The 144,179-nt window shown below is 44.0% G+C and overlaps 4 protein-coding genes and 1 long non-coding RNA gene across 7 annotated transcripts; all 5 read right to left on the bottom strand.

The window, feature by feature from the left end:
* Positions 1-9,972: 9,972 nt before the first annotated feature.
* Positions 9,973-15,373, bottom strand: LOC141104990 (uncharacterized). The gene is made up of 5 exons (XM_073594797.1): positions 15,285-15,373; positions 14,692-14,827; positions 14,478-14,575; positions 14,221-14,362; positions 9,973-12,254 (listed from the first exon to the last, which is right to left on the bottom strand). The coding sequence occupies exons 2-5, from the start codon at positions 14,723-14,725 to the stop codon at positions 10,930-10,932; spliced, it is 1,599 nt and encodes a 532-aa protein (XP_073450898.1). The 5' UTR covers positions 14,726-14,827; positions 15,285-15,373; the 3' UTR covers positions 9,973-10,929.
* A 13,661-nt stretch (positions 15,374-29,034) lies between these two features.
* On the bottom strand, positions 29,035-47,689 carry LOC141104984 (uncharacterized). The gene is made up of 8 exons (XM_073594793.1): positions 47,594-47,689; positions 47,002-47,137; positions 46,788-46,885; positions 46,531-46,672; positions 45,255-45,352; positions 45,001-45,139; positions 42,671-43,902; positions 29,035-30,915 (listed from the first exon to the last, which is right to left on the bottom strand). The coding sequence occupies exons 2-8, from the start codon at positions 47,033-47,035 to the stop codon at positions 29,899-29,901; spliced, it is 2,760 nt and encodes a 919-aa protein (XP_073450894.1). The 5' UTR covers positions 47,036-47,137; positions 47,594-47,689; the 3' UTR covers positions 29,035-29,898.
* Positions 47,690-65,235: 17,546 nt separating this feature from the next.
* Positions 65,236-120,224, bottom strand: LOC141104966 (uncharacterized). Its single transcript, XM_073594776.1, has 9 exons — positions 120,101-120,224; positions 104,900-105,073; positions 104,686-104,783; positions 104,428-104,569; positions 103,219-103,316; positions 102,962-103,103; positions 99,872-101,922; positions 88,786-88,790; positions 65,236-66,898 (listed from the first exon to the last, which is right to left on the bottom strand). The coding sequence occupies exons 2-9, from the start codon at positions 104,931-104,933 to the stop codon at positions 65,698-65,700; spliced, it is 3,771 nt and encodes a 1,256-aa protein (XP_073450877.1). The 5' UTR covers positions 104,934-105,073; positions 120,101-120,224; the 3' UTR covers positions 65,236-65,697.
* LOC141105006 (uncharacterized) lies at positions 68,868-69,986 on the bottom strand. Its single transcript, XR_012235509.1, has 4 exons — positions 69,634-69,986; positions 69,250-69,423; positions 69,036-69,133; positions 68,868-68,919 (listed from the first exon to the last, which is right to left on the bottom strand). It is a non-coding gene; the product is annotated as an uncharacterized lncRNA (long non-coding RNA).
* A 6,386-nt stretch (positions 120,225-126,610) lies between the features above and the next one.
* On the bottom strand, positions 126,611-133,769 carry LOC141104848 (uncharacterized). 3 transcript variants are annotated; one of them, XM_073594629.1, is made up of 6 exons: positions 133,612-133,769; positions 132,429-132,564; positions 132,215-132,312; positions 131,893-132,105; positions 131,421-131,562; positions 126,611-128,096 (listed from the first exon to the last, which is right to left on the bottom strand). In XM_073594629.1, exons 2-6 carry the CDS (start codon positions 132,460-132,462, stop codon positions 127,102-127,104), a joined length of 1,482 nt encoding a protein of 493 aa, XP_073450730.1. In that variant the 5' UTR covers positions 132,463-132,564; positions 133,612-133,769; the 3' UTR covers positions 126,611-127,101. The 3 variants fall into 3 exon arrangements, with proteins under 3 accessions (XP_073450730.1, XP_073450729.1, XP_073450731.1); XM_073594628.1 differs by having other exon boundaries at positions 126,611-128,099; positions 133,612-133,762; XM_073594630.1 differs by lacking the exons at positions 132,429-132,564; positions 133,612-133,769 and having other exon boundaries at positions 126,611-128,099; positions 131,893-132,110.
* Positions 133,770-144,179: the final 10,410 nt, after the last annotated feature.

The following is a 144,179-nucleotide window of genomic DNA, read 5'->3' as shown; positions in this document are numbered from 1 at the left end:
CCTTCAGAAGGCAAGGGGAAATAATCAAACCTGCAGCCGGCGAAACCCAGAACAGCCCAAAGCAATCACAAACTGCTCCTCAACCAAAAAGAACTACATTTTCCCAATCATTATAGCAACCTATTTAGACGGGTGATGCACTCCTTAAAAGTCTGAAGGTACTCCTTGGATTTTGGGCTTCTCTATGTGGTTAAGGCCTTAAAAAGTCAATATATAATCGGTTCAAACATTAAAAATGTCTCACATATGTGTTATTCCCATACTTGGGAGGAGTAGTAGAATGTATTTTTTTGTAGTCATTTTTTGTTGGAGCCACGAGGGAGCTATAATGCCAAACACATCACAAAACTTTATCTGCATATAAACCTACCCCTTTTGGATATAAAGAAAAAGGTAAAACGTGAGCCTCACCTGCAGTAATTACTAGGAACCATGCAGCTTATAGATAAGGGAACTTTATTACACAAAAATATTAAATGGTAATACAAAAACACCGGATAAAAATCCCATTAGCAGCACCTCAGTAAAAAAAATAAAAGTAGACAACGTTGTCTGATCAAGATGCAGCTTGATCAGACAACGTTGTCTATTTTTTAATTTTTTACTGCGGTGCTGGTGGTGGGATTTTTATCCAGTGTTTTTTGTATTACCATTTGATATTTTTGTGTAATAAAATATCTATAAGCTGCATGGTCCCTAGTAATTACTGCAGGTGAGGCTCTCTTTTCACCTTTTTCTTTTGTATGCTTGGTTGATTACCAGTATCACATCTTATTGAGGTGAGTCAGCTATTTGAGGGATGCTGTGTTTGCTCTCATACAGAGCCTTGCCAGCCCATACACCCCAGTGAGCTACTGGCTATCTCCCTGGTTTTCTTTCCCTTATGGATACACCAGCTACATAAGCAGGACCTGAAGTTACTTCTGAGTGACACAATAGATTAGTGGCCCCTTTCCTGGACTTTTTGTCCTCCCTATGGCCATCTATTCAGCTCCCTTGATTATCAGTACATGGGCTCCAGTTGTTGATGTAAATACTGATAATATCTCTTCCATCACTCTCATTTTTATGATTTAACAGATTGAAATTGATGCATAAACTCCTGAAGAAGTCGAAAACTTTTGGCGAAACTGAGATTGGGATTGACACCTCTATTGTAACATGGAATATGTAAAATATGTTTGGTGATCAAAACACAGTGAGATTCATGGTTTTAACCAGTTCCCGAACGGCGCACATCAATGTACATCGGCAGAATGGCACGGCTGGGCAAATGGGCGTACCTGTATGTCTTTTTGAATTTGCCGCCGTGCCATCGCGTGCGAGCCGCTGGCGCCACGCCGGCCGAGACCTCCGTGAGTAGGATCATGGGTCCTGTGGACTCGATCGTCTCACGGAGAGGAAGAACGGGGAGATGCTAATGTAAACAAGCATCTGCCCATTCTGCCTAATGGCACTGTCACTGATCATAGCTCCCTGTGATCGGGAGCTATGATCAGAGATGTGTCACAGCTAGCCCATCCCCCCTACAGTTAGAACACATCCCTAGGACACACTTAACCCCTACAGCGCCACCTAGTGTTAATCCCTTCACTGCCAGTAACATTTACACAGCAATCAATGCAATTTTAATCGCACTGATTGCTGTATAAATGTAAATGGTCCCAAAATCACGCCAAAATTGTCCGACGTGTCCGCTATAATGTGGCAGTCATGATAAAATCGCTGATCGCCGCCATTACTAGTAAAAAAAAAAATATTAATAAAAATGCCATAAAACTATCCCCTATTTTGTAGACGCTATAACTTTCGCGCAAACCAATCAATAAATACTTATTGTGATATGTATGTATATGTAGAAGAATGCATATCGACCTAAACTGAGGAAAAAAAAATGTTTTTTTATATATTTTTGAGGGATATTTATTATAGCAAAAAGCAAAAAATAATGCGTTTTTTTCAAAATTGTCGCTCTTTTTTTGTTTATAGCGCAAAAAAAAAAAACCGCAGAGGTGATCAAATACCACCAAAAGAAAGCTCTATTTGTTGGGAAAAAAAGACATCAATTTTGTTTGGGAGCCACGTTGCACAACCGCACAATTGTCAGTTAAAGCGACGCAGTGCCGAATCGCAAAAAGTGCTCTGGTCTTTGGCCAGCAAAATGGTCCGGGGCTTAAGTGGTTAATTAATATTTTAACTGCAATGAAACAAAAAATAGTTCAATTTTAACATTTGTGTATTAATCAGCACCTTAAAAACCCCTATTTTTTTGTACTATATACTTACATGAGTAGTAGAATGTATTTTGGGGGAAATTGTAAATATTCCCATACTGTGTGTTACAATATTTTATTAATTGACAGGTTTGTGTAAAAAAATTAAATGATTTTAATTTACTTCCTGTAATTTCTAAAAATTTGTCAGAAAAATAGGATTTTTTAAAACAGCTTACCTGTAAAATCCTTTTCTTTCGAAGGACATCACGGGACACAGAGCCACAGTAATTACTGATGGGTTATATGGGTATCACTAGGTGATTGGACACTGGCACACCCTATCAGGAAGTTCAACCCCCTATATAATCCCTCCCCTTGCAGGGATACCTCAGTTTTGTAGCCAAGCAATATAGTGTATTAGAAGAGGGGCGGGACCTCTGTGTCCCGTGATGTCCTTCGAAAGAAAAGGATTTTACAGGTAAGCTGTTTTTAAAAATCCTATTTTCTTTCTCGAACATCACGGGACACAGAGCCACAGTAATTACTGATGGGATGTCCCAGAGCAATGCTACCTGAGGGGGGGGAACCACGACCAAGTAGGGTGCAATCAAACCTGAGGACCCAGTACCGCTGCTTGCAGCACACTACGCCCAAAGGCGATATCCTCATGCCTTCTCACATCCACCTGATAGAATCTGGTGAATGTATGAACTGAAGACCAGGTTGCGGCCTTGCAGATCTGAGCCATAGAGGCCCGGTGATGCACTGCCCAAGAAGCACCAATAGCCCTTGTGGAATGTGCCCTGATCTGAAACGGAGGAATCTTCTGTTTCAAACCGTAAGCTTGAATGATCAACTGTCGAATCCATTTAGAAATGGTAGCTTTTGACGCTGCCTGTCCTCTATTGGGACCCTCCGGCAGCACAAACAAAACATCCGTTTTGCGTATCTGAGCAGTTGCCTCGAGATAGGCCTTAACTGCTCTTACTACATCCAACGAATGTAGAGATCTCTCTTCCGGAGAACAGGGATCTGGAAAAAAGGAAGGTAGAACAATGTCTTGGTTTAAATGAAAATCAGAAACCATCTTCGGTAAAAAACTAGGATGAGGAGTCCGTAGTACCACTCTATCCTTGTGTATAATCAAATAAGGCTCCTTACAAGAAAGGGCTGCTAATTCTGAAACTCTTCTAGCAGAAGAGATGGCCACCAGAAAAATTAACTTCCTTGTCAACAAGACCAAATGAATCTGACTTATTGGTTCAAAAGGCTGTTTCTGTAACACAGCCAGGACCAAGTTCAAGTCCCAGGGGTTTAGGGGCGCCGCCTGCCAGTTCTCTATTCCCGGGATGAAAACTGCCGATATGCATGGCACATGCATCTCTGCCCAGACTAAGATCTGGTTCACCTCCTTTTGAGCAGCTCGGCTCCGGGTGCTTCCCCGATGATTGACATAAGCCACTGCTGTGGCATTGTCGGACTGGATCCTGACCAGACAACCCTGTAGCTTGATAGTCCAGGCTTTTAGGGCTAGATATATCGCCCGGATCTCCAGAATGTTGATGGGTAAGGTCCTCTCGGTCTTGGACCATATCCCCTGAACCGCAGACTGTTCCAGAACTGCTCCCCAACCTGACAGCCTGGCATCTGTTGTTACCACCGTCCAGGTAACCGGTAGAAAGGATTTCCCCTTCTGCAGGTTTTCGGGTATGAGCCACCAATTGAGGCTCTGACGCACCGCATGCGACAGGTGCATCGGAAAGTCTAATGCCTGAACCTTTTTGTTCCAGGTCGACAGAATACTGTGTTGCAGCATTCTTGAATGAAACTGAGCATAGGGAACTGCTTCGAATGAAGACACCATCTTCCCTAGTAGCCTCACACAAAGGCGGACAGAGGGACCCTTCTTGGTCCTGACTGCCAGAATCAGCTCTCTTAAAGCAGCGATCTTTGCCTGGGGTAGAAATATTTTCTCCTGGCTTGTATCTATAATCAGACCTAAATACTCCAGTCTTTTTACTGGTTTTAGGAAAGACTTTTCTAAGTTGAGGATCCAACCCAGGTGTTCTAGATACCTGACTGTGGTCCTCAAGTTTCCATTCAAAGAGGCTACCGACCGGTCTATCAAGAGCAGGTCGTCTAGGTATGCTATGACAGCTATACCCTGAGCCCTTAATCTGGCCAGAGGAGGAGCCAAGATCTTTGTGAACACCCGAGGTGCAGTGGCTATACCGAAAGGCAGAGCCACAAACTGGAAATGGTGCCCTCCTACCTCAAAGCGCAGAAACTTCTGATGAGCAGGAAAAATGGGCACATGCAGATATGCATCTCTGATGTCTATCGATGCCAGAAATTCTCCTCCCTGCAGGGTGGGAACTACTGTCCGAATTGATTCCATGCGGAAGGATTGAATCCTTAGGAATCGGTTCAGATCCCTTAAATCCAGAATGGGTCTGACATCCCCATTTGGCTTTTGGACTGTAAAAAGGTTGGAATAGAAGCCCAATCCCTGGTCCTTTGTGGGAACTATCATAATGACCTCCTGCGACAAAAGTCGCTCTAACGCTAGAAGGAGCGACTGATCTTCTCTGGGTCTCTGGGGACACCTGATCTGAGGAACCGAGGAGAGGGGAATTCCTGAAACTCCAGCTTGTACCCTAAGGTTACCATGGAGATTACCCATCTGTCCTGGAAATCCTCCTGCCAGAGCCCTGAGAACTGTCGCAGTCTTCCCCCCACTCGAGAGGCGCCCCCTCATGCAGAGGTCTTAGTGTTTTGCCTAGTAGGCTTCTTCCCCCAGGACTTCTTTTGTCCCTGGGGCTGAGTCTTGTCTCTGGACCCCGATGGAGGCGGCCGTCGAGACTGCCTGGAGGCTGAAGCCCCCGGCGCTGGGGAAAGAGTCCGTTTGAAAGAGGGACGCTTACTCTTCTTCTTGACAGGTAAGAGAGTGCTTTTCCCACAAGAGATTCTCTTGATATAGTTATCCAAGTCTTCTCCAAACAACCTTGCACCACGAAATGGAAACCCAGCCAGTAGCTTCTTACATGGTGCTTCGGCTGACCAATTTTTCAACCATAGGATTCTACGTATATGCACAAACCCCAGTGAAAGACAGGAGGTTTGCACGATAGAATCTCTAATGGCGTCAATCACAAAGCATAAGGCCGCTGGAAGGTTAGCAAACCCCTGGGCCTGCTGTTCAGGTAATACCTTGATGACCTGCTTAACCTGGTCCCTTAAGTATTGACAGACTCCAATCACTGCTACTGCAGGTTGGGCCACTGATCCTGCTAAGGAGAAAACATCCTTCAACAGGGATTCCATCCTTTTATCTACAGGATCCCTGAGCATCTGAGCATTGTCTACAGGACAAAAACGTCTGTCTGGGTGATCCCACTCAGAATAAATGAGCTTTTCAAGTAAATTATGAACAGGAAAAGCCTGTGCTGCTTGGAAAGGTTTCAGTGACCCCAAAGCAGAAGAGGATTCTTTAGCAGTTTCGGGTAGGGGCAACTTAAATGTGGAGCGGACCAATCCAGTGAGGATCTGCACTGACTTTCTCCTCTTGGGAAGTCGCAGAGGGTCCCTCTCCACCTGATTCCTCCGAAGAGGAATCATCTGTCCCATCCCGATCCTCTGAAAGTGATTTGTCTCCTTTATCCCAGAACTCCTCTTCCTGCGGGTCTTGGGGAACAGAGGAAGGCCTAGTGCGTTTTCTTCTACTGAGTGAAGACGTAATCACGGCCATTAATCTTTCCTCTAGACCATTAATGGTTGAGGAAAAAACCTCTTGTGTAATATATACAGGGGCTGAAGTGCCAGAAGCAGGTGTAGCCCCTGACCCCAATGGCTCTCCCTGGCTAGCCGTCCCTGGCCCATCAGGGGGGGAGGATGTTGCTGACAGGGGGCCCTCAGAACCTGAACGAGATCCCCTAGTGTCTCTGGTTCTTGGGGTGCTTGAACCTCTTCTACCCATAGTGCAAAGCAACAAGGTGTAAGGTATACAAATGAACACTGACTGCTGAGCGATGTAGTCTGGCTAAAAGCCTTGCTACCCAATGCTCAGTCTGGTGTTACTTCAGTAAATGCTGCCTAGGAGAATGCCTGTGTCCCACCTTACATGAGACTGTCAGCTCTGTGTCTCTCAAAAGGCTGTGTGCACCTGTAAAGAGTGCCTTAATAGCCTGCAGCTGGCCTGAGTGGGAGTCTAAGCACTCTGTGCTGACGTCCCGACCCCCCCTCTACCACCCCCCCTCGAGTTTTAAAAAAAAACAGTGCTTCCCGCGCTGCCCGACTCACCTGTAATACTATGGAGGAAGGCTGGGAGAGGGGGAGGGGGAGGAGGGAGAGAAGCTGGTAGTGAAGACCTGCCTAAACAGCAATGGTCAGAAAATGGTGGCCTAAGGCAGCAGAGCCCGAGTGGTATAACCACTTTCTAGACCCGTGTGGCCTCTCTCTAGCCTGGGGGGAACATTCAAACAATCCCCCCATCCATCCTACCTTTGCAGCCGGCCTGAGACGCTGTGAAAAATGTGCAGCGATGGACACACTGAGACAGACAATACAGCATGTGAAGGTTTGTGCTCTTGGCAGCCCCCGGTGGTCACAATAGGCATAGCATGCATTTACCTTAAAGGATAAACCTACTAGAATTAGAAAATTCTGTGGAATCTCCTCTTACCTTATCCAGCCGCAGGGTTCAGTTTACACAGACCCAATCTTCGCCTCTCACGGTGGGCTCCGTTTGAAAAAACCGTCAGAGACTGGGGCCCCCTACGAATAGGGGGATCCTGCAGTTCTGGTCCTGTAAAGCACCCAGCCAGAAATTAGGAGGTTTAAAGCCATTTTCTGATCTGCGGGGTCCAGCTCTCTAAAAAGAGAAGCATTACAGGTAAAACCTTGTTTCTTCGGACACGAGGCCCGGGTACCATCCAATTCGGCCTAGAAAGGACACTTTGAATGGATCCGGTCTGCCTGGCTTGCCCCAGTATAGGATATAGGATATTCCCTTTGGAGCTCAGCACAGGACATCTTTACACGTCCATCACCTAAGTCACTGGCGGAAAAACGGAGGTATCCCTGCAAGGGGGAGGGATTATATAGGGGGTTGAACTTCCTGATAGGGTGTGCCAGTGTCCAATCACCAGTGATACCCTTTATAACCCATCAGTAATTACTGTGGCTCTGTGTCCCGTGATGTTCGAGAAAGAAAATGAAATCTTCAAAAGACTCATCATGCCTCTTACAAAGATACCTTGGGGTGTTTACTCTCCAAAATGTGGTCATTATGTGGGTGTTTCTCTTATCCTGGCACTGCAGGGCCTTAAGAAATGTGATAGAAAGTCAGCTGCAATATTTATGCACTTTGAAAGCCTGAAGGTGCTCCTTGGATTTTGGACCCCTTTATGTATCTAGGCATAAAAAGTCTCACACATGTGGTATCCCCATGCTTGAAAGGAGTAGAAGAAAGTGTTTTGAAGTGTAATGCCCTGTGCACACGATCGGATTTTCCCATGGAAAATGTGTAATAGGACCTTGTTGTCGGAAATTCTGACCGTGTGTGGGCTCCATCACACATTTTCCATCGGAATTTCTGACACACAAAGTTTGAGAGCTTGCTATAAAATTTTCCGACAACAAAATCCGTTGTCGGAAATTCCGATCGTGTGTACACAAATCCGACGCACAAAGTGCCACGCATGCTCATAATGAATTAAGAGACGAAAGCTATTGGCTACTGCCCCGTTTAGAGTCCAGACATTCGTGTTTTACGTCACCGCGTTCAGATTTTCCGACAACTTTGTGTGACCGTGTGTATGCAAGACAAGTTTGAGCTAACATCCGTCGGAAAAAATCCATGGATTTTGTTGTCGGAATGTCCGATCAATGTCCGACCGTGTGTACGGGGCATAATTGTAATGCCGCGTACACATGATAGGAATTTCCGATGGGAAATGTTCGATGTGAGCTTGTTGTCCGACTGTGTGTATGTTCCATCAAACATTTGCTGTCGGAATTTCCGCACACAAATGTTTCAGAGCAAGCTCTCAAACTTTCTGACAACAAAACTTGTCAGAAAGTCTGATTGTGTGTACACAAGTCCGTCGCGCAAAAGTTCACGCATGCTCTGAATCAAGCAGAAGGAGCCGCACTGGCTATTGAACTTTCTTTTTCTTGGCTCATTGTACGTGTTGTACGTCACCGCGTTCTTGACATTCGGAATTTCCAACAACATTTGTGTGACCGTGTGTATGCAAGACAAGTTTGAGCAAACATCACTCGGAAATAAATCCACGGTTTTGTTGTCAGAAAATCCGATCGTGTGTACGGGGCATAAGTATACCCATGTTGTGTGTGAGAAATAAATTGTTAAAATGACAACTTTGTGAAATAATAAATAATAACAAAGGGGGTCCCCAGATCCCAGCCCCCCATGTGAATAAGTACGGAGTACATAGTACCCCTATTTGTTCACCAGAAAAGTATCAAAAATAAATAAAAACACAAACCGTTTCTGACAAATCTTTATAAAAAAAATGCCCCTGAAGTAAATCCAGTGTCAAGCGCTATGAAAGCCGACCACCGATCCAAAAAAACAAACAAAAAAAAGAGGTGCCCACGCAATGCTTACCTTATGGCAACTGACACAGCTCTGGTTCCCACCAACGGTAAATAAACAAAAAGGTAGGGTCACCTGTTATCGGCATTCCAGGGCCTCCAAAATGTAATAGGTAGTCAGGAAATTAAATGTGTCATTTACAGTATGATTCTTTAAAGCCTAAAGGTGCACCTTGGACTTTGGGCCTCTCTATGTGATTAGACTCTGAAAAAGTCTCACATATGTTGTATCACCATACTAGGGGAAAGTAGTAAAATGCATTTTGGAGTGTAATTCTAAGTGTGACCATACTGTGTGTTATGATATTTTATTAATTGACAGCTTTGTGTAAAAAAATAAGTTTTCTTTTTATATTTTTTTTTAAAACTTGTGGCAGAAAAATTAAATCCTCAAAAGACTCATCATGCCTATAAAAAATACCTTGAGGTGTTTACTCTTCAAAATGTGGTGATTTTGTGGATTTTTCTCCTATCCTGGCACTTTAGTGCCTCAAGAAATGTGAGTGATGGTCAGGAAATCAGATGCACTATTTGCCTGAAGGTGTTCCTGGGATTTTGGGCCCTTCCATGCATCCACACAGAACAAAAAGTCTCACACATGTGGTATCCCCATGCTTGGAAAGTGTGGAAGAATGTGTTTTGTGGTGTAATTCTTGTGCCCCGTACACACGGTCGGATTTTCAGATGGAAAATGTGTGATAGGACCTTGTTGTCGGAAATTCTGACAGTGTGTGGGCTCCATCACACATTTTTCATCGGAATTTCTGACACACAAAGTTTGAGAGCTTGCTATAAAATTTTCCGACAACAAAATCCGTTGTCGGAAATTCCAATCGTGTGTACACAAATCCGACGCACAAAGTGCCACGCATGCTCAGAATAAATTAAGAGACGAAAGCTATTGGCTACTGCCCCGTTTATAGTCCCGACATACGCGTTTTACGTCACCGCGTTTAGAACGATCGGATTTTCCGACAACTTTGTGTGACCATGTGTATGCAAGACAAGTTTGAGCCAACATCCGTCTGAAAAAATCCTAGGATTTTGTTGTCGGAATGTCCGATCAATGTCTGACCGTGTGTACGGGGCATAAGTATACCCATGTTGTGTGCGAGAAATAACTTGTTAAAATGACAACTTTGTGAAATAAAATCAGATTTTATTTAATTTCTATATTTTCCAAAAAAGATTGTGGAAAAAATGTACATCAAAAAGATCATTCTGTCTCTTACTAAAAACCTTGGACTGTTTACTTTCCATAAAGGTGTCATTTGGGGGTATTTGTACTGTCCTGGCATTTTAGAGACTCATAAATTTAGATATTCAGTCAGAACATCAGGATTGATTAATTTTCATTATATACACTATACATTGTAGACTTTATAACTTTCACGCAGAGTAGATAATATACACAGATTTTCCTTGTATTTTAACCAAAGAAATGTAGAAAAATACATTTTGCCCTAAATTTACGAAGAAAGATTATCTACTTGCAATTTTTTATTAAAAAAAAAAATATATTTATGTTCAGTTTTTTTTTCTATTATATATTAACTAAAAGAAAGCTTTACAGGTCTCAAAAAATGATATAAAATTATTTTGGGTACAGTGTTGCATGACCGAGTAATTGTCAGTCAAATTATCACTGTGCTGGAAATGAAAGAATGGCGTATACAGGAAGGGGGAATAACATGGCGGTCTTTAAGTGGTTAACAAACAATAAAAACTAAGCTAGAATATAAATCAAAACCTTTATAATTGAAGATAATAAACCATAAAGTGTATTTATTATTGGTTGGACCAATGAGAAGCCGCCTTCTTCAGTAATACATAAAAAGAGTAATAATGTACAGAAACCGATATCAACCAATAAGAAGTGTTGTCCATGTATTGTCATATCTGGCCATGTATTAGCACAGTTTAGTTGTATGGTGCGGTCTGTGTGAGTGCGGGACCGAGTCATCTCTGTATGTTTAGAGGATCGTATTACTAGAATTCAATCCCTGCAGACTCAGATCTATCAAACCGAACCTGAAAAACATTCAATATATTCCGCCCCACCCCCAACACACCACTGTTATCATGAGAACGATTGTTATCTTATGTGAATTCTCTGATGTAGCACAAGGTTTCCCTTCGTCATGAAAGATTTCCCGCACACTGAGCATGAATAAGGACGCTCACCTGTGTGAACTCTCTGGTGTACAATTAGTTTATCTTTTGTAATGTAACCTTTCCCGCACTCTGAACATGAATGGGGGCGCTCCCCTGTGTGAAGCTTCTGGTGTGTATTAAGATTGCCTTTCAGAGTGAAACCTTTCCCGCACTCTGAACATGAAAAGGGCCACTCACCTGTGTGACGTTTCTGATGTTTAAGAAGGCTTTGTTCTTTATTGAAACATTTCCCGCACTCTGAACATGAATAGAGACACTCTCCCGTGTGAATCATCTGGTGTTCGTCAAGACTTTTTTTCTCAGTGAAACCTTTCCCGCACTCTGAACATGAAAAGGGACTTACACCTGTGTGAATTGTCTGATGTCTAAGAAGGCTTATTTTTTGAATGAAACATTTCCCGCACTCTGAACATGAATAGGGACGCTCACCCGTGTGAATCATCTGGTGTCTATCAAGACTATTTTTCTCGGTGAAATTTTTCCCGCACTCTGAACATGAAAAGGGACTTACACCTGTGTGAATTGTCTGATGTGTAAGAAGTCTGTGTTTTGTAGTGAAACATTTCCCGCACTCTGAACATGAAAAGGGACTTACACCTGTGTGAATTGTCTGATGTGTAAGAAGTGTGTGTTTTGTAGTGAAACATTTCCCGCACTCTAAACAAGAAAAGGGGCGCACACCAGTGTGAATTTTCTGATGTAGAAGAAGTTGTCCTTTACTAATAAAACATTTCCCGCACTCTGAACAAGAAAAGGGACGCTCACCAGTGTGAATTTTCTGATGTTCAAGAAGCTGTCCTTTCCTAATAAAACATTTCCCGCACTGAGAACATGAATAGGGACGCTCAGCAGTGTGAATTTTCTGATGTTCAAGAAGTTGTCCTTTACTAGTAAAACATTTCTCGCACTCTGAACATGAATAAGGACGCTCCCCGGTGTGACTGTACCAGTGTGTGAGAAGGTTTTGTTTGCTAGTGTAACATTTCCCGCACTCTGAACATGAATAGGGACGCTCAGCATTGTGATATTTCTTGTGTTTAAGAAGGTCTCTCTTTTTTGTGAAAAGTTTCCCACACACTGAACATGACAATGAAGTCTCTTCTGTGTGATCTCCTTCCTGCCCTGAAGAAGATTCCTCGGGAATAGACGGATCTATTAAAGTATTTCTACTGTGAGATCTTAGAGTCCTGGAATGTGATTTATCAGAAGATTCCTCAGACGTATTCCGCACATTATGGTCATCTGCTGAGAAATAATTTTACAATAAATGTTAGAAGAATTTTTGGAATCTTGTATTCAATGTCCCTTTACAGTGCGGTCCCCTTTATATCACTGTGCCCCTTTACATTACAGTGCCCCCCGCAATCACAGCCCTCCATCACTGTGCCCCTTTACATTACAGTGCCCCCCGCAATCACAGCCCCCTCCCCCTTACAGTGCCCCCCGCAATCACAGCCCCCTCCCCCTTACAGTGCCCCTTTACATTACAGTGCCCCCCGCATTCACAGCCCCCCATCATTGTGCCCCTTAACATTACATTGCTCCCCCGCAATCACAGCCCCCTCATCACTGTGCCCCTTTACATTACAGTGCCCCCCGCAATTACTGTGCCCCTTTACATTACAGTGCCCCCCACATTCACAGCCCCCCATCATTGTGCCCCTTTACATTACATTGCCCCCAGCAATCACAGCCCCCTCGTCACTGTGCCCTTTTACATTACAGTGCCCCCCGCAATCACAGCCCCCAGCACAGTGCCCTTTTACATTACAGTGCCCCCCGCAATCACAGCCCCCAGCACAGTGCCCCTTTACATTACAGTGCCCCCCGCAATCACAGCCCCCATCACTGTGCCTCTTTACATTACAGTGCCCCCCACAATCACAGTCCCCCATCACAGTGCCTCTTTACATTACAGTGCCCCCCCGCAATCACAGCCCCCATCACTGTGCCCCTTTACATTACAGTGCCCCCCTCCCCTGCAATCACAGCCCCCCATTACAGTGCCCCTTACAGTCATGGTCCCCCCCATCACTGCCTCTTTAAATCTCTTCCTCCCCTGCACAGTCCTACCTTCAGTAGAGCAGAGGCAGTTATCAGCCCTCTGTGTCCTCTCCCGGGTCTCCCGCCCCACAGACGATGTCATCCAATCAGCAGGGCAGGGGGTGGGAGGAGCTGCAGATCTGAATGCTTGGTAATATGAAAAGACTCCCACTCTCTCTCCAGATCTCCTGCCCCCTTCCCTGCCGATTAACTTATATAGTCAGTGAGGTGAGAGGCCCGGGGGAGGGCACACAGGCTGTTATGACCGTACAGCAGGAGGTGAGTGGTGACCGTGCTCTGTAATAGTCCTGTCCGGACTGCAGTCGCCACTCACCTCCTGCCACGTGGACCGGTCATCAACAGGCCATGGACTGGTACTGGTCTGCAGCTTGGGGACCCCTAGTCTACACCTCATTTGTTGGGAACATGACGTTATATTGAGGAATGGAGATGGGCCTTTCATATGGTATACAGTATCTCCTCCTCATTTGTTGGGAACATGACGTTATATTGAGGAATGGGGATAGAATTTTCATATAGTGTACAGTATCTCCTCCTCATTAATTGTGAACATTGGTTAATGTGGTAAATATAATTGCCTTCATCTGGTGAGGAATAGAGTTGATTCTTTCAAATGGTTTTCAATACACACAGTACATTGGGCGGTGGGGTAGGTACACCGATGATCTTTTTACTATTAGAAGTTAGGGTTTCTCAGTTTTTCCTGTACAGAATGATGTGGAATTCTCCATTTTGTATGTGAGCAGAATAGATTGTGTGTAATTAAATAGAAAAAAAACAAACCTCTGTATACGGAGGGGGTGCTTTGTTTTTAGAGCTTTGTGGATGAGGAATAATCTGGTTCCAGATGACTAAAAAAAATGACTGGAGGTTCTTCTTATTAAAAATACTGTATACTAATAATTGAAGGACAAACATTTTAGAATGTTGATCTGGGAAGCTGATTGCCTCTTGGGATCAGGAAAGAACATTTTAACCTAAAGAAAATGAGGCCGAGCTTTATATGGTTATTCTGTCTTTCTGCTGGGTGAATTCAGTAGACATAGACCTTTTCTCCTCTGATGTAACAATGTAAATACAAACTTTGTACTCATAGAAGTAAAATAATAATGGAAACTGGTTCTATATTTAGTGTTTTTTTACTTACTTGTGTCCATATGTAGAGAAGATTCCTCCTGTTTACTTTCCATAGTCATCTCCCCCTCCTCCATAGACTGCTGATCTCCACTCACCAACCTCTCTTCTTCTTCCTCTTTATACTCAACTTTGATGTCTTTCAGTTCTTCACCCTAAACCCCAAAGATGGTAGAATACATTGGTAAAAATAATCAAGAGATTACACAGAAGAATGTCCTCTCATGAATTAGAATACATTTTGAGTTCTAGTTATTGAGTCCCACCTACCTGATGATGGTGAGGGATGGTGTGATGTTCCCGTGTGGAATCCCGGGAATACAGAGGAAGGGGACATCTCTCTGGTGGGTTCCCATTACTGGATCCATCTGTAGGAAACACACACACTGATTGAATACATTGTTTCTATGTGTTTATTAGCTGATGGGGGATCTAGGTGGACCCTCCGTACTGCTCTCTCCTTTAGAATAAAGTCTCCTCTTACCCGGTGATGTGAGGGGCGGCTGATTCTCCATCATGAAGTCCTTGTAGAGATCCTTGTGTCCTTCTAAATACTCCCACTCCTCCCAGCTGCTGGGTTTTAATGGATCACCAGATATTTTCTTCACCACTTAAAAATCCTGTGTAAAGACAGAAAATAATAACAGTGATCACCAAAAATATCCCAGAATCCTCCTCACCTCTTTGATCAGGCTTGTATTTTATTAATAGAAAAAAAAATGATGTCATATGAGCTCCCAAAATCTTACTCACCTCTTCCTGATATATATATACAGGACTCTTCTCTCTGGACAGATAACAAACTGAGAATTATCTGGACTGTACCGGCATGAATGATGTCTAGGTCTCTGGTCTATAAACTAGAAGCTCTGGATGAACAGTTGGATAAATGGTTCTATATTTAGGATGTATCTGGTCTATAAACCAGAAGCTCCGGATGGACAGTTGGATAAATGGTTCTATATTTAGGATGTATCTGATCTATAAACCATAACAGACGTCACAGTGACTATGGAGGAAGAGGACGGACATGACGGGGGGGTTACTGGGTGTAGATATATAATAATATTTTATTACCTCCTCAGCTGTAGGAATATCTCCCTCCTCTTCCAGCATGTGTTCCACTCTGAAGATGACATCACTTCCTGTTTGTATCTTCTATCACTTCCTGTCTCTGCATTCCATGAACAATAAGTGAGATTACCACCTTGTGGAGAAGATACACACTGCAGCCGGTGTTTTTTTAAAAACTTTGACAGATACTTCTTGATTTTTTCTTTAGCTTTGGTGCTTAAAGTGGAACTTTAGTCAGAAAATGAGGTCCTGCTAGATTACCTCAGGCTGGCCCCTTTTGCACGTACAGCTTTTTAAAATATTAAAAATAAGTGCCTATCAGTGTTTAAAATCCAGTAATATACAATCTATTGTAAAGCGCTGTGTAAACTGTTGGCGCTATATAAATTTTGTATATGAATAACAATGTATAGTAATCTCACCCTTCTCTGCACATGCTCATTTGCTCTCTATTTTCAGGCATGGTGCAGAATTTGTAGAGGCCAATAGGCTGCTCAGGGGCTCTGGGCTTCAGCAAAATGGCCGCCTCTGACCATAAAAAATAGGAGCAATACTGGAGGCAATTTACATTGCACATTTAATTTGGAAGCATAATTATTATAGTGGAATGTATGCTTTTTGCTAAAGAAAATTAATTTATTTTTTATTTTTTATTACCTCCAGTAATCATTTTTCAATTTCCCTTTGGGATTAATAAAGTATTCTGTATTGTATGACGTTGTTTTTGGTAAAGTTCCACTTTAACGGCATGTCATACCACTGTTATATAAAAAAAGCAAGGACAAGACAGCTGACTCCTAAAGGTAATGGGCTGCTTTGGAATGGCCTCCCTTTTGCGCTGCTCATGTGCGCCCTCTAGAGCATTCAACAGCATTCTCCATGATCACTGAGTCCATCAGACATGGCAGATCACAGAGCGGGGCACAGGACCAATGAAATTGGCCCTGTCGCATGTGATCACTGTGACCAATCACAGCCATCACAAATGTGATCAAAGGCTGCATGTTGGAGCCACAACTCTGTTTCTTCTTACATCGATTGGCTGTGAGAGGAAACAATGCTACCCCAGTGATCTGCACAGTACAGTGTCACCAGAAAAGCCAACCAATGTCCCTGATCACTACTACCTCCAGTGCACTATCGCCATACCAGTGCAACCAACAATAGAGTCCCTGATTGCTAGCCACCCCTGCACAAAGTCACAAGACCAGTGCAACAAGTCACAGTGTTCCTGATTGCAGCCACCCAGTACAGTGTCAATAGATCACCACAACCAGCAACAGAGTTCCTGACTGTCGCAACCCCGGTACACAATCAGCAGATGAGTGCACCCAGCAGTAGTGTTCCTCATCACTTCCACACCAGTTCTAGTGTCACCAGACTAGTGTCAGTCAGTAGCAATGTTCTTGATCACCAACACACCAGTTCCAATGTTTCCAGTCTAGTGTAAGCCAGCCACAGTGTTCCTGATCACTAGCCAAACCAGTTCCAATTTCTCCAGACCAATGTAAGTCAGCCACGGTGTTCCTTACACCAATCCCAGTGTCACCAGACCCGCACAGCCAGCAACAGTTTTCCTTATCACCACAAGTCCCATTGTCACCAGACCAGAGTAACTCACAACAATATTGTTCCTGATTGTTGACAGACCAGAGCAGTCCAGCAACATTGTTCCTGATTGCTACGACACCACTGCCAGTGATTCAGAGTAGTGCAGGCAGCAACAGTTGGACTGGTCATCGCTGCCTCAGTCACCAGTGTCACCAAATCAGTGTAAAAAGCAACAATGTTCCCAATCACCACCACACCAGTCCCAATGTTACCAGTAGACATGTGCAGAACAAAAAAAATAATTTTGTTTCATTTTAATTCTTTAACCACTTGACAACTGGGCACTTAAACCCCCCTCGTGACCAGACCAATTTTCAGCTTTCAGCGCTCTCACACTTTGAATGACAATTACTCAGTCATGTAATACTGTACCCAAATGAATTTTTTGTCCTTTTTTTCATACAAATAGAGCTTTATTTTGGTGGTATTTGATCACCTCTGGGTTTTTTATTTTTTGCGCTATAAATGAAAAAAGACCGAAAATTTTGAAAAAAAACGCATTTTTCTTTGTTTCTGTGATAAAATTTTGCAAATTAGTAATTTTTCTTCATAAATTTTGGCCACAATTTATACTGCTACATATCTTTGGTAAAAATAACCCAAATTAGTGGATATTATTTGGTCTTTGTGAAAGTTAGAGAGTCTACATGTTATGGTGCAAATCATAAAAAATTGATCACATCTGAAGTACTGGTGGCCTATCTCATTTCTTGCCACCCGAACAAGTCAGGAAAGTACAATTACCCCCCAAATGACCCCTTTTTTGAAAGTAGACATTCTAAGGTATTTAGTAAGATGCATGGTGAGGTTTTTGATGTTGTCATTTTTTCCCACAATTCTTTGCAAAATGAAGATTTTTTTTTTCCCCACAAAATTGTCATTGTAATAGGTTATTTCTCTCACATGGCATGTATATACCACAAATGACACCCCAAAATACATTCTGCTACTCCTCCTGAGTATTACGATACCACATGTGTGGGACTTTTTCACAGCCTGGCCACATAGAGAGGCCCAACATGCAGGGAGCGCCATCACGTGTTCTAGGAGCATAAATTACACATCTGACTTGTTGACTACCTATTACACTTTTGAAGGCCCTGGAGAACCAGGACAATGACATGTGACACTGACGTGGCACTGATGACAAATGGCACTGATACGTGGCACTGATGTGGCACTGATGACAGATGGCACTGATACGTGGCACTGACACTGATGTGGCACTGATGACAGATGGCACTAATACATGGCACTGATGACAGATGGCACTAATACGTGACACTGATGACAGATGGCACTAATACGTGGCACTGACAGATGGCACTAATACGTGGCACTGATGACACGTGACACTGATGACAGATGGCACTAATATGTGGCACTGATGACATGTGGCGCTGATGACAAATGGCACTGATGACAGATGGCACTAATATGTGGCACTGATGACACGTGGCACCGATGAAAGATGGCACTAATACATGGCACTGATGACAGATGGCACCAATATGTGGCACTGATGACAGATGGCACTAATACGTGGCACTGATGACACTGATGACAGATGGCACTGATACGTGGCACTGATGACACTGATGACACTGATACGTGGCACTGATGACACGTGACACTGATGACAAATGGCACTATGTGGCACTGATGACAGATGGCACTTATACATGGCACTGGGGACAGATGGCACTGGGGACAGATGGCAGGGGCAGATGGCAGGGACAGATGGCAGGGGCAGATGGCAGGACAGATGGCAGGGGCAGATGGCAGGACAGATGGCAGGACAGTTGGCAGGGGCAGATGGCAGGACAGTTGGCAGGGGCAGATGGCAGGACAGATAACAGTGGGGACACTTTTCTTTTTCTTTTTTTTTTTACACTTACCGCCGCAGCGGTTCGCTCTCCCTCCTCACATGCTGTCTCTGTGTGAGGAGGGAGAGCCGGCGATGAGAGATGATCTCATATGTTTATATATGAGATCCTCTCTCATTGGTAGAGCGATCGCACTGTAAAAGGCCGCTGTCATTGGCCGTTTACGGCGATCTGTGACTGGCCGTGTCCGAGGGACACGGCCAGCATAAAACTTCCGCGATGCGCGCCCGCGGGAGCTCGGTTAAACTCGGTTAAATTGATGATAGGCAACTCCTATCCTCATATTGATTAGTGGTTCCAAATAATAGCTACTGCAGTAGGGAACAGACACAAAAGATACGCTCAGCATCTTTCCAAATTACTGTTCTGCTTTATTATGACGCAATTGAAGGTTTTTATGCACATGATTACGTAGGTATCACATTAATATTACAATTGTACATTTATGGTAACAAGGGGCGTTACATAGGCAGGCTAATTCTAATCAGGACTCGAAAGAATGTAAACATGTACTGAAAACATTATTAGTGCTGTGTGCACAGTGAGGGCAATGTGCAACACATACAAAATACAATACAATTATATACAGAACTTACAAATTTCCATTACAGTCTCCCCTCTTTTGATCAATATTTTGATCACTAACCATACCTGCTATCACCTTTAACCTGGAACCTCCACACGCTTAGGTGGAGGTAGTCCTGGCCAAAGAGGCAAAAACTCCATTGTGATGAAAATAATAGCTGAGCAACTTTTTCATTACCAAATGACTTTTCATTGTGAAAAACAAATGATTGATAAGACATATTTACAAAGTACTGGCTGTACACTCTTGTGACCAGAATGGCCTTCTAGCTGAATTGTTGGCATGCTGACTTATCAGCACATGTAAACACAGACAATTCTACATAAAATGGAAGACATACAAAAGACAAAATATGACTTCAAAATGGCTGAACTACTTTTCAAATATATATATATATCCCTTACAATTAAAGTAATTTAATCAAAAAGTACCCTAGACTGTGATCACAAGAGGGAAACAAATCAAACTCAGAGATTTCTTTAATTAAGTCATTTTTGCAGTGTCTGGTGTGGATCCAGGTGACTTTTTCTTCACGGTTTGCAAAAACTGTACATGAAATAGATGCTGTATTGAGTCTCCAAACATTTCCTTATATATAAATGTCTCTTAACAATCCACAAGTCACCTGGCTTTAGTTTTAGATCCTTCCAAACTTTTAGGATCTGGAATTGGGGAGAAAACACATAAATGAGTTTGTCAAAAAACCTTAAAAGATCAGCAACATTATCTGTGAGATCCGAATGAAGGACTTCAGCTGCTGAGACAAAATATAAGCAAGTGAGTAACACACTCCCAAACCAAATCCCATAGGGAGAGAGTCCAACATCCCCCTTAGGGGCTTCATAAAATATAAGAAAACATTCAGGCAAAAGTTTTCTAGTTTCTTACTCTACTTTGTCCGCTATATTGTAGACAGTAAAGGGGTGTAAAAATAAAACCTCAAAACTTCTATTAAGGACTCTCCTATAAAAAATTATTTCCTCTGTTACTCTCTGTACTTTCTGGCACTCTGTACTTACAAACTACTTCTGATAACACTTTTTACTGTGGCCTTTGCAGTAGCATTTGCCACTGGACATCCAAAAAACATGTCCATACAGACAAAATGCATACTCGTAAGATCCTAACTTGGGCATCTGGATATATCTTTTTGTAATCTCTGGAAGGGATGTTCAGCTTTTGGTAACACCTTTGGTAACAGGTAAAACAAGAAGTGGTATGTTATAAAAACAACTGTGGAGAACCCTGGCTCTATCCCATGCTCATTTACTAAGGCAGCCATAACTGCTTGTGACTGATGACACGGTCCATGTGTCAAGCTGGAGGGAAAAGAGTGGCTGGCAGACATAAATGATCACCTTTTCCAAAGTCCTGTTTCATAAGAAGTTGCCCCCTGTGGACCACTTGTTCTTCTCGTTCTGGGGTCCTTAAAGTTGAATTATTAATCCCAGCTATACTGGGCCAGAACTAGGGTGGAATCTGTGAGTTGCACAGACCCATCAAGTGTCCGGGGCTGTAAATGCAGCATCCTTAGTCACCTGGTCTGCTTCCATGTGTGAAAGTTAATATGGCTACCTCAGTAAGAACCTGGAAGGCTGAAAACAGCCGATCAAATTAACTTGGCATGCTTGGTTGGTTTACCTGCTGAAGTAAAAACAAACTTCTGGCCCTTTAAATGGAACCAAAAGCTCTCTATATCTCGACTATCTATATAAATATACACTCTTTTTATAGCTCACAGGCTTTACTAAAACATGGAGCTCTGCTTCTTGAGATGGGCAAAAAGGATCCAATGACTTTGAATACAGAGTATCCTTCTGGGTGATAAACTGCATACTCAAATCTACAAAAAATTTAACATCTGGGTCTTCAGGGAGTGTGTCCCGCACTGGGCTCACAGCAGCTGATTCCTACACCATCAATTTAACACACGTGTCTTCCTTTGTCAGCCTCCTCCAATAGAGGCAATAAGGTGTCTGGATTCAAATGTACACATTTTTCATTGTTAGATTTGTACATAAACAAACTCATATTTTAAACCTTTCATTAGACAGACATTTAGTTATCTGTATATTTGCTGCACAGAATGTCGGACCATTAAAAATTAAATGTTTGACCAAAACAATATCTAACTTTGTCTAATAGCACCTTTGCATAAAAGCTGCAGCTCTGATATATCGGGGTGAACCATTCATTACTGGGTCCAGCTTGCATAAATATATTACAATGGCTTGTTTTCTATCACGCTGTTTGTGTAAGAACTCCAGTTTCATGTTTCAAAAGACAACTTCTTCCTGGCAATATTATAATAAATGATAACAATACCCTGCGGTCATGCAGAGATGCCCATAAATCCAAAATATTCTTCTGCTTATACCACTGTACTTACAAGGAAAAGGGGCTCATCATTTCACAATCCACACATTCTGCTTTGGATTTCAAAAATAAAAATAAATAAAACAAAAGGATCAACAATCTGTATGATGGACCAGAAAGCATCAAAAACTATAAAACAACTGGCTGCAGGTGGCATCTATCCTAACAGGGTGTGTGGATTTGATGTGATGGGTCTGTTATATTTACATTCTATTTATTATAACTCTCACATCATGGACCCCACATCAAGTTGTTATCAAAAACCTTAAAATTTCATTTTTGTAGAAAAACTTCTTATGTATTCCATCCATCTTGGTTTTGTTAAATATTATGGCAGCTTTATTCAAAATAACAACCTCATCTTAATCTTTTTTTTCTCTCAATAAGGGCTTATTGTATAAATGTAAAATGACAAAATTGTTATCTTAATCTAAACTAATCTCATTCATTACAAATTTCCCCAATAACCTCGACTTCATTTCCAACCAAAGGTTGTCTAAAACAGTTTTAATATATCTATATTATTAATAAAATTGTTAAACTCATATTAGAAATTAATACTCATTATTATTTAATTTTACTTAATTTCCCTTTTTTAAATGCACTGTTTCCACTATCAAAGAATATTCAATTTGTGTAATACACGGTTAAATGTAACCTTCATTTTACCATGTTTGGAAAACAGATTCAAAATAATTGTGATCACATTGTTTACCATTAGATTCGTTAACCCGGCACATTTTGTTATAAATGTTTTGTCTAAAAAACAGAAATTGGCATGGTGTCCTTCCAGCTTATCATTAACCTCTCATCCCAGCCACATTTCTTTCATGAGAGCACAAAGGAGGGGGTCACATCTGCGTACATGACACACACAAGCCATAGAACTAAAGGTCCCAGCATTCGCACACACATACACCAATATCTCTCTCACTTTCTTTTAACTCTCATTAATATTTTCCTGTCTAAATTCTACTTTCTTTATTTTGTTCAGATATCTTTTATATCTAGCTTCTATGATCAGACGGGCAGCCAGAGTGCTCATCCCATCTTCCCTCTCTGACAACATATAAAGTATTCTGTTTTACCTCTCATTTCTCTGTTTCTGATTCTAATAGTTGTAGTGCCTGATCCCAAATTCATCCTACAACTTAACATGAAAATGTCCCTTTCTGTCTAGTGTTAATGTCACCCTTGATCCATCCTGCTCACATAGATAGCTGTTTCTCTAGCTGTTTACTCTGCATGATTCTTAGTCCCTGTGGACCTTGGTAACCCAGTTACCCATTGTGGATCCCTGTCCACTCTAACCATTAATCTAGGGGCTCAGTATAGGCGGAACCGCACCTTTGGTTCATATGTAGCGCTCCTCTTGCGCTGGGCATTTTTGAGGGTCTCTTACCCTTCATTCCCTTACTTAATTCAATGCCCATAATGACTGGCCAGTCTTCTCTCTTCTCTACTTGTGCCTATACCCTCTTGCCTCTAAACTACTTTATCTAGCAGATGTACTACATATACCTGTGAACAGCACTATTCTTCCCTTTCTTAACTATAACACTCCAATGGACAATAGACAGGGACAACATAACATATAACCACCAATCAATACAGTTCGATTAAGGGGAGTAAAATAGGTACCCTTTGTCCCGAAAATGCCTTACCGATCAAGGAAATCTGATAACTCAAATGTAAGCAAAAGGCTTACCTCAGCCGGCTGATTATCAGAAATTCCCGGATCGTCTCAAGCTCCTCGTTTCGGATACTCAGGGTCACCTGGAATCCCCTCCTAAGGCAAAGCTCGCCATGCTGACTCGGTTAAATTGATGATAGGCAACTCCTATCCTCATATTGATTAGTGGTTCCAAATAATAGCTACTGCAGTAGGGAACAGACACAAAAGATACGCTCAGCATCTTTCCAAATTACTGTTCTGCTTTATTATGACGCAATTGAAGGTTTTTATGCACATGATTACGTAGGTATCACATTAATATTACAATTGTACATTTATGGTAACAAGGGGCGTTACATAGGCAGGCTAATTCTAATCAGGACTCGGTGCACGGTGCATCCTCATCAGCACGTGGCCATGGGGCACGCTTGTCTTTTTTCTCGGCAGCTGGCCGTGTTGAGCCACAACATGCCGAAGAGTTGGTAGAGTGGATGACCAAGCCGTCCTCATCCTCCTCATCCTCTGTCACCCAGGCTACCTTGGCTGCCAATACAGTGCCAGAGTGGCCTATTCCTTGGACTTGAGGTCTTCATCAGTCATTCCTTCCCTAGCCCAACCGGAGGAGTCCCCTGAACTGTTCGACCACAGTGTCGGGTAAATGCTGCAGGAGGATGTGCAGCGTTTTGAAGGCTCCGATGATGGTACCCAGCTTGAGGAAGGCAGTAACGTGAGCCCAGAGAGAGGGATTGCCCAAGAAGGACAACAAACTGGCAGTCATGTTCCCCCAGCTGCAGCATACTGCCAAGTTTGCTCCAGTGATGAGGCGGGAGGGGATGATGAGCTCACTGACTCTACGTGGGTGCCTGATAGGAGAGAGGAGGAGAGGGCAGAGGAGGAGGAGGCACATCTCCAATGAGGCAGGATGCCCTCCAGGGGCCAGCTTAAGGGCAGCCAACCGACCGCATCACACCTCAGAGCTCCGCAAGTGTAGGGCGCTGGTGACTCCACGCGTTATTCCAAAAGTTTTTCGGTGTGGGCCTTTTTTGAGACGTGTGCAGCAGATCGCACCATTGCTATTTGCAATATATGTTTGAAGTGTATCAAGGCTGGACTAGACATCAAGCGCTTGGGCACCACATGCTTAATCAGACATATGTCAAGCTCCCATGCAGCCCGTTGGCAACACTACCTAAAAGACCCACACCACACCAGCGGTTGAATGCTAGCTTGGCTAAATTGCTAGCAGTTCAACTGCTGCCTTTTCAGTTGGTAGATTCTGCCCCTCCCGTGAGTTTGTGGAATGTGCACTACCTCAGTGGCAGATTCCCAAACGCCACTTTTTTTCATGCAAAGCGATTCCGGCTCTCTACTGGATGTGGAAGTCAATGTCCATGCCTCGCTGGACAGGGTGGTCAGCGGTAAGGTGCATATTACTGCTGACTCATGGTCCAGCAGGCAAGGACAGGGACGTTACCTATCTTTCACCGCGCACTGGGTGACTCTGCTGTCAGCTGGGAAGGATGCAGGACAGGGTGCAGTAGTGTTGGAGGTTGTTCCGCCACCACGCCTCCAAAATTCTACTAGTGGTGATTCTGCCACACCTCTCTCCTCCACCCCCTCCTCTCTTCTTTCTCCATGGCCTCTTCCCGTGCTGATTTGTCCTCGGAACCAGCGGTGTTCCGTAGGCGTTCAAGGGGCTACTCAAGCATGCAGGCAAAAAGATGCCATGCGGTGTTTGAGCTGGTGTGCTTGGGGGACAGGAGCCACACTGGGGCAGAGATTCTGTCAGCTCTGCAGGGGCAAGCTCAGAGGCGGTTGACGCCACGCCAGCTTAAGCCAGGTATAGTGGTTTGAGACAATGGCACCAACCTCCTCTCCGCCCACCGACAGGGACAACTGACCCATGTGCCCTGTTTTGCTCACGTCCTTAACTTGGTGGTGCAGCGGTTCTTGGGTAGGTACTCGGGCTTACAGGATGTCCTGAGGCAGGCCAGGAAAGTCTGCGTGCATTTCCACCAGTGCTCGGCTGGCTGACCTCCAAAAGGAATTTAACCTGCCCAAGAACCGCCTAATCTGTGACATGCCCACCAGGTGGAACTCAACGTTTGCCATGCTGCAGCGGCTGCACATGCAGCAGAGGGCCATCAATGAGTACCTGTGCGACTATGGCACCAAGACAGGGTCAGGGAAGCTTGGTTTTTTCCCCATGCCAGTGGGCCATGATCATGGATGCATGCACTGTCCTGTCACCATTTGAGGAGGCCACGAGGATAGTGAGCAGTGACAGTGCATGCATCAGTGACACTGTCCCTCTTGTCCACCTGTTGGAGCACACGCTGCGTGGAATAATGGACAGGGCACTTGAGGCAGAACAGAGGAAGAAAGAGGAGGACTTCCTTACCTCTGAAGGCCCCCATTATCCAGACAGTGTTCCTGCGTGCCCGCCAATCACACAGGAAGAGGAGGAGGAGGATTGTGTCAGCATGGAGGTAGAGCCTAGCACTCAGCATCAGCAGCAATCTTCAAGGGATCATTTACAGTCCGAAGAAACCCATGGACTTGTACGTGGCTGGGAGGAGGTGGCTGCGGATCATGTCGTCCTTAGTGACCCAGAGGACTCCGGACTGAATGCCTCAGCAAACCTACGCTGCATGGCCTCCCTGATCCTGCAAAGCCTGCGGAAGGATCCTCGTATCCGTGGTATCAAGGAGAAGGATCATTATTGGCTGGCAACCCTCCTTGATCCAGGTTATAAGGGTAAGGTTGCGGACTTTATCTTGCCGTCGCAGAGGGAGCAGAGGATGAAACATCTTTGGTAGGCCTTGCAGAAAGGTTTGTGCAATGCGTTTCCAGAGCCTGGGAGGTTACAATTTCCTGGTCCTCTTGGACAAGGTGTTGCTGAGGCTTCAGTCAGTCACAGAAGAAGCGGTGAAGCAATGAATTTTTTAGTCTGCAGCCCCAAGGTATGATCGGTTCCTGCAACCATCGCCAGCGTCTGATTCACATGTTGCAGGAATGCCAAGGGGCAAAATCAGACTTGGACACCTTTCCCACCGAAAATCTTCTGGGTTACTGGGTCTTGAGGATGGATCAAGGCCAGAGTTTACACAGTATGAAATTGAGCTACTGGCCTGTCCTGCATCCAGCGTTCTTTCGGAACGCACGTTCAGTGCTGCTGGAGACTTTGTAACGGATCACAGGGTGCGCCTATCCACCTAATCAGTCGATCGGCTGACCTTCATAAAAATGAATCAGTCTTGGATCACCAGCTACCAAGCACCTAATGCTGATGTAACCGAATATTTTTTTTTAAATGTGAGATCCCTTCAAGACTGCCTATGCTGATGCTGAGTGACTATCCTGTTATGCTAAGTGACTATCCTCTTCCTCCTCAATGTTCATGCTGATAGCTTATAAGAACATTTTTGGTTCTGGGCACCGCCACCAGTGGCTAAGGCCCAATTTTTCAGCCCCTGTTTAACAGGGGCGTGTAATTACAATTTTTGGTGCAATACTTTGCAGCAGGGCTCATTCCTGCCCGCCAACTAGAGTATCTGTGAGGGCTTGTAGTGTTGTGGTACCAGCACCAGTGCCTAAGGCCCAATTTTTCAGCCCCTGTTTAAGAGGGGCGTGTAATTACAATTTTTGATGCAATATTTTGCAGCAGGGCTCATTCCTGCGCTCCAGCTAGAGTATCTGTGAGGGGTTGCAGTGTTGTGGCACCAGCACCAGTGCCTAAGGCCCAATTTTTCAGCCCATTTAACAGGGGTATGTAATTACAATTTTTGATGCAATAATTTTCAGCAGGGTTTATTCCTGCGCTCCAACTAGAGTATCTGTGAGGGGTTGCAGTGTTGTGGCACCAGCACCAGTGCCTAAGGCCCAATTTTCAAGTGGTCCGTTCGAATGTTCTGATGGGAACCAAACCAGTTTTTAAAAAAAAAGTGTGGGGTCAAACCCAAAATCTGTACCAGACCCTTATCCAAGCATGTAGCTTGGCAGGCCACAAAAGGAGGGGGGTAAGCGAGGTCCCCCCTCTCTGAACCATAACAGGCCACAACATTGGGGGGTGCTTTGGGGCAGGGGGGACAAGGGCTTCTCATCCCCACAACCCTTGCCCAGTGGTTGTAGGGGTATACAGGCAGGGGGCTTATTAGAATCTGGTGGAAGCCCCCTTTAACAAGAGGGTCTGCAGATCCCAGCCCCCCCTATGGGAATGAGTACGGAGTACGCAGTACCCCTATTTATTCACCAGAAAAGTGTAAAAAATACATAAAAACACAAACGCAGTTTCTGACAAATCCTTTATTAAAAAGAATGCCCCCTGAAGTAAATCCAGTGTCAATCGCTATGAAAGCCGACCACCGATCCAAAAAACAAACAAAAAAAAAAGGTGCGCACACAATGCTTACCTTATGGCAACTGACACAGCTCTGGTTCCCACCAACGGTAAATAAACAAAAAGGGTCACCTGTTATCGGCACTCCAGGGCCTCCAAAATGTGATAGGTAGTCAGAAAAATAAATGTGTAATTTACAGTATGCTATTTTAAAGCCTAAAGGTGCTCCTTGGATTTTGGGCCTCTATGTGATTAGACTCTGAAAAAGTCTCACATATGTTGTATCACCATACAAGGGGAAAGTAGTAAAATGCATTTTGGAGTGTAATTCTAAGTGTGACCATACTGTGTGTTATGATATTTTATTAATTGACAGCTTTGTGTAAAAAAATACGTTTTCTTTTTATATTTTTTTAAAAACTTGTGGCAGAAAAATTAAATCCTCAAAAGACTCATCATGCCTATAAAAAATACCTTGAGGTGTTTACTCTTCAAAATGTGGTGATTTTGTGGATTTTTCTCCTATCCTGGCACTTTAGTGCCTCAAGAAATGTGAGTGATGGTCAGGAAATCAGATGCACTATTTGCCTGAAGGTGTTCCTGGGATTTTGGGCCCCTCCATGCATCCAGACAGAACAAAAAGTCTCACACATGTGGTATCCCCATGCTTGGAAAGTGTGGAAGAATGTGTTTTGTGGTGTAATTCTTGTGCCCCGTACACACGGTCGGATTTTCAGACGGAAAATGTGTGATAGGACCTTGTTGTCGGAAACTATCGACCGTGTGTGGGCTCCATCACACATTTTCCATCGGAATTTCTGACACACAAAGTTTGAGAGCTTGCTATAAAATTTTCCGACAACAAAATCCGTTGTCGGAAATTCCAATCGTGTGTACACAAATCTGACGCACAAGGTGCCACGCATGCTCAGAATAAATTAAGAGATGAAAGCTATTGGCTACTGCCCCATTTATAGTCCCGACATACGTGTTTTACGTCACCGCGTTTAGAACGATTGGATTTTCCGACAATTTTGTGTGACCGTGTGTATGCAAGACAAGTTTGAGCCAACATCCGTCTGAAAAAATTTATGGATTTTGTTGTCGGAATGTCCGATCAATGTCCGACCGCGTGTACGGGGCATAAGTATACCCATGTTGTGTGCGAGAAATAACTTGTTAAAATGACAACTTTGTGAAATAAAATCAGATTTTATTTAATTTCTATATTTTCCAAAAAAGATTGTGGAAAAAATGTACATCAAAAAGATCATTCTGTCTCTTACTAAAAACCTTGGACTGTTTACTTTCCATAAAGGTGTCATTCGGGGGTATTTGTACTGTCCTGGCATTTTAGAGACTCATAAATTTAGATATTCAGTCAGAACATCAGGAATGATTAATTTTCATTATATACACTATACATTGTAGACTTTATAACTTTCACGCAGAGTAGATAATATACACAGATTTTCCTTGTATTTTATCCAAAGAAATGTAGAAAAATACATTTTGCCCTAAATTTACGAAGAAAGATTATTTACTTGCAATTTTTTATTAAAAAAAAAAAATATTTATGTTCAGTTTTTTTTTCTATTATATATTAACTAAAAGAAAGCTTTACATGTCTCAAAAAATGATATAAAATTATTTTGGGTACAGTGTTACATGAGTAATTGTCAGTCAAATTATCACTGTGCTGGAAATGAAAGAATGGCGTATACAGGAAGGGGGAATAACATGGCGGTCTTTAAGTGGTTAACAAACAATACAAACTAAGAGAGAATCTAAATCAAAACCTTTATAATTGAAGATAATAAACAATAAAGTGTATTTATTATTGGTTGGACCAATGAGAAGCCGGCTTCTTCAGTAATACATAAAAAGAGTAATAATGTACAGAAACCGATATCAACCAATAAGAAGTGTTGTCCATGTATTGTCATATCTGGCCATGTATTAGCACAGTTTAGTTGTATGGTGCGGTCTGTGTGAGTGCGGGACCGAGTCATCTCTATATGTTTAGAGGATCGTATTACTAGAATTCAATCCCTGCAGTCTCAGATCTATCAAACCGAACCTGAAAAACATTCAATATATCCCCCCCCCCCCCCAACACACCACTGTTATCATGAGAAAGATTGTTATCTTATGTGAATTCTCTGATGTAGCACAAGGTTTCCCTTCGTCGTGAAAGATTTCCCGCACACTGAGCATGAATAAGGACGCTCACCTGTGTGAACTCTCCGGTGTACAATTAATTTTTCGTTTGTAATGAAACATTTCCCGCACTCTGAACATGAATGGGGGCGCTCCCCTGTGTGAAGCTTCTGGTGTCTATTAAGATTGCTTTTCAGAGTGAAACGTTTCCCGCACTCTGAACATGAATAGGGACGCTCACCTGTGTGAATCATCTGGCGTTTAACAAGAATTTTTTCCCCAGTGAAACCTTTCCCGCACTCTGAACATGAAAAGGGATACTCACCTGTGTGAATTGTCTGATGTTTAAGAAGGCCTATTTTTTGAATGAAACATTTCCCGCACTCTGAACATGAATAGGGACGCTCACCCGTGTGAATCATCTGGTGTTTATCAAGACTATTTTTCTCAGTGACATTTTTCCCGCACTCTGAATATGAAAAGGGACTTACACCTGTGTGAATTGTCTGATGTGTAAGAAGTCTGTGTTTTGTAGTGAAACATTTCCCGCACTCTGAACATGAAAAGGGACTTACACCTGTGTGAATTGTCTGATGTGTAAGAAGTGTGTGTTTTGCAGTGAAACATTTCCCGCACTCTAAACAAGAAAAGGGGCGCACACCAGTGTGAATTTTCTGATGTAGAAGAAGTTGTCCTTTACTAATAAAACATTTCCCGCACTCTGAACAAGAAAAGGGGCGCACACCAGTGTGAATTTTCTGATGTTCAAGAAGCTGTCCTTTCCTAATAAAACATTTCCCGCACTGAGAACATGAATAGAGACGCTCAGCAGTGTGAATTTTCTGATGTTCAAGAAGTTGTCCTTTACTAGTAAAACATTTCTCGCACTCTGAACATGAATAAGGACGCTCCCCGGTGTGACTGTACCAGTGTGTAAGAAGGTTTTGTTTGCTAGTGTAACATTTCCCGCACTCTGAACATGAATAGGGACGCTCAGCATTGTGATATTTCTTGTGTTTAAGAAGTTCTCTCTTTTTTGTGAAAAGTTTCCCACACACTGAACATGACAATGAAGTCTCTTCTGTGTGATCTCCTTCCTGCCCTGAAGAAGATTCCTCGGGAATAGACGGATCTATTAAAGTATTTCTACTGTGAGATCTTAGAGTCCTGGAATGTGATTTATCAGAAGATTCCTCAGACGTATTCCGCACATTATGGTCATCTGCTGAGAAATAATTTTACAATAAATGTTAGAAGAATTTTTGGAATCTTGTATTCAATGTCCCTTTACAGTGCGATCCCCTTTATATCACTGTGCCCCTTTACATTACAGTGCCCCCCGCAATCACAGCCCCCCATCACTGTGCCCCTTTACATTACAGTGCCCCCCGCAATCACAGCCCCTCCCCCTTACAGTGCCCCCCGCAATCACAGCCCCCTCCCCCTTACAGTGCCCCTTTACATTACAGTGCCCCCCGCATTCACAGCCCCCCATCATTGTGCCCCTTAACATTACATTGCTCCCCCGCAATCACAGCCCCCTCATCACTGTGCCCCTTTACATTACAGTGCCCCCCGCAATTACTGTGTACCTTTACATTACAGTGCCCCCCACATTCACAGCCCCCCATCATTGTGCCCCTTTACATTACATTGCCCCCAGCAATCACAGCCCCCTCGTCACTGTGCCCTTTTAAATTACAGTGCCCCCCGCAATCACAGCCCCCAGCACAGTGCCCCTTTACATTACAGTGCCCCCCCGCAATCACAGCCCCCATCACTGGGCCCCTTTACATTACAGTGCCCCCCACAATCACAGTCCCCCATCACAGTGCCCCTTTACATTACAGTGCCCCCCACAATCACAGCCCCCCATCACAGTGCCCCTTTACATTACAGTGCCCCCCGCAATCACAGCCCCCTCATCACTATGCCCGTTTACATTGCAGTGCCCCCATAATCACAGCCCCCCATCACTGTACCCCTTTACATTACAGTGCCCCCCCACAATCACAGCCCCCCATCACTGTGCCCCTTTACATTACAGTGCCCCCCACATTCACAGCCCCCCATCACAGTGCCCCTTTACATTACAGTGCCCCCCACATTCACAGCCCCCCATCATTGTGCCCCTTTACATTACATTGCCCCCAGCAATCACAGCCCCCTCGTCACTGTGCCCTTTTACATTACAGTGCCCCCCGCAATCACAGCCCCCAGCACAGTGCCCCTTTACATTACAGTGCCCCCCCGCAATCACAGCCCCCATCACTGGGCCCCTTTACATTACAGTGCCCCCCACAATCACAGTCCCCCATCACAGTGCCTCTTTACATTACAGTGCCCCCCACAATCACAGCCCCCCATCACAGTGCCCCTTTACATTACAGTGCCCCCCGCAATCACAGCCCCCTCATCACTATGCCCGTTTACATTGCAGTGCCCCCATAATCACAGCCCCCCATCACTGTACCCCTTTACATTACTGTGCCCCCCCACAATCACAGCCCCCCATCACTGTGCCCCTTTACATTACAGTGCCCCCACAATCACAGCCCCCATCACAGTGCCCCTGCACAATCACAGCCCCCCATCACAATGCCCCTTACAGTCATGGTCCCCCATCACTGCCTCTTTAAATCTCTTCCTCCCCTGCACAGTCCTACCTTCAGCAGGGCAGAGGCAGTTATCAGCCCTCTGTGTCCTCTGCCGGGTCTCCCGCCCCACAGACAATGTCATCCAATCAGCAGGGCAGGGGGTGGGAGGAGCTGCAGATCTGAATGCTTGGTAATAAGAAAAGACTCCCACTCTCTCTCCAGATCTCCTGCTCCCTTCCCTGCCAATTAACTTATATAGTCAGTGAGGTGAGAGGCCCGGGGGAGGGCACACAGGCTGTTATGACCGCACAGCAGGAGGTGAGTGGTGACCGTGCTCTGTAATAGTCCTGTCTGGACTGCAGTCGCCACTTACCTCCTGCCACGTGGACCGGTCATCAACAGGCCATGGACTGGTACTGGTCTGCAGCTTGGGGACCCCTAATCTACAGTGTCTACACCTCATTTGTTGGGAACATGACGTTATATTGAGGAATGGAGATGGGCCTTTCATATGGTATACAGTATCTCCTCCTCATTTGTTGGGAACATGACGTTATATTGAGGAATGGGGATAGAATTTTCATATAGTGTACAGTATCTCCTCCTCATTAATTGTGAACATTGGTTAATGTGGTAAATATAATTGCCTTCTTCTGGTGAGGACTAGAGTTGATTCTTTCAAATGGTTTTCAATACACACAGTACATTGGGCGGTGGGGTAGGTACACTGATGATCTTTTTACTATCAGAAGTTAGGGTTTCTCAGTTTTTCCTGTGCAGAATGATGTGACATTCTCCATTTTGTATGTGAGCAGAATAGATTGTGTGTAATTAAATAGAAAAAAAACAAACCTCTGTATACGGAAGGGGTGCTTTGTTTTTAGAGCTCTGTGGATGAGGAATAATCTGGTTCCAGATGACTAAAAAAAAATGACTGGAGGTTCTTCTTATTAAAAATACTGTATATTAATAATTGAAGGACAAACATTTTAGAATGTTGATCTGGGAAGCTGATTGCCTCTTGGGATCAGGAAAGAACATTTTAACCTAAAGAAAATGAGGCCGAGCTTTATATGGTTATTCTGTCTTTCTGCTGGGTGAATTCAGTAGACATAGACCTTTTCTCCTCTGATGTAACAATGTAAATACAAACTTTGTACTCATAGAAGTAAAATAATAATGGAAACTGGTTCTATATTTAGTGTTTTTTTACTTACTTGTGTCCATATGTAGAGAAGATTCCTCCTGTTTACTTTCCATAGTCATCTCCCCCTCCTCCATAGACTGCTGATCTCCACTCACCAACCTCTCTTCTTTTTCCTCTTTATACTCAACTTTGATGTCTTTCAGTTCTTCACCCTAAACCCCAAAGATGGTAGAATACATTGGTAAAAATAATCAAGAGATTACACAGAAGAATGTCCTCTCATGAATTAGAATACATTTTGAGTTCTAGTTATTGAGTCCCACCTACCTGATGATGGTGAGGGATGGTGTGATGTTCCCGTGTGGAATTCCGGGAATACAGAGGAAGGGGACATCTCTCTGGTGGGTTCCCATTACTGGATCCATCTGTAGGAAACACACACACTGATTGAATACATTGTTTCTATGTGTTTATTAGCTGATGGGGGATCTAGGTGGACCCTCCGTACTGCTCTCTTCTTTACAATAAAGTCTCCTCTTACCCGGTGATGTGAGGGGCGGCTGATTCTCCATCATGAAGTCCTTGTAGAGATCCTTGTGTCCTTCTAAATACTCCCACTCCTCCCAGCTGCTGGGTGTTAATGGATCACCAGATATTTTCTTCACCACTTAAAAATCCTGTGTAAAGACAGAAAATAATAACAGTGATCACCAAAAATATCCCAGAATCCTCCTCACCTCTCTGATCAGGCTTGTATTTTATTAATAGAAAAAAAAAATGATGTCATATGAGCTCCCAAAATCTTACTCACCTCTTCCTGATATATATATACAGGACTCTTCTCTCTGGACAGATAACAAACTGAGAATTATCTGGACTGTACCGGCATGAATGATATCTATGTCTCTGGTCTATAAACTAGAAGCTCTGGATGAACAGTTGGATAAATGGTTCTATATTTAGGATGTATCTGGTCTATAAACCAGAAGCTCTGGATGGACAGTTGGATAAATGGTTCTATATTTAGGATGTATCTGATCTATAAACCATAACAGACGTCACAGTGACTATGGAGGAAGAGGACGGACATGACGGGGGGGGGGGGGGGGGTTACTGGGTGTAGATATATAATAATATTTTATTACCTCCTCAGCTGTAGGAATATCTCCCTCCTCTTCCAGCATGTGTTCCACGCTGAAGATGACATCACTTCCTGTCTGTAGATTACATTTCCTGTCTTTGTTGACATCACTTCCTGTTTGTATCTTCTATCACTTCCTGTCTCTGCATTCCATGAACAATAAGTGAGATTACCACCTTGTGGAGAAGATACACACTGCAGCCGGTGTTTTTTTAAAAACTTTGACAGATACTTCTTGATTTTTTCTTTAGCTTTGGTGCTTAAAGTGGAACTTTAGTCAGAAAATTAGGTCCTGCTAGATTACCTCAGGCTGGCCCCTTTTGCACGTACAGCTTTTTAAAATATTAAAAATAAGTGCCTATCAGTGTTTAAAATCCAGTAATATACAATCTATTGTAAAGCGCTGCATAAACTGTTGGCGCTATATAAATTTTGTATACGAATAACAATGTATAGTAATCTCACCCTTCTCTGCACATGCTCATTTGCTCTCTATTTTTAGGCATGGTGCAGAATTTGTAGAGGCCAATAGGCTGCTCAGGGGCTGTTTTCGGATGGATTAGAACTTTTTCAGAAGTATTCGAATTGAATCAAAAATAGTGAACCCTTCCGAATTCAGTGTGAAAAGTAGCTGGTTGTTAAGGACCAAGTGGCTGTAGTGTCCTTAATAGGGATGAGCTTCGAGTTCGAGTCGAACGTAAGTTCAACTCGAACATCGGCTGTTCGACCGTTCGTCGAATTATGAACATTATGGGCCGTTCACACCAAATTTGTGTGGCGCGTCACGGCCCACAATTCACTGCGGCATCGCAGTGCATTGCTGGCTGATGATTGGCCAAGCATGCACTATGACCCATATGCTTTGGCCAATCACAGTGCGGTAAGAACGAAGAGCCATAATTGGCCAAAGGCAGGGTGGCTTTGGCTAATTATGCTTCAGGGGATTTAGTACACGCCCCACAATATATCAGGCCGCCTGGAAGAGAGAGAGAGAAAGACAGTGTCATTTCATTTGAGTTAGAGCAGGCAGGTGAGTCAGTTAGCTGCAGTCAGTGTATTGTGTATATATATGCATCCCAGGTGTTGTGTGTATATATATATATATATATATATATATATATATATATATATAAATGAACATCAGGTGGGTTACCCTCTTGTCTTGATATCTTTGTTAGACCAAAGCACCGTCAGGGTGGACTCCCAAACTTCCACCATAAATAATAGAAAAACTCATGGAACGATGCTTGATGCCAAAATGAGTGTCCTTTACTGAAAAGTTAATCCATAGAATATTGCAAAATACAAGCAAGCCACTGTACAGTTCCGAGCGCCACTCGCTCTTCGTCAGGCTTTTCAGCCTGAAAAGCCTGACGAAGAGCGAGTGGCGCTCGGAACTGTACAGTGGCTTGCTTGTATTTTGCAATATTCTATGGATTAACTTTTCAGTAAAGGACACTCATTTTGGCATCAAGCATCGTTCCATGAGTTTTTCTATATATATATATATATACACTGTATTCAGTTTAGCTAGATCCGTTCCTGTTATTCTCTTCCTAATATACTCTTATGCCGCGTACACACGAGCGGACTTTGTGGCATACTTTGCCCGGCGGACTTTTCGACGTACTTTACGACGGACTTTCTGAATGAACGGACTTACCTACACACAATCAACCAAAGTCCGACAAATTCGTACGTGATGACGTACGACCGGACTAAAACAAGGAAGTTCATAGCCAGTAGCCAATAGCTGCCCTAGCTTGGCTTTTTGTCTGTCGAACTAGCATACAGACGAGCGGACTTTTCGACTGGACTCGAGTCCGTCGGATAGATTTGAAACATGTTTCAAATCTAAGTCTGGCAAACTTTTGAGAAAAAAAAGTCCGCTGGAGCCCACACACGATCGAATTGTCCGAAGGACTCCGGTACGCCGGAAAAGTTTGCCGGAAAGTCAGCTCGTGTGTACGCGGCATTACAGGCAGGCAGCTGCAGTATTTTCAGTCAGTGTACTGTATCCTGTGCAAAGTGTGCAACTAAAGCTAACTGCAGACAATTGCTGGTGTTCTCTTCCGAATAATACCTCAGGCAGGCAGCTGCAGTATTTTTAGTTAGTGTACTGCATCCTGTGCACAGTGTGCAACTAAAGATTAATGCAGACAATTGCTGGTGTTCTCTTCCTAATAATACCACAAGCAGACAGCTGCAGTATTTTCAGTCAGTGTACTGTATCCTGTGCACAGTGTGCAACTAAAGCTAACTGCAGACAATTGCTGGTGTTATCTTCCTAATAATACCACAGGCAGGCAGCTTCAGTATTTTCAGTTAGTGTACTGTATCCTGTGCACAGTGTGCAACTAAAGCTAACTGCAGACAATTGCTGATGTTCTCTTCCTAATAATACCACAGGCAGGCAGTTGATTCAGCTAGCTGCAGTATATTAGTGTACTGTATACTGGGCACAGTGTGCAACTAAAGCTAACTGCAGACAATTCCTGTTGTTTTCTTCCTAATAATACTACAGGCAGGCAGGCAATTCAGCTAGCTGCAGTATAGTCTGTATATATATATACATCCCAGCTTTGTCCAGCTACATCTCACTGCAGGCCATTCCTTGTGTACCTATTCCAATACATCAAAGACAGTATGTCTGGAAGGCCAACAAGGAGAGGCAGACAGTCACAGGCCAATAAAAGAGGGCAAGCAGGCTCTGTGTCTAGAGGCAACAGTGCTGGTCGTGGACATGGTGCATCCTCATCAGCACGTGGCCATGGGGCGCGCTTGTCTTTTTTCTCGGCAGCTGGCCGTGTTGAGCCACAACATGCCGAAGAGTTGGTAGAGTGGTTGACCAAGCCGTCCTCATCCTCCTCATCCTCTGTCACCCAGGCTACCTTGGCTGCCAATACAGGTGCCAGAGTGGCCTATTCCTTGGACTCGAGGTCTTCATCAGTCATTCCTTCCCTAGCCCAACCGGAGGAGTCCCCCGAACTGTTCGACCACAGTGTCGGGTAAATGCTGCAGGAGGATGTGCAGCGTTTTGAAGGCTCCGATGATGGTACCCAGCTTGAGGAAGGCAGTAACGTGAGCCCAGAGAGAGGGATTGCCCAAGAAGGACAACAAACTGGCAGTCATGTTCCCCCAGCTGCAGCATACTGCCAAGTTTGCTCCAGTGATGAGGAGGGAGGGGATGATGAGCTCACTGACTCTACGTGGGTGCCTGATAGGAGAGAGGAGGAGAGGGCAGAGGAGGAGGAGGCATATCTCCAATGAGGCAGGATGCCCTCCAGGGGCCAGCTTAAGGGCAGCCAACCGACTGCATCACACCTCAGAGCTCCGCAAGTGTAGGGCGCTGGTGACTCCACGCGTTATTCCAAAAGTTTTTCGGTGTGGGCCTTTTTTGAAACGTGTGCAGCAGATCGCACCATTGCTATTTGCAATATATGTTTGAAGTGTATCAAGGCTGGACTAGACATCAAGCGCTTGGGCACCACATGCTTAATCAGACATATGTCAAGCTCCCATGCAGCCCGTTGGCAACACTACCTAAAAGACCCACACCACACCAGCGGTTGAATGCTAGCTTGGCTAAATTGCTAGCAGTTCAACTGCTGCCTTTTCAGTTGGTAGACTCTGCCCCCTTCCGTGAGTTTGTGGAATGTGCACTACCTCAGTGGCAGATTCCCAAACGCCACTTTTTTGCATGCAAAGCGATTCCGGCTCTCTACCGGCATGTGGAAGTCAATGTCCATGCCTCGCTGGACAGGGCAGTCAGCGGTAAGGTGCATATTACTGCTGACTCATGGTCCAGCAGGCAAGGACAGGGACGTTACCTATCTTTCACTGCGCACTGGGTGACTCTGCTGTCAGCTGGGAAGGGTGCAGGACAGGGTGCAGTAGTGTTGGAGGTTGTTCCGCCACCACGCCCCCAAAATTCTACTAGTGGTGATTCTGCCACACCTCTCTCCTCCACCCCCTCCTCTTCTTCTTTCTCCATGGCCTCTTCCCATGCTGATTTGTCCTCGGAACCAGCGGTGCTCCGTAGGCATTCAAGGGGCTACACAAGCACGCAGGCAAAAAGATGCCATGCGGTGCTTGAGCTGGTGTGCTTGGGGGACAGGAGCCACACTGGGGCAGAGATTCTGTCAGCTCTGCAGGGGCAGGCTCAGAGGTGGTTGACGCCACGCCAGCTTAAGCCAGGTATAGTGGTTTGAGACAATGGCACCAACCTCCTCTCCGCCCACTGACAGGGACAACTGACCCATGTGCCCTGTTTGGCTCACGTCCTTAACTTGGTGGTGCAGCGGTTCTTGGGTAGGTACTCGGGCTTACAGGATGTCCTGAGGCAGGCCAGGAAAGTCTGCGTGCATTTCCACCAGTGCTCGGCTGGCTGACCTCCAAAAGGAATTTAACCTGCCCAAGAACCGCCTAATCTGTGACATGCCCACCAGGTGGAACTCAACGTTGGCCATGCTGCAGCGGTTGCACATGCAGCAGAAGGCCATCAATGAGTACCTGTGCGACTATGGCACCAAGACAAGGTCAGGGAAGCTTGTTTTTTTTTTCCCATGCCAGTGGGCCATGATCATGGATGCATGCACTGTCCTGTCACCATTTGAGGAGGCCACGAGGATAGTGAGCAGTGACAGTGCATGCATCAGTGACACTGTCCCTCTTGTCCACCTTTTGGAGCACACGCTGCGTGGAATAATGGACAGGGCACTTGAGGCAGAACAGAGGCAGGAAGAGGAGGACTTCCTTACCTCTGAAGGCCCCCTTTATCCAGACAGTGTTCCTGCGTGCCCGCCAATCACACAGGAAGAGGAGGAGGAGGATTGTGTCAGCATGGAGGTAGAGCCTAGCACTCAGCATCAGCAGCAATCTTCAAGGGATCATTTACAGTCCGAAGAAACCCATGGACTTGTACGTGGCTGGGAGGAGGTGGCTGCGGATCATGTCGTCCTTAGTGACCCAGAGGACTCCGGACCGAATGCCTCAGCAAACCTACGCTGCATGGCCTCCCTGATCCTGCAAAGCCTGCGGAAGGATCCTCATATTCGTAATATCAAGGAGAAGGATCATTATTGGCTGGCAACCCTCCTTGATCCACGTTACAAGGGTAAGGTTGCGGACTTTATCTTGCCGTCGCAGAGGGAGCAGAGGATGAAACATCTTCGGGAGGCCTTGCAGAAAGGCTTGTGCAATGCGTTTCCAGAGCCTGGGAGGTTACAATTTCCTGGTCCTCTTGGACAAGGTGTTGTTGAGGCTTCAGTCAGTCACAGAAGAAGCGGTGAAGCAATGAATTTTTTAGTCTGCAGCCCCAAGGTATGATCGGTTCCTGCAACCATCGCCAGCGTCTGATTCACATGTTTCAGGAATACCAAGGGGCAAGATCAGACTTGGACACCTTTCCCCCCTCTCTGAACCATAACAGGCCACAACATTGGGGGGGTGCTTTGGGGCAGGGGGGACAAGGTCTTCTCATCCCCACAACCCTTGCCCAGTGGTTGTAGGGGTATACAGGCAGGGGGCTTATTGGAATCTGGTGGAAGCCCCCTTTAACAAGGGGGTCTGCAGATCCCAGCCCCCCCTATGGGAATGAGTACGGAGTACGTAGTACCCCTATTTATTCACCAGAAAAGTGTAAAAAATACATAAAAAAACAAACGCAGTTTCTGACAAATCCTTTATTAAAAAGAATGCCCCCTGAAGTAAATCCAGTGTCAATCGCTATGAAAGCCGACCACCAATCCAAAAAAACAAACAAAAAAAAGAGGTGCGCACACAATGTTTACCTTATGGCAACTGACACAGCTCTGGTTCCCACCAACGGTAAATAAACAAAAAGGGTCACCTGTTATCGGCACTCCAGGGCCTCCAAAATGTGATAGGTAGTCAGAAAAATAAATGTGTAATTTACAGTATGCTATTTTAAAGCCTAAAGGTGCTCCTTGGATTTTGGGCCTCTATGTGATTAGACTCTGAAAAAGTCTCACATATGTTGTATCACCATACTAGGGGAAAGTAGTAAAATGCATTTTGGAGTGTAATTCTAAGTGTGACCATACTGTGTGTTATGACATTTTATTGACAGCTTTGTGTAAAAAAATACGTTTTCTTTTTATATTTTTTTTTAAAACTTGTGGCAGAAAATTAAATTCTCAAAAGACTCATCATGCCTATAAAAAATACCTTGAGGTGTTTACTCTTCAAAATGTGGTGATTTTGTGGATTTTTCTCCTATCCTGGCACTTTAGTGCCTCAAGAAATGTGAGTGATGGTCAGGAAATCAGATGCACTATTTGCCTGAAGGTGTTCCTGGGATTTTGGGCCCCTCCATGCATCCACACAGAACAAAAAGTCTCACACATGTGGTATCCCCATGCTTGGAAAGTGTGGAAGAATGTGTTTTGTGGTGTAATTCTTGTGCCCCGTACACACGTTCGGATTTTCAGACGGAAAATGTGTGATAGGACCCTGTTGTCGGAAATTACGACCGTGTGTGGGCTCCATCACACATTTTCCATCGGAATTTCTGACACACAAAGTTTGAGAGCTTGCTATAAAATTTTCCGACAACAAAATCCATTGTCGGAAATTCCAATCGTGTGTACACAAATCTGACGCACAAAGTGCCACGCATGCTCAGAATAAATTAAGAGATGAAAGCTATTGGCTACTTCCCCATTTATAGTCCCGACATACGTGTTTTACGTCACCGCGTTTAGAACAATTGGATTTTCCGACAATTTTGTGTGACCGTGTGTATGCAAGACAAGTTTGAGCCAACATCCGTCTGAAAAAATTTATGGATTTTGTTGTCGGAATGTCCGATCAATGTCCGACCGTGTGTACGGGGCATAAGTATACCCATGTTGTGTGCGAGAAATAACTTGTTAAAATGACAACTTTGTGAAATAAAATCAGATTTTATTTAATTTCTATATTTCCCAAAAAAGATTTTGGAAAAAATGTACATCAAAAAACTCATTCTGTCTCTTACTAAAAACCTTGGACTGTTTACTTTCCATAAAGATGTCATTTGGGGGTATTTGTACTGTCCTGGCATTTTAGAGACTCATAAATTTAGATATTCAGTCAGAACATCAGGATTGATTAATTTTCATTATATACACTATACATTGTAGACTTTATAACTTTCACGCAGAGTAGATAATATACACAGATTTTCCTTGTATTTTATCCAAAGAAATGTAGAAAAATACATTTTGCCCTAAATTTACGAAGAAAGATTAGATTATTTACTTGCAATTTTTTATTAAAAAAAAAAATATTTATGTTCAGTTTTTTTTTCTATTATATATTAACTAAAAGAAAGCTTTACATGTCTCAAAAAATGATATAAAATTATTTTGGGTACAGTGTTACATGAGTAATTGTCAGTCAAATTATCACTGTGCTGGAAATGATAGAATGGCGTATACAGGAAGGGGGAATAACATGGCGATCTTTAAGTGGTTAACAAACAATAAAAACTAAGAGAGAATCTAAATCAAAACCTTTATAATTGAAGATAATAAACCATAAAGTGTATTTATTATTGGTTGGACCAATGAGAAGCCGGCTTCTTCAGTAATACATAAAAAGAGTAATAATGTACAGAAACCGATATCAACCAATAAGAAGTGTTGTCCATGTATTGTCATATCTGGCCATGTATTAGCACAGTTTAGTTGTATGGTGCGGTCTGTGTGAGTGCGGGACCGAGTCATCTCTATATGTTTAGAGGATCGTATTACTAGAATTCAATCCCTGCAGACTCAGATCTATCAAACCGAACCTGAAAAACATTCAATATATCCCCCCCCACCCCCAACACACCACTGTTATCATGAGAAAGATTGTTATCTTATGTGAATTCTCTGATGTAGCACAAGGTTTCCCTTCGTCGTGAAAGATTTCCCGCACACTGAGCATGAATAAGGACGCTCACCTGTGTGAACTCTCCGGTGTACAATTAATTTTTCGTTTGTAATGAAACATTTCCCGCACTCTGAACATGAATGGGGGCGCTCCCCTGTGTGAAGCTTCTGGTGTCTATTAAGATTGCTTTTCAGAGTGAAACGTTTCCCGCACTCTGAACATGAATAGGGACGCTCACCTGTGTGAATCATCTGGCGTTTAACAAGAATTTTTTCCCCAGTGAAACCTTTCCCGCACTCTGAACATGAAAAGGGATACTCACCTGTGTGAATTGTCTGATGTTTAAGAAGGCCTATTTTTTGAATGAAACATTTCCCGCACTCTGAACATGAATAGGGACGCTCACCCGTGTGAATCATCTGGTGTTTATCAAGACTATTTTTCTCAGTGACATTTTTCCCGCACTCTGAATATGAAAAGGGACTTACACCTGTGTGAATTGTCTGATGTGTAAGAAGTCTGTGTTTTGTAGTGAAACATTTCCCGCACTCTGAACATGAAAAGGGACTTACACCTGTGTGAATTGTCTGATGTGCAAGAAGTGTGTGTTTTGTAGTGAAACATTTCCCGCACTCTAAACAAGAAAAGGGGCGCACACCAGTGTGAATTCTCTGATGTTGAAGAAGTTGTCCTTTCCTAATAAAACATTTCCCGCACTCTGAACAAGAAAAGGGACGCTCACCAGTGTGAATTCTCTGATGTTGAAGAAGTTGTCCTTTACTAATAAAACATTTCCCGCACTCTGAACATGAATAAGGACGCTCCCCAGTGTGACTGTACCAGTGTGTAAGAAGGTTTTGTTTGCTAGTGTAACATTTCCCGCACTCTGAACATGAATAGGGACGCTCAGCAGTGTGACTGTACCAGTGTGTAAGAAGGTTTTGTTTACTAGAGTAACATTTCCCGCACTCTGAACATGAATAGGGATGCTCAGCAGTGTGACATTTCTCGTGTCTAAGAAGTTCTCTCTTTTTTGTGAAAAGTTTCCCGCACACTGAACATGACAATGAAGTCTCTTCTGTGTGATCTCCTTCCTGCCCTGAAGAAGATTCCTCGGGAATAGACGGATCTATTAAAGTATTTCTACTGTGAGATCTTAGAGTCCTGGAATGTGATTTATCAGAAGATTCCTCAGACATATTCCGCACATTATGGTCATCTGCTGAGAAATAATTTTACAATAAACGTTAGAAGAATTTTTGAAATCTTGTATTCAATGTCCCTTTACAGTGCGGTCCCCTTTATATCACTGTGCCCCTTTACATTACAGTGCCCCCCCGCAATCACAGCCCCCCATCACTGTGCCCCTTTACATTACAGTGCCCCCCGCAATCACAGCCCCCTCCCCCTTACAGTGCCCCTTTACATTACAGTGCCCCCCCCCGCAATCACAGCCCCCACATCACTGTGCCCCTTTACATTACAGTGCCCCCCGCATTCACAGCCCCCCATCATTGTGCCCCTTAACATTACAGTGCCCCCCGCAATCACAGCCCCCTCATCACTATGCCCGTTTACATTGCAGTACCCCCATAATCACAGCCCCCCATCACTGTGCCCCTTTACATTACAGTGCCCCCCCACAATCACAGCCCCCATCACAGTGCCCCCCCACAATCACAGCCCCCCATCACAATGCCCCTTGCAGTCATGGTCCCCCCATCACTGCCTCTTTAAATCTCTTCCTCCCCTGCACAGTCCTACCTTCAGCAGGGCAGAGGCAGTTATCAGCCCTCTGTGTCCTCTGCCAGGTCTCCCGCCCCACAGACGATGTCATCCAATCAGCAGGGCAGGGGGTGGGAGGAGCTGCAGATCTGAATGCTTGGTAATATGAAAAAACTCCCACTCTCTCTCCAGATCTCCTGCCCCCTTCCCTGCCAATTAACTTATATAGTCAGTGAGGTGAGAGGCCCGGGGGAGGGCACACAGGCTGTTATGACCGCACAGCAGGAGGTGAGTGGAGACCGTGCTCTGTGATAGTCCTGTCCGGACTGCAGTCACCACTCACCTCCTGCCACGTGGACCGGTCATCAACAGGCCACGAACTGGTACTGGTCTGCAGCTTGGGGACCCCTAATCTACAGTGTCTACACCTCATTTGTTGGGAACATGACGTTATATTGAGGAAAGGAGATGGGCCTTTCATATGGTATACAGTATCTCCTCCTCATTTGGTGGGAACATGACGTTATATACTTTATACTCATAGAAGTAAAATAATAATGGAAACTGGTTCTATATTTAGTGTTTTTTTACTTACTTGTGTCCATATGTAGAGAAGATTCCTCCTGTTTACTTTCCATAATCATCTCCCCCTCCTCCATAGACTGCTGATCTCCACTCACCAACCTCTCTTCTTCCTCTTTATCCTCAACTTTGATGTCTTTCATTTCTTCACCCTAAACCCCAAAGATGGTAGAATACATTGGTAAAGAGAAACAAGAGATTACACAGAAGAATGTCCTCTCATATATTAGAATACATTTTGAGTTCTAGTTATTGAGTCCCACCTACCTGATGATGGTGAGGGATGGTGTGATCTTCCTGTGTGGAATCCCAGGAATACAGAGGACGGGGACATCTCTCTGGTGGGTTCCCATTACTGGATCCATCTGTAGGAAACACACACACTGACTGAATACATTGTTTCTATGTGTTTATCGGATGATGGGGGATCTAGGTGGACCCTCTGTACTGCTCTCTCCTTTACAATAAAGTCTCCTCTTACCCGCTGATGTGAGGGGCGGCTGATTCTCCATCATGATGTCCTTGTAGAGATCCTTGTGTCCTTCTAAATATATCTGTTGTCAAGCAGTGAGCTGGAGGCACTGTGATGTGTGGGAGACCCGGGAGAGGGCACACAGGCAAAGTGATACAGGAGCACAACAGTAGGTGAGTGGTGACCTTGGTCTGTGATAGTCTGGGCCAGACCGTGGTCATCGCTCACTTCCTGCTGTGTGGACCAGCCATCAACAGGCCACAGACTGGTACTAGTCTGCAGCTTGGCGGTTGGGGACCTCTAGTCTATAGTGTCTACACCTCATTTGTTGGGAACATGACTTTAAATTGAGGAATGGAGATGGACCTTTCATATGGTGTACAGTATCTCCTCATTTGTTGGGAACATGATGTTATATTGAGGAATGGGGATAGAATTTTCATATAGTGTACAGTATCTCCTCCTCATTAATTGTGAACATTGGTTAATGTGGTAAATATAATTGCCTTCTTCTGGTGAGGACTAGAGTTGATTCTTTCAAATGGTTTTCAATACACACAGTACATTGGGCGTGGGGTAGGTACACTGATGATCTTTTTACTATCAGAAGTTAGGGTTTCTCAGTTTTTCCTGTACAGAATGATGTGGAATTCTCCATTTTGTATGTGAGCAGAATAGATTGTGTGTAATTAAATAGAAAAAAAGAACCTCTGTATACGGAAGGGGTGCTTTGTTTTTAGAGCTCTGTGGTTGAGGAATAATCTAGTTCCAGATGACTACTAAAAATGACTGGATGTTCTTCTTATTAAAAATACTGTATACTAATAATTGAAGGACAAACATTTTAGAATGTTGATCTGGGAAGCTGATTGCCTCTTGGGATCAGGAAAGAACATTTTAACCTAAAGAAAATGAGTCCGAGCTTTATATGGTTATTCTCTTTCTGCTGGGTGAATTCAGTAGACATAGACCTTTTCTCCTCTGATGTAACAATGTAAATACAAACTTTGTACTCATAGAAGTAAAATAATAATTGAAACGGGTTCTATATTTCGTTTTTTTTTTACTTACTTGTGTCCATATGTAGAGAAGATTTCTCCTGTTTACTTTCCATAGTCATCTCCCCCTCCTCCATAGACTGCTGATCTCCACTCACAAACCTCTCTTCTTCTTCCTCTTTATCCTCAACTTTGATGTCTTTCAGTTCTTCACCCTAAACCCCAAAGATGGTAGAATACATTGGTAAAAATAAACAAGAGATTACACAGAAGAATATCCTTTCATGGATTAGAATACATTTTGAGTTCTAGTTATTGAGTCCCACCTACCTGATGATGGTAAGGGATGGTGTGATCTTCCTGTGTGGAATCCCGGGAATACAGAGGAAGGGGACATCTCTCTGGTGGGTTCCCATTACTGGATCCATCTGTAGGAAACACACACACTGACTGAATACATTGTTTCTATGTGTTTATTAGCTGATGGGGGATCTAGGTGGACCCTCCGTACTGCTCTGTCCTTTACAATAAAGTCTCCTCATACCCGGTGATGTGAGGGGCGGCTGATTCTCCATCATGAAGTCCTTGTAGAGATCCTTGTGTCCTTCTAAATACTCCCACTCCTCCCAGCTGCTGGGTGTTAATGGATCACCAGATATTTTCTTCACCACTTAAAAATCCTGTGTAAAGACAGAAAGTAATAACAGTGATCACCAAAAATATCCCAGAATCCTCCTCACCTCTTTGATCAGGCTTGTATTTTATTAATAGAAAAAAAAATGATGTCATATGACCTCCCAAAATCTTACTCACCTCTTCCTGATATATATATACAGGACTCTTCTCTCTGGACAGATAACAAACTGAGAATTATCTGGACTGTACTGGCATAAATGATGTCTAGGTCTCTGGTCTATAAACTAGAAGCTCTGCATGGACAGTTGGATAAATGGCTCTATATTTAGGATGCGTCTGGTCTATAAACCAGAGGCTCTGGATGGACAGTTGGATAAATGGTTCTATATTTAGTATGTATCTGATCTATAAACCATAAAAGACGTCACAGTGACTATGGAGGAAGAGGACGGACATGACGGGGGGTTACTGAGTGAAAATATATAATAATATCTTATTACCTCCTCAGCTGTAGGAATATCTCCCTCCTCTTCCAGCATGTGTTCCACTCTGAAGATGACATCACTTCCTGTCTGTAGATTACATTTCCTGTCTTTGTTGACGTCACTTCCTGTTTGTATCTTCTATCACTTCCTGTCTCTGCATTCCATGAACAATAAGTGAGATTACCACCTTGTGGAGAAGATACACACTGCAGCCGGTGTTTTTTAAAAACTTAGACAGATGCGTCTTGATTTTTTCTTTAGCTTTGGTGCTTAAAGTGGTTGTATACCTTTATTTTTAACTTTTACCTACAGGTAAGCCTATAATAAGGCTTACCTGTAGGTAAAAAAAATATCTCCTAAACCTACAGGTTTAGGAGATATTCCCCTCGCAATGAGCCGCTGACTGCAGCGGCACATGCGCACATGGGGATTCTCGGCTGACAGCCCGGCAAACTCTGGAGCTTGCCGGGCAGAAGTTTCCCGCGTGCATGCGCGGGAGTGACGACATCGCGGCTCCGGCCACTCACAGCGCCGGAGCCGCGATACCCGGAAGACACGCCGAGGGGAGATGTCAGCTCCCTTGGCGTGGACCAGGTGAGATGCCGGCGCCTCGTTCTAAGGTAAGTATCTGATAATGAGCTAGTTTGCGGCGCAAACTAGCTCATTATGCCTTTTTCCTTGCAGGTGTAGAAAAAAAAAAAAGACAGCGGGTATACAACCGCTTTAAAGTGGAACTTTAGTCAGAAAATGAGGTCCTGCTAGATTACCTCAGGCTGGCCCCTTCTGCACATACTGCTATTTAAAATATTAAAAATAAGTGCCTATAAGTGTTTAAAATCCAGTAATATACAATCTATTGTAAAGCGCTGCGTAAACTGTTGGTGCTATATAAATTCTGTATACGAATAACAATGTATAGTAATCTCACCCTTCTCTGCACATGCTCATTTGCTCTCTATTTTCAGGCATGGTGCAGAATTTGTAGAGGCCAGTAGGCTGTTCAGGGGCTCTTGGCTTCAGCAAAATGGCCGCCTCTGATCATAAAAAATAGGAGCAATGCTGGAGGCAATTTACATTGCACATTTAATTTGGAAGCATAATTATTATAGTGGAATGTATGCTTTTTGCTAAAGAAAATTAGTTTATTTTTAATTTTTTATTACCTCCAGTAATCATTTTTCAATTTCCCTTTGGGATTAATAAAGTATTCTGTATTGTATGACGTTGTTTTTGGTAAAGTTCCACTTTAACGGCATGTCATACCGCTGTTATATAAAAAAAAGCAAGGACAAGACAGCTGACTCCTAAAGGTAATGGGCTGCTTTGGAATGGCCTCCCTTTTGCGCTGCTCATGTGCGCCCTCTAGAGCATTCAACAGCATTCTCCATGATCACTGAGTCCATCAGACACGGCAGATCACAGAGCGGGGTACAGGACCAATGAAATTGGCCCTGTCGCATGTGATCACTGTGACCAATCACAGCCATCACAAATGTGCTCTAAGGCTGCATGTTGGAGCCACAACTCTGTTTCTTCTTACATCGATTGGCTGTGAGAGGAAACAATGCTACCCCAGTGATCTGCACAGTACAGTGTCACCAGAAAAGCCAACCAATGTCCCTGATCACTACTACCTCCAGTACACTATCGCCATACCAGTGCAACCAACAATAGAGTCCCTGATTGCTAGCCACCCCTGCACAAAGTCACAAGACCAGTGCAACAAGTCACAATGTTCCTGATTGCTGCCACCCAGTACAGTGTCAATAGATCACCACAACCAGCAACAGAGTTCCTGACTGGTGCAACCCCGGTACACAATCAGCAGATGAGTGCACCCAGCAGTAGTGTTCCTCATCACTTCCACACCAGTTCTAGTGTCACCAGACTAGTGTCAGTCAGTAGCAATGTTCTTGATCACCAACACACCAGTTCCAATGTTGCCAGTCTAGTGTAAGCCAGCCACAGTGTTCCTGATCACTAGCCAAACCAGTTCCAATTTCTCCAGACCAATGTGAGTCAGCCACAGTGTTCCTTACACCAATCCCAGTGTCACCAGACCCGCACAGCCAGCAACAGTTTTCCTTTTCACCACAAGTCCCATTGTCACCAGACCAGAGTAACTCACAACAATATTGTTCCTGATTGTTGACAGACCAGAGCAGTCCAGCAACATCGTTCCTGATTGCTACGACACCACTGCCAGTGATTCAGAGTAGTGCAGGCAGCAACAGTTGGACTGGTCATTGCTGCCTCACCAGTCACCAGTGTCACCAAATCAGTGTAAAAAGCAACATGTTCCCAATCACCACCACACCAGTCCCAGTGTTACCAGTAGACATGTGCAGAACAAAAAAAGTAATTTTGTTTCATTTTAATTCTTTAAGTTACTTGCTTTGTTTAGTTCATTCATAATAAAATTTGTTTTGTTTCGTTTACTTGTTTTCGGATGGATTAGAACTTTTTCAGAAGTATTCGAATTGAATCAAAAATAGTGAACCCGTCCGAATTCATTGTGAAAAGTAGCTGGTTGTTAATGACCAGGCGGCTGTAGTGTCCTTAATAGGGATGACCTTCGAGTTCGAGTCGAACGTAAGTTCAACTGGAACATCGGCCATTCGACCGTTCATCGAATTATGAACATTATGGGCCGTTCGCACCAAATTTGTGTGGCGCGTCAAAATATACACACTGTATTCAGTTTAGCTAGATCAGTTCCTGTTATTCTCTTCTAATATACTCTTATGCCGCGTACACACGAGCGGACTTTGTGCCATACTTTGCCCGGTGGACTTTTCGACGGACTTTACAACGGACTTTCTGAATGAACGGACTTACCTACACACAATCAATCAAGTCCGACAAATTCGTACGTGATGACGTACGACCGGACTAAAACAAGGAAGTTCATAGCCAGTAGCCAATAGCTGCCCTAGCGTGGCTTTTTGTCCGTCGAACTAGCATACAGACGAGCAGACTTTTCGACCGGACTCGAGTCCGTCGGATGGATTTGAAACATGTTTCAAATCTAAGTCTGGCAAACTTTTGAGAAAAAAAGTCCACTGGAGCCCACACACGATCGAATTGTCCGACGGACTCTGGTACGCTGGAAAAGTTTGCTGGAAAGTCCGCTCGTGTGTACGCGGCATTACAGGCAGGCAGCTGCAGTATTTTCAGTCAGTGTACTGTATCCTGTGCAAAGTGTGCAACTAAAGCTAACTGCAGACAATTGCTGGTGTTCTCTTCCAAATAATACCTCAGGCAGGCAGCTGCAGTATTTTTAGTTAGTGTACTGCATCCTGTGCACAGTGTGCAACTAAAGCTAAGTGCAGACAATTGCTGGTGTTCTCTTCCTAATAATACCACAAGCAGACAGCTGCAGTATTTTCAGTCAGTGTACTGTATCCTGTGCACAGTGTGCAACTAAAGCTAACTGCAGACAATTGCTGGTGTTCTCTTCCTAATAATACCACAGGCAGGCAGCTGCAGTATTTTCAGTTAGTGTACTGTATCCTGTGCACAGTGTGCAACTAAAGCTAACTGCAGACAATTGCTAGTGTTCTCTTCCTAAAAATACCACAGGCAGGCAGTTGATTCAGCTAGCTGCAGTATATTAGTGTACTGTATACTGGGCACAGTGTGCAGATAAAGCTAACTGCAGACAATTCCTGTTGTTTTCTTCCTAATAATACCTCAGGCAGGCAGCTGCAGTACTTTTAGTTAGAGTACTGTATCCTGTGCACAGTGTCTAGAAAAGTAAAAAACAAATATTGTGCTTACACTAATTGGCATAAGCTGCGACTAAAAAGTAGTAAACCATAAATCATATAAAAATCGAAAAGTCGCGCTAAAGGCTGAGGGTGACAACAGGCAAGTGCCTAGAAAGCCTCATAGAAATATGAGGGTGGGTAGTGATCACTGAGTGAATAAATTTTAAAGAAGTGCTAGTCAATGTAGATATGCACTATAAAAATAAACAAAACTAAAAATAACATTTAATTAATGGGACACAGATATTGTTTACTATGTCCGTAAGGAATAATCAATATTGCGTGACTCAATCAATGACAGGTGAGTATCTCAAATATCAAAAAGGATAATAGTGTGACAAATCTATGACTATGGAAACTGAACCATAATTTATATAGAAAAACAGTATAGAAATAAAGAAAAATAAACCCAAAAAATGTCCATGGCTCAACAAAAACAGTATTGATTAAAGTCCATCCATGCTAAATAACATGCATGAAATGAAGCTTGTCTCCAAGTGCTCTGTGAATATTGGAACAAAAACTTGCTGTAGTGAAAATAGGGTGCGTAGACAGACCTCCACCTCTTGAAAAAATGCTGCCTCTTACCAGATAGAATTGGTCTCTTAATTACAGGAGACCTAAAGGGCGGATGGCTGCAACCCCAGCCAGGGATCTTTAAAGCAGGTGCTCAGCGTCCGAATCCAGGGACTCTCTCCAACTCACATCAGCATAAATGGAAATGTCCCCATGCAAAAAACAAAGTGCTCCACATAGCATAAAATCCAGCGTTTTATTGAATAAAAAAATAAAGATTGCACTTACAGAATCATTGTTGTTTAAAAGCGTGTAAGAAAAAGCCGGCCGGCTCCAAGGTAACCCGTGTCTTCCAGGTATGTGAATCGCGGTGTCGTCGGGACGTAGCTCCTCCTCCCTACGTCATTTCGTCACAACAGGACGTGGTCACGGGATGTGAGTAGCGTCCCGACGCACCGCTTAAATAAGCACATCAACAGTATCTCATCGCCACAGACAAAATGGAAGCGCCATCTTGTTTAAGGGAAACAGTATGGGCAAACACAAAACATTAACTTAGTAATAGATGTTTAATGCAAAAAGAAGGTATATGAGACGTCTCTATCGAGACTATCAGAACCAAACATATGTGGCCAAAAAATTACAGGACTGCTACTGCAACAGATTGGTTAGTTGAAAAAAGAAAAGAAAAATAGGAAAAATACATGCAGTCCCCTTATATTTAAAGGGTTGCATGTATAAATAGGTAAATATCTATTAGATACACATGTTTCTGTAACAGAAACAAGTGCACAAAAATTCATGATTTTGACCTCAGGTATGAAGAAAAAATATTAATAAAAAATAGTAAATGAATGGGTCAAAAATAAGCAATAAAAATAAATAATTAGTAATAAATGCATATATAAGGTGTTTATTTTATATATAATTAGAAAACCGTTTCCCTGAAATGAGAGGGCACTCCAAAAACAGCTAGTCATAAAACTCGACATATACCATTAAAAACAGACTCGTTACATTTTTAAAAAAAGAGAAAAATAAATTAGTAGAAAAAAGACTGGTGACAACAGAATAAACCCCTACTCCCTAAGAGTTGTCTATAAAGGCGTTAACATCGACATCGATGTTAAGACCAAAGGGGGTATATGACTTCAATTTATGAACCCAGGCCATCTCTAATTTAGAGATGCTACGTACCAGGACACTACCCCTCCAATGGGGCTTAAATTTATCTATCCCCAAAAAAATGGTACCTGTGGGGTCTCGACGGTGAGCTGTCAGGTAATGTTTTGACACGGAGTTTTTTGTGAACCCTCTCCTGATATTATTAATATGCTCGTTTAATCTCACCTGCAGGGGTCTTTTAGTACGGCCCACATACTGCAGGCCACACGGGCACTGCAGCAAGTAGACTACTCCCGTGGTAGAGCATGTGATGAAGGGCTCAATGGTGTAGGACTTGCGTGTGCAAGTGGAGGTAAAATTCATCGTTCTTCTACTCCTACATCCATTCAGCGAACAAACCTGACACCTCCTACATTGGAAGTATCCTGTCAGCTCAGAGAAGAAACTAGGCCTCGAAACCGGGGGGTCAAAAATATTGGGTGCCACTTTGTCCTTAAGTGAAGGTGCCCCCCTGAACACCACTTGCGGTTTAACTGGCAACATAGATGCCAGCACCCTATCATTTCTGAGGACATGCCAATATTTATTAATAATACGTTTAACTCTAAAATGTTGGCAGGAATAATCAGTGACAAAAGGGCAACGAAATGAAGCATCAATCGGATCTTTAATTCGCTCCACAAGTAAATCCTTGCGGTCCACTTTCTTAACCTGATCCAATGTGCTAGCCACAAAATCTGGGGAATAACCCTTGGCAACAAACCTCTGGGTCAAGATTTGTGCCTGATTCCGAAAGGTGACAACATCTGTGCAGTTCCGCTTAAGCCGAAGGAACTGGCTCTTGGGCACAGATTTGAGCCATGAGGCATGGTGGCAGCTATCATGGGGGATAAAAGAGTTCCTATCGGTCGGTTTGAAATATGTAGAAGTGACAAATTGGTTGTTATGAATAGAAATGGTAAGATCTAAAAAGTTGATCTGTTCCGGACTAGTTTCATAATTGAGCCGAATGCCCCTATCGTTGTTGTTAAGGAAGCACATATACTCAGATAGATCGGAGGCTGTGCCATCCCACAGGAGGAGGATGTCGTCTATGTAACGAACCCATTAGGCCACCTGAGGCCTTGGCTGGGCATAGACGACATCCTCCTCCCACCTGGCCATGAAAAGATTCGCCAGGCTAGGGGCGTATTTCGCCCCCATAGCAACCCCCCTATCTTGACGGTAATAATTCCCGTCAAACCAAAAAAAATTGTACGTTGCCGCAAATTCCAACAATAACATAATAAATCGAGTTTGTTCCTCCGGGAGATTGGACAATCAGTGGAGATGGTCCGATACGGCCTCCAAACCTAATTGGTGGGGGATAACCGTGTAAAGGGAGGTAACGTCAGCCGTTACCAGCAGCATCCCTTCCCTCGGTACATGGTTCGAGAGGAGGTTGATGACATCATGAGTATCTTTGACATAGGACCTCATGGTACGTACCAATGGTTGCAAATAAAAGTCAATGTATTTGCCCACCCGGGACGTGATAGAATCTATCCCACTGACTAAGGGCCGTCCCGGGGGGCAAACAAGACTCTTATGTATTTTTGGTAAATAATAAATAACCGGTACCCTGGGTGCCCTGGGGATCAAAAAAGTCTTTTCCTTATTGTTCAAAATGCCGGAGCTGTGGCCTCTGGTGACCAGAAGCTCCAATTCCATTTTATAAGTAGCGTTAGGATTAGATGGTAACCGGGTGTAGGTCGGATGTTTTTAGAAACATACGTTAAGAAACATATGGTACCCCGAAGCCTTAGGTGGGATGTAGGCCCCCAGAAAGGAGAGAATGATTTAGAAGGCTGGTACAAACACTTTAATGAAGCGGGTATCAGTCTCCTGAGGTTCCTACTCGAAAGAAAGGCCAGTTAACTGGCTAGACTCGATGAGGAAATAAAGCAGATTAAGGATAAACTCACCCCTTTCCAAACGGGAGAAGAGTATTTGGACAGATCCAAGGGCCTGCTTAAACTTTTAGAAAAGGAGGATAGAGAACAAAAAATAAAAAAAAGGAAGAAATTCAATAGGGATATAGCAGACTATGAGTCTCACTTAGTATCTGAATGGCAAAAGAAACTACTTGCCGAACAGAATGGGGAGGCCACCCAATCGATGGACATCACTCCATCCGCTGATAATCAGGCCATGACCAGTACTCAGAGGGGCCCATATGCTGCTAGTAACTATGTTGCGACACCGTCTCAGGGGGTATGCACGTTCCCGGGCAGGGTCCAACCACCACCCCCCCAGAAAATGAATGTTAAACGCTCCCCTATTCCTTATCCGCATCCTAGCCAAGCCGGATTGGGTGTACAATACACTCAGGAGGGACCTTCGCCTCAACAGCCATATAGGCATGGTTCCCCCCACCGAGGATTTCAACGTGGCCGGGGAAGAGGCACAATGCGAGGCCCACCTTCAGCACGGGGGCACGGTAGTGTTTCCAGAAACAACAATAGTTACAACTATAATAATTACACAAATAATGGACATCCACAAGGAGGCCATTTGGACCAGCGTATGTCCATCCCACCTCACCTTCGAGGCCCTGGATACGTCCGCCCCAATTATTATGGCGAACAACCTGTAGTTCATTACGAGGGTAATTACAACACTGGTTATAATGTACCAGTTCAAAATAGTTTTGCACCTCTGGGGGACATGAGGTACCCAGAAGGAGACCTTTACCAACCACCCTCTGAAATCAGGGAGGACAATGGCAGTTCCGGGAGGCAATATGCCCCTCGTATCACTGAAGACACTGAAACCAACCAGTCCTATAACCCTGGACATCAGAACTGGGATTTTCCCAGGGCCAACCAGGGCACAAAAAGACTGGTAGAACTAAGAGAGGAACTAGAGGGGGGAGGCGCATTAAGTCCAAAAAGACCAAGGACATAGATGGCAATGGGATTTTCAACCTTAGTTCACGGACTCTGACTGACTCTGAGATCAGAGTTCTGGACAAAGGTTTAAAATTTGCCCCACCCCGGAACATCAATAAGTTCCAGACGTATATGGACATCCATAAATACGTTAGAAAACTTAATATCCAAAGGTATATGGCTTCAAATTCTGCTAATCCCTCCAGAATTGTGAACGATGGCTTTTCCCATTCAGGTTTGTCCAATGCATCTTTGTTTAACCCCCCTGGTCACCTCTCTCCCTCTCTTAGAGTCTTTAGAGATTTGGCCTTAAGAGAATTGGATGATATGAATGTAAAACTCCTTAGGAATAAGAAGGACATTCAGTTGGGCATTGAGTCTTTGTGCAATAACAAACAACTCGTTATCCGCCCTGCGGATAAAGGGGGTGGGATTGTCATTCTGAATAAGAGTGATTATATGCATGAAATGTACCGTATTCTAGGTGATGATACGACCTACACCCGGTTACCATCTAATCCTAACGCTACTTATAAAATGGAATTGGAGCTTCTGGTCACCAGAGGCCACAGCTCCGGCATTTTGAACAATAAGGAAAATACTTTTTTGATCCCCAGGGCACCCAGGGTACCGGTTATTTATTATTTACCAAAAATACATAAGAGTCTTGTTTGCCCCCCGGGACGGCCCATATTCAGTGGGATAGATTCTATCACGTCCCGGGTGGGCAAATACATAGACTTTTATTTGCAACCATTGGTACGTACCATGAGGTCCTATGTCAAAGATACTCGTGATGTCATCAACCTCCTCTCGAACCATGTACCGAGGGAAGGGATGCTGCTGGTAACGGCTGACGTTGCCTCCCTTTACATGGTAATCCCCCACCAATTAGGTTTGGAGGCCGTATCGGACCATCTCCACCGATTGTCCAATCTCCCGGAGGAACAAACTCGATTTATTATGTTTTTGTTGGAATTTGCGGCAACGCACAAATTTTTTTTGGTTTGACGGGAATTATTACCGTCAAGATAGGGGGTTGCTATGGGGGCGAAATACGCCCCTAGCCTGGCGAATCTTTTCATGGCCAGGTGGGAGGAGGATGTTGTCTATGCCCAGCCAAGGCTTCAGGTGGCCTTGTGGGTTCGTTACATAGACGACATCCTCCTCCTGTGGGATGGCACAGCCTCCGATCTATCTGAGTATATGTGCTTCCTTAACAACAACGATAGGGGCATTCAGCTCAATTATGAAACTAGTCCGGAACAGATCAACTTTTTAGATCTTACCATTTCTATTCATAACAACCAATTTGTCACTTCTACATATTTCAAACCGACCGATAGGAACTCTTTTATCCCCCATGATAGCTGCCACCATGCCTCATGGCTCAAATCTGTGCCCAAGAGCCAGTTCCTTCGGCTTAAGCGGAACTGCACAGATGTTGTCACCTTTCGGAATCAGGCACAAATCTTGACCCAGAGGTTTGTTGCCAAGGGTTATTCCCCAGATTTTGTGGCTAGCACATTGGATCAGGTTGAGAAAGTGGACCGCAAGGATTTACTTGTGGAGCGAATTAAAGATCCGATTGATGCTTCATTTCGTTGCCCTTTTGTCACTGATTATTCCTGCCAACATTTTAGAGTTAAACGTATTATTAATAAATATTGGCATGTCCTCAGAAATGATAGGGTGCTGGCATCTATGTTGCCAGTTAAACCGCAAGTGGTGTTCAGGGGGGCACCTTCACTTAAGGACAAAGTGGCACCCAATATTTTTGACCCCCCGGTTTCGAGGCCTAGTTTCTTCTCTGAGCTGACAGGATACTTCCAATGTAGGAGGTGTCAGGTTTGTTCGCTGAATGGATGTAGGAGTAGAAGAACGATGAATTTTACCTCCACTTGCACACGCAAGTCCTACACCATTAAGCCCTTCATCACATGCTCTACCACGGGAGTAGTCTACTTGCTGCAGTGCCCGTGTGGCCTGCAGTATGTGGGCCGTACTAAAAGACCCCTGCAGGTGAGATTAAACGAGCATATTAATAATATCAGGAGAGGGTTCACAAAACACTCTGTGTCAAAACATTACCTGACAGCTCACCGTCGAGACCCCACAGGTACCATTTTTTTGGGGATAGATAAATTTAAGCCCCATTGGAGGGGTAGTGTCCTGGTACGTAGCATCTCTAAATTAGAGATGGCCTGGGTTCATAAATTGAAGTCATATACCCCCTTTGGTCTTAACATCGATGTTAACGCCTTTATAGACAACTCTTAGGGAGTAGGGGTTTATTCTGTTGTCACCAGTCTTTTTTCTACTAATTTATTTTTCTCTTTTTTTAAAAATGTAACGAGTCTGTTTTTAATGGTATATGTCGAGTTTTATGACTAGCTGTTTTTGGAGTGCCCTCTCATTTCAGGGAAACGGTTTTCTAATTATATATAAAATAAACACCTTATATATGCATTTATTATCCATTATTTATTTTTATTGCTTATTTTTGACCCATTCATTTACTATTTTTTATTAATATTTTTTCTTCATACCTGAGGACAAAATCATGAATTTTTGTGCACTTGTTTCTGTTACAGAAACATGTGTATCTAATAGATATTTACCTATTTATACATGCAACCCTTTAAATATAAGGGGACTGCATGTATTTTTCCTATTTTTCTTTTCTTTTTTCAACTAACCAATCTGTTGCAGTAGCAGTCCTGTAATTTTTTGGCCACATATGTTTGGTTCTGATAGTCTCGATAGAGACGTCTCATATACCTTCTTTTTGCATTAAACATCTATTACTAAGTTAATGTTTTGTGTTTGCCCATACTGTTTCCCTTAAACAAGATGGCGCTTCCATTTTGTCTGTGGCGATGAGATACTGTTGATGTGCTTATTTAAGCGGTGCGTCGGGACGCTGCTCACATCCCGTGACCACGTCCTGTTGTGACGAAACGACGTAGGGAGGAGGAGCTACGTCCCGACGACACCGCGATTCACATACCCGGAAGACACGGGTTACCTTGGAGCCGGCCGGCTTTTTCTTACACGCTTTTAAACAACAATGATTCTGTAAGTGCAATCTTTATTTTTTTATTCAATAAAACGCTGGATTTTATGCTATGTGGAGCACTTTGTTTTTTGCATGGGGACATTTCCATTTATGCTGATGTGAGTTGGAGAGAGTCCCTGGATTCGGACGCTGAGCGCCTGCTTTAAAGATCCCTGGCTGGGGTTGCAGCCATCCGCCCTTTAGGTCTCCTGTAATTAAGAGACCAATTCTATCTGGTAAGAGGCAGCATTTTTTCAAGAGGTGGAGGTCTGTCTACGCACCCTATTTTCACTACAGCAAGTTTTTGTTCCAATATTCACAGAGCACTTGGAGACAAGCTTCATTTCATGCATGTTATTTAGCATGGATGGACTTTAATCAATACTGTTTTTGTCGAGCCATGGACATTTTTTGGGTTTATTTTTCTTTATTTCTATACTGTTTTTCTATATAAATTATGGTTCAGTTTCCATAGTCATAGATTTGTCACACTATTATCCTTTTTGATATTTGAGATACTCACCTGTCATTGATTGAGTCACGCAATATTGATTATTCCTTACGGACATAGTAAACAATATCTGTGTCCCATTAATTAAATGTTATTTTTAGTTTTGTTTATTTTTATAGTGCATATCTACATTGACTAGCACTTCTTTAAAATGTATTCACTGTGCACAGTGTGCAACTAAAGCCAACTGCAGACAATTGCTGGTGTTCTCTTCCTAATAATACCTCAGGCAGGCAGCTGCAGTATTTTCAGTTAGTGTACTGTATCCTGTGCACATTGTGCAACTAAAGCTAACTGCAGACAATTGCTGATGTTCTCTTCCTAATAATACCACAGGCATGCAGTTGATTCAGCTAGCTGCAGTATATTAGTGTACTGTATACTGGTCACAGTGTGCAGCTAAAGCTAACTGCAGACAATTCCTGTTGTTTTCTTCCTAATAATACTACAGGCAGGCAGGCGAGCAGTATAGTCTGTATATATACATCCCAGCTTTGTCCAGCTACATCTCACTGCAGGCCATTCCTTGTGTACCTATTCCAATACATCAAAGACAGTATGTCTGGAAGGCCAACAAGGAGAGGCAGACAGTCACAGGCCAATAAAAGAGGGCAAGCAGGCTCTGTGTCTAGAGGCAACAGTGCTAGTCATGGACACGGTGCATCCTCATCAGCACGTGGCCATGGGGCACGCTTGTCTTTTTTCTCGGGAGCTGGCCGTGTTGAGCCACAACATGCCGAAGAGTTGGTAGAGTGGATGACCAAGCCGTCCTCATCCTCTGTCACCCAGGCTACCTTGGCTGCCAATACAGGTGCCAGAGTGGCCTATTCCTTGGACTCGAGGTCTTCATCAGTTATTCCTTCCCTAGCCCAACCGGAGGAGTCCCCCAAACTGTTCGACCACAGTGTCGGGTAAATGCTGCAGGAGGATGTGCAGCGTTTTGAAGGCTCCGATGATGGTACCCAGCTTGAGGAAGGCAGTAACGTGAGCCCAGAGAGAGGGATTGCCCAAGAAGGACAACAAACTGGCAGTCATGTTCCCCCAGCTGCAGCATACTGCCAAGTTTGCTCCAGTGATGAGGAGGGAGGGGATGATTAGCTCACTGACTCTACGTGGGTGCCTGATAGGAGAGAGGAGGAGGAGGCAGAGGAGGAGGAGGCACATCTCCAACGAGGCAGGATGCCCTCCAGGGGCCAGCTTAAGGGCAGCCAACCGACTGCATCACACCTCAGAGCTCCGCAAGTGTAGGGCGCTGGTGACTCCACGCGTTATTCCAAAAGTTTTTCGGTGTGGGCCTTTTTTGAGACGTGTGCAGCAGATCGCACCATTGCTATTTGCAATATATGTTTGAAGTGTATCAGGGCTGGACTAGACATCAAGCGCTTGGGCACCACATGCTTAATCAGACATATGTCAAGCTCCCATGCAGCCCGTTGGCAACACTACCTAAAAGACCCACACCACACCAGCGGTTGAATGCTAGCTTGGCTAAATTGCTAGCAGTTCAACTGCTGCCTTTTCAGTTGGTAGATTCTGCCCCCTTCCGTGAGTTTGTGGAATATGCACTACCTCAGTGGCAGATTCCCAAACTCCACTTTTTTTTCATGCAAAGTGATTCTACCGGCATGTGGAAGTCAATGTCCATGCCTCGCTGGACAGGGCGGTCAGCAGTAAGGTGCATATTACTGCTGACTCATGGTCCAGCAGGCAAGGACAGGGACTATACCTATCTTTCACCGCACACTGGGTGACTCTGCTGTCAGCTGGGAAGGATGCAGGACAGGGTGCAGTAGTGTTGGAGGTTGTTCCGCCACCACGCCTCCAAAATTCTACTAGTGGTAATTCTGCCACACCTCTCTCCTCCACCCCCTCCTCTTCTTCTTTCTCCATGGCCTCTTCCCGTGCTGATTTGTCCTCGGAACCAGCGGTGTTCCATAGGCTTTCAAGGGGCTACGCAAGCACGCAGGCAAAAAGATGCCATGCGGTGCTTGAGCTGGTGTGCTTGGGGGACAGGAGCCACACTGGGACAGAGATTCTGTCAGCTCTGCAGGGGCAGGCTCAGAAGCGGTTGAGGCCACACCAGCTTAAGCCAGGTATAGTGGTTTGAGACAATGGCACCAACCTCCTCTCCGCCCACCGACAGGGACAACTGACCCATGTGCCCTGTTTGGCTCATGTCCTTAACTTGGTGGTGCAGCGGTTCTTGGGTAGGTACTCGGGCTTACAGGATGTCCTGAGGCAGGCCAGGAAAGTCTGCGTGCATTTCCACCAGTGCTCGGCTGGCTGACCTCCAAAAGGAATTTAACCTGCCCAAGAACCGCCTAATCTGTGACATGCCCACCAGGTGGAACTCAACGTTGGCCATGCTGCAGCGGCTGCACATGCAGCAGAGGGCCATCAATGAGTACCTGTGCGACTATGGCACCAAGACAGGGTCAGGTAAGCTTGTTTTTTTTTCCCCATGCCAGTGGGCCATGATCATGGATGCATGCACTGTCCTGTCACCATTTGAGGAGGCCACGAGGATAGTTAGCAGTGACAGTGCATGCATCAGTGACACTGTCCCTCTTGTCCACCTGTTGGAGCACACGCTGCGTGGAATAATGGACAGGGCACTTGAGGCAGAACAAGGAGGACTTCCTTACCTCTGAAGGCCCCCTTTATCCAGACAGTGTTCCTGCGTGCCCGCCAATCACACAGGAAGAGGAGGAGGAGGATTGTGTCAGCATGGAGGTAGAGCCTAGCACTCAGCATCAGCAGCAATCTTCAAGGGATCATTTACAGTCCGAAGAAACCCATGGACTTGTACGTGGCTTGGAGGAGGTGGCTACGGATCATGTCGTCCTTAGTGACCCAGAGGACTCCGGACCGAATGCCTCAGCAAACCTACGCTGCATGGCCTCCCTGATCCTGCAAAGCCTGCGGAAGGATCCTCATATTCGTGGTATCAAGGAGAAGGATCATTGTTGGCTGGCAACCCTCCTTGATCCACGTTACAAGGGTAAGGTTGCGGACTTTATCTTGCCGTCGCAGAGGGAGCAGAGGATGAAACATCTTCGGGAGGCCTTGCAGAAAGGTTTGTGCAATGCGTTTCCAGAGCCTGGGAGGTTACAATTTCCTGGTCCTCTTGGACAAGGTGTTGCTGAGGCTTCAGTCAGTCACAGAAGAAGCGGGGAAGGTGGCCGTCTGACTGATGCGTTCAGACAATTTTTTAGTCCGCAGCCCCAAGGTATGCTCGGTTCCTGCAACCATCGCCAGCGTCTGATTCACATGTTGCAGGAATACCAAGGGGCAAGATCAGACTTGGACACCTTTCCCACTGAAAATCCTCTGGATTACTGGGTCTTGAGGATGGATCACTGGCCAGAGTTTGCACAGTATGAAATTGAGCTACTGGCCTGACCTGCATCCAGGGTTCTTTCAGAACGCACGTTCAGTGCTGCTGGAGGCTTTGTAACCGATCACAGGGTGCGCCTGTCCACCTAATCAGTCGATCGGCTGACCTTCATAAAAATGAATCAGTCTTGGATCACCAGCTACCAAGCACCTGATGCTGATGTAACCGAATATTTTTTTTTTAATGTGAGATCCCTTCAAGACTGCCTATGCTGATGCTGAGTGACTATCCTGTTATGCTAAGTGACTATCCTCTTCCTCCTCAATGTTCATGCTGATAGCTTATAAGAACATTTTTGGTTCTGGGCACCGCCACCAGTGGCTAAGGCCCAATTTTTCAGCCCCTGTTTAACAGGAGCGTGTAATTACAATTTTTGATGCAATACTTTGCAGCAGGGCACGTTCCTGCGTTCCAACTAGAGTATCTGTGAGGGCTTGCAGTGTTGTGGCACCAGCACCAGTGCCTAAGGCCCAATTTTTCAGCCTGTTTATCAGGGGCATGTAATTACAATTTTTGATGCAATACTTTGCAGCAGGGCTCATTCCTGCGCTCCAACTAGAGTATCTGTGAGGGGTTGCAGTATTGTGGCACCAGCACCTAAGGCCCAATTTTTCAGCCCGTTTAACAGGGGTATGTAATTACAATTTTTGATGCAATAATTTGCAGCATGGTTTATTCCTGCGCTCCAACTAGAGTATCTGTTAGGGGTTGCAGTGTTGTGGCACCAGCACCAGTGCCTAAGGCCCAATTTTCAAGTGGTCCGTTCGAATGTTCTGATGGGAACCAAACCACAGTTTTTTAAAAAAAAGTGTGGGGTCAAACCCAAAATCCGTACCAGACCCTTATCCAAGCATGTAGCATGGCAGGCCACAAAAGGAGGGGGGTAAGCGAGGTCCCCACTCTGAGCCATAACAGGCCACAACATTGGGGGGTGCTTTGGGGCAGGGGGGACAAGGGCTTCTCATCCCCACAACCCTTGCCCAGTGGTTGTAGGGGTATACAGGCAGGGGGCTTGTTGGACGCTGGTGGAAGCCCCCTTTAACAAGGGGGTCTGCAGATCCCAGCCCCCCCTATAGGAATATGTACGGAGTACATAGTACCCCTATTTATTCACCAGAAAAGTGTAAAAAATAAATAAAAACACAAACGCAGTTTCTGACAAATCCTTTATTAAAAAAAATGCCCCCTGAAGTAAATCCAGTGTCAATCGCTATGAAAGCCGACCACCGATCCAAAAAAACAAACAAAAAAAAGAGGTGCGCACACAATGCTTACCTTATGGCAACTGACACAGCTCTGGTTCCCACCAACGGTAAATATATAAAAAGGGTCACCTGTTATCGGCACTCCAGGGCCTCCAAAATGTGATAGGTAGTCAGGAAATTAAATGTGTAATTTACAGTATGCTATTTTAAAGCCTAAAGGTGCTCCTTGGATTTTGGGCCTCTATGTGATTAGACTCTGAAAAAGTCTCACATATGTTGTATCACCATACTAGGGGAAAGTAGTAAAATGCATTTTGGAGTGTAATTCTAAGTGTGACCATACTGTGTGTTATGATATTTTATTAATTATCAGCTTTGTGTAAAAAAAATAAGTTTCCTTTTTATATTTTTTTAAAAACTTGTGGCAGAAAAATTAAATCCTCAAAAGTCTCATCATGCCTATAAAAAAATACCTTGAGGTGTTTACTCTTCAAAATGTGGTGATTTTGTGGATTTTTCTCCTATCCTGGCACTTTAGTGCCTCAAGAAATGTGAGTGAGGGTCAGGAAATCAGATGCACTATTTGCCTGAAGGTGTTCCTGGGATTTTGGGCCCCTCCATGCATCCAGACAGAACAAAAAGTCTCACACATGTGGTATCCCCATGCTTGGAAAGTGTGGAAGAATGTGTTTTGTGGTGTAATTCTAGTGCCCCGTACACACGGTCGGATTTTCCAATGGAAAATGTGTGATAAGACCTTGTTGTCGGAAATTCCGACCGTGTGTGGGCTCCATCACACATTTTCCATCGGAATTTCCGACACACAAAGTTTGAGAGCTTGCTATAAAATTTTCCGACAACAAAATCCGTTGTCGGAAATTCCAATCATGTGTGTACACAAATCTGACGCACAAAGTGCCACGCATGCTCAGAATAAATTAAGAGATGAAAGCTATTGGCTACTGCCCGGTTTTAGTCCCGACGTACGTGTTTTACGTCACTGCGTTTAGAACGATCAGATTTTCCGACAACTTTGTGGGACCGTGTGTATGCAAGACAAGTTTGAGCCAACATCCGTCTGAAAAAATCCATGGATTTTGTTGTCGGAATGTCTGATCAATGTCCGACCGTGTGTACGGGGCATAAGTATACCCATGTTGTGTGCGAGAAATAACTTGTTATGGCGTATACAGGAAGGGGGAATAACATGGCGGTCTTTAAGTGGTTAACAAACAATAAAAACTAAGATAGAATCTAAATCAAAACCTTTATAATTGAAGATAATAAACCATAAAGTGTATTTATTATTGGTTGGACCAATGAGAAGCCGGCTTCTTCAGTAATACATAAAAAGAGCAAAAATGTACAGAAACTGATATCAACCAATAAGAAGTGTTGTTCATGTATTGTCATATCTGGCCATGTATTAGCACAGTTTAGTTGTATGGTGCAGTCTGTGTGAGTGCGGGACCAAGTCATCTCTGTATGTTTAGAGGATCGTATTACTAGAATTCAATCCCTGCAGACTCAGATCTATCAAACCGAACCTGAAAAACATTCAATATATCCCCCCCCCCAACACACCACTGTTATCATGAGAAAGATTGTTATCTCATGTGAATTCTCTGATGTAGCACAAGGTTTCCCTTCGTCATGAAAGATTTCCCGCACTCTGAGCATGAATAAGGACGCTCACCTGTGTGAACTCTCTGGTGTACAATTAGTTTTTCTTTTGTAATGAAACCTTTCCCGCACTCTGAACATGAATGGGGGCGCTCCCCTGTGTGAAGCTTCTGGTGTCTATTAAGATTGCCTTTCAGAGTGAAACGTTTCCCGCACTCTGAACATGAATAGGGACGCTCACCTGTGTGAATCATCTGGTGCTTAACAAGAATTTTTTCCCCAGTAAAACCTTTCCCGCACTCTGAACATGAAAAGGGCCACTCACCTGTGTGAATTGTCTGATGTTTAAGAAGGCTTTGTTCTCTAGAGAAACATTTCCCGCACTCTGAACATGAATAGGGACGCTCACCCGTGTGAATCATCTGGTGTTTATTAAGACTTTTTTTCTCAGTGAAACCTTTCCCGCACTCTGAACATGAAAAGGGACACTCACCTGTGTGAATTGTCTGATGTTTAAGCAGGCCTATTTTTTGAATGAAACATTTCCCACACTCTGAACATGAATAGGGACGCTCACCCGTGTGAATCATCTGGTGTTTATCAAGACTATTTTTCTCAGTGACATTTTTCCCACACTCTGAATATGAAAAGGGACTTACACCTGTGTGAATTGTCTGATGTGTAAGAAGTCTGTGTTTTGTAGTGAAACATTTCCCGCACTCTGAACATGAAAAGGGACTTACACCTGTGTGAATTGTCTGATGTGTAAGAAGTGTGTGTTTTGTAGTGAAACATTTCCCGCACTCTAAACAAGAAAAGGGGCGCACACCAGTGTGAATTTTCTGATGTTCAAGAAGTTGTCCTTTCCTAATAAAACATTTCCCGCACTCTGAACAAGAAAAGGGACGCTCACCAGTGTGAATTTTCTGATGATCAAGTAGTTGTCCTTTACTAATAAAACATTTCCCGCACTCTGAACATGAATAAGGACGCTCCCCAGTGTGACTGTACCAGTGTGTAAGAAGGTTTTGTTTGCTAGTGTAACATTTCCCGCACTCTGAACATGAATAGGGACGCTCAGCAGTGTGACTGTACCAGTGTGTAAGAAGGTTTTGTTTGCTAGTGTAACATTTCCCGCACTCTGAACATGAATAGGGACGCTCAGCAGTGTGACATTTCTCGTGTCTAAGAAGTTCTCTCCTTTTTGTGAAAAGTTTCCCACACACTGAACATGACAATGAAGTCTCTTCTGTGTGATCTCCTTCCTGCCCTGAAGAAGATTCCTCGGGAATAGACGGATCTATTAAAGTATTTCTACTGTGAGATCTTAGAGTCCTGGAATGTGATTTATCAGAAGATTCCTCAGACGTATTCCGCACATTATGGTCATCTGCTGAGAAATAATTTTACAATAAATGTTAGAAGAATTTTTGGAATCTTGTATTCAATGTCCCTTTACAGTGCGATCCCCTTTATATCACAGTGCCCCTTTACATTACATTGCCCCCCACAATCACAGCCCCCTCATCACTGTGCCCCTTCACATTACAGTGCCCCCCGCAATCACTGTGCCCCTTTACATTACAGTGCCCCCCGCATTCACAGCCCCCTCATCACTGTGCCCCTTTACATTACATTGACCCCCGCAATCACAGCCCCCTCATCACTGTGCCCCTTTACATTACAGTGCCCCCCGCAATCACAGCCCCCCATCACTGTGCCCCTTTACATTACAGTGCCCCCCCGCAATCACAGCCCCCTCATCACTGTGCCCCTTTACATTACAGTGCCCCCCGCAATCACAGCCCCCCATCACTGTGCCCCTTTACATTACAGTGCCCCCCCGCAATCACAGCCCCCATCACTGTGCCCATTTACATTACAGTGCCCCCCGCAATCACAGTTCCCACATCACTGTGCCCCTTTACATTACAGTGCCCCCCGCAATCACAGCCCCCCCATCACTGTGCCCCTTTACATTACAGTGCCCCCCGCAATCACAGCCCCCATCACTGTGCCCCTTTACATTACAGTGCCCCCCGCAATCACAGCCCCCCATCACTGTGCCCCTTTACATTACAGTGCCCCCCGCAATCACAGCCCCCCATCACTGTGCCCCTTTACATTACAGTGCCCCCCGCAATCACAGCCCCCCATCACTGTGCCCCTTTACATTACAGTGCCCCCCCGCAATCACAGCCCCCATCACTGTACCCCTTTACATTACAGTGCCCCCCCCCACAATCACAGCCCCCCATCACTATGCCCGTTTACATTACAGTGCCCCCGTAATCACAGCCCCCATCACTGTACCCCTTTACATTACAGTGCCCCCCCCCACAATCACAGCCCCCCATCACTGTGCCCCTTTACATTACAGTGCCCCCACAATCACAGCCCCCATCACAGTGCCCCCCCACAATCACAGCCCCCCATCACAATGCCCCTTACAGTCATGGTCCCCCATCACTGCCTCTTTAAATCTCTTCCTCCCCTGCACAGTCCTACTTTCAGCAGAGCAGAGGCAGTTATCAGCCCTCTGTGTCCTCTTCTGGGTCTCCCGCCCCACCGACAATGTCATCCAATCAGCAGGGCAGGGGGTGGGAGGAGCTGCAGATCTGAATGCTTGGTAATATGAAAAGACTCCCACTCTCTCTCCAGATCTCCTGCCCCCTTCCCTGCCGATTAAATGATATAGTCAGTGAGGTGAGAGGCCCGGGGGAGGGCACACAGGCTGTTATGACCGCACAGCAGGAGGTGAGTGACGACCGTGCTCTGTGATAGTCCTGTCCGGACTGCAGTCACCACTCACCTCCTGCTACGTGGACCGATCATCAACAGGCCACGGACTGGTACTGGTCTGCAGCTTGGGGACCCCTAATCTACAGTGTCTACACCTCATTTGTTGGGAACATGACGTTATATTGAGGAATGGAGATGGGCCTTTCATATGGTGTACAGTATCTCCTCCTCATTTGGTGGGAACATGACGTTATATACTTTATACTCATAGAAGTAAAATAATAATGGAAACTGGTTCTATATTTAGTGTTTTTTTACTTACTTGTGTCCATATGTAGAGAAGATTCCTCCTGTTTACTTTCCATAGTCACCTCCCCCTCCTCCATAGACTGCTGATCTCCACTCACCAACCTCTCTTCTTCTTCCTCTTTATCCTCAACTTTGATGTCTTTCAGTTCTTCACCCTAAACCCCAAAGATGGTAGAATACGTTGGTACAAAAGAAACAAGCGATTACACAGAAGAATGTCCTCTCATGGATTAGAATACATTTTGAGTTCTAGTTACTCAGTACCACCTACCTGATGATGGTGAGGGATGGTGTGATCTTCCTGTGTGGAATCCCGGGATTACAGAGAATGGGGACATCCTTCTGGTGGGTTCCCATTACTGGATCCATCTGTAGGAAACACACACACTGACTGAATACATTGTTTCTATGTGTTTATCAGATGATGGGGGATCTAGGTGGACCCTCCGTACTGCTCTCTCCTTTACAATAAAGTCTCCTCTTACCCGGTGATGTGAGGGGCGGCTGATTCTCCATCATGACATCCTTGTAGAGATCCTCGTGTCCTTCTAAATAGCTCTGTTGTCAGACAGTGAGGTGGAGGCACTGTGATGGGTGATGTCCTGTGAAGACGGCTGCTGGGTGTTAATGGATCTCCAGATGTTTATTGCTCTATAATCCTGTGTGAAGACAGGAAGTCATAATGATCACTTCATACTTTCCAGAATTATCCCTACTTCTAGCCATGTCAAAAAATAACCCCCGATAACAGTATTTTATGTTTGTGTAGTAGTGAATGTTGGAGATAAAGACATCACAGTGACTATGGAGGAAGGGAACGGACATGATGGGGGGATTTATTGGTGCAAGTAGAAAAATAATCTTATTACCCTCTTTGTGTGTTCCAGCGATGTGTGCTCTCTTTTTCCTCCTCCTTTCACCTTGGATATTGTACATTATACAACGTTCTATGCTTATCTTTCATCAGCTCCCGTCAGAGTGATCCGCGCACAATATGTGATGTTGCTCTCTTGTTAGAACTGCATCATGTGATGCATCTCAGGGTACGGAGTGAATGTATCCTATATCTAACCCATCCTCCGCCCATACTTCCTGTGTTTCTTCGAGAGGGGTTTGGCTGCAAAGTGGAGCTCCACGGATGACAGGAAGCACGTGGCCTCCACTCCACTTCCTTTTTTCTTTTTTTTACTCAACTTTATTGTGAATCTCTGCAGCTGTAGCTCCACTACAGGAAGTGGAGGTCACATGATTTCTGTGTAGAGTGGGGCTCCACTACAGGAAGTGGAGGTCACATGATTTCTGTGTAGAGTGGAGCTCCACTACAGGAAGTGGAGGTCACATGATTTCTGTGTAGAGTGGAGCTCCACTACAGGAAGTGGAGGTCACATGATTTCTGTGTAGAGTGGAGCTCCACTACAGGAAGTGGAGGTCACATGATTTCTGTGTAGAGTGGAGCTCCACTACAGGAAGTGGAGGTCACATGATTTCTGTGTAGAGTGGAGCTCCAGTGACTGCAGTCTGCAGCACATACTGAGCCATTCTGGTGTTACTATTAATTAAGCCTGGGATTTGCAGAAATACAAGATATTTTTGGGAGGTTTTGTACTTTCAGTTAAAGTGCTGTCCTTGTAAAAGCAATTGTTTATTATTTACCAATTTTTATTTTTGATGATGATGGAAGTTCATGTTTATGTTGGAAGAAGAATACAATCCATGCTTTTGCACCCCCTTCATGCCAATTAACAGGACCAAGATTGAGACACACATGGATCTCCACACAAAAAAAAAAATTTCAAAAGGTATGTCGGGATTAAACCTCCTTTTTCTTGAAAATCATATATGTTCACCTCTGCCCGGATTAGCCCCCCCATATCAAAAATTTTGAAAAAATCTTATGCAGTTTGTTAGATTATTATTATTATTATACAGGATTTATATAGCGCCAACAGTTTATGCAGTGCTTTACAACATTAGGGCAGACAGTACAAGTACAATACAATTCAATACAGGAGGAATCAGAGGACCCTGCTCGTTAGAGCTTACAATCTAGGAGGGAGGGTCAAGTTATACAAAAGGGTAATGTGGGGGATGAGCTAATGGAGAAAATAGTGCAGTTGTTAGATGGAGGCAGGATAGGCTTCTCTGAAGAGGAAAGTTTTCAGGTATCGCCTAAAAGTGGATAAATTTGGAGACAGTCTGACAGATTGGGGTAGGGAATTCCAGAGGATGGGCGAGGCTCGGGAGAAGTCCTGGAGGCGGATATGGGAGGGGATGAGGAAGCTAGAGAGCAAGAGGTCTTGGGAGGAACGGAGAGGGCGATTAGGTTGGTATTTTGAGACTAGGCTAGTGATGTAGCTGGGGGCAGAGTTGTGGATGGCTTTGTAACTTATTGTTAGTATTTTGAATTTAATTCGTTGGGCGAGTGGCAGCCAATGGAGGGATTGGCAGAGAGGGGTAGCAGACACTGAGCAGTTTGTAAGGTGGATGAGTCTGGCAGCAGCATTCATGATGGACTGAAGGGGGGATAGTCTATTTAAAGGTAAGCCAATATGGAGGGAGTTTCAGGTGAGAGATAACCAGGGAGTGAATCAGGAGCTTTGTGGTTTCATTGGTTAGAAATGGACATAGTTTAGAGATGTTGCGGAGGTTGAGGCGGCAAGCTTTGGAAAGTGATTGGATGTGGGGCCGAAAGGAGAGTTCAGAATCCAGGATAACACCTAGCACCCTGACATGTGGGGACGGGTGGATGGTTGTGCCATTGCTCTTGACAGACAAGTCAGGGGAAGAGGCACGTGGGGGAGAAAATATTATAAGCTTGGTTTTGGACAAGTTGAGTTTGGGGAAGTGGTGTGACATCCATACAGATATGTTGGTTAGTAAGTTAGAGATGCGTGAGGAGACTAATGGAGTGAGTTGAGGGGTGGAGAGATAGATTTGTGTGTCGTCAGCGTAGAAATGATATTGACCAGCTGACCCAGGGAAGAGGTGTAGATTGAAAATAAAAGAGGTCCAAGAACAGAACCTTGGGGGACCCCGACAGAGAAGGGAAGAGGAGTGGAGGAAGTAGAAATGTAAGTTACACTGAAGGTGCGTTGGGATAGGTAGGATGAGAGCCACTGAAGAGCACAGTCACGGAGACCAAGGGAGTAAAGTTTTTTGAGGAGGAGGGGGTGGTCAACCGTGTCAAAGGCAGCTGAAAGATCCAGAAGTCGGAGTACAGAATAGTGTCCGTTGGTTTTTGCAGTTAGTAGGTCATTTGTGAGTTTTAAAAGAGCAGTTTCTGTGGAGTGTTGAGGGCGAAATCCAGATTGAAGGGGATCAAGAAGGTTGTTTTTAATGAGGTGGTCACTCAGTTGGTTGTAAACCAGGCGTTCAAGGAGTTTAGAGGAAAAGGGGGGCAAGGAGATAGGGCATAGGTTGTTAAGATTGGTAGGGTCCAAGGACAGCTTTTTAAGTATGGGGGTGACCAGTGCATGTTTTAGAGCATTGGGGAAGATGCCAGAGGTGAGGGAGGGATTGAAGATGTGGGTTAGAGAGTGTAGGATGGGGTCAGAGGGCGACCGTAGCATATGAGAGGGTCCAGGGGACAGGTGGTTAGGTGGGCGATAGAAAGGAGTTTGGCAACTTTGTCTGTAGTAGCAGATTTGAATAGGGGGAGTGTCAGTTGTACCTGTTGACATGGGGTCTTAGCTGGGGGAGATACCTGTAGAGTGGAGATTTCATCACGGATTGTATCAATCTTGTTTTTGAAGTGATTAGCGATCCCCTGGGCAGTGAGGGAGTCAGTAGGTGGAGGCGGTGGAGGACAAAGTAGAGAGTTGAAGGTAGAAAAGAGTTTACGGGGACTGGATGAGAAGGTGTTAATAAGAGCTGTAAAATAGGTTTGCTTGGCAGTGTGGAGGAAAGAATAGTATTTTTGGAGGGCAGATTTGTATTGGTTGAAGTCTTTAAGAGACTTAGTCTTGTGCCACAGACGCTCAAGAGCGCGACTACGTTTTTTGAGAATTTTAGCGTCATCTGTTTGCCAGGGTTGTAGGGGTCGAGGCCTGATTCTGCGTGTAGTGAGGGGAGCGAGCTTGTCCAGGGTGGAGGACAGGGATTTATTGTAGATGGACGTGGCTTGGTTGGGGCAGGACAGGGGAGAGATTTTGTCATAGAGGTGGTCAGTAGCAGAATAGAGGAGAGAGGAGTTGAAGTTGCGAAAATTTCTACGGGTGATGGTTAGGTGATTGGAGGGAAAGGTGGTGGAAGACAGGGGGATCGAGAAACTAATAAGGTGATGTTCGATGTGGGGGCCTGACCGGACAGTGACGTTAGCGGCCCCCTCCTTGGAGTGGCAAGGAGGAGCGTGGGACATCGGCCGTGCTCGAGAGGGTTGCCGGGGCAACGGCTCCGACGCTAGCGGGAGGAGGCGGCGGGGACGGCATTCGCCGATTGCAGAGGAAGCGACTACTGGGAACGTCCCTGCACTGCCCAGGGGGTCTGGCAGTACCAAGGTACCATTTATTTTGGCCATTTAAGAGACGGACTGTTTTTCCTCCCCCTCTAAGGGCTGAATTGCTGCTTCTGAAGTGCAAGGGCTGAGACTTAGGCAGCCTGACTTATGACTGCATAGAGGCTTGTCCCTGCGAGGGAGAGAGGTAACCTGCTGGCTGGTGACGAGACGTGTAATTAAAACAGACGCTGATTTTACAACAACCTAATGGTACTTAACTACTTGTAATATTAGGCTGGGCATTAGTCCTAGTGGCAGTTGAATGTTAGAAAGTCACTAGTGGGACTGTGTTAACATTTTGATCTGAAGGAAGGGTAAAAGAAAAAAAGGAGAAGAGAAAAAAAAGGGGAAGGGAAAGGTCAACTTGTCGAGCTGTTAAATCCCTATAACTGTTCCCCCCGGATTACACAATAAGCTATGACTAAAAAAAAGGGAGAGGAGCTGCAGCAGCAGGAGAATACCAGCTCTCAAACGACTCGTTCATCAAAAGAAAAGGGGAACCTAACAGCAGCAGCAGCAGCGGCCAAATTGGAAAAATTTGCGCACCCCTCTACCTCATCACCATCTAAAAGCACCCAACAGCAGCAGGAGAAATCTCATGTGGGGGGCCTTGGGGATAGGAAGAGCCTAGGAAAAGGACCGACGGCTATACACACTACAAAAACTGCGAGCAGTAAAAGCTCTGCAGGTGAGCCCTCAGGAATGGCAACTAGCAATATCGCCGAGCAAAATACATCACTAACAGCAGAGCCCACACTGAAAGACGTCTTATGCGCTGTCAATTCCTGTAAAGCCTCCCTAAGCGATCTGTGCGACCAGCTGAAGGGGTTAAAGGAAGAACTAATTACAGTAAGCCAAGAACTGCAAAGGACTGTTGCTAGAACAACCATATTAGAGGAGAGGTTGAGCCAGGCCGAGGATGATTTGACCCCATTGAAGCAAGAGCTCAAAGCAATGAAAACGCAGATTGGCTTGCACAAAGCCAAAATGGAGGAAATGGAAAATAGGTCTCGCAGGAATAACGTGAGGGTGGTGGGCCTACCGGAGCGGACCGAGGGTCCCCACCCCGAGGAGTTCTTGGAGAACTGGCTTAGGGGAATATTCGGGACGGAAACTTTTTCTCACCTCTTTACTATCGAAAGAGCCCACAGAGTGCCAACTAGGGCCCCGCCACCAGGGGGGTATCCCAGACCAATAATTATGAAACTTTTTAATTACAGAGACAATGTAACATTGATGCGCAGGGCCAGAGAGAAGGGGGATATTCTGCACAACGGAGTTAAAATTTTATTTTTCCCCGACTATTCTCCAGACCTGCAGAAACAAAGGGCCGAATTTAGGGACATCAAGCGCAATTTACGGAACTATAAAATTGAATATGCCCTGCTGTATCCGGCACGTTTACGTATTACTGCCCTAGGGGCTACTCATTATTTTGATACAACGTCAGGGGCAACAAAATGGCTCGAAGACAACAAAATGAACCTGCAGAGTTAGGGGTTATATAAGGCTGGTTGAGTTATTTCAGTTTTTTTTTTTTTTTTAGTCGTGTTTGTTTCTCCTGTATACAGCATATAGTGGATGGCACGGGGGAGGGGAGGTAGGGGGGGTGTGTTGGATGGAAGCACGGATGAAGGATGTGGTTTCATTAGGTATATATGCTTTTTTGGTGTTTTGGAATTGGGCTGTGGGAGGGGGGGAGGGGGGGGGTTTGAAAATGCATCACAAAGTACTTGGTCCGTATATGAGTGGGGAGGTTTCTCTTGAATGGTTGGGAGGGAGGAAAAAGGTCACAAGCACAGCCCCTAGGGCTAGCCTAGTTAGGCAGGAGGGGGGGACACGAAAAAGGGTGGGGGGAAAAAGGGGGATGGGTCAGGTAGAAGTTGGGGGGGAGGGGCGTTTATAGCGAGATATAAGGTTAGGCAACGGGGTGAACGTAAGGCACGTGTATCTAGGAGGAGGGGGTTTACAAAAACAAAATATAGTTGCACATGTGGTTTGTATTTGCAGTTAAATAATATAAGGGGAGAGGGGGGGTGGTCCCTGGACGCGGGGGTCCCTCGCCCTCCCCCCCTTTCACTTTTTTGTTTGACACAACTATAGAGATGATGGTAAGCTTTGCATACACAAAGACACAAACGAATCACCCTTTCTTTTTAGGGCGTTGTTCTCTTTATTACTTTTCATTTTTTATTTTTGTTTTTCTTCCTTAGATGCCTTTTAAAACATTAAAAATAGGTTCTTGGAATATTAGGGGCATGGGCGATCCTGTTAAAAAGGCAGCGGTGTTCTCGATAATGGAGGCCTATGGGGTCGAACTGGTTTGCCTGCAGGAAACTCATCTTACTAATGAAACTAAATCGCATGTTCGGAGTTATAAATTCCAAGAACAGTATCATTCAGTTCATACCTCTTATTCAAGAGGGGTAAGCATATTGGTGAGGAGAGGTATTTCATTTTCCTGCAGGAGAACCAGGATAGACACGTTGGGACGCTATGTCTTTTTGAGCTGCGTTGTGGAAAATAGGCCTTTGGTTATAGCAAATGTTTACATTCCCCCTCCGTTTAAAACAGAGATCATGTTGGATCTGTTAGAGTTTGTGGATAATGAGATAGATACTCCGATAGTAGTGGTGGGGGACTTCAATGCAGTCCTGGATAATAACATGGATCGGTTTCCGCCCGTGACCCGGGCGGAAAGGGTACCAGAGGGGCGTCTAGGCCAACTTCTTGAAGAGATCGGATGGTGCGACCTGTGGAGATCACACAATCCAAAAGCTCGACAGTACTCCTGTTACTCAGGGTCGTATTCTACGCTTTCGCGCATAGATATGGCAGTGGGTAACATTGAAGCCCTGCGACTAATTAGAAATATAGAGTATAGGCCGAGGGGAATATCGGACCACTCACCTTTGACTTTGACCTTAAACTTAAATATTAGATCTAGTCAGAAAAGGTGGACAATAAAACCGCTATGGTTGGATTTGATAAGTAGCCCAGCAGATATAACCTCCAAACTAAAAGAGTTTGTAACAATTAACTCAGGTACAGCATCAGCAGGGGTAGTGTGGGAAACCCTAAAAGCATACCTCCGGGGACTACTACATCAGCAGGTTGTTATAATAAAGAAATCGTGAAGGGAATGGGAGGCGAGGGCTAGTAGGGAAGCCATGGAATCAGAAGCACAATACGTGGCAGATCCAACCCCTGAAAAGCAGGAAATTTGGCTTAAGAAACAACAAGAGTACAAAGAAGTAATCAATAGAAGAGCAGAGAACAAGAGACTCTTCCAGAAACAAAACTACTTTGGCGAAGGGGAGAAAGTAGGCCGGATGCTTGCACTTTTAACTAAGTCAAATTTATCCTCATCAGTCATCTCCTCAATTAAGACACCAGCTGGAAAGATTACATCTAATCCTGCTGAGGTCTATAGAGACCTGTACAGATCGCGGCGGGGTTCGGACCGGCGCGATATGGACGGATTCTTAGAAAGGATAGACCTGCCCGTACTCACGGAGAGGGATAGGAGTGAGATGGAGTCCCCCTTGGCCTTGGAGGAATTACAAAAGGCAGTTGCGGAGTTGTCAGGCCAGAAATCTCTGGGCCCCGATGGGCTGCCATTGGAGATTTACAGGAAGTATGGGGAGGTCCTGCTCCCGGAACTTCTAAAAGTGCTGGAACAGACGACAAAGGATGGAAGGCTACCTTCATCAATGTCGGAGGCCGATATAGTAGTGATACCAAAGGAGGGGAAAGATCAACTGGAAGTCTCTTCGTATAGACTGATATCACTGCTGTGCTCAGATGCCAAGATTGTAGCAAGGGTGTTGGCATCCAGACTGAATAAGTGTATCGCAAAACTTGTGCATCTGGACCAATCGGGGTTTATCCCCGGTCGGTCTACCAGCACTAATATTAGAAGGGCATATTTGAACCTCCAGGTACCAACAAAAAATGCAGGATCTAGAGCCATTCTGTCCTTGGATACTGCTAAGGCCTTCGACACCCTGGAGTGGGAATATTTATGGAGGGTGCTAGAGAGGTTTGGATTTGGGCCCGTATTTATTAGCTGGATTAAAATTCTATATAACCACCCAAGGGCAAGGCTCAGGATAAACAACGAATACTCAGAAAGTTTCCCCCTCGAAAGAGGGACAAGACAGGGCTGCCCCTTGTCCCCCCTACTGTTTGTTCTGGCCATGGAGCCATTGGCGGGAGCAGTGAGATCATCACCCGAATTGCAGGGATTCCATAGAAAGGGGGTGGAAGAGAAAATAGCGCTCTTCGCGGACGACGTCCTATTTTTCTTGGGGGACACGACCTCCTCATTGGAGAAAGTGATGCAACTGGTAGAGAACTTCGGCAAGTTCTCGGGACTTGCTATTAATTGGGAGAAATCGTCACTCATGCCGATTGACTCACTGGCCAACCCTGTCTCGACGTGCCTGCCCCAATTGAAAGTAACGGGGAAAATTAAGTATCTCGGTGTCGTGATGTCCAAGGACCCTGGTGCGTTTATTGAGGACAACTTGGTCCCTCTCTTATTAAAATTCAAGAAAGTCTGTCTGTGGCGGGTCGAGTCAATCTGATCAAAATGGTATGGATGCCGCAGCTGCTATATTTGCTCCACAACTCCCCAGTATGGATTGGGGAGAAGTGGTTTAAAAAAATCCAATCCCTCTTCAGGGAGCTAATATGGAAAAAAGGGCAGGCCAGGATTGGACTACAAAAACTGCAGCTCCCCGCCACGGAGGGGGGACTGGGGGTCCCACATCCGTTTAGTTATTTCCTGGCAGCCCAGTTACAACAACTAGGGGGATGCGCTACCGAGGGAGGGGGAAGTAAGTGTGCCAAAATTATCCTACAGGGGAGCCTACACAGTTCATTAGTGGAGGCGCTGGAGGCAGATTCACTGCAAGGAGAGATTCTGATGTTTAAATTGGTCACTAGGGTTTGGCAAACAGTCAAGAGGATAATGGGGTACAAAGGAACCTCAGAATATTCGCCAATTTGGAATAATAAGCACTTGCATGAATTGCTATCTGTTGAAAGAAATAGGATGTGGGAAAATTGTGGGATAAACCGGCTGGTACAATTATATGAGGGGGCTACCCTGAAATCATTTGAGGATTTGAGGCAGGCGTACGGGTTACCAAGTCAAGTTTTCTATAGTTATCTACAGATTAGGCATGCCCTGAGCAAGCAGTTTAACAGACAACCCCCCAATTGGTGTAGGATGCCACTATTACAAACAATAATTAAATCTGAGTCCACCAAGGGCCTAATTACAGAGGTATATAACCAACTAACAAAGAGAAGAAATACACAGGTAGGCCTCCTTGGGGGTAGGGACAGATGGGCGGCTGATGTGGGGGAGATAACGGACGAGCAGTGGAAAAGGATTTTGGAGCTAGGATCAGAAGTGTCGGTCTCCCCAGCACAAAAAGCTTCCCACCTGATGTTGCTGCACAGAACTTACTATACACCAAAAAAGCTGTTTATGTTGGGTCGTAGAACCAACGATGAGTGCCCTAGATGTAGAGGATCTGGCGACTTAATCCACATGGTCTGGAGGTGCCCAAAACTAGTTAGGTACTGGTCCGAGATTTTAAAGAAAATAAATACCATATTTAGCACCAACTTAGAGTTTGACCCTAAGACTTGCGTGCTGGGACATGTTAATACCGGGCCGAGCGATTGGAGCACAGCTGTAGTGGTAGCAAGATGTCTGTTTCAAGCTAGAAAACTAATAGCACAATCCTGGCAATCAAGAACACCTCCGACCCCGGAAGTTTGGGTTGGAACTGTCAACTCTACAGTGTGGAATGAAAGGACATTCTATACTAGATTAGGTAACTATAACAGGTTTGAGAGACTATGGAACCTGTGGGTTCAAGCAATGCCATGTCCTCTAACAGTGCTGCTTTAGAGTCGAGAGCACTCATCTTCCTAACAAGGGAGAGATGTTGAATCGGGTGTAGCTTAGAGTCTTAAAGCCATGAGGGAACAATGTACAGAACTGCAGCTAGATCTTGGGTGTGCCCTGAAATTAGGTGAGCTTAATAATGGCAGGTTAATGGGGGGCGGGGGGAAAGGGTATATTAGATAGAAAAGCAATATTCTATAGCCACGTATAATAGTAACAAGAGGATTGTGGCCGGCTGGGCTAGATGTATTAGATATGTGTTCTATGTGTTAAAATTTGGCAATAATATGACTATTTAAGCTTGGAATACAAAGAAGGAAAAAAAAGGGAAAAAAAAAGAGGAAAGAGAAAAGGAATTTGAAAAGCCACAATGATGTAACTAAGTTAGAGACAAATATGAGTACTAACCTGAAAGCTGTCTCTGGATTAAGTTAGCTGAAGTGGCGTAAAAAAAAAAAAAAAAAAAAAAGGTGATATTCAGAGAGAGGAAAAGGATTGTTAGAGAAGTTGCATGGAGTGCATAGGTAGGAGAATACAACGTCAAGGGTGTTGCCATCAGAGTGAGTAGAAGCCTGTACCCATTGCTTCAGATCAAATGAAGAGGTTAGACTAAGAAGTTTAGAAGTAGCAGGAGTGTTTGTTTTAGCAGGAATATTTAAATCACCGAGAAGGATTGTGGGAATTTCCAAAGAGAGAAAGTAGGGTAGCCAGGCAGAAAACTAATCAAGGAAAGTCGATAATGGTCCAGGGGGCTGGTAGATCTCAGCAATTCTTAGGGAAGTAGGAGAGAATAGACGTATACAGTGGGCTTCGAATGATGAGAGGTAAAAAGAGGGAGGAGAGTGAATAACCTGGAATCGACCGTTGTTGCGTTAGATCTCACACAGAAGAATCAATATTAACAGTTATTTGCTGGGGCTAACCTGTCATCAGCCCCCCTTATCAAAAAATGGACCAAATAATTAGCTATTTTGGAAGCTATTTGTTAGATCCGGTAAGATCAAGTGGTTTTAACGTTAGATCTCACATGATTAGAGACTTATTAAGTGACTAATGAGGGGGGCTGGCCCCCCTTATCAAATTTTCTGGCCAAAAATTATTCAGGCTAATAGATATTCATTTGATCAAGTAAAATCAAGTAGTTTTAATGTTAGATCTCACATAATTTCAGAGATATTCCACATAAGAATAGAAATATTAGGTGGTACATAAGGACAGGTTGCAACACCCCCCCCCCCCATGCAATTTTCTGGCCAAAAATCATTCAGACTAATAGATATTCTTTAGATCAGGTAAGATGAAGTGGTTTTAACGTTAGATCTCACATAATGTTCTATTCAATTCTATATAAAAGATCCCGGCCAGTGACTAGATCTCAGTCTGTACCCCTTGCTGAAGATGAAAACAGCAAGGATGAAGAGAGAGATTGTCTGTGGCTGTCTCAAATGCCAGGGCCTGCCACCCCCCCCCCCTTTTCTTCTCCTCGCAAAGTGACTGAGGTGTATCTCAGGCCAGAGGCTCCTGAGTTTGTACCTCAAAGTCCACCTTTTGTAGAGTTGGAAGACCCTCAATCTTCCCTGCTGACAGCAGACCCCGAAGACTTTCCATCCTTCATTGAGGAGGAAGCTGAAGCTGATATGCAGGAATAAGAGACCAGTGTGCCTGTAACCACAGAACCTAAAGAACAGGGAGAGTGAAGGGTTATTCACCCGCCCAAAAGACTAACATATGATACTTTGGGTGAAAGCTCCGAGGAGGTCGTTCCCATTGCAAAAAGGACTCTTGAAGCAACTGACCCTTCCACCGCAGATTTGGTGGTGGACAATCCCAACTCATCCCCTGGCACATCTAGGTGGGCCATTCCAGTTAAGGTGGCCTCCTCTTTTTTCCTTGTGCATGGGGATGGAAGCAATTGAAGATTGGGTTTGGCAGTGTTCCCCTGTCGTCCCTGTGTGAGGTTTGCCCTCACTGATAGGGTGCCTTTTTGTAAAGGTTTATTTATTAGGGACATATAGAAAAAGGTTACCATCCAGCTAGATCATGTATGTTGCCAACATCCCTAGATCGGTAAGTGAAAAAATACCCCCAAATAAAGGTAATGGGACTTTAACTGCAACAGCGTAATGTAAAAACAATTTTATTACATAGAAAAATGTATATATATATATATATATATATATATATATATATATATACAAAACATTGGCATAGTTAATAAACATAACACAGTAAACACAACACTGACATGCTTGGGTAGGCTGTTTCTCTTGTTTTTGTGTTCACAGACTTGATATTCTTTATGCAATGCTATGGCAATGTTATGCGGTATGAAATGATGCATTTATTATATATTTCTTTCTAATTTTGTATTTCACAGTAAGAGCTTGTCCCACGAGTTTCCCCTGACGAAGGGACGGTCTGTTTCAGTCCCGAAACGGGGAGGCCTTCGTGGAAGACTATACAAGCATCTTTATCCAATGCACATCAGTACAGCTGTTTTTCAGCTTTTTATTGTGTTTACTGTGTTATGTTTATTACCTATGCCAATGTTTTGTATATATATATATATATATATATATATATATATAAATGTTTCTATGTAATAAAATTGTTTTTACATTACGCTGTTGCCGTTAAAATTTATTAGGGACATTTACTCATATTGTTCTTTTTTACTTATATTTATCAGTCGTGTTCATGGCATTATTTATAGGCAACATTCCCGGCACCATTCTAGCGATTTCACATTTTTGTTTATGTCCAGGTGTCCAATTCCTGCTTGCCACCTGGTCAGTGTTGTGCGTCTTTGTGGTTTATTGGACACCCGGGTGGCGATGTGCTCTTTTCTTTGTGCGGGAGCTGCGATGCGTCCAGTGGGTCCTCCCCTTGCACTTCTTGTGCTTGGGAGGTTCGGGCGGGCGCCTCTTCGCGCATCGGTGCCACGTCACCTACGCCGTGCGTGTGACAACAGTTATGACATCATCAGGCCGACGTTCAGCGTCAACACCCTCGTGTTTCATTAAGAGGGAGCTTTCGCGCCTTTTACTGAGTGAACGCTCATTTCAGGTGTGGACCCTCTCCCTCCACTGGCTCACTTACGTGGCATGGGTGGCATATATTCATCCCCCCATTTGGAGCTAGCTGTCTACACAGCTAGTCTCCTTCTGGGATTTTGCACACCAGCCATATTGCTTTGATGGTTTTGCCTTGATGCGGCATTGGGGTAAGTTGTACTAATTTAATTGCAGCTATCATCCCCTTCAGAGCTATACTAGGTCTAGTATTCATTACTGATGTATAACTTAATATTGTTATAACTATACACATACTCAATATTTTGTTCCCAGATATCCCTGTTTGATGAGCTACACATCATTATTATTTGCCATATGGAGATTATTCTTACATTTTGTACTTCCCAACACTATCTGGTGCCGCATCCCGATATATTGTCACCCCAGCTCCCGTGGCGAAATTGTGCTCTCAGCTCACCTTTTGCCAGTTACCGCATGCCGCATTCACTGTCCTTGTTGGTAAGTGTGGTTGGTTCAACCACCCATATAGTTCAAAGATCCATTCTTCCTGATTTTTTTTCATGTCGCATCTGCTCCTGATGAGTGGGCATACCCGCAAAATGTGTCGAGCTCTATTTGATGCCACAGCCACACCATATATGGAGGTGCTCCGTAGGCGTTCAAGGGGCTAAGCAAATATGAAGGCCAAAAGATGCCATGCAGTGTTTGAGCTGGTGTGCTTGGGGAGACAGGAGCCACACTGGGGCAGAGGTTCTGTCAGCTCTGCAGGGGCAGGTTCAGAGGTGGTTGACGCCATGCCAACTTAAGGCAGGAATGGTGGTTTGCGACAATGGCACCAACCTCCTCTCCGCCCTCCGACAGGGACAAAGACCCATGTCCCCTGTTTGGCTCACGTCCTTAACTTGGTGGTGCAGCGGTTCTTGGGCAGGTACCCGGGCTTACAGGATGTCCTGAGGCAGGCCAGGAATGTCTGTGTGCATTTCCGCCGGTCATATAATGCCAGTGCTCGGCTGGCAGACCTCCAAAAGGAATTTAACCTGCCCAAGAACCGCCTAATCTGTGACATGCCCACCAGGTGGAACTCAACGTTGGCCATGCTGCAGCAGCTGCACACACAGAAGAGGGCCATCAATGAGTACCTGTGCGATTATGGCACCAGGACAGCGTCAGGGGAGCTTGTTTTTTTTTCCCCACGCCAGTGGGCCATGATCAGGGTTGCATGCACTGTCCTGTCACCATTTGAGGAGGCCACAAGGATGGTGAGCAGTGACATTGCATGCATCAGTGATACTGTCCCCCTTGTACACCTGTTGGAGCACACGCTGCGTGGAATAATGGACAGGGCACTTGAGGCAGAACAGAGGCAGGAAAAGGAGGACTTCCTTAGCTCTCAAGGCCCCCTTTATCCAGACAGTGTCCCTGCGTGCCCGCCGATCACACAGGAAGAGGACGAGGAGGAGGAGGATTGTGTGAGTATGGAGGTGGAGCCTGGCACTCAGCATCAGCAGCAGTCTTTAAGGGATCACTTACAGTCCCAAGAAACACATGGACTTGTACATGGCTGGGAGGAGGTGGCTGCGGATCATGTCATCCTTAGTGACCCAGAGGACTCCGGACTGAATGCCTCAGCAAACCTACGCTGCATGGCCTCCCTGATCCTGCAAAGCCTGCGGAAGGATCCTCGTATTCGTGGTATCAAGGAGAAGGACCAATACTGGCTGAAAACCCTCCTTGATCCACGTTACAAGGGTAAGGTTGCGGACCTTATCTTGCCATTGCAGAGGGAGCAGAGGATGAAACATCTTCGGGAGGCCTTGCAGAAAGGTCTCTGCAATGCGTTCCCAGAGACTGGGAGGTTACAAACTCCTGTTTCTGGACAACGTGTTGCTGAGGCTTCGGTGAGTCAAAGAAGGAGCGGTGGAGAAGGTGGCCGTCTGACCGATGCGTTCAAACAATTTTTTAGTCTGCAGCCCCAAGGTATGATCGGTTCCAGCAACCATTGCCAGCGTCTGTTTTACATGGTGCAGGAATACCTAGGGGCAAGATCTGACTTGGACACCTTTCCCACCGAAAATCCTCTGGGTTACTGGGTCTTGAGGATGGATCACTGGCAAGAGCTTGCAATGTATGCAATTGAGCTACTGGCCTGTCCTGCATCCAGCTTTCTTCCGGAACGCACATTCAGTGCTGCTGGAGGCTTTGTAACCGATCACAGGGTGCGTCTGTCCACCAACTCGGTTGATCGACTGACCTTCATAAAAATGAATCAGTCTTGGATCACCACCAGCTACCAAGCACCTGATGCTGATGTAACCGAATACATTTTTTTGAAATGTCAGATCCCTTCAAAGACTGCCTATGCTGATGCTGAGTGACTATCCTGTTATACTGAGTAATTATTATCTTCCTCCTCAATGATCATGATGATAGCTTGTAAGAACATTTTTGGTTCTGGGCGCCGCCAGTCCTGCCACCAGTGCCTAAGGCCCAATTTTTCAGCCCCTGTTTAACAGGAGCGTGTAATTACAATTTTTGATGCAATTCTTTGCAGCAGGGCTAGTTCCTGTGCTCCAACTAGAGTATCTGTGAGGGCTTGCAGTGTTGTGGCACCAGCACCAGTGCCTAAGGCCCAATTTTTCAGCCCCTGATCAACAGGGACATGTAATTACAATTCTTGATCTAATATTTCACAGCAGGGCCCGTTTCCGTGCCCACCAAGAGTATCTGTGAGGACTTACAGTGTTGTGGCACCAGCACCACCACCACCACCAAAGGCCCAATTTTTCTGCCCCTGTTCAACAGGGGCATGTAATTACAATTCTTGATCTAATATTTCACAGCAGGGTCCTGTGAGGGCTTACAGTGTTGTGGTAACAACAACACCTAAGGCCCAAATTTCTGCTGAGTATGTAGGGCAGGCCCCTACTTTCAAACATCTAACTTACAAAGACTCCTACTTGCAAACGGAAGGAGACAACTGCAAGTGAGATGAAATCTACCCCTAGGAAGGGATATTCTCTCCTGTAAGAGTTATTATGGGAAAAACTTTTCTCCTTTCCACTGATGCTTTATCACCAATCCTTGTTTCACAAAAAAAAACCAAATTTTCAAAAAACATTTGTCATTGGGACAAAAAGTGAGGTGAAATCTTCTGAAGAGGAGCACAGACAGCAAAACAAATGTCACAGGGGTGATAACCCTTCCCTATGTTTTCCAAAAAGCTTAAAATAGATTTTTTTGCTGGAGCTAAACACATTAAAAATGTACCAGTTCAAAATTACAAACAGATTCTACTTAACAACAAACCTACAGTCCCTGTCTTGTTTGCACCGCCTGTATACTGCTGTTCAGAGTATATAGGGCCTGGGGGCCCCACGCCTTTTCTTTTTTTAATTTGGGTGCAGGGTTCCCTTTAATATCCATACAAGACCCAAAGGGCCTGGTAATGGGCTGGGGGGGTTTTTCTCAATAATTTTTATCCATATTGCCAGGACCAGACATTACATTAAAGGGGTTGTAAAGGTAAAAATTTTTTCACCTTAATGCATTCTATGCATTAAGGTGAAAAAACTTTTGACAGTACCGCCGCCCCCAGCCCCCCCGTTTTACTTACCTGACGCCTCGAATCTTCGCTCCTCGTCCTCGTCAGCTTCATTGCAGCTCAGCCTGGTCGCTGATTGGCTGCAGTGGATGGATTGAAAGCAGCGCAGCCATTGGCTCGCGCTGCTGTCAATCACATCCGATGATGCGGCGCGCCGGGGGGCGGGGCCGAGTGATACAGCGAGCGGCTATAGCCGCCGGCTGTATCACGGGAGCGCGCCCGCAAGCACTCACCACCGTGCGAAGGAGCTCGCATGAAGGTGGTAAATGCTTGCGGGGAGGAGCTGAAACAGCCGCCGAGGGACCCCAGAAGACCAGGTTCGGGGCCACTCTGTGCAGAACGAGCTGCACAGTGAAGGTAAGTATAACATGTTTGTTATTTTAAAAAAAAAAAAAAAACAACTTTACAACCCCTTTAAAGCCGCAAGCAGTTTTAAATTACTTTTTTTCCTTTAAAAATGACATTTTGTGCAGAGACTGTTCTAAGCACGGGAAACACGCGCCACTTTACAGGCATACTATAGACACCCCCCAGGTACGATACTTAAAGGAATATTTCACTTTTTTTTTTTTTTACTTTAAGCATCATTAAAATCACTGCTCCCGAAAAAATGGACGTTTTTAAAAGTTTTTTTGCATTGATACATGTCCCCTGGGGCAGGACCCGGGTCCCCAAACCCTTTTTAGGACAATACCATGCAAATTAGCCTTTAAAATGAGCACTTTTGATTTGTTCAAGTCCCATAGACGTCAATGGGGTTCTAACGTTCGTGCAAATTTTCGGTCCGTTCGCAGGTTCTGGTGCGAACCAAACCGGGGGGTGTTCGGCTCATCCCTACTATCAAGTAATGATTTATTTGCACATATGTCTATCTAATATATCCTGTATCATTTTTTTTTATTATGTATGTATATGTGTTACAAGATTTACCAGTGTTTTTAATTCTTATGTATATACTGTACCTTGCTCAGTTCTCTCCACAAGCTGGCAGGAAACTTCTGGCCAGCTGGTCTGTATCACATCATTAGGTGTTGTCATTTGCTGGAGAAGGGAGCGTGCATGCCTCTATAAGGTATAGCGCATGCTCCAAAGCGCATTGCATTCTGACCCCGAGCCCTGCCTGCGTCATCCTTCTCCTGGCTGCCCACCCACTTCTGGAAGGACTTCGGCCAACTTCCTCCTCCACACGGGGACTTCTGTCACATTCCATCTGGCGGTACCAGCAGCTCCCGCGGCCTGCTCCAACTGGCGTCCTGGACTTTCACTTATTGGTGGGCCTGTTGTTTACCCATCTATTGTAAGTAGCCCTGTTGGGGGGTCTTTTAAAATACAAAGTCTTACTGTACTCAGAGGCGCTTCTCTGCTTTTGTTTTTGTCCTTGTATATTCAGAGTCTGCTAAACTCCACCAAGAAGCCTGCCCTAGTGCCTTGGACATTTTTGGACTTACTGTATACCTTATAATTACCCTGCTTAGGTATTATGACCAAGCCTCTGCGCCTATAACCTCTTTTTCTTATTTAATACCAATGGCCTTAATGCACAGGGTTATGAAATAACTTGGGGTGTTACCTCTCCAAATTGTGGTAATTTTGTGAATGTTTCTACTGTCCTCGTGCTTCAGGGCCTCCAAAATATGATAGGTAGGTAAGATAATTAGATGTCATTTTTGACCCTAGAAAGCCTGAGGGTGCTCCTTGGATTTTGGATCTTTCTATGTGGTTAGGCTCTGTAAAGGTCTCACATATGTGGCAACCTCATACTGGGGAGGAGTAGAGGAGTGTGTTTTATGGGTGTGATTGGAAGTATTCCCATGCTGCATGTTAGAAATAACTTGTTACAACGACAAATGTGTTAAATAAGATTATGGCAAACATGTACAACTTCAAAAAAGCTCACTTTGCGTCTTACTATACATCTTAGAAAGTCTACTTTTCCAAATTTTGTGGGCATTTCTACTGTCCTGGTGCTCTATAGTCTCCAAAATGTGATAGGCAGTCTGGAAATTAAATGTTTTATCTATACCCTGTAGTGCCCATCCCGAAGGAGCCCCTGTTCGCACAAAGTTCATTCCCCAGTTTAATGCACAGACAGCCAGGCACGCAGCAACAGTCACTCTTTCTGGCTCAATAAAACAATCTAGAGGTTTCCTGGTCTGTGGTCCGTACGCACAATGTTTCTGCATAACTTGATGCCCCCTTCCAATATCAGTCCAACATTCACCACTGAGCTCTCCAGACAAGATCCTGAGTGAAATCCCTTGATTAGAAAGGATCCTCAGAAGTAGCCCCCCTAGCCCTGGACAAGCTGGGACCACGATGAAGACCTGAAGAAGAACATCAGCTGGGCTGCTGATTTGCTTCATCCAGCTCACTACATTCTAGAATCCTTCAGAAGTCAAGGGGAAATAATCAAACCTGCAGCCGGCGAAACCCAGAACAGCCCAAAGTAATCACAAACTGCTCCTCAGCCAAAAAGAACTACATTTTCCTTATCATTATAGTAACATATTTAGAAGGGTGATGCACTCCTTAAAAGTCTGAAGGTACTCCTTGGACTTTGGGGTTCTCTATGTGGTTAAGCCCTTAAAAAATCAATATATAATCGTTTCAAACATTAAAAATGTCTCACATATGTGTTATTCCCATACTTGGGTGGAGTAGTAGAATGTATTTTTTTGTAGTCGTTTTTTGTTGGAGCCACGAGGGAGCTATAATGCCAAGCACATCACAAAACTATCTGCATATAAACCTACCCCTTTTGGATATAAAGAAAAAGGTAAAAAGCGAGCCTCACCTGCAGTAATTACTAGGAACCATGCAGCTTAAAGATAAGGGAACTTCATTACACAAAAATATCAAATGGTAATACAAAAAACACCAGGTAAAAATCCATTACCAGCACCTCAGTAAAAAAATTGAAAGTAGACAACATTGTCTGATCAAGATGCAGCTTGATCAGACAACGATGTCTATTTTTAAATTTTTTACTGAGGTGCTGGTGGTGGGATTTTTATCCGGTGTTTTTTGTATTACCATTTGATATTTTTGTGTAATAAAATATCTATAAGCTGCATGGTCCCTAGTAATTACTGCAGGTGAGGCTCTCTTTTCACCTTTTTCTACAGTCAGCTATTTGAGGGATGCTGTGTTTGCTCTCATACAGAGCCTTCCCAACCCATACACCCCAGTGAGCTACTGGGGTGTCCCCCTGGTTTTCTTTCCCTTTTGGATATACCAGCTACTAGGAATGAGCTTTATGTTCGGGTCAAGCATGAGTTCGACTCGAACATTGGCTGTTCACCCGTTCGCTGAACAGCGAACAATTTGGGGTGTTCACAGCAAATTCGAAAGCCGCGGAACACCCTTTTTTTTTATTACAAACTATTTTTATTGTTTAAGAAATAAACAAAAGAATAAAATCTACAGTCTGGTATCAATGTACATCATAATCAATGGTATCCAAAGCATAATAACAGAAAGGGTTGTGACATAAAAAGCGTACAGAATATATCATGAAAAAACCCATACATTAAGGTATAATCTATACATGGTCTAGGTACATTATGCAGTTCCTAGCTTTGTGTCAATAAAATGTGTTTATGGGATTTCCAAGGTTCCCATCTACGATCAAATAAGTGCATTCTGTCTTGTAAAGTGTACAAAATCCTCTCCATAATCATTATCATATCAATTCTATCTTGGATGGAGGTTAGGGGGACAACTGGGGATTTCCAGTGAAGGGCAATGACCCAGAGGGTGGATATACATATCGTGTGTATAAGACATTCCTCTTTGCGCAAGATTCCCGGGATAGGTGCTCCAAGTAAACACATCGGGAGCGTGAGCCTCAGAGGGGTTCCGGAGATTGCAGAGGCGACCGCAGTCACCCTTTCCCATACCCGGGCTAGAGTTCTACAATCCCAAAATATGTGTTTGAATGTGCCCGGTAATAGGCAGCCTCTGAAGCACAGTCCCGATGTTCCAGGGTACATTATATGAAGTCTAGTGAGGACCTTATAGGCTGTTTCCCTAACTGCTAGTGATTTGGTAGCTTTACGGAGATTTGCTAGCATGGTCTCCCAGTCCTCCTGAGTAAATTGTTCATTACAGTCGGTTTCCCATTTGGTCCTATATAAAAGATCACCTGAGAAACCCCATTCCAATGTAGTTTTATAAAGGGTAGAAATTAGACCTTTACCTCTTGGATTTTCACGGCAGATCTGTTCGTAAGAGGTAGAAGGAGCGGAAGGGGCAAGATTGTAATGGGAGATATAAAAATGCCTTATTTGCATAAAGCGGAGATATTCCCGTAGTGGTATTTGTTTATGTGTGCGGAGGAGTTCAAATGTGGCAAATGTATTTCCAAGTTGGAGTTCTGCTAAGGTAGTCAAAGAATTAGATTTCCACCAAGCAAAGTTCTCAGGGTGATGAAATGCTGGGGTAAACAGTGGATCCCCAAGGAAGGATGAGGCCGGAGGGGCTGGTGAAATCAGTCCAAGTCTAGTTTTATAACGGTGCCAGAGTGTGAGAGATTGGGAGACTTTCAAGTTGAGGGGAGTAAACTTATGTGTAACATTAGAAGGTGACCACAATATGGACTGGAGGCAGTAGGGCAAAATGGAAATGGATTCAAATTTTACCCATGGCACCCTTGAATCCGGAATGTTCCACTGCGCTGTCTGTGAAAATCGTGCTGCTAGGAAATAGAACCAAAGGTTGGGTAAACCCAGACCTCCCGTGGATTGGGATTTATACAGAATGTGTTTTGAGAATCTGGGCCGTTTATTCTGCCAAATAAATTTATTAACCTCCCGCTGTAATCCGTCAATATAAGTTTTTGAGATATTGATAGGGAGGGAACGGAAAAGATATAAAAGCTTTGGTAATAGGGTCATTTTTACTGCCATGACTCTGCCTAAAAAAGATATACGGTACGAACTCCAGGTTTTAAGTAGATTTCGTAATCGGGTCACACATGTGGGATAGTTAGCATTGAAGAGAGACAAAAAGTGTGGAGTGATAAAAATGCCAAGATATGGGATTTTATCATTTGACCATTGGAAAGGGAAGGATCCTCGGAGCAATTCACACTGGGCAGGGGGTAAATTAATGGGGAGAGCTGTGGATTTGGTCATATTCACCGTAAGTCCAGATATAGAGGCAAATTTATTCAGTAAAACGAATAAATTAGGAAGGGAAATTTGGGGTTGGGTCAGAAATATCATAACGTCGTCTGCATACATACAGAGTTTGAAATGGGAAGAACCAAGGGGATAACCAGATATATCTGGGTGCTGTCTAATGGCTATTGCCAGGGGTTCTAATGCAAGGGCAAATAATAGGGGAGATAAAGGGCATCCCTGGTGTGTGCCCCTGCCCAGTGTGAAAAAATCAGAGTTGCACCCTGGTAATTTAATTCTAGTTTTAGGCTGATTATAAAGGGCCTGCGCCCCACAGAGAAATTTGTCCCTGAAACCCATCTGTTTTAGAACTGAAAGCATATAAGGCCAGAGGACACTATCAAATGCCTCATTTATGTCAAGGCTCAAAAGAAGGACCTGTTTTTTGTGTAGGTTAGCATCTTGCTGAACATTCAGGGCTAGGCGGATGTTATCTGTGATAAGCCTATGTGGAATGAAGCCTGATTGGTCGGCCGAAGTCAAGGTTTCAATGATATTAGCTAATCTATCTGCCAGAGCACGACTAAAAATTTTAATATCATTGTTAATGACCGAAATCGGCCTGTAGTTTTGTGGGAGAATATGGTCTTTGAGGGGCTTTGGTTAGAGTGACATGTTGGCCAAGGTCATTTCAGTCGGTAAACATTCGCGTTTTAGGACGTTGTTAAACATGGTAGTCAATCGTGGAGTTAGAATAGAGGCATAGTGCTTATAGTAAATGGCTGAAAACCCGTCGGGACCTGGGGCGACAGAACGTTTCAAGGATTTAATTACTGCCAATATTTCTTCCTCTGTAAAAGGAGCATTCAGAGCTTCTATTTGAGAAAGTGATAAAGAAGGTAATGGTAGTGAGGAAAGCCAATCATGGGATGTTTGCGTTGGGAAGGAGGGGGAATGAGAGAGTAGGTTGAAGTAGAATTGTTCAAACACAGTCAGAACTTCCTTAGGGTGGGAGACCATATGACCCGCAGAATTGCGGAGTATGTATAAGTGTGGAGGATGTATAGTTTGATTCAATTTACGAGCAAACATAGAGGAGGCCGAATTGCTATGTAGGAGAATTTTAGCTTTGGACCAACGAAGAGCTTTCTCCGTTTTTGCTGACAAAAGGGTATCTAGCTCAAGTTGTTTTTGGGCTACCAATTGTGCATTAGCCAGAGTCAGATTCCCCGTTTGTAGCTTATGTAATTTGTCTAGTTCTGTTGTGAGAGTGTATATTTGTTGCCATCGTTCTCTGTTTATCTTAGAGGCTATGCTAATGAGTTTACCCCGCAGAACAGCTTTATGTGCTACCCACAAAGTACTAGAAGATACATCAGGGGTGGCATTCAACCGAAAGTATTCCTGTATAGCAGTGAAAATTTCCTGTCTTGTGATGGGATCAGCTAGTAAGTAGGGAGTCATTTAGACGCCAGGAGTAAGGAGTGTCTGACATGCCAATGAGAGTGGTGGTCAGAGTAACGATATGAGACAGGGATTGTTAGTCGGTCAATTAACTGCAAAAGTGTGCCACATCCAATTTTAAATAGTCAAACGAAAAGAGAGAGGGTTCCCCTAATGGTGGACTTTAAAGGCACGTATATATAGATATAGGAGAAGGTATGTAATACATAAAAAAGTTATTTATTCATTTCAAAAACATCTTAAAAACATCAACAAATATGGCTATAACAAACAATGAAGAGAATGCGATTTATACAATTATCCATATGTTGAATATTGATACCAATATCTTTGCACCCGAGGCGTTTCGGAGATAATAAGCCTCCTTCTTCAGGGGTGGGTGTGGGTGTGAGTTATAGCAAAAGTTTCTAAATTGGAAATATGTTAACAAAGAGATCATAAGTATACGTACATAATAAGCTCTATAGATAAAGTTACATAACGTATTTTAATACCATTGCACTCACATTGGTAATATGTAGGCTATCTTCGCATTCCAAACAAAGGGTTAAAAACAGAGGCGCTGACACTGTCTGCCCATCCAGCGTGTTTCCCGATTGTGATCAGTATAGATTAATTATCATACCCATCGTCATAGTATTTCATATGTAGCAGGTATAACTGAGTAAAGCTATATATGGATAGGTATAACTCCTCAAACCAGAGGAAAAAGCCCACCTAGGTGGGACATACAGAAGTTTAAGACCTGAAGTTCCACTGGGGCCAAATGCGGGTCCTGTAAAACGTAGAAAAGTAGAAATATGTAGTGACCGATAAATGATTTATGATAATGCTTGTTTTTGCAAAGCAAAAAAGGGGGGGGTTTTCCTATAATAATGGGGGTACTACATACCTGATCTGGCTAGTATAGGGGGTTCAGGAGAGAGTGATGGAAATGACTGGTCTAAGTATATATATCCTGAGTGGCTGAAAAAGAATAGTATAGGAGAGAGAAGGAAAGATGTAAGGATACCATTAGATAAATAATCTATCCAATAGGGATGTGTGAACAGATGCGGGTATATAAAATTAATATAGTCCAGATAAGTCTGGATTATCCTAAGTAGAATAGTAATGATAGATAGAATACTAATTAAATTAGTGGAAGAAAGGAGAAAAAGGGGGAGGGGGGGGGAGGGGAAGGGGGACCGGGAAGAAGGGGGGGGGGGGGGAGGAGGGGAAGAAGGGAAAAAGGAAAGAGAAGAAAAGAGGGGAACAGAGGAGAAAAGAAACAAAAAATATATCGGCTGTAGCTGTGGAGAATCTCTCACAGCTGCAGCAGTGTGCTATTGAAAATTAAACAGTATGGGGATAAAGTAGAGGCAAGAATAGTGTATTTATTTTGAACAGCATATGACTTAAATAGGCAGTAGAATGTATAGTGGGATACTTACTTTTAAAAGTACTTAGTTGGACATCAGCTCAGACCGACAGCGTCCTGCACACAAGAGCGGACGCTCGGTCTGAGCTGTGTAAAGGTATATGAAGCCCTCCCCACCAATCAGCTGCTGATGTAAACACCCAACAGCTGTTTCTGGTGGAGGAGGGACAGACGCGCTCAGGATGGCCCCCCGGGTGGAGTGAACGCCGCCGAGTCCACACCGCGCATGCGCGAGCATCCGCGATGAGGCGCGGCCCCGCCCACTACACCCGCTGGCACGTCTAGCTTCCCCGGCGGACTGCGCATGCCCGCCGGGGTCGCAAGGTGGAGGACAGTGTCAACAACACTGTATCCTCACAACAAAGCCAGGAACGCAGGTCAAAAGAACTACAGGTCAAAAGAGTAACGATATTGTGGTCCGACCATGGACAGACCAGAATGTCCGAGTTAAGAGAATTGGCCAGAATGATGGGAGTGCAAAAAATATAATCCAGTCTGGCAAAAGAATTGTGAGGGTGAGAATAAAAGGTGTAGTTTCTAGCCCCTGTATTATGTGCTCGCCATGCATCAGCCAGTTGGAAGGACTGTAAAGATTTAGTCATGGTTTTGGGAAAAGCTGCCCGAGGTGTGAGATGTGGTGTTTCTATCTAATTGGGGGTGGGCTACAAGATTAAGATCTCCCCCTACAAACATATGTGTTGAAGAGTATCTTTCAAGAGTCCTGAAAAAGGTGGCAAAGAAGGAGGCTTGTGCTACATTAGGTGCATAAACATTTGCAATTGTTATATCCCTTCCTGTTATCACTCCTTTAATAATAAGAAATCTGCTATCAGGATTCTTATATACCTGTTGTACTTCTAAAGGGAATGCGTTATGTAACAATATAGCTATACCTCTACTTTTGGTCTGATAATGGGTGAAGAAAGTTTGTTTGTATGATCTATGAAAAAAAGTAGGGTGATTATTTGTAGCAAAATGGGTTTCCTGCAGCAAGACAATTTTGGCTCCCAATTGTTTGTAAGTAGTAAAGGCCTTTTTTCGCTTGTGGGGAGAATTAAAGCCCCGCACATTGTGCGTGATGCAAGTAATTACCATCTATAAGAGAGGAGCCAATGAGGTTCACCTGAATAGTGTGGTGATGATGTTTGTGTTCCGCTCAAATTCTCCACCACAAGGGCAACGCCATTTATGAGACATCCCATTAATTGTACTCTGTATTGCTTAATATATAAAATGCCTTGAATGATATGTTCCAGACCATAAAAAAAAATAAACTAAAAAAAAAAATAGTTTAGAGTCAAAAAACAAGTCACAAAAAAAACCAGCATAACTAGAAAGAGCTGGTAAAACATTGGGTCAGGTTGCAAATTGCATAATCCTGAAACTGAGACAATAAAATTGTAAGAGGCGAAAATGCTTCTAACTCCAAAAGTCATATCCAGACTTCGAGGGGAAGTCAAGATATGAGTGGAGTGGGGTGACATGGTAGCGACATCCGACGGAATAGCCGACAACTATTTATGAAATAATGTAAAGCATGTGCATGCTAGTATCATACTTATCAGGGGACTTAACCCAGAAAGCACCCCAATGTCCACGATCAGAGCCTAGACACAAGCTTCTGGAGATACCTGGAAGCGTGCTCTACCCATTTCTGAGTCCAAATGTACATAGATCATAACGTCCACCTAAACATGCAAACAAAAGAGGGAAAACAAAGAAAAAAGAAAAAAAAGGGGGGAGAAGGGGGGGTTTCGGAGAGTGGTCGTTCCGGTGTTCATCTGTATGTCTGTGGTTCTGTGGGTGGGAATCCAGGAGACAATTCAAAGGGATCCAGAAGTCCTCAGGTGTGAGTGGGTGTCATCAGTGAGGGAATAAACTAGAAGGCAGTCACCAGTGAACAGGAAAACAAAGGTTGTTGCGAGGGACATCCAAGAACGGGCAGTAGGTAGCAATCTATTCAAAGGAGAGAGCAAGCGAAGTCAATCAAGGCTATATGGTGAGAACCGAGTCAGCATCCAGAAGAAGACAGGTGTGGGTCAGATTTTCAATTATGGTCCAGAGCATTGTCTTGTCTGACATTCCTTCTATTGCGTCTAGGAGAAGGTGTGCGCCAAATAGGGGTCGATCTTGGGGTAGCGGGCGGGCGAGGTACAGCTGCAGCATCCAGCAAGCCCAATTTCACTAGAATCTCCTGCCCTTCCAACAAGGTAGTAGCTGTATATGTAGTTCCATTATGAGGAATGGAGAGTTTAAAGGGGAATCCCCAGCGGTAGCGTATGTGGGCACCTGCCAACACTGTGGTCACCTCCTTCATCTTGCGGCGCCTATCAAGGGTCGCTGGAGAGATGTCGGGATATATTTGCACTGGTGTGCCATCCAAGGTGATAGACTGGGAGTTGCGAGCAGCCCTGAGGATCTCCTCTTTGATAAGGAAGTCTTTCAGGCAGAGTACAATGTCTCTAGGGGATTTATCTGGAGGTGGTTTTGGACGCAAAGCACGATGAATGCGGTCGCAAGTAAATGATTCCACCTCATGGTCTGGTAGCAATGATTGAAATAGCTTGCAGATAGCAGGGATCAAGTCAGTGTTAGATTCAGGGATCCCCCTAACCCTGAGCTTGTTACGTCTGTTACGATTGTCGAGATCTTCGACCTGTGATTGTAACTGCGTGATTGTTGTGGCCAGGTTTTCATATTCCCTGGAGAGCTCATTGTGGGCATTGCTTAGCTCGTCATGCTTTGTTTCCAAACGATCTGTACGAGATCCCAGAGCTGCAATCTCCTAAGTTAGGGTATTGGTGCTTTTATGCAGCTCTGTCTGGAATTTAGTGGCAATCTTACTGTATATGGATTCCAGGCTTTTTTCTAGATCATCTTTTGTGAGAGGGGCAGAGTACTCACTGTCATACGGTGGATTCGATTCTGTCTGTGTGCGCCGTGTGGAGGGAGAGGCAGGGCTGCCGGCGCCATCTTGAGCCATGCCGTATCTTTCTTGTGAGTTCAGCAGACAGTTAGTAAGGGACCTCTGCGCCGTCCGCTCCGGTTTTTTCCGCCTCGAAGGCATGCACAGCTTGTTCCTGGGGGTGTTAGGGATGTTTGTGCCAAGTTTAGCTGAGTTCTGGCCCCAGGGAGCAGGCTAAACGGATTGAGTAGAACGGAGCTACTCAGACATGCAGCCGATCCCGCGGAAGTCGCACGCGGAACACCATTTAAAAGCCTATGGGAGAAATCAAAAGTGCTCATTTTAAAGACTTATATGCATGGTATTGTTAGAAAAAGTGTTTGGGGAGCGGGGTTTGTTTTTGATCAACAAACTAAGTTTGTTGATCAAAACACAGTGAGATTCATGGTTTTAATTAATATTTTTAACTGAAAGGTTTGTGTAAAAAAACAAAATAGTTTTAATTTACTTCCTGTACTTTCTAAAAACTTGTGTCAGAAAATTGAAATCCTCAAAAGACTCATCATGCCTCTTACAAAGATACCTTGGGGTGTTTACTCTCCGAAATGTGGTAATTTTGTGGGTGTTTCTCTTATCCTGGCACTGCAGGGCCTCACAAAATGTGATAGGAAGTCAGCTGCAACATTTATGCACTTTAAAAGCCTGAAGGTGCTCCTTGGATTTTGGCCCCCTTTATGTATCTAGACATATAAAAAGTCTCACACATGTGGTATCCCCATGCTTGAAAGGAGTAGAAGAAAATGTTTTGAAGTGTAATTGTAATGAAGCGTACATACGATCGTAATTTCCGACAGGTAATCTTCGATGTGAGCTTGTTATCGGAAAGTCCGACTGTGTATGTTCCATCGAACATTTGCTGTCGGAATTTCCGCACACAAATGTTTGAGAGCAGGCTCTCAAATTTTCCCACAGCAAAACTTGTTGTCGGAAAGTCTGATTGTGTGTACACAAGTCCGTCGCACAAAAGTTCACACATGCTCTGAATCAAGCAGAAGGAGCCGCATGGCTATTGAACTTCCTTTTTCTCGGCTCGTCGTACGTGTTGTACGTCACCGCGTTCTTGACATTCGAAGTTTCTGACAACATTTGTGTGACCGTGTGTATGCAAGACAAGTTTGAGCAAACATCACTCGGAAATAAATCCACGGTCTTGTTGTCGGAAAATCGTGTGTACGGGGCATGAGTATACCCATGTTGTGTGTGAGAAATAACTTGTTAAAATGACAACTTTGTGAAATAATAATAAATAATAACAAAGGGGGTCCCCAGATCCCAGCCCCCCTATGTGAATGAGTACGGAGTACATAGTACCCCTATTTGTTCACCAGAAAAGTTTCAAAAATAAATAAAAACACAAACACAGTTTTTGAGAAATCCTTTATAAAATAAAATGCCCCCTGAAGTAAATCCAGTGTCAAGCGCTATGAAAGTAGACCAAAGAAACAAAAAAACAAACAAAAAAAGAGGTGCGCATGCAATGCTTACCTTCTGGCAACTAACACAGCTCTGGTTCCCACCAACGGTAAATAAACAAAAAGGTAGGGTCACCTGTTATCGGCACTCCAGGGCCTCCAAAATGTGATAGTCAGGAAATTAAATGTGTCATTTACAGTATGATTCTTTATAGCCTAAAGGTGCACCTTGGACTTTGGGCCTCTCTATGTGATTAGACTCTGAAAAAGTCTCACATATGTGGTATCACCATACTAGAGGAAAGTAGTAAAATGCATTTCGGAGTGTAATTCTAGGTGTGACCATACTGTGTTTTATTATATTTTATTAATTGACAGCTTTGTGTAAAAAAAAAAGTTTTCTTTTTATATTTTTTAAAAACTTGTGGCAGAAAAATTAAATCCTCAAAATACTCACCATGCCTATTAAAAAATACCTTGAGGTGTTTACTCTCCAAAATGTGGTGATTTTGTGGGTGTTTCTCCTATCCTGGCACTTTAGTGCCTCAAGAAACGTGATAGATAGTCAGGAAATCAGATGCGCTATTTGCCTGAAGGTGTTCCTGGGATTTTGGGCCCCTCTATGCATCTAGACAGAACAAAAAGTCTCACACATGTGGTATCCCCATGCTTGAAAAGTGTGGAAGAATGTGTTTTGTGGTGTAATTCTAAGTATAGCCATGTTGTGTGCGAGAAATAACTTGTTAAAATGACAACTTTGTGAAATAAAATCAGATTTTATTTAATTTCTTTATTTTCCAGAAAAGATTGATGGCATTTTAGAGACTGAAGAATTTAGATATTCAGTCAGAACATCAGGATTGATTCATTTTCAAATATATACACTATACATTGTAGACTTTATAACTTTCACACAGAGTAGATAATATACACAGATTTGCTTTTTATTTTAACCAAAGAAATGTTGAAAAATACATTTTGCCCTAAATTTATGAAGAAAGATTATTTACTTGCAATATGTTTATTAAAAAAAAAACATTTATTCATAATGTTCAGTTTTTTTTTCCATTATATATTAAAAGCGCTGAAAAATCACAACTAAAAGGAAGCTTTACATGTCTCAAAAAAATTATATAAAATTATTTTGGGTACAGTGTTGCATGACCGAGTAATTGTCAGTCAAATTATCACTGTGCTGGAAATGAAAGAATGGCGTATACAGGAAGGGGGAATAACATGGCGGTCTTTAAGTGGTTAACAAACAATAAAAACTAAGAGAGAATCTAAATCAAAACCTTTATAATTGAAGATAATAAACCATAAAGTGTATTTATTATTTGTTGGACCAATGAGAAGCCGGCTTCTTCAGTAATACATAAAAAGACCAATAATGTATAGAAACCGATATCAACCAATAAGAAGTGTTGTCCATGTATTGTCATATCTGGCCATGTATTAGCACAGTTTAGTTGTATGGTGCGGTCTGTGTGAGTGCGGGACCGAGTCATCTCTGTATGTTTAGAGGATCGTATTACTAGAATTCAATCCCTGCAGACTCAGATCTATCAAACCGAACCTGAAAAATATTCAATATATTCTGCCCCACCCCAACACACCACTGTTATCATGAGAAAGATTGTTATCTTGTGTGAATTCTCTGGTGTTTAACAAGGTCTCCTTTCGATTTGTAAGATTTCCCGCACTCTGAACATGAATACGGACGTTCACCTGTGTGAGTTCTCTGGTGTTGCACAAGGTTTCCTTTCTGAGCGAAAGATTTCCTGCACTCTGAGCATGAATAAGGACGCTCACCCGTGTGAATTCTCTGGTGTTCATCACGGGCGTTTTTCTGAATGAAAGATTTCCCGCACTGTGAACATGAATAGGGACGCTCCCCCGTGTGAATCTTCTTGTGTTCATCGAATGAAAATTTCCACCTGAAACATTTCCCACACTCCGAACATGAATAAGGACGCTCACCTGTGTGAGCTCTCTGGTGTACATTAAGTTTTTCTTTTGTAATGAAACCTTTCCCGCACTCTGAGCATGAATAGGGACGCTCCCCCGTGTGAAGCTTCTGGTGTCTATTAAGATTTCCTTTCGTAACGTAACCTTTCCCGCACTCTGAGCATGAATAGGGAATCTCACCCGTGTGACATCTCTGGTGTGAAGTAAGATTTCTTTTGTCATGGAAACATTTCCCGCACTCTGAACATGAATAAGGACACTCTCCTGTGTGAATTCTTTGGTGTCTAAGAAGAATTCTTTTCTCAGCGAAACCTTTCCCACACTCTGAGCATGGAAAGGGACGTTCACCCATGTGCATTGTAAGATGTTGAAGAAGTTGATCTTTCCGAAAGAAACATTTCCCGCACTCTGAACATGAATGGGGGCGCTCCCCTGTGTGAAGCTTCTGGTGACTCTTAAGATTGGTTTTATGAGTGAAACATTTCCCGCACTCTGAACATGAATAGGGACGCTCACCCGTGTGAATCATCTGGTGTTTATCAAGACAACTTTTCTCAGTGAAACCTTTCCCGCACTCTGAACATGAAAAGGGACACTGACTTGTGTGAATTGTCTGATGTTTAAGAAGGCTTCTTTTTTCAATGAAACCTTTCCCGCACTCTGAACATGAATAGGGACGCTCACCCGTGTGAATCATCTGGTGTTTATCAAGACAATTTTTCTCATAGAAACCTTTCCCGCACTCCGAACATGAAAAGGGCCACTGACCTGTGTGAATTGTCTGATGTTTAAGAAGGCTTATTTTTTCAATGAAACATTTCCCGCACTCTGAACATGAAAAGGAACGCTCACCCGTGTGAATCATCTGGTGTTTATCAAGACTTCTTTTCTCATTGAAACCTTTCCCGCACTCTGAACATGAAAAGGGCCACTCACCTGTGTGAATTGTCTGATGTTTAAGAAGGCTTCTTTTATCAATGAAACATTTCCCGCACTCTGAACATGAATAGGGACGCTCACCCGTGTGAATCATCTGGTGTTTATCAAGACTTCTTTTCTCAGTGAAACCTTTCCCGCACTCTGAACATGAAAAGGGACGTTCACCTGTGTGAACTGTCTGATGTGTAAGAAGTCTTTGTTTTCTAGTGAAACATTTCCCGCACTCTGAACAAGAAAAGGGGCGCTCGCCAGTGTGAATTTTCTGATGTTCAAGAAGTTGTACTTTCCTAATAAAACATTTTCCGCACTCTGAACATGAATAGCGACGCTCACCAGTGTGAATTGTCTGATGTTCAAGAAGTTGTACTTTCCTAAAAAAACATTTTCCGCACTCTGAACATGAATAGCGACGCTCACCAGTGTGAATTGTCTGATGTTCAAGAAGCTGTCCTTTCCTAATAAAACATTTCCCGCACTCTGAACATGAAAAAGGACGCTCCCCCGTGTGACTGTACCAGTGTGTAAGAAGGTTTTGTTTACTAGTGTAACATTTCCCGCACTCTGAACATGAATAGGGACGCTCAGCAGTGTGATATTTCTTGTGTTTAAGAAGTTCTCTCTTTTTTGTGAAAAGTTTCCCACACACTGAACATGACAATGAAGTCTCTTCTGTGTGATCTCCTTCCTGCCCTGAAGAAGATTCCTCGGGAATAGACGGATCTATTAAAGTATTTCTACTGTGAGATCTTAGAGTCCTGGAATGTGATTTATCAGAAGATTCCTCAGACGTATTCCGCACATTATGGTCATCTGCTGAGAAATAATTTTACAATAAATGTTAGAAGAATTTTTGAAATTTTGTATTTAATGTCCCTTTACAGTGCGATCCCCTTTATATCACTGTGCCCCTTTACATTGCAGTGCCCCCCACAATCACAGCCCCCCATAACTGTGCCCCTTTACATTGCAGTGCCCCCCACAATCACAGCCCCCCATAACTGTGCCCCTTTACATTGCAGTGCCCCCCACAATCACAGCCCCCCATAACTGTGCCCCTTTACATTGCAGTGCCCCCCACAATCACAGCCCCCATCACTGTGCCCCTTTACATTACAGTGCCCCCCGCAATTACAGCCCCCTCCCCCATCACTGTGCCCCTTTACATTACAGTGCCCCCCGCAATTACAGCCCCCTCCCCCATCACTGTGCCCCTTTACATTACAGTGCCCCCCGCAATTACAGCCCCCTCCCCCATCACAGTGCCCCTTTACATTACAGTGCCCCCCGCAATCACAGCTCCTCATCACAGTGCCCCTTTACATTACAGTGCCCCCCCCCCTGCAATCACAGCCCCCCATTACAGTGCCCCTTGCAGTCATGGTCCCCCCATCACTGCCTCTTTAAATCTCTTCCTCCCCTGCACAGTCCTACCTTCAGTAGAGCAGAGGCAGTTATCAGCCCTCTGTGTCCTCTGCCAGGTCTCCCGCCCCACCGACGATGTCATCCAATCAGCAGGGCAGGGGGTGGGAGGAGCTGCAGATCTGAATGCTTGGTAATATGAAAAGACTCCCACTCTCTCTCCAGATCTCATGCCCCCTTCCCTGCCAATTAAATGATATAGTCGGTGAGGTGAGAGGCCCGGGGGAGGGCACACAGGCTAAGTGTTATGACCGCACAGTAGGAGGAGTATTGAGGAATGGAGATGGACCTTTCATATGGTGTACAGTATCTCCTCCTCATTAATTGGGAGGACCTTTTCTCCTCTGATGTAACAATGTAAATACAAACTTTACACTCATAGAAGTAAAGTAATAATGGAAACTGGTTCTATATTTAGTGTTTTTTTACTTACTTGTGTCCATATGTAGAGAAGATTCCTCCTGTTTACTTTCCATAGTCACCTCCCCTTCCTCCATAGACTGCTGATCTCCACTCACCAACCTCTCTTCTTCTTCCTCTTTATCCTCAACTTTGATGTCTTTCAGTTCTTCACCCTAACCCCCAAAGATGGTAGAATACATTGGTAAAAAGAAACAAGAGATTACAGAGAAGAATGTCCTCTCATGGATTAGAATACATTTTGAGTTCTAGTTGCTCAGTACCACCTACCTGATGATGGTGAGGGATGGTGTGACCTTCCTGTGTGGAATCGCGGGAATACAGATGATGAGGACATCTCTCTGGTGGGTTCCCATTACTGGATCCATCTGTAGGAAACACACACTGACTGAATACATTGTTTCTATGTGTTTATCAGATGATGGGGGATCTAGGTGGACCCTCCGTACTGCTCTCTCCTTTACAATAAAGTCTCCTCTTACCCGGTGATGTGAGGGGCAGCTGATTCTCCATCATGACGTCCTTGTAGAGATCCTCGTGTCCTTCTAAATACATCTGTTGTCAAGCAGTGGGGTGGAGGCACTGTGATGTGTGGGAGACCCGGGAGAGGGCACACAGGTGAAGTAATATGGGAGCACAACAGTAGGTGAGTGGCGACCTTGGTCTGTGATAGTCTGGGCCAGACCGCGATCATCACTCACCTCCTGCTGTGTGGACCAGCCATCAACAGGCCAAGAACTGGTACTGGTTTGCAGCTTGGTGGTTGGGGACCCCTAGTCCATAGTGTCTACACTTCATTTGTTGGGAACATGACATTATATTGAGGAATGGAGATGGACCTTTCATATGGTGTACAGTATCTCTTCATCATTAATTGTGAACATTGGTTAATGTGGTAAATATAATTTTCTTCTTCTGGTGAGGACTAGAATTGATTCTTTGAAATGGTTTTCAATACCCACAGTACATTGGGCGGTGGGGTAGGTACACCGATGATGTTTTTACTATCAGCAGTTAGGGTTTCTCAGTTTTTCCTGTACAGAATGATGTGACATTCTCCATTTTGTATGTGAGCAGAATAGATTGTGTGTAATTAAACTGAAAAAAATGAACCTCTGTATACGGAAGGGGTGCTTTGTTTTTAGAGCTCTGTGGATGAGGAATAATCTGGTTCCAGATGACTAAAATAAAATGACTGGATGTTCTTCTTATTACAAATACTGTATACTAATAATTGTAGGAAAAACATTTTTAGAATGTTGATCTGTGAAGCTGATTGCCTCTTGGGATCAGGAAAGAACATTTTAACCTAAAGAAAATGAGGCCGAGCTTTATATGGTTATTCTGTCTTCCTCCTGGGTGAATTCAGTAGACATAGACCTTTCTCCTCTGATGTAACAATGTAAATACAAACTTTATACTCATAGAAGTAAAATAATAATGGAAACTGGTTCTATATTTAGTGTTTTTTTTACTTACTTGTGTCCATATGTAGAGAAGATTCCTCCTGTTTACTTTCCATAGTCATCTCCCCCTCCTTCATAGACTGCTGATCTCCACTCACCAACCTCTCTTCTTCTTCCTCTTTATCCTCAACTTTGATGTCTTTCAGTTCTTCACCCTAAACCCCAAAGATGGTAGAATATGTTGGTACAAAAGAAACAAAAAATTACACAGAAGAATGTCCTCCCATGAATTAGAATACATTTTAAGTTCTAGTTACTCAGTACCACCTACCTGATGATGGTGAGGGATGGTGTGATCTTCCTGTATGGAATCCCGGGAATACAGAGGACAAGGACATCTCTCTGGTGGGTTCCCATTACTGGAGCCATCTGTAGGAAACACACACACTGACTGAATACATTGTTTCTATTTGTTTATCAGATGATGGGGGATCTAGGTGGACCCTCCGTACTGCTCTCTCCTTTCCAATAAAGTCTCCTCTTACCCGGTGATGTGAGGGGTGACCGGTTTTCCATCATGACGTCCTTGTAGAGATCCTTGTGTCCTTCTAAATAGCTCTGTTGTCAGGCAGTGAGGTGGAGGCACTGTAATGGGTGATGTCCTGTGAAGATGGCTGCTGGGTGTTAATGGATCTCCTAAAGTTTATTGCTATATAATCCTGTGTGAAGACAGGAAGTCACAATGATCACTTAATACTTTCCAGAATTATCCCTTCTTCTACCCATGTCAAAAAATAACCCCTGATAACAGTATTTTAGGTTTGTGTAGTAGTGGATGTTGGAGATAAAGACATCACAGTGACTATGGAAGAAGAGAACGGACATGACGGGGGATTTATTGCTGTAAATAGAAAAATAATCTCTTTACCTTCCTTGTGTGTTCCAGCGATGTGTGCTCTCTTTTTCCTCCTCCTTTCACCTTGGATATTGTACATTATACAACGTTCTATGCTTATCTTTCATCAGTTCCCGTCAGAGTGATCTGCGCACAATATGTGATGTTGCTGTCTTGTTAGAACTGCATCATGTGATGCATCTCAGGGTACGGGGTGAATGTATCCTATATTTAAGCCCATCCTCCGCCCATACTTCCTGTGTTTCTTCGAGAGGGGTCTGGCTGCAAAGTGGAGCTCCACTGATGACAGGAGCACGTGACCTCCACTCCACTTCCTTTTTTTTTTTTTACTGAACCTTATTGTGAATCTCTGCAGCTGGAGCTCTGCTACAGGAAATGGAGGTCACATGATTTCCGTGTAGCTTGGAGCTCCACTACAGGAAGTGAAGGTTACATGATTTACATGATTTCTGTGTAGAGTGGAGGTCCACTACAGGAAGTGGAGATCACATGATTTCTGTGTAGAGTGGAGCGCCACTACAGGAAGTGGAGGTCACATGATTTCTGTGTAGAGTGGACCTCCAGTGACTGCAGTCTGCAGCACATACTGAGCCATTCTGGTGTTACTATTAATTAAGCCTGGGATTTACAAGATATTTTTGGGAGGTTTTGTGCTTTCAGTTAAAGTACTGTCCTTTAAAAGCAATTGTTTATTATTTACCAATTTATATTTTTGATGATGATGGAAGTTCATGTTTATGTTGGAAGTAGAATACAATCCATGCTTTTGCCCCCCCCTTCATGCCAATTCACAGGACCAAGATTGAGACACACATGGATCTCCACACAAAAAAATTTCAAAAGGTTTGTCGGCATTAAACCTCCATCTTCTTGAAAATCATATATGTTCACCTCTGCCGGGTTAGCCCCCCATATCAAAGTTTTTTAACAAATCTTATGCAGTTTGTTAGATCAACCGTTGTTTGCGTTAGATCTCATGCAGAAGAATCAATATTAACAGTTATTTGCTGGAGGGGCTACCCCATCATCAGCCCCCCTTATCAAAAAATTGACCAAATAGTTAGCTATTTTGGAAGCTATTTGTTAGATCCGGTAAGATCAAGTGGTTTTAATGTTAGATCTCACATAATTAGAGACTTATTAAGTGATTAATGGGGGGGGGGGGGGGGCTGGCCCCCCCTATCAAATTTTCTGTCCGAAAATCATTCAGGCTAATAGATATTCATCAGATCCAGTAAGATCAAGTAGTTCTAATGTTAGATCTCACATAATTTCAGAGATATTGGGCAGCACAGTGGTGTAGTGGATATCACTCTCACCTAGCAGTAAAAAGTGTCCCTGGTTTGAATCCCAACCACGACACTACCTGGCTGGAGTTGGATGTTCTCCATGTGCCTGCGTGGGTTTCCTCCGGGTTCTCCAATTTCCTCCCACATTCCAAAGACTTGCTGTTAGGTTAATTGGCTTCTGGCCAAAATTGGCCCTGGTGTATGGGTGTGAGTTGGGGACCTTGTATTGTGGGGACTGGTGTGGGTGTGTATGCAGCGCTGTGTAAATTTGTTGGTGCTACATGGGTACCTTAAATATATAAGAAAAAAAAAATAATAATATAGTGGATGGGCATCTTGATGGGAAGCAGTGTGCGTTGATGGGGACAATTGTGGGTGCTGACACTGGATGGACTGGTGTCTTTATTCAACCTTACTATGTAACTATATTCCACATAAAAATAGAAATATCAGGTGGTACATAAGGACAGGTTGCAACCCCCCCCCCCCCCCCCCCCACACACACACACACACATGCAATTTTCTGGCCAAAAATCATTCAGGCTAATAGATATTCGTTAGATCAGGTAAGGTCAAGTGGTTTTAACATTAGATCTCACATAATATCAGAGATATTGTACATAAAAGATCCCGGCCAGTGACTAGATCTCAGTCTGTACACCTTGCTGAAGATGAAAACAGCGAGGATGAAGAGAAAGATTGTCTGTGGCTGTCTCAAATGCCAGGGCCTGCCACCCCCCCATTTTCTTCTCCTCCCAAAGTGACTGAGGTGACTCTCAGGCCAGAGGCTCCTGAGTTTGTACCTCAAACATTTTGTAGAGTTGGAAGACCCTCAATCTTCCCTGCTGACAGTAGACCCCGAAGACTTTCCATCCTTCATTGAGGAGAAAGCTGAAGCTGATATGCAGGAAGAAGAAGAGACCAGTGTGCCTGTAACCCCAGAACCTAAAGAACAGCGAGAGCTGACTAAAGACTAACATATGATACTTTGGGTGAAAGCTCTGAGGAGGTCATTCCCATTGCAAAAAGGACTCTTGAAGCAACTGACCCTTCCACCGCAGATTTGGTGGTGGACAATCCCAACTCACCCCCCGGCAAATCTAGCTGGGCCATTCCAGTTAGGGTGGCCTCCTCTTTTTTCCTTGTGAATAGGGATGGAAGCAATTGAAGATTGGGTTTGGCAGTGTTCCCCTGTCGTCCCTGTGTGAGGTTTGCCCTGATAGAGTGCCTTTTGTAAAGATTTATTTATTAAGGACATTTACTCATATTGTTCCTTTTTACTTATATTTATCAGTCATGTTCATGGCATCATTTATAGGCAACATTCCCAGCACCATTCTAGCAATTTCACATTTTTGTTTATGTCCAGGTGTCCAATTCCTGGTTGCCACCTGGTCAGTGTTGTGCGTCTTTGTGGTTTTTTGGACACCAGGGTGGCGATGTGCTCTTTTCTTTGTGCGGGAGCTGCGATGCGTCCAGTGGGTCCTCCCCCTCCTCCCCTTGCACTTCTTATGCTCGGGACTTTCGGGCGGACGCCTCTTCGCGCATTGGCGCCACGTCACCTATGCTGTGCATGTGACGACAGTTATGACGTCATCAGGCTGACGTTCAGCGTCAACACCCTCGTGTTTCATTGTGAGGGAGCTTTCGTGCCTTTTACTGCGTGAACGCTCATTTCAGGTGTGGACCCTGTCCCTCCATTGGCTCATTTACGTGGCGTGGGTGGCATATATTTATCCCCCATTTGGAGCTAGCTGTCTACACAGCTAATCTCCTTCTGGGATTTTGCACAACAGCCATATTGCCTTGCTGGTTTTGCATTGATGGGGTATTGGGGTAAGTTGTACTAATTTCATTCCAGCTATCATCCCCTTCAGAGGTATACTGGGTCTAGTATTATTCATTACTTATGTATAACTTAATATTGTTATAACTATACACATACTAAATATTTTGTTTCCGGATATCCCTGTTTGATGAGCTACACATCATTATTTGCCATATGGAGATTATTCTCACATTTTGCACTTCCCAAAACTATCTGGTGCCGCATCCTGATATATTGCCACCCCAGCTCCCGTGGCAAAGTTGTGCTCTCAGCTCACCTGTTGCCAGTTACCGCATGCCGCATTCACAGTCCTGGTTGGTAAGTGTGGTTGGTTCAACCACCCTTATAGTTCAAAGATCCATTCTTCATTATATTTTTTCCTCTCTATTTTGAGTGTGGTTCATTACATTCATATATTCTTTAGGAATTCCTGTCGCATCTTCTCCTGATGAGTCAGCATACCTACGAAACGCGTCAAGCTCTATTTGATGCCACAGCCACACCATATATGGAATGACATTTCTTTGGTGGGGGGAGTGTGTAGCGGGGGCTGCTCTGTCATCCATGGTCCCGCATCTCCCACCAGCGACCGCCGGACTGAATAGACACTGACACAGGCACTCACTGAGGGAGAGCACGCCTGTCAGTCCCTGTAAGGGATTTCTTCCTTAAGTGAAGAGCGGCGCTCACTCACAGGCATCCGCCCACTCTGCTCTCTTCTCTGTGTTCCTACTGGCAGGGAGAGGGAGCCAATCAAGCAGCAGCAGAGGACCACGGGACTTGAAGTCTCATCACAAAATGGCCCCATTCATTTCTACAGGGGGTGAAACTACCAAGCCCAGCCTACTTTGCAAGAAGGGAGGACTAGCTAAAGACTTAAGCTTGTTGGTCTGAGGAGAGATCACCATGAGGCAGGGAGTTGAACGGAGGTGTGAGGAGAGACTACAAGAACCCGCTGAAGAACTATTCAAAGGCGGTTCCAGAGACCATCCAGAGATGGTTGAAGATGGATGTACCTTCTGTACCACCTACTATCTCTATTTCTATTTGGAATATCTCTGAAATTATGTGAAATCTAACGTTAAAAACACTTGATCTTACCGGATCTAATGAATATCTATTAGCCTGAATGAGTTTTGGCCAGGAAATTGCATGTGGGGGGGCCAACCCGTCCTTATGTACCACCTAATATCTCTATTGTTACGTGGAATATCTCTGAAATTATGTGAGATCTAACGTTAAAACCACTTGATCTTACCAGATCTAACGGATATCTATTAGCCTAAATGATTTTTGGCCAGAAAGTTTGATAAGGGTGGGCCAGCCCCCTCATTAATCACTTAATAATTCTCTAATCATGTGATATTTATTGTTAAAACCACTTTATCTTACCGGATCTAACAAATAGCTTCCAAAATAGCTAACTGTTTGGTACATTTTTTTGATAAGGGGGGCTGATGTCGGGTTAGCCCCCCAGCAAAAAACTGTTAATATTGCTTCTTCTGTATGTATCTAACGCAAACAACGGTTGATCTAACCTGATCTAACAAAGATCTAACAAACTGCATAAGATTTTTTCAAAAATTTTGATATGGGGGGGCTAACCCGGCAGAGGTTGCTTCCTGTCATCGGTGGAGCTCCACTCTGCAGCCAGGCCCCCTTGTGGTTTCTTCTACTAACTCATCATCGGTTTTCTGCAAACATGCAGAAAGGGGAAGTAAGGTCCACCCTTCCCCCATCTCCAATTGCTATAACTACTTGTATTTTGGCCATTAATTCTCTTCCAGGTAAATTCACAGAGCACCCGGGAATGACTCTACAAGGGTGATACATAGGTATGGGCCGAACACCCCCCGATTCGCATCCAGAACACGCGAATGGACCAAAAATTGTGCGAACATTTGAACACCGTTAAAGTCTATGGGACTCGAACGTGAAAAATCAAAAGTGCAAATTTTAAAGGCTAATATACAAGTTATACAAAAAGGGTTTGGGGACCCGGGTCCTGCTCCAGGGGACATGTATCAATGCAAAAGAAAGTTTTAAAAACGGCTGTTTTTTTCAGGAGCAGTGATTTTAATGATGCTTAAAGTGAAAAAATAAAAGTGAAATATTCCTTTAAATATTGTACCTGGGGGGTGTCTATAGTATGCCTGTAAAGTGGCGTGTGTTTCCCGTGTTTAGAACAGTCCCTGCACAAAAATGACATTTCTATAGGAATAAAAGTTATTTAAAACTGCTTGCAGCTGTAATGTAATGTTGGGTCCCGGCAATATGAATAAAAATTATTGAGAAAAAACCCCCAGCTCATTACCAGGCCCTTTGGGTCTTGTATGGATATTAAGGGGAACCCCGCACCCAAATTAAAAAAAGAAAAGGTGTGGGGCCCCCAGGCCCTATATACTCTGAACAGCAGTATACAGGCGGTCCAAACAAGACAGGGACTGTAGGTTTGTTCTTAAGTATAATCTGTTTGTAATTTGGAACAGGTACATTTTTTAAGTGTAGCTCCAGCCAAAAAATCTATTTTTAGGCTTTTTGGATAACATAGGGAAGGGTTATCATCACCCCTGTAACATTTGTTTTGCTGTCTGTGCCCCTGTTCAGAAGATTTCACCTCACTTTCTGTCCCAATGACAATTGGATTTAGAAAATTTGGGGTTTTTAGGGAAAAACGGATTGGTGATAATAAAGCATCAGTGGAGACACCTTTTTCCCATATTAACTCACAGGATAGAATATCCCTTCCTAGGGGTAGATTTCCTCTCACTTCCTGTTGTCTCCCTCCATTTGTAAGTAGGAGTCGTTTGTAAGTCGGATGTTTGAAAGTAGGGGACCGCCTGTATATACTATACGGCCTGCCCTATATACTCTGCAGAAGTTTGGGCCTTAGGTGTTGGTGGTACCAAAACACTGTAAGCCCTCACAGTTACGCTTGGTGGGCGCAGGAACTGGCCCTGCTGTGAAATATTATATCAAAAATTGTAATTACATGCCCCTATTGAACAGGGTCAGAAAAATTGGGCCTTTGGTGGTGGTGTGGTGCTGTTGCCACAACACTGTAAGCCCTAACACGTTCTCTTGGTGGGCGCAGGAACGGGCCCTGCTGTGAAATATTAGAGCAAAAATTGTAATTTCACGCCTCTGTTAAACAGGGGCAGACAAATTGGGCTTTAGGCACTGGTGCCACAACACTGCAACCCCTCACAGATATTCTAGTTGAGCGCAGGAACGAGCCCTGCTGCAAAATATTACAGCAAAAATTGTAATTACACGCCCCTGTTAAACAGGGGCAGAAAAATTGGGCTTTAGGCACTTGTGCTAGTGCCACAACACTGCAACCCCTCACAGATACTCTAGTTGAGCGCAGGAATGAGCCCTGCAGCAAAATATTACAGCAAAAATTGTAATTACATGCCCCTGTTAAACAGGGGCAGAAAAATTTTGCTTTAGGCAGTGGTGGTGGTGCCCAGAACCAAAAATGTTCTTAGAAGCTATCAACATGAACATTGAGAAAGGAATAGAATAGTCACTCAGCATAACAGGATAGTCACTCAGCATCAGCATAGGCAGTCTTCAAGGGATCTCACATTCAAAAAAAAAGCTGGTGATCCAAGACTGATTCATTTTTATGAAAATGACCCGATCAACCGAGTCTGTGGACAGGCGCACTCTGTAATCGGTTACAAAGCCTCCAGCAGCACTGAATGTGCATTCAGATAGAATGCTGGATGCAGGACAGGCCAGTAGCTCAATTGCATACTGTGCAAGCTCTGGCCAGTGATCCATCCTCAAGACCCAGTAACCCAGTGGATTTTCGGTTGGAAAGGTCCCTAAGTCTGATCTCGCCCCAAGGTATTCCTGCACCATGTAAATCAGATGCTGATGTTGTTTACTGGAACCGATCAGACCTTGGGGCTGTGGACTAAAAAATTGTCTGAACGCATCGGTCAGACAGCCACCTTCTCCACCGCTCCTTCTGTGACTGACCGAAGCCTTAGCAACACGTTGTACAGGAGGACCAGGAAATTGCAACCTTCCAGGCTCTGGAAACGCATTGAAAAAACCTTTCTCCAAGGCCTCCCGAAGATGCTTCATCCTCTGCTCCCTCTGCGAAGGCTGGATAAGTTCTGCAACCTTACCCTTGTAACGTGGATCAAGAAGGGTTGCCAGCCAGTACTGATCCCTCTCCTTGATACGACAAATCCGAGGGTCCTTTTGCAGGCTTTGCAAGATCAGGAAGGCCATGCAGTAGAGCTGCATGATTCTGTGAAAAATGAGAATCGCAATTCTTTTGCTTAGAATACAGATCACGATTCTTTAAAATGGTTAATTAAAAAAGGAAAAATCAGCTGTAGAGGGCGCATGCGCAATCAACACGCCGCTCGCTCCCGATGCTCGGGACTGGTTATTCATTTAATATAGCAAGGGGCGGATGCTTTTCTCAAAGGGGCGGATGTATGTATGGTTATAAAGACAGCAAGGGGCAGATAATAACCAGCCCCGAGCATCGTGTTGATTGAGTTCAATTTATAACCATACACCCGCCCCTTTGAGAAAAGCATTCGCCCCTTGCTGTCTTTATAACCATACATCCGCCCCTTTGAGAAAAGCATCCGCCCCTTGCTGTATTAAATGAATAACCAGCCCCGAGCATCGGGAGCGAGCGGCGTGTTGATTGTGCTTGCGCAGTCCTGGCCGGGCACTATGCTCTCTGCTGACTGACGTCAGTTCTGGTTGCTGACGTCAGTTCCGATATCGGCGCCATTTGTATTCCACACTGGTTCCGACGGGGAGATCCGGAAAATCGAGCTAATCCAGGCTGGAGATTGCGGGGGGGTGAATCGAGATCGCAATCTTATATACGATTAATCGTGCAGCTCTAACATGCAGCATAGTTTTGCTGAGGCATTCGGTCTGGAGTCCTCTGGGTCACTAAGGATGACATGATCCGCAGCCACCTCCTCCCAGCCACGTACAAGTCCATGGGTTTCTGGGGACTGAAAACGAACCCTTGAAGACTACTGCTGATGCTGAGTGCCAGGCTTCACCTCCATGCTGACACAATCCTCCTCCTCTTCCTCCTCCTCCTCCTCTTCCTGTGTCATAGGCGGGCCTGCAGGAATACTGTCTGGATAAAGGGGGCCTTGAGAGGTGAGGAAGTCCTCCTCTTCCTCCCTCTGTTCTGCCTCAAGTGCCCTGTCCATTATTCCACGCAGTGTGTGCTCCAACAGGAAGACAAGAGGGACAGTATCACTGATGCATGCACTGTCACTGCTCACCATCCTCGTGGTCTCCTCAAATGGTGACAGGACAGTGCATGCATCCTTGATCATTAGCCACCGGTGTGGCGAAAAAAAAGGCAAGCTCCCCTGACCCTGTCCTGGTGCCATACTCGCACAGGTACACATTGATGGCCCTCTGCTGTGTGTGCAGCCGCTGCAGCATTGCCAACATTGAGTTCCACCTGGTGAGCATGCCACAGATAAGGGCGGTTCTTGAGCAGGTTGCATTCCTTTTGAAGGTCAACCAGCCAAGCACTGGCATTATATGACTGGTGGAAATGCCCACAGACTTTCCTGGCCTGCCTCAGGAGATCCTATAAGCCTGGGTACCTACACAAGAACCGCTGCACCACCAAATTAAGGCCATGAGCCAAACAGGGAACATGGGTCAAGTGTCCCTGTCGGAGGGCGGAGAGGAGGTTGGTGCCATTGTCGCAAACCACCATTCCTGCCTGAAGCTGGCGTGGCGTCAACCACCTCTGAACCTGCCCCTGCAGAGCTGCCAGAATCACTGCCCCAGTGTGGCTCCTGTCCCCTAAGCAGACCAACTCAAGCACTACGTGTCATCTTTTTGCCTAAGTGCTTGCATAGCCCCTAGAGCGCCTACGGAGCACCACTGGTTCCGAGGTCAAATCTGCACAGGAAGAGGCCATAGAGGAAGAAGAAGAGGAGGGGGTGGAGGAGAGAGGTGTGGCAGAATCAGCACTACCAGCATTTTGGATGCTTGGTGGCGGAACAAGCTCCAACCTTACTGCACCCTGTCCTGCATCTTTCCCAGCTGCTACCAGGGTTACCCAGTGCGCCGTGAAAGAAAGGTAACATCCCTGTCCATGCCTGCTGGCCCATGAGTCAGCGGCAATATGCACCTTATTGCTGACCGCCCTGTCCAACGAGGCCAAGACATTGCCTTCCACATGCTGGTAGAGAGCCGGAATGGCCTTCCGAAAAAAAAATGGCGTTTGGGAACCTGCCACTGAGATACCACACATTCCACAAATTCTTGAAAGGGGGCAGAGTCTGCCAGCTGAAAAGGCAGCAGTTGGAGTGCTAGCAATTTAGCCAAACTAGCATTCAGCTGCTGAGCATGTGGATGGCTGGGACCGAATTTCTTTCGACGGTTTAGCAACTGGGGTAGGGAAATTTGCCTGCTACAAACAGATTTAGATGTACCGCTAGCAGATTGCCCGCAAGTGCTTGAGACAACTAATTCTACACCTTCATTCCTCTCAGTGCAGTGGGGTTGGAGTTCCCAGCTGATGAGGAACAAGGAGAGGTCCGCCTTGTTCTTTGGTGTGGGTCTTTTAAGTACTGTTGCCAACGGACTGCATGGGAGCTCGACATATGTCTGGTCAAACATGTGGTGCCCAAGCGGCTGCTGTTTTGGCCACGCTTGATACGCTTCAGACATATGTTGCTAACAGCAATGGTGTGATCTGCTGCACAGGTCTCAAAAAAGGCCCACACCAAAGAACTTTTGAAAAAAAGCACAGTCAGCAGCGCCCTGCAAATGTGGAGCTATGCGGTGTGATGCAGTCAGTTGGCTGTCCTTAAGCTGGCCCCTGAAGGGCATCCTGCCTCACTGGAGATGTGCCTCCTCCTGCTCCTCTCTTCTATCAGTCACCCACGTAGAGTCAGTGACCTCATCATCCCCTCCCTCCTCGCCACTGGAGCAAACCTGGCAGTATGCTGCAGCTGGGGGAACATGACTGCCAGTTTCTTGTCCTTCTTGGGCACCCCCTCTCTCTGGGCTTACGTTACTGCCTTCATCATCAACCTGGGTACCATCATCGGAGCCTTTAAAAGGCTGCGCATCCTTCTGCAGCATGTACCCGACACTGTGGTCAAACAGTTCTGGGGACTCCTCAGGACATGATGGTGGGGGGTGGGGCTAGGGAAGGAGTGACTGATGCCATTGAGCCGATAGAATAGGCCACTTTGGCAGCTGCATTGGCAGCCAAACTTAGCCTGGGTGACAGAGGATAAGGAGGATGAGGACGGCTTTGTGATCCACTCTACCAACTCTTCTGCATGTTGTGGCTCAACACAGCCAGCTTGTCAAATAAAAGGACAAGTGTGTCCCACGGCCACGTGCTGAGGGAGCACCCTGTCCACGACCAGCACTGTTGGCTGTAGACACAGAGCCTGCTTGCCCTCCTTTAGTGGCCTGTGAGCGTCTGCCTTTCCTTGGTGGCCTTCCAGACATGCTGTAAAATTGGACTAGTAAAACACCGCCTGAAGTTTACTAGAAAAATTTCACCAGGAATGGCCTGCAGTCAGGTATAGGCTTGGCTAGACTAGAATGTAGTGGATATATAAGTAAGAGACTGTATTTATATCTTTATGCACTGCAGATCACTGAATCAGCTGCCTGCCCGCCTGCCTGCCTGAAAGTGTCATTGAAAACGTACACCAGGAATGACCTGCAGTCAGGTATAGGCTTGGCTAGACTAGAATGCAGTGGATATATATGTAGGAGACTGCATATATATGTTTATGCACCGCAGATCACTGAATCACCTGCCTGCCTGCCTGCCTGAAAGTGTCATTGAAAACGTACACCAGGAATGGCCTGTAGTCAGGTATAGGCTTGGCTAGACTAGAATGCAGTGGATATATATGTAGGAGACTGTATATATATCTTTATGCACTGCAGATTACTGAATCACCTGCCTGGCCTGCCTGCCTGAAAGTATCTTTGAATACGTACACCAGGAATGGCCTATAGTCAGGTATAGGCTTGGCTAGACTAGAATGCAGTGGATATATATGTAGGAGACAGTATATATATTTTATGCACTGCAGATCACTGAATCACTTGCCTGCCTGCCTGAAAGTGTATTTGAGAACGTACACCAGCAATGGCCTGCAGTCAGATATAGGCTTGGCTAGACTAGAATGCGGTGGATATATATGTAGGAGACAGTATATATATTTTATGCACTGCGGATCACTGAATCACTTGCCTGCCTGCCTGAAAGTGTATTTGAAAACGTACACCAGCAATGGCCTGCAGTCAGATATAGGCTTGGCTAGACTGGAATGCAGTGGATATATATATGTTGGAGACTGTATATATATTTAATGCACTGTGGATCACTGAATCACTTGCCTGCCTGCCTGCCTGAAAGTATATTTGAGAATGTACACCAGCAATGGCCTGTAGTCAGATATAGGCTTGGCTGGACTGGAATGCAGTGGATATATATGTTGGAGACTGTATATATATTTAATGCACTGCGTATCACTGAATCACTTGCCTGCCTGAAAGTGTATTTGAATACGTACACCAGGAATGGACTGCAGTGAGAAAAAAATGTATATATATATATATATATATATATATATATATGTATGTATATATACATATATATATATACACACAAAGCTGGGATGTATATATATTCTAAATACACTGCAGCTAACTGAATTAACTGCCTGCCTGAAGTATATTAGAAACAGTACAGCAGGAACGGTCTGCAGTGAGATCTAGCTAAACTGTATACAGTGGATATATACATATAGCAGTCTGTTATATTTATATATATATATTAACCACCTCAATACAGTGTACTTACACCCCCTTCTGCCCAGACCAATTTTCAGGTTTCAGCGCTCTCACACTTTGAATGACAATTACTCAGTCATGCAACACTGTACCCATATGAAATTTGCGTCTTTTTTTCACACAAATAGAGCTTTCTTTTGGTGGTATTTAATCACTAGTGGGTTTATTATTTTTTGTGCTATAAATAAAAAAGTCTGTAAATTTTGTGAAAAAAATGCCTTTTTCTTTGTTTCTGTCATAAAATTTTGCAAATTAGTAATTTTTCTTCATAAATTTTGGCCAAAATTTATACTGCTATCTTTGGTAAAAATAACCCAAATAAGTGTAAATTATTTGGTCTTTGTGAAAGTTATAGAGTCTACAAACTATGGTGCCAATCACTGAAGATTGATCACATCTGATCACACCTGATGTACTGAAGGCCTATCTCATTTCTTGAGACACTAACAAGTCAGGAAAGTACAAATACCCCAAAATGGCCCCTTTTTAGAAAGTAGACATTCCAAGGTATTAAGTAAGTAGCATGGTGAGTTTTTTTAAGTTGTAATTTTTTCCCACAATTCTTTGCAAAATTAAGATTTCTTTTTTTTTTTTACAAAATTGTCATATTAACAGGTTATTTCTCTCACAGAGCATATTCATACAACAAATTACACCCCAAAATACATTCTGCTACTCTTCCCGAGTATGGCGATACCACATGTGTGAGACTTTTACACATCCTGGCCACATACAAAGGCCCAACATTGAAGTAGCACCTTCAGGCGTTCTACGCGCATAAATGACACATCTCATTTCTCAACCACTTATTACAATTTTGAAGGCCCTGGAGCACCAGGACAATGGAATTGCCCTCAAAATAACCCCATTTTGGAAAGCAAACACCCCAACGTATAATCTATGAGGCATAGTGAGTCTTTTGAATGGTTCATATTTTTCCAGAAGTTTTTTGAAAATATGGAAAAAATGAAAATGCATTTTTTTTTACACAAAGTTGTCCATTTTTCAGATATTTCCAACACATAGCATGTACATAGCTAAGATGACACCCCAAAATACATTCTGCTACTCCTCCTGAGTATAGCGATACCACATGTGTGATACTTTTACACAGCCTGGCCACATAAAAAGGCCCAACATTGAAATAGCATCTTCAGGCGTTCTACCAGCATGAATGACGCATCTCATTTCTCAACCACCTATTATACTTTTGAAGGCCCTGGAGCACCAGGACAATGGAATTGCCCCCAAAATGACCCCATTTTGGAAAGAAAACACCACAATGTATAATCTATGAGGCATAATGAGTCTTTTGAAGGGTTCATTTTTTCCAGAAGTTTTTGGAAAATGTGGGAAAAAAATGAAAACGCATTTTTTTTACACAAAGTTGTCCATTTATCAGATATTTCCAACACATAGCATGTACATAGCAAAGATGACACCCCAAAATACATTCTGCTACTCCTCCTGAGTATGGAGATACCACATGTGTGAGACTTTTACACAGCCTGGCCACATACAAAGGCCCAACATTATAGTAGCATCTTCAGGCGTTCTACGAGCATAAATTACACATCTCATTTCTCAACTACCTATTACACTTTTGAAGGCCCTGGAGCACCAGGACAATGGAATTGCCCCCAAAATGACCCCATTTTGGAAAGCAAACACCACAACGTATCATCTATGAGGCATAATGAGTCTTTTGAATGGTTCACTTTTTTCCAGAAGTTTTTGGAAAATGTGGGGAAAAAATGAAAACGCCTTTTTTTTACACAAAGTTGTCCATTTATCAGATATTTCCAACACATAGCATGTAAATAGCAAAGATGACACCACAAAATACATTCTGCTACTCCTCCTGTGTATGGTGATACCACATGTGTGAGCCTTTTACACAGCCTGGCCACATACAGAGGCCCAACATCCAAGTAGCACCATCAGGCGTTCTAGGAGCATAAATGACATATAATTTCCTGGCAACCTATCATTTTTGAAGGCCCTTCATATTTCTAACACATAGCATGTCTCTTTCACACAAGCTGGTTAGCTGTTCTCCTCTCCTCATGCTGTCAGCATGAGGAAAGGAATGCTGATAACCAGCTTGTGTTTACATTGTGATCAGCTGTGACTGGACACTGCTGATCACGTGGTAAAGGGCCACAGTGATTGGCTCTTTACTCTGATCTGTGATCAGCTGTGTCCTAAGAATCTTCCATGCGTTATGCTGGGGCAATGGCAGGAGAAGCTGTGGACAAGGAGGCAGAATAAGCCGCTCTGGCAGCTGCGGTGGACTGTGCACTAGTGCCAGATTGAAAATTCATAGAGTATTAGGAGGATAAGAATGGTTTAGTAAACAGTCCACCACCTCCTCTACATGTTGTGGCTGGATAACACGGGCAACATCACTAAACAGAGACAAAGTTGCCCTGCCTGAGGATGTACCACGTCCACGTTTGCTTGTTGCCACAGATGCTGCTGAACCTAGGGTGGCCACCTCATCCCTTTAAAACCAAACACATAATTACACAGGTTCTGTGGCTGATTAAGGTGGTAATTAAACTCACTTGGTGCCTTATCTGCATTCAATTATCCCAAGAACCTGTATAATTCATATGTGTTTTGGTTTAAAGGGATGATGTGGCAACCCTAGATGTACCTGGTGTGTAAACCAGAGGCTCTGGATGGACAGTTGGATAAATGGTTCTATATGTAGGATGTGTCTGTGCACATATTATAATACTCTATATATTTTTCTGTATAGTAGTATCTGTTGGAGATAAAAGACATCACAATCACTATGGAGGAAGAGGATGGACATGACGGGGGTTACTGGGTGTAAATATAAAACAATTTGTATTACCTTCTCTGCTGCCGATTGCAAAGAAATCCTCCTTTTCTTCCAGCAAACTGTCTTATCTCTAGAAACCGCCCATCTGTAGTTGAAATCACTTCCTGTCTTCTATGGAATTCTGTCTCTGCATTCCACTAAAAATAAGTGAGATCAGCACCTTGTGGAGAAAATACCAACTGCAGCCTGTGTTTTTAAATACTTTGAAAGCTGCTTCTTGGATTGTTCTTCAGTTTTGGTGCCTAACCACTTGCCATATACAGTAGCCGTTGTATAAAAACAACAAGACACCGGGCTCCTGAAGGTTGGGGGCTGTATGAGAATGGCCTCCCCTTTGCACTGCTCATGTGTGCCCTCTAGAGTGTGCAGCAGTGTGCTCCGTGATCACTGAGTCCATCAGACATGGCAGATCAAAGAGCAGGGTACAAGACCAATAACATTTGCCCTGTCCCATGTGATCATTGTGACCAATCACAGTCATTACAAATGTGAATAAAAGCTGCATGTTGGCAACCAGGCAACAGTGTTCCTGATTGCTGCCACCCCATGACACTGTCACTACACTGGTGTAAGCCAATAACAGTGTTCCTGATCACCGCTACACCAGTCCTACAGTCACCAGATTAATGCAGCCATCAGCAGTGTTCCTGGTCACCCCCACAGCAGTCCCTGTGTCATCTGACCAGTGTCAGCCAGCAACACTGTTCTTGATTACCACCAAATGAGTTCAAAAGAAACCAAACCAGTGTCAGCCAGCAACACTGTTCTTGATTACCACCACATGAGTTCCAAAGCCACCAGACCAGTGTCAGCCAGCAACACTGTTCTCGATTACCACCATATGAGTTCCAAAGCCATCAGACCAGTGTAAGCCAATCACACTGTTTCTGATCACTTGCCAAATCAGTCCCAGTCTCACCAGACCAGTGTAAGCCACCAACATCATTTCTGATCAATGCTTCATGTGTCCCAGTGTAAGCCAGTAACAGTGTTCCCAATCTCCACTACACCAGTCCTACTGTAACCAGACCAGTGCAGCCAGCAACAGTGTTCCTGATTACCAACTTGAGTCCCATTGTACCCAGACCAGTGTAAGTTAGAAACAGTGTTCCTGATCACTGCCACACCAGTCCCGGTACCTGATTGATGACCACATTACTGTCTGCCATCTTACCTGACCCATCTGTGCATCCCACTGACTAAGTTTCTGAGACATCAGTCCCAGTCATCCCCTGCAGACAACTGCACTCCTGGAACCACAGGAACTCTATTGTTTACCCTTTTTTCATCCTCCTATACTTCCTGGTCAGTGAGCATGGCATTCCTGGGGACAACCACATATCAATTGATTTTTGGGATGCACAAGATACAATGTTTGGTACATAATCAATCCATAAACACAAACAAATACATTAAGTATGTCAAAATACCTGAACTGGTAATCACTAACTGAAAGGAGCATAATTCTGCACACCAAAGGCCATTGGTATCAAGACATAACTTTCAATCAAATTATATAAAACATCTCTGGACTGTATTTATAAAAGGTATAGTTTTAAGTTCTTACCTTTTACCCCATGAAATGTCTATCAAGTAATGATTTATTTACACATATGTCTATCTAATATATCATTTTTTTATTATGTATGTATATGTGTTACAAGATTTACCAGTGTTTTTAATTCTTATGTCTCTCCACAAGCTGGCAGGAAACTTCTGGCCAGCTGGTCTGTATCACATCATTAGGTGTTGTCATTTGCTGGAGAAGGGAGCGTGCATGCCTCTATGAGGTATAGCGCATTTTTCAAAGCGCGTTGCATTCTGGTCCAGAGCCCTGCCTGCGTCATCCTTCTCCTGGCTGCCCACCCACTTCTGGAAGGACTTCGGCCAACTTCCTCCTCCACTTGGGGACTTCTGTCACATTCCATCTGGCGGTACCAGCAGCTCCCACGGCCTGCTCCAACTGGCGTCCTAGACCTACACTTATTGATGTGCCTGCTGTTTACCCATCTATTGTAAGTAGCCCTGTTGTGGGGTCTTTTAAAATACAAAGTCTTACTGTACTCAGAGGCGCTTCTCTGCTTTTGTTTTTGTCCTTGTATATTCAGAGTCTGCTAAACTCCACCAAGAAGCCTGCCCTAGTGCCTTGGACATTTTTGGACTTATACCTTATAATTACCCTGCTTGCATAATAGGTATTATGACCAAGCCTCTGCGCCTATAACCTCCTTTTCTTATTTAATACCAATGGCCTTGGTGCGCAGGGTTACGCACCCTTCGTTTAGTGCGCACATAATCAATCCAGACATTAAAAAAGTCTTACAGTTGTGGCATTCCCAAACTTGGGAGGGGGAGAAGAATGTATTTTGGAGTGTAATTGTTAGTATGCCCATACTGTGCATTAACATAATTTTACACAAATCTGTCAATAAAAAAGTAACATTTCATTTTCTTTCTACATTTTACTAAAATGTGTGCCAAAAAAAGAAATACCTTGGGGTGTTACCTCTCCAAATTGTGGTAATTTTGTGAATGTTTCTACTATCCTCGTGCTTCAGTGCCTCCAAAATATGATAGGTAGGTAAGATAATTAGATGTCATTTTTGACCCTAGAAAGCCTGAGGGTGCTCCTTGGATTTTGGATCTTTCTATGTGGTTAGGCTCTGTAAAGGTCTCACATATGTGGCAACCTCATACTGGGGAGGAGTAGAGGAGTGTGTTTTTTTGGGTGTGATTAGAAGTATTCCCATGCTGCATGTTAGAAATAACTTGTTACAATGACAAATTTGTTAAGATTATGGCAAACATGTACAACTTCAAAAAAGGTCACCTTGTGTCTTACTGTACATCTTAGAAAGTCTACTTTCCAAATTTTGTGGGTGTTTCTACTGTCTTGGTGCTCCACAGTCTCTAAAATGTGATAGGTAATCTGGAAATTAAATGTGTTATTTATGCCCCTGTAGTGCCCACCCCGAAGGAGCCCCTGTTTGCTCAAAGTTCATTCCCCAGTTTAATGCACAGACAGCCAGGCACGCAGCAACAGTCACTCTTTCTGGCTCAATAAAGCAATCTAGAGGTTTCCTGGTCTGCGGTCCTCACGCACAATGTTTCTGCATAACTGGATGCCCCATTCCAATATCAGTCCAACATTCACCACTGAGCTCTCCAAACAAGATCCCAAGTGAAATCCTCAGAAGTAGCCCCCCAGCTCTGGACTAGCTGGGACCATGATGAACACCTGAAGAAGAACATCAGCTGGACTGCTGACTTGCATCATCCAGCCCACTACATTCTAGAATCCTTCAGAAGGTAAGGAGAAATAATCAAACCTGCAGCCGGCAAAACCCAGAACAGCCCAAAGCAATCACAAACTGCTCCTCAGCCAAAAAGAACTACACTTTCCTAATCATTATAGCAACCTATTTAGGAGGGTGATGCACTCCTTAAAAGTCTGAAGGTACTCCTTGGATTTTGGGCTTCTCTATGTGGTTAAGCCCTTAAAAAGTCAATATATAATCGGTTCAAACATTAAAAATGTCTCACATATGTGTTATTCCCATACTTGGGAAGAGTAGTAGAATGTATTTTTTGTAGATGTTTTTTGTTGGAGCCACGAGGGAGCTATAATGCCAAACACATCACAAAACTTTACCTGCATATAAACCTACCCCTTCTGGATATAAAGAAAAAGGTGAAAAGCGAGCCTCACCAGCAGTAATTACTAGGAACCATGCAGCTTATAGATAAGGGAACTTTATTACACAAAAATATCAAATGGTAATACAAAAAACAGCGGATAAAAATCCCATTACCAGCAACTCAGTAAAAAAATTAAAAGTAGACAACATTGTCCGATCAAGATGCAGCTTGATCAGACAACGTTGTCTATTTTTTAATTTTTTACTGAGGTCCTGGTGGTGGGATTTTTATCCGGTGTTTTTTGTATTACCTTTTGATATTTTTATGTAATAAAATATCTATAAGCTGCATGGTCCCTAGTAATTACTGCAGGTGAGGCTCTCTTATAACCTTTTTCTTTTGTATGCTTGGTTGATTACCAGTATCACACCTTATTGAGGTGAGTCAGCTTTTTGAGGGACGCTGTGTTTGCTCTTCCTGAAACTCCTGAAAAAGTTGAAAACTTTTGGCGAAACGTTGAGATTGACACATCTATTGTAACATGGAATATGTAAACTATGTTTGTTGATCAAAACACAGTGAGATTCATGGTTTTAATGAATATTTTTAACTGAAATGAAATAAAAAAATAGTTCAATTTTAACAATATTTGTGTATTAATCAGCACCTTAAAAAACCCTATTTTTTGTACTATATACTTACCTGAGTAGTAGAATGTATTTTGGGGGAAATTGTAAATATTCCCATACTGTGTGTTACAATATTTTATTCATTGACAGGTTTCTGTAAAAATATTAAATAATTTTAATTTACTTCCTGTCATTTCTAAAAACTTATGTCAGAAAAATGAAATCCTCAAAAGACTCATCATGCCTCTTACAAAGATACCTTGGGGTGTTTACTCTTCAAAATGTGGTCATTTTGTGGGTGTTTCTCTTATCCTGGCACTGCAGGGCCTCAAGAAATGTGATAGGAAGTCAGCTGCAAGATTTATGCACTTTAAAAGCCTGAAGGTGCTCCTTGGATTTTGGACCCCTTTATGTATCTAGACATATAAAAAGTCTCACACATGTGGTATCCCCATGCTTGAAAGGAGTAGAAGAAAGGGTTTTGAAGTGTAATTGTAATGCCACGTACACACAATAGGAATTTCCGACGGGAAATGTTCGATGTGAGCTTGTTGTCGGAAAGTCCGACTGTGTGTATGATCCATCGAACATTTGCTGTCGGAATTTCCGCACACAAATGTTTAAAGTCACGCTCTCGAGTTTTCCGACAACAAAACTTGTTGTCGGATAGCCTGATCGTGTGTACACAAGTCCGTCGCACAAAAGTTCACACATTTTCTGAATCAAGCCGAAGGAGCCGCACTGGCTATTGAACTTCCTTTTTCTCGGCTCATCGTACGTGTTGTACGTTACTGTGTTCTTGACATTCGGAATTTCCGACAACATTTATGTGACCATGTGTATGCAAGATAAGTTTGAGCAAACATCACTCGGAAATAAATCCACGGTTTTGTTGTTGGAAAATCCGATCGTGTGTACAGGGCATAAGTATACCCATGTTGTGTGTGAGAAATAACTTGTTAAAATTACAACTTTGTGAAATAATAAATAATAATAAATAATAACAAAGGGGGTCCCCAGATGCCAGCCCCCCTATGTGAATGAGTACGGAGTACATAGTACCCCTATTTGTTCACCAGAAAAGTGTCAAAAATAAATAAAAACACAAACACAGTTTTTGAGAAATCCTTTATAAAAAAAATGCCCCCTGAAGTAAATCCAGTGTCAAGTGCTATGAAAGCCGACCACCGATCCAACAAAACAAACAAAAAAAAGAGGTGCGCACGCAATGCTTACCTTCTGGCAACTGACACAGCTCTGGTTCCCACCAATGGTAAATAAACAAAAAGGTAGGGTCACCTGTTATCGGCACTCCAGGGCCTCCAAAATGTGATAGGTAGTCAGGAAATTAAATGTGTCATTTACAGTATGATTCTTTAAAGCCTAAAGGCGCACCTTGGACTTTGGGCCTCTCTATGTGATTAGACTCTGAAAAAGTCTCACATATGTGGTATCACCATACTAGAGGAAAGTAGTAAAATGCATTTCCGAGTGTAATTCTAAGTGTGACCATACTGTGTATTTTATTAATTGACAGCTTTGTGTAAAAAAAAAAAAAAAAGTTTTCTTTATATATTTTTTAAAAACTTGTGGCAGAAAAATTAAATCCTCAAAATACTCATTATGCCTATTAAAAAATACCTTGAGGTGTTTACTCTTCAAAATGTGGTGATTTTGTGGATGTTTCTCCTATCCTGGCACTTTAGTGCCTCAAGAAATGTGAGTGATGATCAGGAAATCAGATGCACTATTTGTCTGAAGGGGTTCCTGGGATTTTGGGCCACTCCATGCATCCAGACAGAACAAAAAGTCTCACACGTGTGGTATCCCCATGCATGGAAAGTGTGGAAGAATGTGTTTTGTGGTGTAATTCTAAGTATACCCATGTTGTGTGCGAAAAATAACTTGTTAAAATGACAACTTTATGAAATAAAATCAGATATTTTATTTAATTTCTATATTTTCCAAAAAAGATTGTGGAAAAAATGTACATCAAAAAACTCATTCTGTCTCTTACTAAACACCTTGGACTGTTTACTTTCCATAAAGGTGTCATTTGGGGGTATTTGTACTGTCCTGGCATTTTAGAGACTCATAAATTTAGATATTCAGTCAGAACATCAGGATTGATTAATTTTCAAATATATACACTATACATTGTAGACTTTATAACTTTCAAACAGAGTAGATAATATACACAGATTTGCTTTGTATTTTAACCAAAGAAATGTAGAAAAATAAATTTTGCCCTCAATTTTTTTGAAGAAAGATTATTTATTTGCAATATTTTTATAAAAAAAATTGATATTAAATTATTTTGGGTACAGTGTTGCATGACCGAGTAATTGTCAGTCAAATTATCACTGTGCTGGAAATGAAAGAATGGCGTATACAGCAAGGGGGAATAACATGGCGATCTTTAAGTGGTTAACAAGCAATAAAAACTAAGCTAGAATATAAATCAAAACCTTTATAATTGAAGATAATAAACCATAAAGTTTATTATTTATTGGTCGGACCAATGAGAAGCCGGCTTCTTCAGTAATACATAAAAAGAGCAATAATGTACAGAAACCGATATCAACCAATAAGAAGTGTTGTTCATGTATTGTCATATCTGGCCATGTATTAGCACAGTTTAGTTGTATGGTGCGGTCTGTGTGAGTGCGGGACCGAGTCATCTCTGTATGTTTAGAGGATCGTATTACTAGAATTCAATCCCTGCAGACTCAGATCTATCAAACGTTAGCTGAAAAAGCTTGTGTGCTTTTTCTGGTGTTGCGCAAGGCTTCCTTTCTGAGTGAAAGATTTCCCGCACTCTGAACATGAATAAGGACGCTCCCCCGTGTGAATTCTCTGGTGTTCATCAAGGTTTCTTTTCTGATTGAAAGATTTCCCGCACGCTGAACATGAATAGGGACGCTCACCCGTATGAATCTTCTGGTGTTCATCAAATGAATATTTCCAATTGAAACATTTCCCACACTCCGAACACGAATAAGGACGCTCACCCGTGTGATCTCTCTGGTGTACAAGAAGTTTTTCTTTTGTAATGAAACCTTTCCCGCACTCAGAACATGAATAGGGACGCTCCCCAGTGTGAAGCTTCTGGTGTCTAATAAGGCTTTTATTCTCACTGAAACCTTTCCCGCACTCTGAACATGAATAGGGAATCTCACCCGTGTGACATCTCTGGTGTGCAATAAGATTTTTTTTGTCGGCGAAACATTTCCCACACTCAGAACATGAATAAGGACACTCTCCTGTGTGACTTCTTTGGTGTATAAGAAGAATTCTTTTCTCAGTGAAACATTTCCCACACTCTGAACATGGAAAGGGACGCACACCCATGTGCATTCTAAGATGTTTAAGTAGGTGATTTTTCTGAAAGAAACATTTCCCGCACTCTGAACATGAATGGGGGCGCTCCCCAGTGTGAAGCTTTTGGTGTCTAATAAGATTGTTTTTCAGAGTGAAATGTTTCCCGCACTCTGAACATGAATAGGAACGCTCAGCAGTGTGACATATCTCGTGTCTAAGAAATTCTTTCTTTTTTGTGAAAAGTTTCCCACACACTGAACATGACAATGAACTCTCCTCTTTGTGATCTCCTTCCTGCCCTGAAGAAGATTCCTCGGGAATAGACGGATCTATTAAAGTATTTCTACTGTGAGATCTTAAAGTCCTGGAATGTGATTTATCAGAAGATTCCTCAGACGTATTCCGTACATTATGGTCATCTGCTGAGAAATAATTTTACAATAAATGTTAGAAGAAATTTTGAAGTCATATATGTTGGACCAGCACTAAATCTTTGAGCTCTGACATGCAAGTGGGTGCAATCAGAACAGAAATATAAATTCAAAGTAGATAAATGATACAATTCACCCAAATCACACTGTGCAACTTTGTGCATTCATAGCATTGTTATTGAGGAATGGAGATGGACCTTTCATATGGTGTACAGTATCTCCTCCTCATTTGTTGGGAACATGACATTATATTGAGGAATGGAGATGGACCTTTCATATGGTGTACAGTATCTCCTCCTCATTTGTTGGGAACATGACGTTATATTGAGGAATGGAGATGGACCTTTCATATGATGTACAGTATCTCCTCCTCATTTGTTGGGAACATGACATTATATTGAGGAATGGAGATGGACCTTTCATATGGTGTACAGTATCTCATCCTCATTTGTTAGGAACATGACGTTATATATATATATGCCCCAAGCCTAGCGAACATTTTTATGGCTAAGTGGGAGGAGGATGTCGTCTATGCCCTGGACCAACCACAATTGGTGTTGTGGGCCAGGTACATTGACGACATCCTCCTCCTATGGAAAGGAAACATGGAATCCTTGGATTTGTTCATGTCCACTCTAAATGATAATCAGATCGGAATTGAGCTGCCATATGAAGCTAGTCAATCCACTATCCATTTTTTGGATTTAGAGATCACAGTGGTCAATAACCAACTTGAGACAAAAACCTTTTTTAAGGCTACCGATCGGAATGGCTACATTCCGACCGATAGCTGTCACCATGCAGCATGGCTTAAATCTAATCCTCGGAGCCAGTTATTACGCATTAGATGCAATTGTTCGCAGATAAGGGTTATAATTTATCTCAGATTGATAAAGATATTCATAGTGTTTCCCTGGTAGATAGGAATTCTTTGATTTCAGAACAACCTAAACGCAACCATGATAATAAACATAAGTGGTCCTTCCTCACTAACTTTTCAATCCAGTACAAACAGATCAAGGACATCATTCATAGGCACTGGAAGGTGCTGAAGAATGATACAATCTTGGGTCCGACCCTCCCTGAACATGTAGGGGTAATTTATAGGGGTGCTATGCCCCTCAAAGGGCAGATTGCGCCTAATATAATAGATCCCCCCAGCCTCCCCTCGTTCTTTCATAATCTGAAGGGTTTCTTTCCATGCCAAGAAGGGTCGTTTTTGCTGTACCCAGCCACCTGTTTACCACGCTTTTATATGATTGATCAACACTTTTAATATTTTTGGAATCAATTCTATTTGGACATGCCTGTATCGATGATCGGATGACTCTGATGTATTTAATAAATTGATTTTCCGGATTTACACGATGCGGAGGCTCCCTGTTTTTGTCTTTCTACATATGGCGATTACACGGCTAAGCTAGAAGATTTCACCATCCACCTGGGTCGATACCAGATCCCCAACGGAGGAGGAGGATTTCGTCCCCACAAACCGCATCCGCACTGTCATTGTGTGTATGACAGCCTAAGCTTTGATGACCCACCGCCCCCCCGGCTTGTGAGTCCACCAAGGCTGGTAAGAGTACCTCATCTTCTCTTTATGTTGGGGACCGTCATTGGGAAGAACAGTATCTCACCTTTGGCCCATCACTTTTTGGTTTTAACAGCATATGAAACACTATGGGACTGTCACTTTGTAATTGTTGAATCCATTGTTTGAGCAGTATATTAAGCACTATGGGACTGTCACTTTGTAATTGTTGGATTCATTTGGAGATTTAAATTACCATATCTGGTTTCCATATATGTTTTTGATGCCAGTAGGATTTCACTTGGTACTTTTTTGTATGTTTACTTCACCAACCTTTTTTCACAGCCAGATTTGAATATTGACTTATGTTCACCTACATAAGGGGGTAGTTTTATGTTTATTTTGTAAATGTGATCCTACACACACTTACTCACTTTGCCGTATTGGCCTATTTAACACTGACCCAAAAATAGGCCATATTGGCCTATTTAACACTAACCCAATATCATTTTTGGGTGAGATTGTAGGTCACCACCCTTGTGGTTTTTCGTGATCACTGATAGTTTCACGTACGGTAACCCCCTTTCCCCTTAGGGGAGTTACTGCCTTGGTTATTTTGACATCACATTAGCGCTACACTTTATTTTTATATCACCTGTACACAATTTGTCTGATTGTAGTGTTAGCTGCTTCTCCGTTTGTTTATGATTGGCGCGGTACTATTCTTCTATTTTTTGGATGACGTTATATTGAGGAATGGAGATGGACCTTTCATATAGTGTACAGTATCTCCTCCTCATTTGTTGGGAACATGACGTTATATTGAGGAATGGAGATGGACCTTTCATATGGTGTACAGTATCTCCTCCTCATTTGTTGGGAACATGACATTATAGTGAGGAATGGAGATGGACCTTTCATATAGTGTACAGTATCTCCTCCTCATTTGTTGGGAACATGACGTTATAGTGAGGAATGGAGATGGACCTTTCATATAGTGTACAGTATCTCCTCCTCATTTGTTGGGAACATGACATTATATTGAGGAATGGAGATGGACCTTTCATATGGTGTACAGTATCTCCTCCTCATTTGTTGGGAACATGACGTTATATTGAGGAATGGAGATGGACCTTTCATATGGTGTACAGTATCTCCTCCTCATTTGTTGGGAACATGACATTATATTGAGGAATGGAGATAGACCTTTCATATGGTGTACAGTATCTCCTCCTCATTTGTTGGGAACATGACATTATATTGAGGAATGAAGATGGACCTTTCATATGATGTACAGTATCTCCTCCTCATTTGTTGGGAACATTGTTTAATGTAGTAAATATACATAATTGCCTTATTGTGGTGAAGACTAGAGTTCATTCATGTGGTTTACAATATACACAGTACATTGGGCGGTGGGGTAGGTACATCAATGATGTTTTTACTATCAGCAGTTAACGTTTCTCATTTTTATTACAAATACTAAATATGGTTACTAATAATTGTAGGAAATTTTTTAGACTGTTGATCTGAAGAGTTAACCGATTGCATTTTGGGATCAGGAAAGAATCTTTTTAACCTAAAGAAAATGAGGCCGAGCTTTATATATCCTGCCTTCCTCTGTAACAACTACTGCTTCGAAATTTTAAGTTTTCTCTTGGGTGAATTCAGTAGACATAGACATTTTCACCTCTGATGTAACAAAGTAAATACAAACTTTATACTCATAGAAATAATATAATAATGGGAACTGGTTCTATATTTGGTGTTTTTTAACTTACTTGGGTCCAAATGTAGAGAAGATTCCTTCTGCTTACTTTCTATAATCATCTTCCCCTCCTCCATAGACTGCTGATCTCCACTCACCAACCTCTCTTCTTCTTCCTCTTTAATCTCAGCTTTGATGTGTTTCCGTTCTTTGCACTATAACCCAAAGATGATAGAACACATTTATAAAAAGAAAGAAGAGATTACATAGAAGAATGTCCTCTCATAGCTTAGAAAAGAAACAAAACCCTCTTGTGGTGGACTTTTTATACATTTGGTACCTACTATATTGAATAAACATTTTTCAAACCAAAAAAATCTTTTCCTAAGCAATTTCTGTGCCTTAAAAGTCCACCACAAGGGGATTTTGTTTCTTTTCTATAATATTGGATGTGCCACAACCCAATGCTCAAATACAGCCGACTCACCATATGTAACTCATAGCTTAGAATACATGTTGAGGTCTACATTCTCAGTACGACCTACCTGATGATGATGAGGGATGGTGTGACCTTCCTGTGTGGAATCCTGGGAATACAGAAAATGGGGACATCTCCCTGTTTCCATATGTAGAGAAGATTCCTCCTGTTTACTTTCTATAGTCATCTCCCCCTCCTCCATAGACTGCTGATCTCCACTCACCAACCTCTCTTCTTCTTCCTCTTTAACCTCAACTTTGATGACTTTCAGTTCTTCACCCTAAACTCCAAAGGTGATAGAATACGTTGGTAAACATAAGATTACACAGAAGAATGTCCTCTCATCGCTTAGAATACATTTTGTGTTCTAGTTGCTCAGTCCTACCTACCTGATGATGGTGAGGGATGGTGTGACCTTCCTGTGTGGAATCCCGGGAATACAGAGGAAGGGGACTTCTCTCTGGTGGGTTCCCATTACTGGATCCATCTGTAGGAAACACACACACTGACTGAATACATTGTTTCTATGTGTTTATCAGATGATGGGGGATCTAGGTGGACCCTCCGTACTGCTCTCTCCTTTACAATAAAGTCTCCTCTTACCCGGTGATGTGAGGGGCGGCTGATTCTCCATCATGACTTCCTTGTAGAGATCCTTGTGTCCTTCTAAATACTCCCACTCCTCCCAACTGCTGGGTGTTAGTGGATCACCAGATATTTTCTTCACCACTTTATAATCCTGTTGAAAGAGAGAAATTAAAAATGGTCACTCCTGACCTCCTATATTCCTCCTCACCTCTTCAGATAGAATATTATTTTAATTACAGAGATAAAAATAATATCATGTGACCTCCCAGAATCTTACTTGCCTCCTCCTGATCCATACAGGATTCTCCCCTCTGTAGATAATAATAAAATGAGAGCTAACTGGACTGTACTGGGATGAAAAATGTCTGCGCAGAGTTCCTCCAGAGTTCTGATACTTCAGACTACTTCAGAAATAATATTAATACATTTTTCTGTCTGTGTCCTGGACGGGGAGATATCCTTTCGCTTCATGTCCAACATGTATCCGGTCTATAAACCAGAGGCTCTGGATGGACAGTTGGATAAATGGCTCTATATTTAGGATGTATCTGGTCTATAAACCAGAGGCTCTGGATGGACAGTTGGATAAATGGTTCTATATTTAGGATGTATCTGGTCTATAAAGCAGAGGCTGTGGATGGACAGTTGGATAAATGGCTCTATATTTAGGATGTATCTTGTCCATAAACCAGAGGCTCTGGATGGACAGTTGGATAAATGGTTCTATATTTAAGATGTATCTGGTCTATAAACCAGAGGCTCTGGATGGACAGTTGGATAAATGGTTCTATATTTAGGATGTATCTGATCTATAAACCAGAGGCTCTGGATGGACAGTTGGATAAATGGCTCTATATTTAGGATGTATCTGGTCTATAAACCAGAGGCTCTGGGTGGACAGTTGGATAAATGGCTCTATATTTAGGATGTATCTGGTCTATAAACCAGAGGCTCTAGGTGGACAGTTGGATGAATGGCTCTATATTTAGGATGTATCTGGTCTATAAACCAGAGGCTCTGGATGGACAGTTGGATGAATGGCTCTATATTTAGGATGTGTACATATTATAATACTCTATATATTCGTCTGTATATGTAGTATCTGTTGGAGATAAAAAGGCATCACAGTGACTATGGAGGAAGAGGGCGAACATGACGGGGGGGTTACTGAGTATAAATATAAAAAATATATTATTACCTCCTCTGTTGCCGATTGCAAGGATATCCTTCTCTGCTTCCTGCAAACTGTCTGTTTTCTCTGGGAACTGCCCGTCTGTAGTTGAAATCACTTCCTGTCTTCTATCAATTGCGTTCCACTGAAAATAAGTGAGATCACCATCTTGTGGAGAAAATACCAACTGCAGCCTGTGTTTTTAAATACTTTAAAAGCTGCTTCTTGGGTTGTTCTCCAGTTTTGGTGCCTAACCACTTGCCAGTCTATAAAAACAACAAGACAGTGGACTCCTGAAAGTTGGGGGCTCTATAAGAATAGCCTCCCCTTTGCGCTGCTCATATACGCCCTCTAGACCGTGGAGTGGTGCGCTCCGCGATCCATCAGACACGGCAGATCACAGAGAAGGGTACAAGACCAATGAAGTTAGTCCTGTCCCATGTAATCACTGTGACCAATCACAGCCATCGCTAATGTGAACAAAGGTTGCATGTTGGAGCCACCACTCTGTTTCCTCTTACGCTGATTGGCTGTGAGAGGAAACAGAGTTTTATTCCAGTGATCAGCACAGTACGGTGTCACCAGAGCAGCCAACCAATTGTCCCTGATCACTACCAACTCCAGTACAGTATCACCATACCAGTACAACCAGCAATAGAACCCCTTATAGCTAGCCATCCCAGTACAAAAACATCAGACCAGTACAGCCAGTCACAGTGTTCCTGATTGCTGTCACACCAGTACAGTGTAGGGTTGCCACATCATCCCTTTAATCCAGGACACATATTAATTTCACAGGTTCTGAAGCTGATTTAATTCAGATAAGGCACCAAGTGAGTTTAATTACCACCTTAATCAGCCACAGAACCTGTGTAATTAATATGTGTCCTGGATTAAAGGGATGATGTGGCAACCCTAGTACAGTGCCAACAGATAAGTGTAAGTCAGCAAAAGTGTTTCCGATCGTTTCCATCCCATGACAGTGTCACTTAACCAGTGTAAGCCAATAAGTGCTCCCAATCACCGCTACGCCAGTCCTACTGTCACAAGACCAGTGATAGCCAGCAACAGTGTTCTTAATTATCACTACATAAGTTCCAAAGTCACCAGACCAGTGTAAGCCAATCACACTGTTTCTGATCACTGGCAAACCAGTCCCAGTGTCACCAGACCAGTGTACACCACCAACATTGTTCCTGATCACAGCTTCATATGTCCCAGTGCGGCTAGTAACAGTGTTTCCAATCTCCTCTACACCAGTCCTACTGTCACCAGGCCGGTGCAGCCAGCAACAAGTCCCATTTTCTCTAGTCAAGTTATATTCAGTGTTCCTGATCACCGCCACACCAGTACTAGCCAGCCAGGACCAGTGTCAGCCAGCAACAGTGTTCTTGATTACCACCACATAAGTTCCAATTTCACTGGACCAGTGTAAGCCAATCATACTGTTTCTGGTCCCTAGCCAAACCAGTCCCAGTGTCAATAGTGTACAGTATGCCACCAACATTTTTTTTTTTTGAAAATTATTTTTATTGGAAATTTTCACTGTGAAAGTACAAAACAGGGCCATACCCCGGCCAATTGGTGCACGTAGCCATGTGCATAACAGCGTACAACTCACCGTGTGTCACAGTCCCTACCGTGACAAGCAGACGGCCAGGCGTAGTCATGCACCAAGTGGCTCTGGGTGGTAGTGAACTCATAAACTGTCTGTTCTTGCTCCTGTTTCCTTACCTCTGAGCCACACCTCAGTTCTAATCAGCCTGCTTTCCAGCCATGCCATGTTTAGCATGAAGTACTGTGGGCAATACTCTGTTTTGTACCTGTCACTCCTGGATCAGCTAAGGCAGGTTATCTAATTAGCTGGGTATAAAACCCTGTCTCACTCCGAGGGCTTTGTCAGTTCATTTTCTCATGTTTGCCAAGTGTTCCTGTGCTCCTCTCTTCTGTTGCAGTGTTCCAGTGTTCCAAGACTGACCCTGGCTTCAGACCCTGGCTTTGTTTATCGTTATCCTGACTTCTGGAATCCCCGACTGCGGCTTTACCTCAACTATCCCTTGGCTACTCCTGTCAAACCCCCGTGCACAGATTCACAGCCCAGGTAGCTTATCTCTTTGTTACCGTGGGCTGTGTGTATTTGCAAGGGTGAGCATACATTTCTGTGCCATGAACTCCAACCTAGGTAAGCCCTTACACCGTTTATCTCAGAACGAAAACATATATAGCTATAACTAAATAACCAAAACAACCACAAATTCGGTACCCAGGTTTTACATGGTAGGATGATGGTAGGAGATATCTTTTCCTGTGGAGCTACTCTTCCCTCCCATCCGCCTGAGCTGGATGTTATGGGAACGGTTAGGATTAAGTGTGATCACTGGACTAACCCCACTACTCAATTGTCTGGGTCATGGACCTCAGCACTCAACAGGGCCAGGTAATTATGGAGTGTATTTAGCCATGGTGATTCCCCCCTGGGCTGATCATCCGTCCTAGACTCTGAGTCCGTCCACAAGTGCCAAACTTTTTCATATTTTTTGGGGCATCCTCGGGACAAATATGTTGCTTTGTAGAGGGGTATCATTGTATTGATTAATGTTTTCCACGATAACAGGGTAGGGGGATTGGCTGACTTCCATTTTAGTACTATGGCTTTCCTCATATAAAATAATAGGATACCTAATAGAGTACGGGTTATCTTAGCTAACGCCAGGTGTTCCACAAGGCTGAGGAGGCAGACGCTGATTGTCAGAGGGATAGGTATGGTAGTTTACCTATGAATAAATTGAGTTACCTCCCTCCAATACTCTTGAACCAGTAGGCTAGAATACATGTAGGAATCCTGCAGGGGTGCCAGAGCATCTCCAGCAAGCAGTTGATGAGGTTGGGAAAATGAGGTGAAGGCATTAGGGCATATAGTATATTCTGTTCAGGATTTTGAATTGGATTAGCTTGTCCCTAGTAGTTGCAACTAGTGGCTGGAGCGGGTAAACCCACATGTCTTCCCAGTCCTCATTGTCCAGTTCCTGCACCCCCGCCTGCCAAAGATCACGCAACCCATCCAATCCAACCTGAATGGATGGAAGCAGTACTCCGTATATTTGAGATAGTAGTGGCTTTGAGAGTTCAGCATAGTTTAGTAGAGTTTCGAGATCATCCCGCTCCATCCGGAGCTGAACCGATTTAAATTGTGCATCAAAGGCGTGATGGAGCTGCAGGAACCTGAAGAAGAAAGAGTTCGGAAGTTGGAATTTGTTTTTCAGTCTGTCAAAAGTGAACAACCCAGAACCATCGCAGATATCCTTCAAGTATTTGATGTCCCTGCCGGCCCATAATCTGGGGTCTGGTAGAGAGTGAAATTCCCCCAGCCTGGGAATACACCAGAGCGGTGTATTAGGGGACCATATGGCTTTCACCAGGTTAGATGTTATTACCACCATGTGCCAAGCTCTGATGACCGCTTTCATAGCCTGTCACCAACATCGTTTCTGACTAATGCTTCATGTTTCCCAGTGTAAACCAATAACGGTGTTCCTGATTTCGGGTACACCAGTCCTACTATAACCAGACCAGTGCAGCCAGCAACATTGTTCCTGATCACCAGTACGAGTCCCAATGTCCTCAGCCCAGTGTAAATTAGAAACCTGATCACCGCCACACCAGTTCCAGTATTACCAGAACTGAGTATGCAAACAGTGTTCCTAAAAACTGCCAAATCAGTCCTTGTGTCAACAGACCAACGTAAGCTAGTAACAGTGTTCCTGATTGCCGCCATACCAGTTCTAGTGTTGCCAGACCGGTTTCAGTCTGCAAAAGTGTTGTTAATAACTAGCCACACCAGTTTGAATGTCGACAGACCAGCGTAAGCCAGCAACAGTGTTCCTAAATTGCTGCCGCATTAATGCCAGTGGCACCAAACTAGTGCAGCGAGCAACAATGTTCCTGTTTGCTAGCAACCCCAGTGCCAGTGTCATAAGAACCAGTGTAGCCAGCAACAGTTTCCTTGATTGCCACCACACTAGTACAGGATCTGGGGGTTTTGGTAGATCTTAAGCCTAATAATAGCATGCAATGCCAAGCTGCGGTTTCCAAAGCAAAGTCCTTTCTTGTATTAGGAGAGGTATGGACTCCAAAGAGAGAGAGAGAGAGAGAGAGAGAGAGAGATAATTTGCCCCTGTACAAATCATTAGTAAGACCTCATCTGGAATATGCAGTTCAGTTTTGGGCACCGGTTCTCAAAAAGGATAAGACTGATAAGAGCACACCTCCCAACTTTTTGAGATGGGAATGAGGGACACCTATCAGCAAAAGTATGCAGGCATAGGACACACCCCTTGCCACGCACCCCTTAAAGGAGAATTGTACAAAAAAAACAAGATTGGTTAAACCCACAAGTGCCTTTTTTACCACTACTATTCCTTCATATTGGCTTTCGGAATTTACAAATGCAGCAAATTAGAAATCAGATGAAAGGTTTAGCGCTGGAAAACAATTTTTGATAGATAAAAAGTGCATTTTATATACATCTATATAGATCAGACCAAAATGAGGGACAAATGAGGAGGAATGAGGGACAGAGGGACATTGCTCCAAATCAGGGACAGTCCCTCGAAATCAGGAACAGTTGGGAGCTATGTAAGAGGGATGGAGGAGCTCAGCTATGAGGAAAGATTTGAGGAACTAAATGTATTCTCTCTTGAGAAGAGGAGATTAACCGCTTGCCGACCGGCTCACGCCGATATACGTCGGCAGAATGGCATGGACTGGTATTAACGTACCTGTACGTTGCCCTTTAAGAAGCGGCATTGTGGGCGTGGGCGCCCGCCGCTCCATGGGTGTGATCACGGCTCCCGTGGACTCGATGTCCGCAGGGATACCCGCGATCGTCTCACGGAGAGGAAGAACGGGGAAATGCTAATGAAAACAAGCATTTCCCCATTCTTCCTAGTGACAGGACACTGATCAGTGTCATGACACACGTAGCCCATCCCCCCTACAGTTAGAACACAGCCCTAGGACACACTTAACCCTTTCAGCGCCCCCTCCTGGTTAACCCCTTCACTGCCAGTCACATTTACACAGTAATCAATACATTTTTAATTGCGCTGATCGCTGTATAAATGTGAATTTCCCAAAAAAGTGTCCAATGTGTCCGCCATAATGTCGCAGTCATGATAAAAATCACTGATTGCCGCCATTAATAGTAAAAAAAAAAAATATTAATAAAAATGCAATAAAACTATCCCCTATTTTGTAGGTACCAAAAATATGTAGAAGAATACATATCGGCCTAAACTGAGGGGAAAAAATGTTTTTTTATATATTTTTTGGGGATATTTATTATAGCAAAAAGTAAAAAATATTGTGTTTTTTTCAAAATTGTCGCTCTTTTTTTGTTTATAGAGCAAAAAATAAAAACCGCAGAGGTGATCAAATGCCACCAAAAGAAAGCTCTATTTGTGGGGAAAAAAGGACGTCAATTTTGTTTGGGAGCAACTGTTAGGTCGTTTCCTTTATGTAGCCGCCTGCTCTATTGCCCGGGCTGGATGGGTGTATGGATAGAACTCTCTGATCGATTGGGTAATCAAGACTCCATACACACAGGGATGGTGAATCAAGATTACAATGATTTATTGGATTTGCATATTTCTTATACACTTACAGCGAGAGAAAACCTCCCCCTCGCATCAGCCAATGAGATTGAAGCAAAAACATTATATACTATACAACTTAAGCATCATAGATAACATATCTTGCCTGGAGACAACTCTCAGGCCATATCTAAATATACATATAAAACCACGTATGTTAGGCAGCCTGCCAGTAATACAGATACGCAGTCTTAACCTGTTTTCTTTTGTCTAACATCAAATGTCAAACTGACCACATGTACATCCTGTATCAGCACATAGCTCACATCCTTGCATCTAAGTTTTGCACGCAGCCTACATTTCTATTTTTCTGCATGAGAAAACAAAATACATTTATTATATTATAATATATCTTAAAGCAGCACTCTAACATCCTTACAGCAACGTCGCACAACCGCGCAATTGTCAGTTAAAGTGACGCAGTGCCGAATCGCAAAAAGTGCTCTGGTCTTTGGCCAGCCAAATGGTCCGGGGCTGAAGTGGTTAAGGGGGAATATGATCACCATGTACAAATATATAAGGGAGGATATTATCACCATGTAAAAAAATACATAAGAGGTCCATATAGTAAACTTGGTGTTGAGTTATTCACTTTATGGTCATCACAGAGGGGGCACTCCTCACATCTTAAGGAAAAAGAGATTTAATCTCCGAATATGGAAAGGAGCCTTCACAGTAAGAGCTGTAAAAATGTGGAATAGACCCCCTCAAGAACCGGTTCTGTCCAGCTCAGTTGATTGCTTTTAAAAAGACCTGGATTTTTTCCTAGATACACATACTATAACTGGATACTAATATTTTTAGTTAAAGTTGATCCAGGGAATATCCGATTGCCTCTTGGGGGATCAGGAAGGAATTTTTTTTCGACCGCTGGAGCAAATTGGATCATGCTTTGCTGGTTTTTTTTTTTTTGCCTTCCTCTAGATCCACTGTGGGTATAGGATTGTGTATATGGGATTGTATGATTTTTCTTCCCTTTTATTGGTTGAACTAGATGGACTTGTGTCTTTTTTCAGCGAGACTAACTATTTAAATATGTGCTCCTTGGATTTTGGGCCTCTACATATAGTTAGGCTCTGAAAAACTCACAAATGTGGCAACCTCATACTAGGGAGGAGTAAAAGACTGTTTTTTTTTGGGTGTGATGGTAAGTGTGAGGATACGCACTGGGTACTTGTGCTGCCATTGTGCTATTGCTGGGTGTCCAGTAAATCCCTATATCTTTAAGGATGGGGTTGGCTCTCTCCAGGCATACCTGCCCTTAATCTATCCATTATTATAGATGTGCTCCAACTTAGGAGACTCTCAAAATTATAGCATTAGGACTGCAGTACACTGGAGTGCCGTGATGTGGCCGCTACAGCTTACGCATGTATTTGCAAATATGTCCAAATGAAACCCCTTGTTTTTAACTGTGAACTGTTAGACAGGGTCAATTTGGTTTGTTGCAGACTGGCTGGTAGGTAAGCTGGGAATTTTTGTTTGTTGTGTTTTGACATACGTCACACTTCCATTTACTCCTTGTTGCAAAGGCCAGTTATAGGTTGGAGTGGTTACCATTTGTTTGTAGTGAATGCAAGTGTAAGTAGAAATAACTCGTTAAAGTGACAAATTTGTGAAATAATAACAAATTTTATTTACTTTTTTGTTTTTCAAAAGATTTTGGCAAAAATGTAAAACTTAGCGCTCACCCTGTAGCGCTCAGCCCTAAAGGAGCCACTGTTTGCCCAAAGTCCTTTCCGCAGTTTAGAGCAGATGCAGCCAGGCACACAGCAACAGTCACTCTTTCTGGCTCAATAAAATAGGAGTTTCCTTTTTTAGATTTATTGCTAAATAAACTTGTATGGGGTGATGGGAGGTATGGAATACTCCAGTAACACTGTGAAGTAACAGGAGGACATTCTACGCTATGTGTATGGAGCCCGGACCAATCCTTTCAGCAGAAACTAAGAGAGTGGTCAGCACTGAGATTGTGATAAAGAAAGTGCTGCATTAACCCTAAAACCAAGTGAACTAATACGTGAAAAATATGAATACAGGTTAAATAGCAGCTAACACACAAACAAACCAAGTCAAATATATATAAGTATATAAGTATATTAGCACTGAGATTGTCACTAGGATCCCAGATCTGGTCTTTAGGTCTGAACTCACAATGTTTCTGCATAACTGGATGCCTCATTCCAATATCAGTCTGACATTCACCACTGAGTTGTCCAGACCAGATCCCAAAAGAAATCTCTTGATTAGCTTCAAAAACAGGAAGGAAAGGATCCTCAGAAGTACCCCCCCCCCAGCTCTGGACTAGCTGGGACCTCAATGAACACCTGAAGAACATCAGCTGGGCTGCCCAGTAGAGCAGCAGCCCCACTGATGGACACTGATGAGGCTGCACTGATGGACACTGATGAGGCTGCACTGATGGACACTGATGAGGCTGCACTGATGAGGCTGCACTGATGGACACTGATGAGGCTGCACTGATGAGGCTGCACTGATGGACACTGATGAGGCTGCGCTGATGAGGCTGCACTGAGGCTGCACTGATGAGGCTGCACTGATGAGGCTGCACTGATGGACACTGATGAGGCTGCACTGATGAGGCTGCACTGATGGACACTGATGAGGCTGCACTGATGGACACTGATGAGGCTGCACTGATGAGGCTGCACTGATGGACACTGATGAGGCTGCACTGATGGACACTGATGAGGCTGCACCGCTAGGCACTGATGGGCACTGATGAGGCTGCACTGATGAGGCTGCACTGATGGACACTGATGAGGCTGCACTGATGAGGCTGCACTGATGGGCACTAATGAGGCTGCACTGATGGGCACTGATGAGGCTGCACTGATGGGCACTGATGAGGCTGCACTGATGGGCACTGATGAGGCTGCACTGATGGACACTGATGAGGCTGCACTGATGAGGCTGCACTGATGGACACTGATGAGGCTGCACTGATGGGCACTGATGAGGCTGCACTGATGGACACTGATGAGGCTGCACTGATGGGCACTGATGAGGCTGCACTGATAGGGTGCACTAATGGACACTGATAAGGCTACACTGATGAGGCAGCACTGGTGGGCACTGAGGTGGCAGGGATGGGTACTGATAGGCAGCACTGATAGGTGACACTGGTGAGGAGGTACTGACTGGCAGCACTGGTGGGCACTGTTGGGACTGCACTGATAATCAGAACAAGGATAATCGGTGCGAGAGTGAGAGGCGGTGCTAGCGGTCTCCCTCTGTCCTGATGCCTCCAGGACCATCCGCATCAGCTTAGTGGATCAAGCCCAGCTGGAAGCTCTTTCACCCGCCGCAGAGCCCCGGGCTTGTCTGTTTGCCCCTTCAATATCCTCATACTGCCTGTGTTTGTGTGTGCCGCCAGAGCGCCGTCAGCGGCGCCGACGACCCCCCCCTGGAGCGGCGAGGAGCGGCGAGGAGAGCGTGAGACGCCGGCCGTGTCAGGGAGGGTTGCCGAGGCGACGGCTCCGACGCTGATGACTCTGACGGCGCTCACTGACAGTGAAGGAAGCGACCTGTGAGGAACGTCCCTGCACTGCCCAGGTACCCCGGCAGCACCAAGGTACTGAGCACTATATAGGAGGCGGACTGTTTAAGTTTCTCCTCTCTCTCTCTCTCTCTCACTGGGGGCTGAATGGCTGCCTGAAGCAGAGGGGTTTGAGGCTCAGGCAGTTTATCCTGCAATCACAAGGTGGCTTGCCCCTGTGGGGGAGAGGAACATCCTGCCGGCAGGAGCCGGTATGTGCAATTAAAGTAAATACTTACTTATGGCAGAGAAAACAATAGCTCGGTAATACGGAATTGTTCACCATACTAGGTTGGGTGCTAGTCCTGCTTATAACCAAACATCAGAAAAACATAACTGGGACTGTGTTACTATTTTGACCTGAGAAAAGGAAGGGAAGGGGCAAATCTGACGAGCCGTTAAAACCCCATAAATTGCTTTCCTTCGGATTTTATAATAAGCCATGACTAGAAAAAAGGGAGAGGAGTCGCAGCAGCAAGACAATACTAGCTCACAAACCACTCGTACATCAAAGGAAAAGGGGAACTATGTAGCAGCAGCAGCAGCGGCCAAGCTGGAAAAATTTGCGCACCCCTCCACCTCATCACCATCCAAAAGTACCCTCCAACAGCAGGAGAAATCTCATGTGGGGGGCTCTGGGGATAGGAAGAGTCTAGGAAAAGGGCCGACGGTAACGCACACAACAAAAACCACGAGCAGTAAAGGCTCTGCGGGCGAACCCTCAGGAATGGCAACCAGCACGGTCGCCGAGCAAAACATATCTTTAACAGCGGAGCCTACACTGAAAGACGTTCTATGCGCTGTTAATTCCTGCAAAGCCTCCCTAAGTGAACTGTGCGATCAGCTGAAGGGGTTAAAGGAAGAGCTAATTACAGTAAGTCAAGAATTACAAAGGACTGTTGCTAGAACAACCACACTAGAGGAGAGGATGAGCCAGGTAGAGGACGATCTGGCCCCACTGAAGCAAGAGCTTAAAATAATGAAAACGCAGGTCGACCTGCAAAAAGTCAAGATGGAGGAAACGGAAAATAGGTCTCGCAGGAACAACGTGCGGGTGGTAGGCCTACCGGAGCGGTGTGAGGGCCCCCACCCCGAAGAGTTCATGGAGAAGTGGCTCAGGGGAACATTCGGGACGGAAACCTTTTCTCACCTTTTTTCTATTGAAAGAGCCCACAGAGTGCCAACTAGGCCCCCGCCTGCAGGAGGATATCCCAGACCAATAATTATGAAATTCCTCAACTACAGGGACAAGGTCACATTGATGCGCAGGGCTAGAGAGAAAGGGGATATTTTACATAATGGGGCAAAAATTCTATTTTTCCCCGACTACTCCCCAGACCTGCAGAAACGCAGGGCCGAATTTAGGGACATTAAGCACAAACTAC

This window comes from Aquarana catesbeiana, linkage group LG08 (assembly GCF_042186555.1).
Source record: "Aquarana catesbeiana isolate 2022-GZ linkage group LG08, ASM4218655v1, whole genome shotgun sequence".
NCBI classification, from domain to species: Eukaryota; Metazoa; Chordata; class Amphibia; order Anura; family Ranidae; genus Aquarana; species Aquarana catesbeiana.
The sequence above is the reverse complement of the archived record's forward strand: the minus strand, read 5'-3'. Positions and strand labels throughout refer to the sequence as shown.

Coding starts and splice junctions, on each gene's coding strand:
- LOC141104848 (XM_073594628.1), bottom strand. CDS start 132,462: ATGATGGAGAATCAGCCGCCCCTCACATCACCGG. Junction 131,563..131,892: donor CCATCCCTCATCATCATCAG/GTAGGTCGTACT, acceptor TTTGGGTTATAG/TGCAAAGAACGGAAACACAT. Junction 128,100..131,420: donor TTCTCTACATTTGGACCCAA/GTAAGTTAAAAA, acceptor ATTATTTCTCAG/CAGATGACCATAATGTACGG.
- LOC141104966 (XM_073594776.1), bottom strand. CDS start 104,933: ATGATGGAAAACCGGTCACCCCTCACATCACCGG. Junction 104,784..104,899: donor GTCACCCCTCACATCACCGG/GTAAGAGGAGAC, acceptor TGTTTCCTACAG/ATGGCTCCAGTAATGGGAAC. Junction 101,923..102,961: donor TTCTCTACATATGGACACAA/GTAAGTAAAAAA, acceptor ATTATTTCTCAG/CAGATGACCATAATGTGCGG.
- LOC141104984 (XM_073594793.1), bottom strand. CDS start 47,035: ATGATGGAGAATCAGCCGCCCCTCACATCACCGG. Junction 46,673..46,787: donor CCATCCCTTACCATCATCAG/GTAGGTGGGACT, acceptor TTTGGGGTTTAG/GGTGAAGAACTGAAAGACAT. Junction 43,903..45,000: donor TTCTCTACATATGGACACAA/GTAAGTAAAAAA, acceptor ATTATTTCTCAG/CAGATGACCATAATGTGCGG.
- LOC141104990 (XM_073594797.1), bottom strand. CDS start 14,725: ATGATGGAGAATCAGCCGCCCCTCACATCACCGG. Junction 14,576..14,691: donor GCCGCCCCTCACATCACCGG/GTAAGAGGAGAC, acceptor TGTTTCCTACAG/ATGGATCCAGTAATGGGAAC. Junction 14,363..14,477: donor CCATCCCTCACCATCATCAG/GTAGGTGGGACT, acceptor TTTGGGGTTTAG/GGTGAAGAACTGAAAGACAT.